Source organism: Schistocerca americana, chromosome X (assembly GCF_021461395.2).
Source record: "Schistocerca americana isolate TAMUIC-IGC-003095 chromosome X, iqSchAmer2.1, whole genome shotgun sequence".
NCBI lineage: Eukaryota > Metazoa > Arthropoda > Insecta > Orthoptera > Acrididae > Schistocerca > Schistocerca americana.
Window position 1 is genome coordinate 1,009,975,167 of NC_060130.1, and position 144,179 is coordinate 1,010,119,345.

At 41.1% G+C, this 144,179-nt stretch overlaps 1 non-coding gene across 1 annotated transcript; it reads right to left on the minus strand.

Annotated features, from left to right (window-relative positions):
* Window positions 1-129,496: 129,496 nt before the first annotated feature.
* On the minus strand, window positions 129,497-129,570 carry Trnat-ugu. The gene has a single exon. It is a non-coding gene; the product is annotated as a tRNA-Thr (tRNA).
* Window positions 129,571-144,179: the final 14,609 nt, after the last annotated feature.

Genomic DNA, 144,179 nt, shown 5'->3' on the forward strand with positions numbered 1-144,179 from the left:
ACTATGGAAGGCACTAACTATTGATAGGGATAGTTAGCAAATGAAAGATATTAATAGAGAACAAACAATGTATTTACCTTGATATCATCATATATAAATACAGCAGTTCATGACAAATTCCAAAACTCCGCCATCTCTCTCCCCACATCCACCACTGCTGGCGGCTCACCTCCAACTGCGCAACGCTACGCGCTGTTAACATCCAGCTGCCCCTCTACAATGGCAGACAACAATGCAAACTAGCCACAGACTGCACACAGCACAGCCAGTGATTTCATTTTCATACAGAGAGCGCTATGTGGCGGCGGCGTTACCAATATAAGAACCTAAACAGCCTACTTACATAAGAACCTAAACAGCCTACTTACATAAGAACCTAAACAGCCTACTTACATAAGAACCTAAACAGCCTACTTACATAAGAACCTAAGCAGCCTACTTACATGAGAACCTAAACAGCCTACTTACGTGAGAACCTAAACAGCCTACTTACGTGAGAACCTAAACAGCCTACTTACGTGAGAACCTAAACAGCCTACTTACGTGAGAACCTAAACAGCCTACTTACGTAAGAACCTAAACAGCCTACTTACGTAAGAACCTAAACAGCCTACTTACGTAAGAACCTAAACAGCCTGCTTACGTAAGAACCTAAACAGCCTACTTACGTAAGAACCTAAACAGCCTACTTACGTAAGGACCTAAACAGCCTACTTACGTAAGAACCTAAACAGCCTACTTACGTAAGAACCTAAACAGCCTACTTACGTAAGAACCTAAACAGCCTACTTACATAAGAACCTAAACAGCCTACTTACATAAGAACCTAAACAGCCTACTTACATAAGAACCTAAACAGCCTACTTACATAAGAACCTAAACAGCCTACTTACATAAGAACCTAAACAGCCTACTTACATAAGAACCTAAACAGCCTACTTACATAAGAACCTAAACAGCCTACTTACATAAGAACCTAAACAGCCTACTTACATAAGAACCTAAACAGCCTACTTACATAAGAACCTAAACAGCCTACTTACATAAGAACCTAAACAGCCTACTTACATAAGAACCTAAACAGCCTACTTACATAAGAACCTAAACAGCCTACTTACATAAGAACCTAAACAGCCTACTTACATAAGAACCTAAACAGCCTACTTACATAAGAACCTAAACAGCCTACTTACATAAGAACCTAAACAGCCTACTTACATAAGAACCTAAACAGCCTACTTACATAAGAACCTAAACAGCCTACTTACATAAGAACCTAAACAGCCTACTTACATAAGAACCTAAACAGCCTACTTACATAAGAACCTAAACAGCCTACTTACATAAGAACCTAAACAGCCTACTTACATAAGAACCTAAACAGCCTACTTACATAAGAACCTAAACAGCCTACTTACATAAGAACCTAAACAGCCTACTTACATAAGAACCTAAACAGCCTACTTACATAAGAACCTAAACAGCCTACTTACATAAGAACCTAAACAGCCTACTTACATAAGAACCTAAACAGCCTACTTACATAAGAACCTAAACAGCCTACTTACATAAGAACCTAAACAGCCTACTTACATAAGAACCTAAACAGCCTACTTACATAAGAACCTAAACAGCCTACTTACATAAGAACCTAAACAGCCTACTTACATAAGAACCTAAACAGCCTACTTACATAAGAACCTAAACAGCCTACTTACATAAGAACCTAAACAGCCTACTTACATAAGAACCTAAACAGCCTACTTACATAAGAACCTAAACAGCCTACTTACATAAGAACCTAAACAGCCTACTTACATAAGAACCTAAACAGCCTACTTACATAAGAACCTAAACAGCCTACTTACATAAGAACCTAAACAGCCTACTTACATAAGAACCTAAACAGCCTACTTACATAAGAACCTAAACAGCCTACTTACATAAGAACCTAAACAGCCTACTTACATAAGAACCTAAACAGCCTACTTACATAAGAACCTAAACAGCCTACTTACATAAGAACCTAAACAGCCTACTTACATAAAGAAAACATAAACAGCCTACTTACATAGCCCCCATGCTCCCCACAAAAAATTTTTACAAATGGTGTTGGGCACTGGCCAATACAGATTTGACAAAAATTTTTCACAATTACAGTAACAAAGATATGAAATGCACACACTTATTGATACTATGTTGGTCAAAAGCTCAAATTTTCTCACAGTCCATAAAGATAGTCCTGATCATTCATCATAATAGTAATTACAGTTTTTTTCACAAAGTCTCATTAGTAAAAGAAATTGCACACAGAAGTAGTGGATTTCCATGCAGTCTTGAAGAAGTAGTGTTGTGCTTCCAACGGAAAGACATGGCTGACTCTCGACATGCAGACAGGTAATGCGCCACAACGGAGCTAACCCACAGCAGAGTCAGTCGAAGTTTTGAAGAATATTGGTAGGTAGGTCATCACAGAGTAGACCCACTGTAGTCCTGGTAGAGATTACGGTATTGGTGGGCCACCACAGGCGCAGACCCACTGCAGTCCTTGTAGAAATAATGGTACTGGTGAGTCAGTAAAGACGCAGACCCACTGTAGTCCTTGTAGAGACGGCCAGCAGCCATCTGTTGCAAATGTGCAGGTGCACAATCACCATCGAAGAGTCTTGCGGACAATATAGCAAGTCCATAAACCACCACTTGTGTACTCACAAAGTTTCTGGAATTGTCCTTAGAACCAGCAATGCTGTTATCCAGTCCCTTGCTGAATTATTAACACCCGTGCAAACACTAACAGTCCCAACTTCTCACATATTGTCCATATACTATGACCAACAGAAACGTGTGCAGTGAAATGTAACTAACACGTTAATAATATCAGGAACTGGTGACAATTACAATTTTATAACATTAGAATACAATAAAGGTACAAAATACATCATTAAAAACATAACAATATAGATAACATTTGTAGTACAGGCTTTACAAAAGAATAGAAATAGACATATACGTCAGTGTTACAGGAATTATGACATGAGTACATACATAGATCAGAATAACTTGCGAAACATCAACTTCACACATGAGCATTTAAACAGAATGAATAATGTCTAACATCTTTACAAAGTAAATAACATATTATTAATGCCAATTATATTTGAGGATAACAGTATTCCTCATCATAGTGAATGTAGCTTAATATTAAAAGAGGAAAAAATTCTATGAAACTACAGAGACAGGAAGAAAACAACTACACAAGGGTACACAAACACATAGTGGGATAACACCAATAGGAAAGGATAGGGTTCGTTTTCAGTGTAACATTTGGTACTGCAGTCCAACCCAAAACTTCATACATCTTTCCTCTTATTTCATCCTTTGTTTCCACCAAAAAAATTCTATCTAAGCATGCTTTCTGTATTTATATGTTCACACATTTCTCACCTCAACATTTATTTCCAAGAAAATCCTACCTAAACCTGTTTTCTGTACTTTTTTTGTGTATAACTTCTCAATGCATTCTTTACCTATTCTCCATAGTCAGTTTCTTATATAGTCTACCCCCTCTTAAGCTAACTTAAATCTACTGAGCTCAGATGCTAAACTAAGGGATGAGGCAATGCAGCAGCACATAAAACAATTAATATAAACAGCAATGAAAAAAATGGAAAATCGCAAAGCAAGCTACAGTAAATCTAAATTACCAAGCAATTCAACATTACAACTAATATGAGGCAATGCGCAGCAAACAAAAAAATAAATCTGGCTTAGCAGAGTAACACAAATTAAAGTTCAGTAGCACTATGCCTGGCAAACAGCAGCTTATATCTAAACATGACATAGCTCAAGCAAAAAAAATAGTACACTAAAGATAACAATGCAGATAAGGGAAATGTATAATCACATCTTAATGTCTAAGTAATTAAAGTGGTGCACCACAACAACTTATTGTAAAAGAAATATTACCATGTACTTGAAAAGAATATTATGTATGCAGTTACTGTTACTAGTCCCTTCTTCTTGTTCTTTCCTTTCCAAGTGCACCTTTTTTGAAGAATGTGGATCACAAAATTATTATTTAATAGATCTGTTGACAGAAAGTGTTCACATTAGCAAATGCATTTAATTTTATTTTATGAAACCAATGCTGCAACACAGCTGAAAAACAGATGTCAAATGAAATAAGCAATTACGCAAACCAAAGCATAAAAACATCATTCAATAGTCATGTGGCATTTCGTAAGTCAGTAGCTCTCAACAAACATAGAAAGACACTTGTCATAATCAGGTGTGCAGATGTACGAATATTTCCCATCAATTCATAAGCATTGCAGTAATTAGCACAAAGTACGAGTAATCATATGTTTTCAGGTAATGAGCGTGTAATATTTGCGATGCTTTCTACAAAGGAATGTCAATAGCAAGGTTAATGGAAGTAATGAGGGTGTCGCATTTGCAATATTTTCTCTAAAGGAATGTCAATGGCGAGGATAAAGGCCTGCCTTTTTCTTTTTTTTTTTTTTTTTTTTCTACCTGTGCTTCCGGAAAGGCACACCCTAATGGCTTGTTTTCCAGGTGTTTGACACAGCTGCGTGCCCACAACGCATTACGTGCAGGTGGTCACTTAACTTTCTTACGGAAATATTTACGACACCAGTTTCCGCTACAGTGACAGTCTCACATAAAAATATTTCCCAGGTCAAGAATTAGCGTTGCAAATCTGTAGAAAGAAAATCCTATAAATATAAGTGTCCAAATAAAATATTCGTCAGCATTGTGATACAGTCACGCATTTACGCACATTTCATAACTCTTAAAGTACGATTCTTGGTTTCCAACATACTTCTTATTCCTCATATACGGTAGCAACATCTTATTGATCATAAACATATCTCAACAGCATAGTACACATCGTCGTCGTAATAATAACATCATAACACCTCAGTCAAATCTCAAAAACGTCGTAGCTTTCTGCAATAATTTCAAAACCTAAAAAAAAATTCTCTGCTCATTTCAATAGTGTCAACTACCTCAAACGTACTTTAAAATCATGCTCCCTTACCAAATATATCATTCAAAGCTCTCATAGTATCACAATGGTTCCGAAAAAATATGAACAGATCACACAGTACAGACAAAATACAATTTCGTAAGTGTGAAGTAATCCAACTCTGTAATTGCGTAAACATATGTCACTGATGTAATAAAAAAAGTTTATCTGTTATATGATCAGATAGCTGTGTAATTTGTGTGTTAGAGAAATATGGTACCGATGTGTAAAGTTGTATAAGCAAATACCATATTAGCTAGGGTTCCTTGTGGTTGCCACACACATGGTACACAAAGTAAGTGTGTACCCCCCTGAGGATAAATGTAATTATACTCCCAGGTGTTACAAATTACAGCAATGGAATGAAATGTATCACGGAAAACTTTCTTTGTAATTAAAAAAAAATCTTTAAAAATAAGTGTTTTAAGTATAAGATTAATCACTCAAATGCGTGTACTGTAGCGCTAAACTGTGCATCTTGTCTCAACATAATCTCTGTGGAAGTGTCGTAGTTATCGTCCTCCGAAAGCTAAGTTCTGCAGAAGTCAATGTACTTACCACATGATAAACAAAAGTGAAATGTTTTGCGTATAGATATCGTAGTTATTATGCTTATTGGTGTGATGAAGAAAGTACTGTACAGTAACGTATTGTTATGCCACGAAAAAGGCTGTCTCATTGTTGCTATACCACAAAAGTTACTACTAAAACATGTTTTTCTTCCTAGAAGAATTCAGAAAACTGTGCAGATATAAAACCGATACACCGCAAAAGCAACATTGTAAACTGTCACTCATTAGTAGCGTCGTGATAACATCGTGTAGCTGTCACATAAACTAACCACTGTGTCCTCTGGTATCTCACAGAAAGTACTTTAAACCGAGAATGTATTTTCAAGTAAACCAAAATGTTGCATTAAAATCTCATTAGCAGTACCAGTATGTGTCCTAAGTATGTAAGCCTGATAGTCGTTATGTAATCGTGCAACTAGCAAGCAAGAATGTACAATTAACAACACTGTGTCGTCTGTTCATTATAACAATGCATTCGTAATTTCTGTTTAAATAAGTTCTCTTGGTTCTTGACTGGATATTTCACTTCAAACATTGTCACATGTTAACAGATTCTAAATCTGTCAAAGCATACTAGAAATGTGAAGTGAAAAGTTTTATGGCAAAGACAAAGTTAAAAAGCAGATTATCTTTCAATAAACGGTTTTACATGTGAAATGTCGTGTAAACCTTTACTCTTCCTAGTACGCAGAGTTTCAACTTCAACGCAATTATCATGTGGTATACGTCGGATTCTGTAAGGTCCATTGTAAACTAGAAAGAATTTGTGACTCAAGTGTTTCTTCTTATGTGACAATGAATGAGCTTTAATGAGAACTTTCTGACCAATATACAATTTCTTTGCATTTGCTTTGCCGTGTAGTTTTCTCCTTTTGTCTGCTGCAGATTTTATATTTTTAAGAGCCAAATCAATTAGGTCTTTGTGTCGAAGTTTACGTGTATTTGGGAAAGGTACAAGCTCTCGGTGGTTCTTCATTCTTTAGTACAAGAGTAGGTGGTAAAGCAGTGGAATCACGAGGCATTTCATTCAGCACATTTTGAAATAAGTGTAAATATCTGTCCCAATGCTGATGCTTTCTGTGACAAAGTCTGCAAAGCTTATTGATTTCTTTCATAATCTGTTCAGACGGGTTACAATGTGGTGAGTACAATGAAATAAAAACAGGTTTGATTTTATGGTTGCGAAGCATGCGTGACCAAACAGCAGATCTGAATTGCGGTCCGTTATCTGAAATGACTTTACTAACGTGTCCAACTTCACGTAAGAAATTTTTAACAAAGGCGTTGGATACAGACCGTCCAGTGGCTTTACGTAACGGTGTGAAAGAAACAAATTTTGAAGTAAGTTCAACAGCGACTAGAACGTACGAAAATCCATTAGATGTTCTGACAAGCGGTCCCAAGAGATCAACAGCAGCAAATTCTTTTAATTTAGAAGGAATGATAGGAAACAGCGGAGCACTATGGGAGATAGTAGATGGTTTCGCCTTTTGACAAAGTTTACAAATAGACAAGACTCTTCGAATTCTCTTTTCCATATTGTTAAAATAACAAGTCGTTCGAAGAATATGATAACATTTTCGTGGGCCAAAATGTGCGTAGCTGAAATGAATGTACCAAATGAGCTTATTAACAAAATCGTCTGGAATGCAAAGTACCCATAGCTTGTCATCAACAGTGCAGCGTTTGAAGAGTATGTTGTTTCTAACCAGGTAATAATGCCGAATCTGAGTGTGTGTCTTTTCATGCCATTTACTTTTGATGTCTTTCCAAATCGGATCTTTATCTTGTTCATGAGCAATGTCTTTTAAAGATGTGGTGATGAAGTTTTCAAAGGCGACTTTCTGAGTGTAAAGAATACTGAAATTTTTCTCGAGGTTGCCTTCTTTGTTACTTTTCTCAAGCCCAGCCGGTGCGCGTGACAGTGCGTCCGCAACAATGTTCTCCTTGCCGGGAATGTAGACTATTGTGAAGCGGAATTCTTGCAGAAACAATGCCCAACGTTTTAACCTGTCATGATTTAATTGTGAAGACATAAGAAATTGTAATGCACGATGATCACTGTATACTTTTACGTGCTTACCAGAAAGAAAGAAACGGAATTTGTTAAATGCCCAAACGATAGCTAAAGCTTCTAATTCAGTAACGGAATAATTTTTTTCAGATTTTGTTAGCACTCGGCTAGCAAAAGCAATGGTTTTCTGAACGGTAGTGTCATTTTCTATGGCTTCTTGAAATAAATGGGCACGAAGACCGACTTTAGAAAAATCCGTGCTAAGGCAGAAATCTTGTGACAGATCTGGATGAGCTAGTATTGGCGCGTTAAGTAGCGATTCTTTCAAAGAATTGAATTCCAACTGTGCTTGTTCGTCCCAGTTCCAAATTGTATTTTTTCCAGTGAGAGAACAAAGTTTTGGTGTAACAAGAATTTGCATATTCAGAAAACGACGGTAAAAATTTACGAGACCTAGAAAACTGCGGACTTGTCTTTTTGTAGATGGAACTGGAAAGGCTCTGATTGCTTCTAACTTTTCAGGATCCGGCTGAATGCCTTCAGAAGAAATAATATGCCCCAAAAACCTCACCTTTGACCTACCGAATTCAGACTTTTCCAAGTTAACTGTAAGTCCAGATTCTGCAAAAATATGTAACACGCTGTTGAGGATGCGATTGTGTTGTTCCCATGAGGCTTCTGCTATCAGAATATCGTCTACATATAAGGTGATGTGACGTTTTAAGAATTCAGGTAATATGGAATTTAGCCCGCAAATGAATGCTGCTGAAGAAATGTTCAAACCAAAAGGAAGTTTCCGAAACTGATAACAAACGCCGAAACAAAGGAAAGCTGTGTATTTTCTACATTCTGGATGAAGTTCGATCTGATAAAAGCTGGATCTGAGATCAATGGAAGACAACACTCTTACACCATTAAAATTTTGAAGAAGTTCTTCCATCGTCTGCGGTCTGTCTGTTTCAGGAATAATGATAGTATTGATTTGTCTCGAATCTAAGACAAGCCTGATCGATCCATTTTTCTTCTCAACATGATGTAACGGATTGTTGTATGAGCTTACTGCAGGCTCAATAATGCCCTCGTCAAGCATAGATTGTATTTCTGTTCTAACACGGTCCCTATAATGCGCCGGAATTACGTATGGTCTAACACAAAATTTAGTATGCTCACGAACACGAAATTGGTATTGAAATCCCTTGATTGTTCCTGTTTTGTGAGTAAAAACTGTGGAATGTGCTTGTAAAATTTCAAAAAGGTCTTGCCTATCATTGTCATTACAATTCTCAATTGTTTGAATTTTATTCTGAATTAACTCATTAGTATCAAATGCGCCGTCGATATCACCCCTGTCAGTACTTGCAGAGTGATTGTTAGTGTCAAGTTCCGTCGAAAATTCCGAACTGTTGTCTAACAAGAGGTAAAGCCGATTAATTTCTTCGTCATGGTTTGAGAGCCAATCTTCAAATTTCAAAGCTACTGACTTACCTTCTTTTTCTAAAGTTATTTCAGCATCGTGAAAGTTTGATTGCTTTGTATTCATTCAAAAAGTCTACTCCCAGTATAATTTCCGTCGACAATAATGGAACAATAAGAAAGTTCATAGAGAAGCTGTGGCTTTGACAAAAGAATTCTAAGTTGGTTTGTTGGCGTACGTCTACACTTTTTTCAAAGATTGCACCTTGTAATTTAATCTTACGTAACGGAAGTGTGGGGCAATCGTTCGATTTGTTGCATTTGCTAAAGGCTGTTTCACTGATTACTGAAATGGGACTGCCAGAGTCAAGTACTGCCGTAAATTTTACGTCATTTACTGTAATGTGAATCACAGGATATGCAATGTTGTTATGTTTTACGTCGTGTTCTTGGAGTAAGATGTCCCTAATGTCTTCCATTTTTACGTAATTACTAGCTACGGCAGCTGCGTCGTTAGTTTCATACGTGCGTTTTGTGGCTGCCTGCGGTATGAGTCATTGCCTATTGTCTCTTTGTTGGCGCGCGTCGTTATTGGGATTTGGAGACCTAACTTCTACAAATTCACCGTGACGAGAGGGCCCTGCCCTGTTTAAATCCCGCCAGTTCTGACTCAATTCAGGTCTGTCGTTACGATCACATCGTCTGTCGTCATGTTGGTAGTTCCTGTAGTTTCTTTCTTGTCGGTTAAGTGGTGGAGAATTTCTCCCTGAATCGTAACTGCGCGCTGGACTGTTGCGTCTAAAGTTATTCTGTCTCCCGTAATAATAATTATTTTGGTTCCCATATTGTCTGTTTCTCTGATTGTCTCTGTGATAGTCACTAGCGCGGAGGGGTGATCTTTCCCTGTAATTATTACTACTCTGCCAACGGTTGTCATACGGGTGGTGTCTGTTTTGGTCACGATTTGTGTTGTGAGAATAGCCTTGTCGTGTCAAGTTATTACTTCTTTCATCGCGGAATTGCGACGGATGTGACCTGTAATTGTTGTGTTCCTGGTTTCGCGTTCCGCGATTGTCAGTGTCAATTTCTAATTCTTGTATGAGTCCCTGAAATGCTTCAATGTCGTCTTTGCAACGTCCTGCCAAAATAATATGTCGTAAATGTTCAGGCAGTTTGAGTAAGCAAATGCGGATGAGTTCTGAGGGGCTGTATGGGTTTGAGAGATATTGATTCTTATGCAACATGTCTTCAAAATATTTCATAAGACTGGAAAATTCAGATTGTTCGAAATGTTTCATCATTATGATGCTATGTTTTACTCGGTCTTGTGTGGCTTGAGACCAATATGCTGAGAGGAAGGCATGGTAAAACTCTCCTTCACTGTGGCAATCGTGAATTACCGATCGCATTCTTACAGCTGGTTCATTCTCCAAGTAGCCACACATAAATTCTAATCTGTGTTCTAACGACCAGTTGGGAGGAAAACAATGAGAGAATTGATGGAGCCATGCTTGTGGATGAATGTCGTTGCCAGAATTCTTAAATGTTTTGAATTTACGTGTAGTAGTGAACAGCTTATAGTCAAAGTCATCGTGTCGGCGAGTAGCATATCGGTCATTGTTACGTCGCGTCGGTGGTTCCATCTCAAAATTCGGTCCACCTTGCCAATTCCTTTCATAATTACCGAAATGCCCTGTGTTATTATTTTGTGGCTGTTCCGTATTTCTATGTCCCTCTTCCCGTATTGGGGCGCGAGTATCCTCTGAAATACGTAATTCTTGAATTACCTGTGTCAGCTGATCTTGTACTTCCCAGATTTCTCTTTTGTACTGTGTATTGATTTGATTTTGATTCTGTTTGAATTTTCTAATTTGTTCATACTCTTCTGTGTCAGTGAAGGCTACAGGTCTTGTGTCATTCAGATCATCATCTACCTTTGTAGATAAGTTAGTGACCTGATCCGACAGTTCGGCTACTTTCTCCGATAGTGAACACATTTCCTCAGTGTGTTTTTCTGAACCAAGTTTCAGAGTGTCCATTTGTGTTGAAATCGAATCTACTGTGTCCTTTAAGTTTTCCTGAGTTATTGCAAGTTGCGTAACCGAATCGGTAGATGCAACTGAGTCAATTTTAGCCCACAAGGTCTCATGATTTTCATGAACAATGGCTTGCAGTTCTTTTATGGCTGCTTCATGATTCTGTAATGCATTTTCATGCCGCGAAAAAATAGGTTGAAAATGCTCACAAATTTGTGTTTTTACGTCATTACAGACTTTTTGACATTTCGATTCAATGTTATGTAACTCAGTAGTTAAATCCTCACGTGTTTGTTCAATAGTTTGCTCCAATGGGTCTAACTTTTGAAGATTTTGTTCCATTGTTTCTAACTTTTGAAGATTTTGTTCCATTGTTTCTAACTTTTGAAGATTTTGTTCCATTGTTTCTAACTTTTGAAGATTTTGTTCCATTGTTTCTAACTTTTGAAGATTTTGTTCCATTGTTTCTAACTTTTGAAGATTTTGTTCCATTGTTTCTAACTTTTGAAGATTTTGTTCCATTGTTTCTAACTTTTGAAGATTTTGTTCCATTGTTTCTAACTTTTGAAGATTTTGTTCCATTGTTTCTAACTTTTGAAGATTTTGTTCCATTGTTTCTAACTTTTGAAGATTTTGTTCCATTGTTTCTAACTTTTGAAGGTTTTGTTCCATTGTTTCTAACTTTTGAAGATTTTGTACCATTGTTTCTAACTTTTGAAGATTTTGTTCCATTGTTTCTAACTTTTGAAGATTTTGTTCCATTGTTTCTAACTTTTGAAGATTTTGTTCCATTGTTTCTAACTTTTGAAGATTTTGTTCCATTGTTTCTAACTTTTGAAGATTTTGTTCCATTGTTTCTAACTTTTGAAGATTTTGTTCCATTGTTTCTAACTTTTGAAGATTTTGTTCCATTGTTTCTAACTTTTGAAGATTTTGTTCCATTGTTTCTAACTTTTGAAGATTTTGTTCCATTGTGTCTAACTTTTGAAGATTTTGTTCCATTGTGTCTAACTTTTGAAGATTTTGTTCCATTGTGTCTAACTTTTGAAGATTTTGTTCCATTGTGTCTAACTTTTGAAGATTTTGTTCCATTGTGTCTAACTTTTGAAGATTTTGTTCCATTGTGTCTAACTTTTGAAGATTTTGCTGTGTTTGTCTCTGATTTTGTTCCATTTGTTGCATTAGTTGTAATAACACTGCATTAGTGTCTGGAATCTGTTCCTCTACTCTTTTCGGCAGTGCATTTGCACCGGCAACATTCACATTTTGACAAGCTGAAAATGTGTCTTGACTTATTTGAGAAAACGGTGAGGACGCAAAACCTGAATCTACAGTATTTGTAAAATTGTGTCCTGTCATTTCGGATTCCTGAGGCGAGCTGTTGCCGACCGATCGATCGATAATGCTTCCCTGTTCACTACCTGTTTCACTGTCTACACCATTATTTACCGCCCGCTCCATTTCCCTATGCACAGTTACCAAATTACTACTTGGAACGTCTGTTAATTCACTACACAGTGGTGCTGATAAGCCACGCTCGTCGTCACTATTATTTCTCAGTTTACTTTGGAGCCTAGTGTTACGTTTTTCACACGCCATTATTGTCACAGTATTTCACACGACAACACAGAAGAACACAATTTGAAGAGCAAAAATAGGGGAACACATTAACATAGCACTGAAAATAATATCTAGTTAATTGCAGCTGCGAAATACTTGGTGCAAATCTACATGCATGCCACAACTGTTTTACTGTACAACAATGAAAGACTGCAACTACAAAGGAGATTTTCACTACAATTACGCGCTAGCAATAAACAAAATCTACACTAATTACACAAACTACAAGAAAAAAAAATCAGAAGATTCCAGTGAGGTATCCTCGGCTAAGGGTCGACATATGAAACTTCCCCTTTGAACAATTTATACATGACTGTGCTTAAACTGACACACAATATTTAGTTAGCGCAACGCAATCTGACTTTCAAAATTCCCTACAAAAGAATGGCCCTGACTAACATTAAACTATACCTTTCACAAATCACTTACCTCACAAGAATCTTCGCTGCTCAAGCTACTGCAATACAGCGAGCGCCACTACTGCCAGCTAAATAAGATTCAAACTATGGAAGGCACTAACTATTGATAGGGATAGTTAGCAAATGAAAGATATTAATAGAGAACAAACAATGTATTTACCTTGATATCATCATATATAAATACAGCAGTTCATGACAAATTTCAAAACTCCGCCATCTCTCTCCCCACATCCACCACTGCTGGCGGCTCACCTCCAACTGCGCAACGCTACGCGCTGTTAACATCCAGCTGCCCCTCTACAATGGCAGACAACAATGCAAACTAGCCACAGACTGCACACAGCACAGCCAGTCATTTCATTTTCATACAGAGAGCGCTACGTGGCGGCGGCGTTACCAATATAAGAACCTAAACAGCCTACTTACATAAGAACCTAAACAGCCTACTTACATAAGAACCTAAACAGCCTACTTACATAAGAACCTAAACAGCCTACTTACATAAGAACCTAAACAGCCTACTTACATAAGAACCTAAACAGCCTACTTACATAAGAACCTAAACAGCCTACTTACATAAGAACCTAAACAGCCTACTTACATAAGAACCTAAACAGCCTACTTACATAAGAACCTAAACAGCCTACTTACATAAGAACCTAAACAGCCTACTTACATAAGAACCTAAACAGCCTACTTACATAAGAACCTAAACAGCCTACTTACATAAGAACCTAAACAGCCTACTTACATAAGAACCTAAACAGCCTACTTACATAAGAACCTAAACAGCCTACTTACATAAGAACCTAAACAGCCTACTTACATAAGAACCTAAACAGCCTACTTACATAAGAACCTAAACAGCCTACTTACATAAAGAAAACATAAACAGCCTACTTACATAAAGAAAACATAAACAGCCTACTTACACAACAGATGATTAAGAAGAATAAGAAGAAACGTTTGAGTTATGCATGGAGCTCCAGACAGGAGTTTGAAACATTTTACGTAAATCACTTGTGCTGTCAATTCTGTAAAATTGTTGTAATATCTGGGTTCCATACCAAAAAGGTGCTTGGAGGAGAGAAATGATCATATAACATAAACACAAACGCATAGCAGTGGTATTTGGTATGTGAAATTAACAGCATGCTGCACTACATGAACAGAACACACTCTTCCAAAAACACAAGTTATCATGCAAATGTATACACAGGGATAGCAGTATCTCACAAACACCTGTCATTAACTTAGAATAAAAGAAGTTATCAAACTGAAGACTCACTTTATGTCCAAGATGTGACAGAAAAATTGAGTACGTCGCATACATCTTTGTTCATCTAGAGGAGGGTGTTGAAACATCGATCGACATGATTCATCACACATGCATTGGAAGTCTTCTGCTGACTTTGGTATGGAGAGATTTGCTATTAACGATTACAGGTTAGATACCGCTCTGTCACACACAGAATAGGCAATCGTATACAAGTCGTATGCAAGTTAAAGCACACATCCTGAGGAACAAGGGAAGAAAATGGTTAAACGCGTCATAAATGACTTGCAGCACCATCTCCGTCTCTAGAATGCATCATCAGTCTACCATTAAATCACACCTCGTGACAATCCCTCTCAACCGATTACTCCATCTACTTTCTATCATCCTTCAACACAGATCCATGTCAATTTATAGGCAGATAGATCTCTTTTTGCAGGAAAGCATCAAAAACAGTAGCCAACTTGCATTTACCCCTATTACGTCAATAGACATACAGCAGAATGTTGTTAAAATCATGCAGCAACTGTTCTTTAAGATATGTTAGCCGACATCGCATGGCAGTGAATAGTGTTCAGGGAAGTACATTGTAAATACTGTTTGTTAGGGTTTAAAACTCCTAAAGTCTTGCACATGTCACACACAGTCCATTCTGTAGTTGTATATTACGGTCCCCCAGCTGCTAATACAGCGCTCTTTAGCTGAGAACACTTTATAAAAGTCTATAAGGTGGTTGCCGAGAACACCTGGGCTTGTGGTGCGACATTTGGTCCTCCACGTTAAAGAATCTATTCTAGCAGCTGTGTTATCGCTGTTCACGAAAAGTGTTATCCTATTTCCATGTTCTAACGACCCTACCACAACAAAGGTCAAAATTTAATAATGATTGTGGTGTTGCTCACGCTGCTAAATACTGAATTTTCGGGCAACAACAAAGTTATGTGGCAGGTGTCATTAGAGCACAGTTAAGTCATTTCGTGTAATGAATAAACTAGGCACTAATCATTTCGTGTTTCCCACGCTGGTCTCGTTGTAAAATCATGGCTCAATCGTCGAAAATCTAGGTAGTGGTGATCCCAAGCTCCGATTCAAAGAGGCCTAGGTTTTATTCTGCTATATTCAAAAGTTTTATAGATGTTTCACAAACCATTCTTGGAGATTAAACCTTTGAAAGTTAGCACAATGGTGATGTAAAAAAAGTAATCAGCACTCCGAATTTAAGTTACACTTCTTTTTTATTGCTTTTGTTGCAATATCGCGTAACACACAAAACATCACTTCACAATACAAAACATACTTGAAAACATCTTCCTCACTGTTAAAGTTCACATTTTATTAGCTGACTACGTTATGCGTCTTTCCAACATGACGTCCAAGACGACTTTCTCAAGGTCCGACTCTCTAACTGATAATCGCTTACGTGCCCAAAAATCAGTTAAAAGTACGTCAAAGATCATAGTGACAAAAGAAAGAATACACATAAGAATATCATTGCAATATAAACATATCGATGTATCAGAGTACCTCTACATTAATGAAATCAAATCTGAATGTTGTCTCAGAAACATGTTAACTATTTTACAGAAACACAGTAGAATATTGCTGGTATCGAGAGGTTCAGGTGAGCTGCCGTAATGGTTAATTAAAGTACCATACAATGCGCTTCCATGTAAACTTCTTTTCGTATGCCTCTTGCTAACACTTATTCGTTGCCATGTACACGAAATTTCCAGCACCAAGAAGTAGTGCAAGTACTCCTTCATTTCCCCGCAATTTCCCAGCATTTAGGCGTATTTTTCCAACAATTCATACGTATTTTCCATCAATTTTCGTAATTTTATAGATTTTATGTGACTTCTGCCCACGCAGTCATGACACCACTTCTAGCCACGAATTCCAAAATTGTCTGTAAATTTGGTACAGTTGTCAGCACCTAGCACAAATGCATCTATTTTTCTGTATGTATATGTGCCTGTATCTTTCACGTGGGGATCCTTTAAGATTATATAGTCCTGTTAATGGAAAAGCCATGTGTAACACTATTATACGAGGAATTACGCCTATAGTATGTTCTCTTTTACAGGATTTGACTAATGGATATGGAAATCAGACTATTAGTTCCTTTTCCTAAGAGTTTTGTAGGTATTAGAAAGAATCACAGTAAAAATGGAATAATACTGAATCTAGGACATTTCTGTACCAGGTTCATTAAATGATTTGTCTAATGGATTTACGGTCGCTAGCCTCTCTAAGCAAAGAAATGGTCACGTTTCAGAAAAGCTGAAGGATATCTGGCCTACCTTCCCGCTGTTCCCTAATAAAACTTCACAAATAAATATAACTCTAAGGATACACTTCCGAGAAAAAAGTGTTTTAGCTACTTCTCACATACATATAGTCTTGACCTAGAAAGACTACGAATTTTTAATCATTACCAAGGGCAAAAAAATTCGGGCAAGGGGGACTTCTATGCTTGCATTTTGTGTAACCAACAAATTAAATACTTAAATAATCTAATAGCATAGTAAACACATTTAAATTTATTAAGACACTTTGTTTATATCTTTCTCTAACAAATGATCTCTCAAAAAACAAAGGTAGAGAAGGTGTAGACACTGTGTTGTCGTTCAGTATTTGTATGCAACCCGACGTCAGCCACATAAGCTACTTCATAACTCTTTGTACTTTGCTGAATTACATTTATAACTGAAAAACATTTGTCAGTGCTTTACTCAAAACTTATTTACTCCCTTTCACTGTGAAAATTAGTTCACAAAAATGATTTTCAGACATTTATTGAAAGTTGAAAGTTAGTGCTTGTACATAGTCAGTAAAGCACTTGAAATATTTTTATAACAGGTTTACTCAGGATAATCAAATACCAGGAAAGGACCCAATATAGGTGAATGATTAGGAATAAATAACAGGGAGAACCAAATTTTGTTTCAACATAATAATTATTCAAATAAGTTAATGCTTAATTAATCGTTCACGCTTCTACAATTATAATTACGCTGTTCATAACCTGTTGGATGTAGACGTTGCGTGCGGCGCATAGTAATGGCAGCTACACTGCCCATGGTATGGCATACAAGTTTCTTCCTGGCGTCGTTTAATGTCCATTACCTAGCCCAGGAACTTGTACCAAAGCCGTGACAATTCAGCAGTCTTCATCCAACGCTATTGTGCAACAATTTCCAGGGAAGGCATCGCCCACTCCGTCAGTGTGTTGCCTCTTTCACTGCTGCCTACCGACTCTCTCTTCTCGTTCCCTCTCGCTCTATGCTTCCTACAGTAACTTCTGTACATTACCAAAGCACCCCATCATTTACATAACACATCCTGCGCATTGTTCCTAAGCGCGTACCATTTTACACAAATGGCAACTTGCATAAATATATAAAATAACACAAACATTCTCATTTCATTAAACCATGACTAAATATTATTTAGTAAATTATAAATTTCACAGAATTCTTTCACATAAGTTTTAAATATACATTAACATAGCACTCTAACATCACATATATCATACTTTTCAAATAGTTTTTGATATCACAGTTATGACAAATTTTAAATTCGAAATTTTTTTGTAAATTCGGATGAATTAGTGTTACAAGCCCGCAGACCATACTTTGAACTTACTGGTAGTGAATCCTCCTTCAGACAACGCCAAGGACTTAGTGACTGTATTCACCTTCGAACCCTATCCTGGCTGTAACAAGCAGTGGATCCACAGCCATAATGCGTGGTGGATCCACGACGAAACCATATCCCTACCGTAACGTGTGGTGGGCCCCCTTTAGAACACTATTCTAGCAGTAACATGCAGTGGATCCACATTCCCGCCCATAATGCATGATGGATCCACTCTCGGCCGTAATCGCTGTAGTAATGCATGGTGGACTCACCTACGAGCTCTATCCTGATCCAACCCTGTGCCCCCACATGAAACCAATACAGGGGATTGGCAAAATAATGTGAACACCTGTACTTACTTGGGAATGGTTTATTAATAAGGGGTTGCTCCACCATTTCGACGTAGTACAGCTGCGATTCGTCTTGGAATACTGGCATATAATTATAGTCTGCAGTGGAATATTATACCACTCTTAGATCATTACCTCTTCTAACTCCTATAGTGACGCGTAGGCGGAAATCTACTCTGGAGTCTGCATTCCAATACCACCGACAAGGGTTCGATAAAGTTCATGTCTGGGGACTCAGCTGCCAGGAAAGACACTGCAGCTCAGTTGCATGCTCCTGAAATCACGATTGTACTGTCCTGGATCTGTGAATGGGTGCTTTGTCGTCCTGAAATATGGCATTATTGTTAGGGAACAACTTTTTAATCATGGGGTCCACCTGATTACCTAAAATGTTCACATAATCGTTGGCTGTAACACGACCTTTGAGACTAATGATAGACCTGCAGAATACCATGATATGGCTGCCCACACCATCATGCTTCCGCCTCCATACTTAGCCACTGGAATCAAGCAATCAGGATTGTAGGCTTCTTTTGGCGTTCTCCAGACGTACACTCGGCCCAATGTTGAAAATTACGAAAATGTTGACTCGTCGGATCATATGACGTGTTCCACTGATCAGCCGTACAGGATTTACACTCCTGACACAATGTTTTGCGTTTCTTTGCGTTGGTTCTACATCTACATTCATACTCCGTAAGCCACCTGACGGTGTGTGTCAGAGGGTACCTTGAGTACCTCTATCGGTTCTCCCTTCTATTCCAGTCTAGTATTGTTCGTGAAAGGATTGTCGGTATGCCTCTGTGTGGACTCTAATTTCTCTGATTTTTATCCTCATGGTCTCTTCGCGAGATATACGTAGGAGGGAGCAATATACTGCTTGACTCCTCGGCGAAGTTATGTTCTCGAAACTGCAACAAAAGCCCGTAGCGAGCTACTGAGCGTCTCTCCTGCAGTCTTCCACTGGATTTTATCTATCATCTCCGTAACCCTTTCGCGATTACTAAATGATCCTGTAACGAAGCGCGCTGCTCTCCGTTAGATCTCTCTCTCTCTCTCTCTCTCTCTCTCTCTCTCTCTCTCTCTCTCTCCCTCCCTCCCTCCCTCCCATCAACCCTATCTGGTACGGATCCCACACTGCTATGCAGTATTCAAGCAGTAGGCGAACAAGCGTACTGTAACCTACTTCGTTTCCGGATTGCATTTCCTTAGGATTCTTCCAATGAATCCAGTCTGGCATCTGCTTTACCGACGATCAACTTTATATGATCATTCCATTTTAAATCACTCCTAATGCGTACTCCCAGATAATTTATGGAATTAACTGCTCCTAGTTGCTGACATGCTATATTGTACACTAATGGCCATTGAAATTGCTACGCCAAGAGGAAATGCAGATTATAAACGGGTATTCATTGGACAAATATATTATACGAGAACTGACATGTGATTACATTTTCACGCAATCTGGTTGCATAGATTCTGAAAAATCAGTACCTAGAACAACCACCTCTGGCCGTAATAACGGCCTTGATATGCCTGGGCATTCAGTCAAACAGAGCTTGGATGGGGTGTACAGCTACAGCTGCCCATGCAGCTTCAACACGCGACCACAGTTCATCAAGAGTAGTGACTGGCGTATTGTGACGAGCCAGTTGCTCGGCCACCATTGACTAGACGTTTTCAATTGGTGAGAGATCTGGAGAATGTGCTCGTCAGGGCAACAGTCGAACATTTTCTGTATCCAGAAAGGCCTGTACGGGACCTCCAGCCTGCGGTCGTGCATTATCCTGCTGAAATGTAGGGTTTTGCAGGGATCGAATGAAGGGTAGAGCCACGGGTCGTAACACATCTGAAATGTAACGTCCACTGTTCACTGTTCAAAGTGCCGTCAATGCGAACAAGAGGTGGCAGAGACGTGTAACCAATGGCACCCCATACCATCACGCCTCGTGATATGCCAGTATGCCGATGATGAATACACGCTTCCAATGTGTGTTCACCGCGATGTCGCCAAACACGGATGCGACCATCATGATGCTGTAAAAATAACCTGGATTCATCCGAAAAAACGACGTTTCGCCATTCGTGCACCCAGGTTCGTCGTTGAGCACACCATCGCAGGCGCTCCTGTCTGATGCAGCGTCAAGGGTAACCGCAGCCACGGTCTCCGAGGTGATAGTCCATGCTACTGCAAACATCGTCGAACTGTTTGTGCAGATGGTTGTTGTCCTGCAAACGTACCCATCTGTTGACTCAGGGATCGAGATGTGGCTGCACGATCCGTTACAGCCATGCGGATAAGATGCCTGTCATCTTGACTGCTAGTGATAAGAGGCCGTTGAGATCCAGCACGGTGTTCCGTATTAACCTCCTGAACCCACCGATTCCATATTCTGCTAACAGTCATTGGATCACGACCAACGCGAGCAGCAATGTCGCGATACGATAAGCTGCAACCGCGATAGGCTACAATCCGACCTTTATCAAAGTCGGAAACGTGATGGTACGCATTTCTCCTCCTTACACGAGGCATCACAACGACGTTTCACCAGGCAACGCCGGTCAACTGCTGTTTGTGTATGAGAAATCGGTTGGAAACTTTCCTCATTTCAGCACGTTGTAGGTGTCTCCACCGGCGCCAACCTTGTGTGAATGCTCTGAAAATCTAATCATTTGCATATCACAGCATCTTCTTCCTGTTGGTTAAATTTCGCGTCTGTAGTACGTCATCTTCGTGGTGTAGCAATTTTAATGGCCAGTAGTGTAGCTAAATAAGGGATCTTTCTTTCTATGTATTCGCAGCATATTACACTTCTCTACATTGAGATTCAATTGCCATTCCCTGCACCATGCGTCAATTCGCTGCACATCCTCCTGCATTTCAGTACAATTTTCCACTGTTACAACCTCTCGATATACCACAGCATCATCTGCAAAAAGCCTCAGTGAACTTCCGATGTCATCCACAAGGTCATTTATGTATATTGTGAATAGCAACGGTCCTATGACACTCCCCTGTGGCACACCTGAAATCACTCTTACTTCGGAAGACTTCTCTCCATTGAGAATGACATGCTGCGTTCTGTTATCTAGGAACTCATCAATCCAGTCACACAATTGGTCTGATAGTCCATATGCTCTTACTTTGTTCATTAAAAGACTGTGGGGAACTGTATCGAACGCCTTGCGGAAGTCAAGAAACACGGCATCTACCTGTGAACCCGTGTCTATGGCCCACTGAGTCTCGTGAACGAATAGCGCGAGCTGGGTTTCACACGAGCGTCTTTTTCGAAAGCCATGCTGATTACTACAGAGTAGATTTCTAATCTCCAGAAAAGTAATTATACTCTAACATAATACGTGTTCCAAAATTCTACAACTGATAGACGTTGGAGATATAGGTCTATAGTTTTGCACATCTGTTCGACGTCCCTTCTGGAAAACGGGGATGACCTGTGCCCTTTTCCAGTCCTTTGGAACACCACGCTCTTCTAGATACCTATGGTACACCGCTGCAAGAAGGGGGGCAAGTTCCTTCGCGTACTCTGTGTAAAATCGAACTGGTATCCCATGAGGTCCAGCGGCCTTTCCTCTTCCGGGCGATTTTAATTGTTTCTCTTTCCCTCTGTCGTCTATTTCGATATCTACCATTTTGTCATCTGTGTGACAATCTAGAGAAGGAACTACAGTGCAGTCTTCCTTTGTAAATCAGGTTTGGTAAAAGACATTTAGTATTTCGGCCTCTAGTCTGTCATCCTCTGTTTCAGTACCATTTTGGTCACAGAGTGTCTGGACATTTTGTTTTGATCCACCTACCGCTTTGACATAAGACCAAAATTTCTTAGGATTTTCTGCCAAGTCAGTACATAGAACTTTACTTTCTAATTCATTGAACGCCTCTGGCATAGCCCTCCTCACACAACATTCTCGTCACTAATAGTTTGGTATAGCAGCTCGTCCATGAATATTCGCTTTATGGAGTTCTCTGCGGACAGTGTTGATAGATATAGGGTCTCAAAGATTACTATTGAGCTCGGCAGTCACTTTAGCCTGTGTAGTTTTGTGTTGTTTTGACACAATTCGTGGTATAGTACGATGATTTCTGTCATTTAGTTTTGATTTGCACCCACTATTGTGTTTACACGATGATGCCTTTCCCTGTTTTGAGTAGGCTGTCATGACAGGTGAAACAGTTGCTCTTCAAGCATTCAGTAAGTTGGCTGTCTTGGTTACTGACCTTCCCTCATTGGAACTCTGTCAGGCCTTTCACTGCACGTCGGCCTCGGCCCCCTGTACACATACAGAAAAGCAGTGCTGACACTCGTACTACAGCTGCGGTCACAGCGGCACTTTCCTCCAGCCTCTGAGCCTTATCGCTGCTGGTGTACAAGGGGACTGCTGTGCTGCATGTGGACATCTGGGAGGTGAGTGGGCTGTATGTATGAGCATTTTCAGTGCTCTCAAACATCTAGCGATGACAACTGCTAAGATCGTGGTTTAGTTCTTCTCAATATCTTGCAGTGCACTATGTCTTGCAGTGGTATTTGTTATTGTTACTATCCTGTCACATGGTAGACCCTTTACCCCTTTTTCTTCGCCCTGGTGTAGCTGGGAGAATCAACTTAGGAATCCTATAGTGGTTTATAAAATACACTTAGCAGACCTGCAGTGTTCGAGAATTCCACAACTATGGTGGTATAAATTCATGCCGAAATTAGAAATTCCAAAAATCATTTTCTGCAGCACCACTTCCAATTGAGATGTCAAATTCCAGATTGATCAATTTATTATTTCTCATAGCGATACCACAAGGACACACATCAATTCAGCCCCTCCGCAGATTAAGGACGCAGCATGCAAATGAGCTGAAATCTGAAATTCTCAGCTACCTCCCATGTAATGGAATTCCTACCAAGTAACCAAGTAACCAGTATCCACCAATAGTAGGCCGGACGGGGGGGGGGGGGGGGGGGGAGGGGAGGGAGGGAATCCTGAAGGGTTTGGAAGCCAGGCAGTTGTGGGATTGCATCCCCTCAAATATACCAGTCCTAGCATCCACCAATAGGATGCAAGGTTCAAATGGCTCTGAGCACTATGGGACTTCTGAGGTCATCAGTCCCTTGGAACTTAGAACTACTTAAACCTAACTAACCTAAGGACACTACACACATCCGTGACCGAGGCAAGATTCGAACCTGCGACCATAGCAATCGCGCGGTTCCAGACTATAGCACCTAGAACCGCTCGGCCACTCCGGCCAGCTAGGATGCAAGGAAAAGCTGTCCCGCACAGAGGGTATTGGTTTAATTAGTTTGTCAATGTCCATGACATCCACAACTGGGGATTTTCCCAGTATATACTGCTTTGTTCAGGGCAAATGAGGGGTTAGTGTGGCACATAACACACCTTACCTACTTCTTCTCGAATGTCTTTGTTCCATCTGTTACACATTTCCATAGCAGTGGAAGTGTGTGAACAAAGGAATACACTGCCAACAGTGCCAGGTCTGCATGAGTGGCAAGGGGACATGGGAGGGGGTGAAAGAGAAGAGGTGCAGATAACATCTGCGCGTGTGTGTGCGCGTGCGTGTGCATTGGTTCACACAAACAGGAAGTAACCATTTGAGAGAGAGAGAATGGTTCAAATGGCCCTGAGCACAATGGGACTTGACTTCTCAGGTCATCAGTCCCCTAGAACTCAGAACTACTTAAACCTAAGGACATGACACACATCCATGTCCGAGGCAGGATTCGAACCTGCGACAGTAGCGGTCGCACGGTTCCAGACTGTAGCGCCTAGAACCGCTCGGCCACTCCGGCCAGCCAGAGAGAGAGACAGAAAGTTTTCCGACGGACTTTCCAGGTGTCAATATCAAACAGTTGTCGCCATCAACAGGAAGAAACCAGAGGGATGAGGTAGAGGGAAGGAGGGGAGGTCGCTTCTCCCACCACCCTCTGCTTGAGGGTGTGGCAAAATGGCTCAGTTAGTATTTGCAATGCAGGGCGAGCACGTAGAGCAGCTGCTTCCACTGATGTGTGTACAAGATATGTGCCTGGAAACAAAATGGGAAGTGAGCCTGGTATCACGTTTCAAAGCAAGCTGACGTCGGGTATCACGCATTCTTGTGCAGGCAACTGGCACGTCCCAGTCCAGTGCTCGGACAGCAGAGGTTTGCCAGTGGTTCAGAGCATGTGGTACTGTGTGGCGCACGTGGGAATACACAAAGCGCCTGGCATGTCTGCCCAGCGGTTGGTGTGAAGATATAATTGAAAGGCCGGCCGCGGTGGTCTCGCGGTTAAGGTGCTCAGTCCGGAACCGCGCGACTGCTACGGTCGCAGGTTCGAATCCTGCCTCGGGCATGGATGTGTGTGATGTCCTTAGGTTAGTTAGGTTTAAGTAGTTCTAAGTTCTAGGGGACTGATGACCACAGATGTTAAGTCCCATAGTGCTCAGAGCCATTTGAACCATTTTATAATTGAGATTTTCAACAGTGTATTTACATGTGGTGAGTTATGTTGACATCGATTCGTAACGGCATTCCTTGTGCAATCGGAAAAAATCAGTCTATTTAATTACTTTTCAATGTGTTTTGTAAAACCATCTTCCAAAACAGCAGCGAACGATGAGCTTTTCCCACCAAATAAGAGAGATCCAACTGCTGCAAACTGAATTTTATAAACAGTGTTCCCTTTGCTCTGTAATACACTGATTTGAATTTCTTGTCATGAGATGATTCCTCTCCAACAGTCCTTTTCCCGCCAATTTCCAGGTGGAGGATGGAAGGGGGCTGGGGGATTTACCAGAGGGGCAGGGGTTAATTGATTTTTCTATTTAATTAATTAGTCAATTAATTTGATGTCAAAGTTGTGCTTGTATTAGCGAGGGGGTTTTCCCACAGGGGAGAGGAAGAGGGGGGGGGGGTGTTCAGGAGGCAGAGTTATCGCCAAGGGATCATAAATCAATTAACAGACCAATAGTTTAGGGCGGGGGTCATAAATCAAGTTTGTCCCTGGATGTATGCAACTTGCACAAACAAAATGTGTAGGAATATACTTTGCCCTACTAAGGTCAACTATCTTCTTTTCTACCCCTCTAATGTTCTAAAGAAACAAATTATTTTATTTTTCAGGGATCTGTTACACATATTATGTGGTATCGTTCTAATTTTTTACAGTACTCTGTCTGTAACCTGACTCTAACCTAAAAAATGGGCGCTTTGATTCCAGTAATCAGAGATTTGGTCGTTTTGCTTGTGGCCCCCTTACATTTTCTAAAAGGTGCTCAAAAAATATTTCCTTCCCCCTTCTAATTTGGTGCAGGCCACGATTAGTGTATACCCATCTCCTAACCGCAGCAGCGTAGATAATGGACTTTGCTTCATTCGAAAGCAACTCGCTCAGTTCTTTGTTCACACGGCTAACAGTCATGTTAACCCAGGGTGGTCATGTTGCTGCAATAGTTCGACGAATCATACACGAGTGTATCCTGTTGCTGCTCCTGTTTTCTCCAGATAACCTTTAATTATATATTCTAAGTTGTTAGCCGGGCTGTTTCCTGCTCCTCCTACAATAAATATCTTATCCTCACCATCAAAATCTCTACACACGGTCCCTATGTTCTGTCACCCAGCTAAGCTTGATGCTAGGTTTCACGATTCTTGTGACCTGGTATTCTGCGCCTAGCGTTTCCTGTAGCAATTTGCCCACATCTCTCCAGCGACTGCTACCTAGTAGCAAGATTCTTTTCTTTCTACGTGACTTTTCTACCGACCTAGCTTAAAGTCGATCCTGAGAGTATGCTGCATCCTATTAAACTCACACTGGTTTAGGCTGTTCCCCTATTTCAGGTAACAAGTCAAACTGAATGAAATGACTAACCGTGCTTTACTGTTCATTCAAACCTATAACGTTAAAGTACATGTCGAACGTAAATATCAACCGTTAGAACACAAAAGTTTACATTTACTTCGTAAATCAAATGTAGAATCAAATGCTTCGGCTCTTAATTGCAAAAACAGGCACACTTGATATCTATTACAGTGCCGTCTGCCGTGAATGGGAAACCATGGTTTGAGTAAACCACAAGCATTTTTTGGCGTAGAAACTGAATATGCAATAAATATAGGGGTTCCCATTTGAAAATATAAAGATGACCCCTCCACGCAGGAGGGTTGGTTAGCTAGGTGGCCAGTTGTACCACAGACAGATATTCCGCTTTACTATTATCAGCTTTTCACCTAGAAAGTTTTTTCATACGATGCATCGTTTTCGAGATATTTAGTTGTCTCGAGTTAAAGCAAACACTCTGTATAATGGGTTCTTTCATGATGTCGTTTACGGGATACAACACACAGAGAGCTCGCTCCACACCTGAACTCGCCATGTTTGCGACTAGCGTTGACTATCGGCAAATTACCAAACTACGCTGTGGCGGTATACATAAAAAAAAACTTTCAGGGTTTCTCTTCAAAATGACATCTGCATATTATCTGTACAATACGCGAAGGAACTTGCGCCCCCCCCCCCCCCCCCCCCCCCCCACTTCTTGCAGCGGTGTACCGTAGGTCTCTAGAAGAGCGTAGCGTTCCAAAGGATTGGAAAAGCGCACAGGTCACTCCCGTTTTCCAGAAGGGACGTCGAACAGATGTGCAAAACTATAGACCTATATCTCTAACGTCGACCAGTTGTAGAATTTTGGAACACGTATTATGTTAGAGTATACTTTTCTGGAGACAAAAAATCTACTCTGTAGGAATCAGCATGGGTTTCAAAAAAGACGCTCGCGTGAAACCCAGCTCGCGCTATTCGTCCACGAGACTCAGTGGGCCATAGACACGGGTTCACAGGTAGATGCCGTGTTTCTTGACTTCCGCAAGGCGTTCGATACAGTTCCCCACAGTCTTTCAATGAACAGAGTAAGAGCATATGGACTATCAGACCAATTGTGTGACTGGATTGATGAGTTCCTAGATAACAGAACGCAGCATGTCATTCTCAATGGAGAGAAGTCTTCCGAAGTAAGAGTGATTTCAGGTGTGCCACAGGGGAGTGTCATAGGACCGTTGCTATTCACAATATACATAAATGACCTTGTGGATGACATCGGAAGTTCACTGAGGCTTTTTGCAGATGATGCTGTGACGTATCTAGAGGTTGTAACAATGGAAAATTCCAGAATGAGATTTTTCACTCTGCAGCGGAGTGTGCGCTGATATGAAACTTCCTGGCAGATTAAAACTGTGTGACCGACCGAGACTCGAACTCGGGACCTTTGCCTTTCGCGGGTAAGTGCTCTACCATCTGAGCTACCGAAGCACGACTCACGCCCGGTGCTCACAGCTTTACTTCTGCCAGAGCTTCTGTAAAGTTTGGAAGGTAGGAGACGAGATACTGGCAGAAGTAAAGTTGTGAGTACCGGGCGTGAGTTGTGCTTCAGTAGCTCAGTGGTAGAGCACTTGCCCGCGAAAGGCAAAGGTCCCGAGTTCGAGTCTCGGTCGGGCACACAGTTTTAATCTGCCAGGAAGTTTCAATGGAATATTGTACTGAAATGCAGGAGGATCTGCAGCGAATTGACGCATGGTGCAGGGAATGGGAATTGAATCTCAATGCAGACAAGTGTAATGTGCTGCGAATATATAGAAAGATGGTTCCCTTGTCATTTAGCTACAAAATAGCAGATCAGCAACTGGAAGCAGTTAATTCCATAAATTATCTAGGAGTAGGCATTAGGAGTGATTTAAATGGAATGATCATATAAAGTTTGTCGTCGGTAAAGCAGATGCCAGACTGGATTCATTGGAAGAATCCTAAGCAAATTCAATCCGAAAACTAAGTAGATTACAAAAAATGGTTCAAATGTTCTAAGTTCTAGGGGACTGATGGCCTCAGATGTTAAGTTCCACAGTGACTCAACATCTGAGGTCATCAGTCCCCTAGAACTTAGAACTACGTAAACCTAACCAACCTAAGAACATCACACACATCCATGCCCGAGGCACGATTCGAACCTGCGACCGTAGCAGTCGCGCGGTTCCGGACTGAAGCGCGTAGAACCGCTAGACCACCGCGGCCGACACCTACTGAATCCGTACCAGATAGGGTTGATGGAAGAGATAGAGAAGATCTAACGGAGAGCAATGCGCTTCGTTACAGGATCATTTAGTAATCGCGAAAGCGTTACGGAGATGATAAACTCCAGTGGAAGACTCTGCAGGAGAGACGCTCAGTAGCTCGGTGCGGGCTTTTGTTGAAGTTTCGAGAACAAACTTCCACCGAGGAGTTAAGCAGTATATTGCTGCCTCCTACGTCTATCTCGCGAAGTGGCCATGAGGATAAAATCAGATTAGAGCCCACACAGAGGCATACTGACAATCCTTTCCACGAACAATACGAGACTGGAATAGAAGGGAGAACCGATAGAGGTACTCAAGGTATTCTCCGCCACACACCGTCAGGTGGCTTGCGGAGTATGGATGTAGATGTAGAATATTTGGTTCTTGTGCAGTAAGTAACTGAAAGTGTTTCCGGTTTTTATGTACACCCTGTACGTGAATGAATACCTGTCTGTGTAGCAGTCAACTACTGACTAAGGAACATCACCACTCATTCTACTGCAGCCGAATATAACAATTTGAAACGCACTACTCATAGGTACTGCGACTGATTGCCGTGCGAGGGACCTGGATTCCATTCCCGGTAGTGCCAGGGTTTTCTCCTCGGTGGGAGGGCTGGTACGGGATGCACTTAGTCTCCTGAAGCCAAGCAAGGAGCCGTTCGAGCAATTAGTTGCGGTTCCGAGGTCAAGAAAACAGAACGGCCGGGAGAGCGGTGTATTGACCACATGCCCCTCCATACTGCATCCGATGACACCATTGGCACAGGATGACTGGCGGTCGGTCGGACCCGATTGGCCAGAACGGGGAATAACTTTACTAGTAGATACACCAGCCTAAATTAAATCCACAGCGTTAAACACCCGTTGGTTAACATCGGTTCTCAAAGATATCTGTTGTAAACAATCCGTATTCGGTGATACTGGATCAAAATCAGCTCTGTTTACTAAAATCTGTTTTGATTTCTAGAGAATGGTATCAGTAAGTTGTGTTATCATATAAAAAGTTAGGTTCTCCTATTTATACGTCATTGAAAATAACGTAGACGTTATTTCATATATTCAGACAATTCGTTGGTAATCATCATTAGCGTTGTTCCAAAATTCCTCCTGATTGCTAAAGGGCTAAAGCCAATCACCCATTGCAGTCAGAACTGTATAGGTGCGACTGTACATGTTTACCTGACGTCTATCGTTGACACACCCAGTTCACGTTATTAGTCTATTAGTTTATCGTGACCTTAACAGCTCAGTTCTGAGAAGATAATACACTCCTGGAAATGGAAAAAAGAACACATTGACACCGGTGTGTCAGACCCACCATACTTGATCCGGACACTGCGAGAGGGCTGTACAAGCAATGATCACACGCATGGCACAGCGGACACACCAGGAACCGCGGTGTTGGTCGTCGAATGGCGCTAGCTGCGCAGCATTTGTGCACCGCCGCCGTCAGTGTCAGCCAGTTTGCCGTGGCATACGGAGCTCCATCGCAGTCTTTAACACTGGTAGCATGCCGCGACAGCGTGGACGTGAACCGTATGTGCAGTTGACGGACTTTGAGCGAGGGCGTATAGTGGGCATGCGGGAGGCCGGGTGGACGTACCGCCGAATTGCTCAACACGTGGGGCGTGAGGTCTCCACAGTACATCGATGTTGTCGCCAGTGGTCGGCGGAAGGTGCACGTGCCGGTCGACCTGGGACCGGACCGCAGCGACGCACGGATGCACGCCAAGACCGTAGGATCCTACGCAGTGCCGTAGGGGACCGCACCGCCACTTCCCAGCAAATTAGGGACACTGTTGCTCCTGGGGTATCGGCGAGGACCATTCGCAACCGTCTCCATGAAGCTGGGCTACGGTCCCGCACACCGTTAGGCCGTCTTCCGCTCACGCCCCAACATCGTGCAGCCCGCCTCCAGTGGTGTCGCGACAGGCGTGAATGGAGGGACGAATGGAGACGTGTCGTCTTCAGCGATGAGAGTCGCTTCTGCCTTGGTGCCAATGATGGTCGTATGCGTGTTTGGCGCCGTGCAGGTGAGCGCCACAATCAGGACTGCATACGACCGAGGCACACAGGGCCAACACCCGGCATCATGGTGTGGGGAGCGATCTCCTACACTGGCCGTACACCACTGGTGATCGTCGAGGGGACACTGAATAGTGCACGGTACATCCAAACCGTCATCGAACCCATCGTTCTACCATTCCTAGACCGGCAAGGGAACTTGCTGTTCCAACAGGACAATGCACGTCCGCATGTATCCAGTGCCACCCAACGTGCTCTAAAAGGTGTAAGTCAACTACCCTAGCCAGCAAGATCTCCGGATCTGTCTCCCATTGAGCATGTTTGGGACTGGATGAAGCGTCGTCTCACGCGGTCTGCACGTCCAGCACGAACGCTGGTCCAACTGAGGCGCCAGGTGGAAATGGCATGGCAAGCCGTTCCACAGGACTACATCCAGCATCTCTACGATCGTCTCCATGGGAGAATAGCAGCCTGCATTGCTGCGAAAGGTGGATATACACTGTACTAGTGCCGACATTGTGCATGCTCTGTTGCCTGTGTCTATGTGCCTGTGGTTCTGTCAGTGTGATCATGTGATGTATCCGACCCCAGGAATGTCAATAATGTTTCCCCTTCCTGGGACAATGAATTCACGGTGTTCTTATTTCAATTTCCAGGAGTGTAATTATTTAAATAAAAACTTTTTAATATAATACATTTTTAAAACGGAATGAAGTATAAAAGAATTTCCTAAACCCATATAGATAGTTCTGACAATTTGTTCTTGTGAATTTTTGATAGCTATGAAAATACTTACAGAATTTAAAACGAAAAACGTGGGGTGCATGCAGTCGATAATAGTAATCAAATACCGAATAGGTGAACTATTCTTGGTTTAGCTATGTATTGCTTGCGCCCCACATTTTTCGTTTTGATTCTACAAGTATTTTCATAGCTATCAAAAATTTACAAGCTCAACTATTAAGGACTATCTGTATGGGGCTAGGAGACATTATTTTATACTTTGTAGTCCGTTTTGAAAACGTGTTATATTAAAAATATTTTATGTAAATGATTATTTTTCTGCTTCTCAGTCTTGTGCATCAAATCTTTCAATCGATTTCCAACGTTTTGATGAGATTACACCAGAACCGTGTGGTAAATTTTAGCATTACTTCAGTTTCTCTTCACCTGAGTCAATCAATGCATTGTTTCCTCCTGTGATTACCTCATGAAAAGACCTCTAAGATAAAAATTAGAGAGAATTGAGCTCACATGGGGACTTACCAGCAACCGCACTTACCACGAAAATTTCTCAAGTGGAACAGAGAAGGGGGTTTAGCAGTGCTACACAAAGAACCCTCAGCCACACACCAGATTCGAAAGCTAGTTAATATTGCACTCTGAGTCCTGAGCTATGCTGAAAGTTTCAAGTCTCTAACTCAATCGGAAATGAAATGACAAACAAAGTGCCCTCCGCCACAGACTAGACGAGAAAGAGTTAAAATTACATTGTCAACCAGATCCGAGCTGTTGAGTTTCAGGTCTATAGCTCATCGGGAAGTTAGGATAGAATCAATTGCAAAATACGTACCGAACAGATAGACAAGAAAGCGATCTAAGAACAACATGTTAAAATCGTTTTAAATACAGCAAAGACGTCCAACACGGTGTAACGAATAAGTGAAGAGAAGATGAAAGTATTCGCATCTCAATTCGCTACAAGAATTAAAAGTTGCTCTCGAGCATTATTACGATTACTTACGAATAGATGATGAAACTTATTCGAAGATCTTTTCGCTAGTTTCTCCGATGGATAAAAGGACAGACACTAATATGAGAACAGTCATCTCGCCGCATAATAGTGTAATAGCAACTGGAAGAAGTTACGAATACCTAAAATTTCCTTATGTGGGGATGGGGGTGTACTCTGGCGGAGGCAGGTGAGAAGAATAAGTTGCTGGCAGCTTGACATAAGAAAACTTTTTAATTTCTGAACGGTTTATAAAAGTACACTGACGCCCACGTGCGGCGGGCGTCGAAACAACGGTCCTCACTGCACGACGTGTAGCCAGTGGTTGCTATGCCCAGGTCGACGTTAACATCCCCAGCAAACTACGGCCATGCCGAGGCTCTGGGCGTGCTGGCAGCCTCCCCAGCTGGCGAGTGAAGGAAGTGTAGACATCCGAGGTGCAAACCGCGGCCTTGGCAGGTACGAGTGCTCAGTTCGACCCTCGAACCATCGGTACTGCGGCAGGACCCACAGCGAGCGGTACTCTCAGGATGTACGATGGCTGCCTCACGATAAGTCTTTACTACAGTGGACGCCGATTCGATACGTAGTCTGGCCGGATGGCCCGTTTTTGCATGTGCTAGGTAAAATTTGTTGTCGGGTGGTCACCACACATGTTTCGTAATCCACTCGCCATAGCACCGCCGAACCTTCCATGGTTACTGTCACCTCTTGACTGAAGTCATTCTGCATTTAGCTGCTAAAAAGTTTACTTATTGCTATTACAGTTTCGACACTTAGTCGACGTCAAGCATTGTGGGATTTGAAACCCATTCTACAAAAATACGTTGTGACAGAATGTCCTCAGCAAAATGACGGTAGCTTTGTCGGTCATTGACCGGACAGTCGTGCTGTGGCTTCTAGGTGGGTGTTGTGGCATATTGCCGAGTCACAGTCGCGGCAAGTAGCTTGCTTATGGCAACGAACCCTTGCCTCGGTTCAAATGGCTCTGAGCACTGTGGGACTTCACATCTGAGGTGATCAGTCCCCTGGGGCAGCAAAATAACTGATGCTGGCTAAATACAAAGGAAGCGGGAGCACGGTTTATTGTTCCGATCTTCCTACTGAAGTTAAAGGCACTCAACCTAGGTGAACTATTAAGCACAGCCTGCTATGAAGCGACGTGGGGTGTTGATCAAATAAAAAAAGCTGTAAAAATTTAGTTGCGCTGCACATGTCGGCGGTGTGCATAATTATTTTGAATTTACCAGGTCTGGCAATAACTACTAAACCATAAGAAGTTCTTGTACGAAAATTCTGTTATATACTGTTACTTTCAGAACACTTGTTTTCCGCTAAGCCCGTCCCACCATAAAGTTTCAAAAATGAAAGAAGAAAAATTAACACAGATTGTAATAAGCTTTTCACACATGCAGCACACTTTCTGTCTAGTCGCCAGTTTAAGGTTATCACGCAGATCTTACACGGAAAAGACACATGGTTTTTATTAATTTTGAATGCTTGTTCAAATACCATGCAAATCATCTCACAGAACTTAGAAAGTTCTCAGGTATGATTGGACAGCGCACCACGTGGAAATTTTGTTTTCCGGGAGTGTTTCAGTTCACACAAGAAAAATACGAAATTTCTGTGACATTACCTACGTTTGATTTAAACATTTCCTGACATATTACAAACACAAAAAATTCAATGTTACTCAGATTTAACAAAATGTAACACAGTTCCTTGGAACATGAGCTCTCGTTATGAGAGCAGACCACCAACCTCTTCCGATTTAACCGTGAAATATCTCTTCCAGCTGTAAAGCACGCTGAAGATCTCTTCTCTGATTGGACGAATACCCCAGAAGCCAATTAGCTTGCTATTTTGATTCATACAACCTGGTACTTCCCCACCACTTACCAGACCCCAGTCCGAAATCAATGAAGACGAAATTAGTAAATAATACATCTCAAAAAGCAAATAAACACAAATTAGCCTAATCTTTAATCGTCTAAAGAATTTATGTAAGTTTTATGTATCCCAGGTATCGAAAACTGGCTGCTTTACACTGTCACATTTTGTTAGTCACAGTTACAATGATTCATACTTAACATTCATTTGCCATTTATTCCTTTATTCACCCATTCAACAAAACGAAAATAACGTTACTCGTCAGAAATAGACATACCAGTGCAAAGCGAAATTATTATGTAATTTGTTAATGTTTTTCAAAAATGTTTACTTCGTTATTTAAGGATCGGATATTTGGTTACCGTTCTTCAATGACTTTTACACAAAGCACGTTAATCTCAGAAAGTTATTTATCAAGGGAGTTATAAATTCAGTGATTTAGATAATGTTTTGTATATCAAAAGTTACTTCAGCTGAAACGTCGTAATTCACACTGTCGTTAATTATTCTCATTAAATAAGATTTTACAAAGTTTTATCTCATGTGGTTTATGGCAAAAGTCTGTATTAATTCATGGTAATGAATGCGATTGGCGCTCAGGCAGCTTGGCTTACGAAGCTGACTGACAAGAGTGAACATATTGTCATTAATACAGTAAAACCTCGTAACTCAAAAAGTGTCAGTTTTGAGTTACATGTTTCTACACTACGAAATGTGTCCCATATAAGATTAAATCTCCGTATCTCAATGCAAGTATGCTTAGCTCTTCTATGGCAAAGTGTCAGAACCTCGTATATTGCAACATTAAAATCTTAGAGTAGAGAATCTTGTATCTTAGAAGAATTTTTATTCTTGGGAATTTATCGCTCTTGTTTCATTGACGTGCGAATATAATAATTATTTGGAGTTCATTGGTGACATTTATAACGTTCTTAGCGTAATTTATCAGTGTTAGCGCTTAATTGATCAGTACACAATAAGTTATTAAGTAGTAATGTGATTAGTTAATGTGTACCAAAGATAGATTATCCTAAAATGGTAAGTAAACAAATAATGGTTACACTGTTTTCAATAAGAAACAATCAAGTGGAGGCCTATTACAAAACAAAATTCACCAGCAAATACATAGATTGTTTCACCATCTTATTGTATGTCATGCAGCTAAAGTTTAATTTTCATTTTGTAGATACGTCTGAGTATTTAGATAATAATATGATGCTATAGGCCTATAATAATTATAAAGAATGTCGGAGAAGAACATAGTACATAAATTTTACATTTACATAAATTTTCTGAAGGCTTCCCTTTACATTGCAGGAAACTCAAATGTAAGTAAATAATTACACATAAAGAGGAAGTACAGTAGACTATCCTAACACTTGATGCTCAAAACTTCCAAGTGTACCGCGAGAATCATTGTCACCCGCAAACGAACTTTGAGTGTCTATTAACTGTAATACGGGAGGCAGTGCTTTTTATGGATTTGGATACAAATAATGATCGTGGTACAGAAGAGGGGTGTGAATGCTCAAAAGTAGATGATTTGAAACCAGTAAGAAAGTGGAGAAAGAAAGCTGGTAAGAAAGTGGAGAAAGAAAGCTGGTCTGAGAAACGAGAACCACTAAAAAATCCAGAAAACGGAAAGAATTATTCAGTTCCAGCTGTAGAAAGGGAATCAAAGGAAAAGCTTAGCCGAACAAGTAAACATTCAGAACACTGCTGTGGAGCTAGAACCCATGAATGAACGTAATTAAGAGGGTACTACGTACAGTAAAACAAATCCTTTTGTGTGGAAACGAAGTAAAACTAAAATTTCCAGAATGAAAGGTAAAGAATGAGTACTCTGGGTAAGAAAAATGAACAAATACGGGAACACAAAAGATCATAAGTGAAAAGTAATATTCAAGGTCGTATAAGTACTGTTTGAGAATGAGCGACGCTCGAAACCGGTAGCGGTAAATGAAATATAAAATAAAAGCAGTTCTAGCGGATTATCGTTACAACATTATGCATATCATACAATTTGTTAAGTCTGCAGAACAGCACGCAAGACACTCTACATGTATTACCATTTCTAAGCAAATTGTGAATAGGTTATTAAAATATGAGATATACTTGAACCAACGTCTTGAGATCAACAGGAAGTGCAAAATGGCTAAGCAGGGATGGCTAGAGGACAAATGTAAGGATGTAGAAGCTCATATCACCAGGGGTAAGATAGATACTGCCTACAGGAAAATTAGAGACCTTTGGAGAAAAGGGAAACACTTTTATGAATATCAAGAGCTCAGATGTAAACCCAGTTCTAAGCAAAGAAGGGAAAGCAGAAAGGTGTATATAGAGGGTCTGTACAATGGCGATGTTCTTGAGGACAATATTATGCAAATGGAAGAGAATGTAGATGAAGATGAAATGGGAGATACGATACTGCGTGAAGAGTTCGACAGAGCACTGAAAGACCTGAGTTGAAACAAGGCCCCGTAAGTAGACAACATTCCATTAGAGCTACTTACAGCCTTGGGAGAGCCAGTCCTGACAAAACTCTACCATCTAGTGAGCAAGATGAATGAGACAGGCGAAATACCCTCAGACATCAAGAAGAATATAATTCCAATCCCAAAGAAAGCAGGTGTTGACAGATGTGAAAATTACCGAACTATCAGTTTAGTAAGCCACGGCTGCAAAATACTAACACGAATTCTTTATAGACGAATGGAAAAACTGGTAGAAGCCGACCTCGGGGAAGATCAGTTTGGATTCCGTAGAAATGTTGGAACACGTGAGGCAATACTGACCCTACGACTTAACTTAGAAAATAGGTTAAGGGAAGGCAAACCTGCGTTTCTAGCGTTTGTAGACTTCGAGAAAGCTTTTGACAATATTGACTGCAACACACTTTCAAATTTTGAAGGTGGCAGTGGTAAAATACAGGGAGGGAAAGGCTCTTTTAAATTTTTACAGAAACCAGATGGTAGTTACGAGTCGAGGGACATCAAAGGGAAGCAGTGGTTGGGAAGAGAGTGAGACAGGGTTGTAGCCTATCCCCGATGTTATTCAATCTGTATATTAAGCAAGCAGTAAAGGAAACAAAAGAAAAATTCGGAGTAGGAATTAAAAGCCATGGAGAAGAAATAAAAACTTTGAGTTTCACCGATGACATTCTAATTCTGTCGGAGACAACAAAGGACCTGGAAGAGCAGCTGAACGGAATGGACAGTGTCTTGAAAGGAGGATATAAGATGAACATCAACAAAAGTAAAACGAGGATAATCGGGTGATCCTGCGGGAATTAGATTAGGAAATGAGATGCTTAAAGTAGTAAAGGAGTTTTGCTATTTGGGGAGAAAAATAACTGATGATGGTCGAAGTAGAGGATATAAAATGTAGACTGGTAATGGCAAGGAAAGCATTTCTGAAGAAGAGAACTTTAACATCGAGTATAGTGTCAGGAAGTCGTTTCTGAAAGTATTTGTGTGGAGCGTAGCCATGTATGGAAGTGAAATGTGGACGATAAATAGTTTAGACAAGAAGAGAATAGAAGCTTTCGAAATGTGGTGCTACAGAAGAATGCTGAAGATTAGATGGGTAGATCACATAACTAATGAGGAGGTATTGAATAGGATTGGGGAGAAGAGAAATTTGTGGCACAACTTGACTAGAAGGGATCGGTTGGTAGGGCATATTCTGAGGCATCAAGGGATCACCAGTTTAGTATTGGAGGGCAGCGTGGAGAGTAAAAATTGTAGAGGGACACCAAGAGATGAATACACTAAGCAGATTCAGAAGGTTGTAGGTTGTAGGTTGCAGTAGGTACTGGGAGATGAAGCAGCTTGCACAGGATAGAGTAGCATGGAGAGCTGCATCAAACCAGACTCTGGACTGAAAACAACAACAACAACAACAACAACTTGAAACTTGCTTCGTATTTTCAGGAAACGAAACCATTTTAGCAGACAACGCGCAGACTGACCAACATTCACTGGCCAATTTGTCAGGGCAGGCCGAGTGCACAGAGGAGCAAGATGGCGATTTGAAACTAAATTTAGTGTCCTGAAGTTTCCTCTGGAATGCCCAGGCGGAGTGACATTAGTTGGAGGGAAAAAATAGCACAGTTTTTTCTACCAGGGCGCCATATTGGAATGACTAGATAATCCAGTGTCAAAAAATATTGCTACTCGTTCTTTCTTATGGCCGCATTATCGTTTTGGAAAGAATTTTCTTGTAAAAGGTGGTCTCCACTAGGAGCAGATTTTAAATGTAGGCTAACAGAATGTAAAAGAAATGAAAATTCGTTAAAGGCTAAAATGAGGCTATCTGTTGTGTTTAAAGAACTACGTATACAAATTTCTAACGTTATTAGAAGCCGCGTGGGATTAGCCGAGCGGTCTGAGGCGCTGCAGTCACGGACTGTGCGGCTGGTCCCGGCGGAGGCTAGAGTCCTGCCTCGGGCATGGGTGTGTGTGTGTGTGTGTGTGTGTGTGTGTGTGTGTGTGTGTGTGTGTGTGTGTGTGTGTGTGTTTGTGTTTGTGTGTGTGTGTTTGTGTGTGTTTGTGTGTGTGTGTGGTGTGTGTGGTGTGTGTGTTGTGTGTGTTGTGTGTGTTGTGTGTTGTGTGTTGTGTGTGTGTGTGTTGTGTGTGTGTGTGTTGTGTGTGTGTGTGTGTTGTGTGTGTGTGTGTTGTGTGTGTGTGTGTTGTGTGTGTGTGTGTGTTGTGTGTGTGTGTGTGTTGTGTGTGTGTGTGTGTTGTGTGTGTGTTGTGTTGTGTGTGTGTGTTGTGTTGTGTGTGTGTTGTGTTGTGTTGTGTGTGTGTTGTGTTGTGTGTGTGTGTGTTGTGTTGTGTGTGTGTGTGTTGTGTTGTGTGTGTGTGTGTTGTGTGTGTGTGTGTGTTGTGTGTTGTGTTGTGTTGTGTTGTGTTGTGTTGTGTTGTGTTGTGTTGTGTTGTGTTGTGTGTTGTGTTGTGTGTTGTTGTGTTGTGTTGTGTGTTGTGTTGTGTGTTGTTGTGTTTTGTTGTGTGTTGTGTTGTGTGTTGTTGTGTTTTGTTGTGTTTTGTTGTGTGTTGTTGTGTGTTGTTGTGTGTTGTTGTGTGTTGTTGTGTGTTGTTGTGTGTTGTTGTGTGTTGTTGTGTGTTGTTGTGTGTTGTTGTGTGTTGTTGTGTGTTGTTGTGTGTTGTTGTGTGTTGTTGTGTGTTGTTGTGTGTTGTTGTGTGTTGTTGTGTGTTGTTGTGTGTTGTTGTGTGTTGTTGTGTGTTGTTGTGTGTTTTGTGTGTTTTGTGTGTTGTTGTGTGTTTTGTGTGTTGTTGTGTGTTTTGTGTGTTGTTGTGTGTTGTGTGTTGTGTGTTGTTGTGTGTTGTGTGTTTGTCCTTCGGATAATTTAGGTTAAATAGTCACACACATTTGAACATTCGTTATTAGAAAACATAAAGAAAAACTTTGTCTTCATATGACTCAAATGTTACCACTACTAGTGCTTGAAGGTTTTGACCCCGGACATCGCTTAGGCCAACGTCCACAGTAGTTTGATTGCTTTTTATGCAACATGTTGAGACTGAAATCTGATTTGCAGCACACAGTTACTTCTTACTGCTGGCAACGATAGGTTCTCATTACTGCTAGCAGTGTCCACGTTCCTGGATAAAGTATTACATTATTATTATGTTTAGTTGTGTGTTCATGAAAGTTTCTACTGTTGGTTGCAGATTCATGATGGCTAATTACACTCGAACCAAGTTAGCTGACATGCATCTCTTGTATATGGTGGCACGATGTAACAGTCGAGTAACAAGGCGCTTGTTTGCAAAACGATTTGGGAGGAGTTTACCATATAGTGCCACATTTCAGAGACTTCAGGCGCTACCCTCCGTTTGCCACACACCAGGACACACAAGTTACATATTTAGCTTTTTATGTCTGCTTTTGTAGTTTAATTCTTAAATTCTTTGCGTGTTCGTGTATTCATGATATGTGGTCTCGCGTTTTAATAACTTTATAGTGTAAGTTTACGCAGTCTGTAGCACAGTTGTCATTTATTTTTAAACACTACGCTCTGTCAAAGAGTATGGGACTTCACCATCATCAGCCAAGGACCGATGGATACAGTGGTTAGGCGTTGTTCCCTTTGGGACACATCTGAAGAGTATCATGTTAAGTATTTACGTTTTTAATCCTTAAATTAGTAGTAGTAAGATGGATAGGGTGTGTGCATGTTGTGTGCGGACGCAGGAGGAGCTGGCTGCAATTCGCAAACAGCTGCAGACGCTGCTGGCCACAGTCAACTGTCTACAGGCTGCTGCCGCATGACGGATGTGGACAATCAGGCAAGGTGGCACTTGTTTCGCTCTCGATTGTACAAGTGGTCGCTGCTTCAGCAGGGTCCGACAAGGCACACGGGGAGAGGAGTTTACTAGTTATTGGTAGTAGTGAACAAAAGCACCACAGGTGCATTTGTGAGTGCAGGTTGCCTACATCAGAGGCAAGTATGCACTCAAGGGCAAACCTATTGTTCTCCTTTGATTGACAGGTGCTTAACATATTGTTCTCCTAAAAGTATCCTTCCTTTTGACTGACAGGCACTTAACCCATTGTTCCCCCTCCCCCTCTCCTCCCCCGCCCCCCCCCCCTCCCCACCGCTCAGGAAACCTCACACGTCGCTGCTACAGGTACATTTTTAGGTCTGAGTTATTGGAATAGCCCCTCTCACTCTCATCAATTTGATTGAGTACCTCATTAAATTGATCAATTAACCACTTCCCCTCCCCTCCCCTCCCCCTCCCTACCCCTCCCCTAGGAAATGGTGGGAAGTTCAAATTCCATCTGGAAAATACAACACATCACAGCTACCTCCACTAACCTAAGAAAATGTGAGAAAAAGGGCACCTGGGCTACCTCTACCAACCTAAGTTATTTGACCACCACCTCATCCTAGGAATTGGCAGGAAAAGGACTCAGCCTGTGCTGGATGGGATGGATGTAACTCCTTATTTAAACAGTCTTCATTTAAACAATTAGAGGCAGTACCTCCATCCAGTGTGTTCATCACAAGGTCTAGAGTCCAATTGACCTAGTACACAGTACTACCACCAGAGGGCGCTGTTGTCCCTCCTGTGATGTAATCCAAGATGGCGGTCCACAGGGAGAAAATGGAGGGAAAAGGACTCAGCCTGTTCTGGGATGCTGGAGAGAGGAAGGAGTGTACTTTACTTATTTTTGGAACAATTTATTTAGGCACAGATTTGACATCATATATTTATTACACTGATACAAAACACTCACCCTAGCATGCTTGGGGCTCAGTAAATAGCCTAGTCATGCCCCACAAGGTGAGGACGTGGCCGTCAGCTGCAGAGCCACACACAGGTGTCTGTTCGTGTCCCACAAGTATGAGGTTGGCATCCCTTTCATACTGGAGACCTGAGAAGTTCCTGTCGAAATACGTGCTTATGTAGGCACTGTTGCTGACGCAATAACGCGTAGATAGGTGTGGAGCGGGCCCAGTGCCGAGAGACATGTTTGCATAGCAGCTAAAAGGTTCCCAGTGGCATAATGTCACATGTCTATCTAAATGAGCGCCAACTCACCCTCTGGGCCGCTGGCGCGAAACCTCTCTACCTATGGATACTGGTGTCCCAGGTCATACTATAGAAATCTGTTCCAATCCTCCCCAGAATAACATCGACTGTTTTCTCTCCAGTGATCCTAGCGCAACAGGCGAGCTGCGTCTAACCATGCAGGCATGCCCAGCGTGGCTGACGCAACGCCACAAAAGTTTGTCTTCCTCTCAACAGCTCACGAAAACACCATTAATCATAAAAGCATTCTTGTTATTTGGAAAGACATCACTAAGCACAGACAGGGGGAGATCAGAACAATTATGCAAACAGAATTCGAAGCACTGTCCTACAGAAGTGAAAAATGGCGGGAATTTTCGGTATCCTACAGCAACAGGTCTGGAGATGTCCTAATCCCACAGTGCTGGATGAGTGATGGCATCCCCGCCAGAGATGGATTGCTTCATTGAACACTGCTTTCTTAACAGCAAACCTCTCTGTCATCAGAGGACTTCCTTGTTAGAGATATTCTCCATTACTAACGATCATTTTATATAGGACTTCATGCGAGCTTAGTGTTGTGGCTTGGCAAGACAGCCAAGCCACTATGAGATAGCCGAAAGGCACGCGTTTAAGCTCACGCAGGCTGGCGTGGGGATTGGAACAGTTAAGGGAGTTGAGTCTAGTAAAAGTACGTAGCTTCTGGAATACTTAACTTTAATCCATAATTGGTGAACATCGGTCTGACGGTACATGCATCACAAGATAAATAGCAATTGATAATGGCGCCTTGCTAGGTCGTAGCAAATGACGTAGCTGAAGGCTATGCTAACTATCGTCTCGGCAAATGAGAATGTAATTTGTCAGTGAACCATCGCTAGCAAAGTCGGCTGTACAACTGGGGCGAGTGCTAGGAAGTCTCTCTAGACCTGCCGTGTGGCGGCGCTCGGTCTGCAATCACTGACAGTGGTGACACGCGGGTCCGACGTATACTAACGGACCGCGGCCGATTTAAAGGCTACCACCTAGCAAGTGTGGTGTCTGGCGGTGACACCACACTTGGTATAATTCCTGAACCATGATCGGACGTGAACAGTGGATGCTATACATCTCCGGAGAGCTACAGTGTGTGTGTCACACTGAGCCAATGTTTTAAGTAGTTTTTTCGTTTTACAGTTTGTTACCATAGTTTATCGTAGAGAAACCTGCAAGGAGGATGCATGTCATGCGCTGGAGATATTTCTTACACTGGAATATTAACAGTGCTGCATTCAACATGAATGATAGGTCAGAAGCTCAAGCTATCTAACATTATAACCTGTTATAAGTGCAGAACTGTGTAGCCTTAGGAGTATGTGTCTTTATGTTCTCTCTTACCAGTACCCTCCTGGTACTGATCGGAGACACTAGAACAATTCTTTAAAATTGATAGCATAGTAAATTTACATAAAATGCTTCGAACCCCATCCGTCTGGAGCTCCATCACACATAAAAATCATTCATTTCTTGTTCTTCTTAACCGTCTGCCACTACATCACAACACTTTCAAATCTGTTACTATACGCTGATAAGGGGTGTTAACTACCTCAACATGGGTGCATCTGGAGATACCTTGTGTACTTGGATGGGTGACGGCTCAGCTAATTCCATTCATTCACGAGACGCGGAATGTATCGGTCTACTTCTGGTCGGCTGCAGATTAAATCGGTAATGGTGCAGGCCGGGCTGGTCAAAGACAGTGAAAGGGGTCCTTCAGTCCCTAATTTCATCCTACGACTGCGAGATTGCTCTGTGACCCCCATCCGCATAGAGATAGATCGTAAATTTAGCACTATGCTCGAGGTGCTAGAAATATGTAGTGGTGTCTGGTATACTTTGATGATGTATGTTTTCGAGAATTAACAATGAATGGACGTAGTGCACTGTCGTCTATCTACATTCACAAGGATACTCGCAAAGTAGAGAATGGGCGGCTTAGCTAAGATACTGAAATTGGGAGACATGCTGTCACATCATTGGTCAGTGTCGAAATTAATGTAAAATTGCTAAAATTGTTCGCACTATCAGCTGTGATGTTTATTATTACAGGACATCGACGGTGTCTTTTCCATCTCATCTGTCAACTGGCATGCTCCTGGTCACCACATAATGATTGCCTGACATCAGTTGTTTGAGATGGAGAAAGAGTATTGGTGGAGGGGCAACACCTTCTGGGGATAGCTAACACCGAAACAGTGATCGTGTACGTGACTGCATTATGAAGAATCAGTCGAAACGGAATGCAGAGCTATCACCTCTTCCGTCAGTGCGACAGATGAGTTTAAATGTAGAGATCGTCAATAACCTCTGGACTGCAGTTTGGAAACTCTCCACAACGCCGCCAAACTCTTCAAGTTTCCTTATGTTGTAACCAACTTTTATTTAAAATCATCCAGTGTGTGTGGTATGTTATGTTAGCAGCAGTAACAACATGACTTACACCGTCACGCCTAGTTTTCTGCGAGAGGCAATGGATCAGAACGTGTTAATGTCAGTTTTGAACCAGACACAGACCTCCAATTAGTGGCGCAAAAACAAAATGTATGGCAGTGTACAAAGCGTGTTACAGCAGAAATATAACAATGTTTCAAACAAGAACAGTCACAGGGAGCGTCTCTTGCGACTTACAGTATTGTCTGTGGTATACGATCATCCTCCTACAGTACAGGTGATGAAACTTTAAACCAGTCTGTGCAGTTGGTTAAAAAATGGTTCAAATGGTTCTGAGCACTATGGGACTTAAAATCTGAGGTCATCAGTCGCCTAGAACTTAAAACTAATTAAACCTAACTAACCTAAGGACATCAACACATCCATGCCCGAGGCAGGATTCGAACCTGCGACCGTAGCGGTCGCCCGGTTCCAGACTGTAGCGCCTAGAACCGCACGTCCACTCCGGTCGGCGTGTGCAGTTGGTCAACACCTTCATATTTAATAAGATCGTCACATGTGATCGATGATGGCACGCATGAAGTAATTGTTTTCAATATATGAGAGGAGACAGATGCGGTAAAAATATTATCGCGTTCGTAATTTTTCTCTGTTGGATGGTAAAGAATAACGAAGATAGCATGTTGAGTGTGATAGACGTGACTGGACCCTGAGGGACACGGATGTGTACTACTTGTATGTAGTTTGGGGATGCACCACAGTGCAGTAGCAAAATCCTCGTCTTCCTCCCAGTTCCCGTTTCCATCGAATAGTCAAAACAGTCCTGTCGCAGTAACTCAGGTCACTTTGTTTCTACACGGGTTGTGGAAGGTGGTGGATATAGATCTCTACAACTTCTGCTCAGCTCCGACTTAAATTGGAACGCTCACATGCGCAAAGCTGCAGAAATGTTAGCAGTTGTAGGAGGCATAGTGACTATAGGTTCGGAAAAGGTGACTCGTTTCGAGATATGAGGGTGCCAGAAATAGGATTCACTAGTGACAGTAATCATTAAAGGACTTCTACATAGGATCCAAAGCAAGTATGTGCTTGAATGGAAATACTTGATTCCTAATCCCAGACAGCATTTCTAGCGGAGAGTGTAACATTAGATATCTGAAAAGCTAGTGTACATTTCTTACGACCTCGATCAGCACACCATCTATGGATTGTGTACATTTTCAACCAACCTTCGCCTATAACCCATTGGATATGTCACAGAACCACGTTTCTGGCTAACAGTAGGAGCTGTCCAAATGGATAGTCCTGTTGGGGTGTAGGAATGTAGCTGACTTAACCGTGTCGTCCTCTAGACGGCCGAATGGTGAACTAATACTTAGTATGTGCTGGACAGCTTTCGTGATCACGTGGAAATTTGAGGAGATTCAATATGGACGTGTTTGCGCTGGACCATTATTCCCCCCATGTAAATTGTCCAGTTGACTGCTTCTGGACATCTGGGGCCTTTATTTAGTTGAGAGAACGTAGATTGTGGTGTGTGCATCTAGCAGGTGAAAGATAGGTGGACGACCCATTTGCTGGTTCTCTAGACATGAGAAACACCTTTGTTGACTTTGTAAATTATAGGGATGACTTGGAATCTGTTATATCACCGACATAGGTATTCGAGAGTGGAAATATCAGTTTCCTCTTTTTTGGAGTTTTCACGTGAAGGTGTTTGCAGATGGGATAAGTTTCTAGTTACTCAATGGTTTACAGCATGCACCACCTTGCTAAAGTTTCGGGTTTCTAGAGAAATAATTTCCAGTCTATATCTGCGGAATTATGTTGCATGATCGGTTACTGCTATGCAAGCGATATTTGTACGAGCTTGATGTCTAAGTATTACGGCAATGGTATGATATTCTGACAAACCATGTGAAATTACACCTGTTCTTGTAATCCCAGAGTCTGGAGATGGGTGTATAAAAGCAGGCAAGCAAGCAGGTCGGGCCCAGAAACAGTAACGTCTTTGTGCTGAGGGGGGGAACAGACTGAGCCTTTCTACAACAGTTCTGAGAGTGACTTTGGCCCACTGAAGGCACTCTGGTCATGCGTCGTGAGTGGATGACTGTCCGATCTCGCGGGAAGTGTCTAGTGCAACAAGGAGTATACCTATGGTGCATGTGCTATCTGTGCTATCTGTCTTTGCAGTACATTTACGAGCGTGTGGCGCTCGATAGTTGTACGAATGATGTAAAAGGTGCGATTTTGTATGGCGTAGGATACGAATTGTGTGTTACTGTATGCGGTGATATGTTGCTGGGTTGGAGATCGGTTTCACGCTCTAATGTTAAAGTTCCACGTCCTCAGTGGAAGAGCAATGTAATTGAGTAAGAGTCTTTCCATATTTGACGATCTGTAGGCCAGTTTGCAGGGTTTAATTATCAGTGCAATATGGCGATCTGTACAGAATAGTTTTTTGGCCACTGAAAGTCTCATCTGTAGAAAGAAAAAAAGGCAGACAGCACTTCCACACAAGCAGTGTCAGTAATTCGGCGGGTAAATTTGATAAGAGCCAATCAGAATGCTCCATTCATTCACAAGACATCCTTTGTGCCAGGATGTAGGAGCATTTTCCAACTAATTCAAACAAAATGGAGGCAAGGTATCTACAGAAAGTTCTGAGGAAGCAAGTGTTCAAAGACAAGTCGAAGCAGACCATCTGCTCTGGCGTGGATTCCATCACTCATCCACCACTGTGAGATTTGGACATATCCAGACCAGTTCCTGTAGGATACCGAAAATTCCCGCCATTTTTCACTTCTGTAGGCCAGTTCTTAGATTTGTTTGCATAATTGTTCTGATTCCCCCTGTCTGTGCTTAGACAGTGCTCTCTTTGCAAACGTCAATAATGCTTTTATAATTGATGGTGTTTTCGCGAACGTGCACAGACATGAAGATTTTTCATGGTGAGAACATTTAACGTATCTGAGACATATGCTGACAGCAGGAGGAACATTTTGTGGCGTTGCGTCAGCCACGCTGGGCATGCCTGCATGGTTAGACGCAGCTCGCCTGTTGCACTAGGATCACTGGGGAGAAAACAGTCGATGTTATTCTGGGGAGTATTGGAACAGATTTCTATAGTGTGACCTGGGACATCAGTATCCATAGGTAGAGGTCTCGCGCCAGCAGCCCAGAGGGTGAGATGGCGCTCATTTAGACATACATGTGGTATCAGTATAACATTGGGAACCTTTTAGCTGTTATGCAAACATCTCTCTCGGCACTGGACCGGCACCGCACCTATGAATTATCACATCAGCAATGGTACCTAGGTGAACACATATTTCCACAGGAATTTCTCAGGTGTCAAGTATGAAAGGGATGCTGCCCCCTCATGCTTGCGGGACCCAGACGGACACCTGTGCATGGCTCATCACTTCGTGGGGGCTGCTGGTGCAGCCCAACTCCTGGGAGCCGTGTGTGGGGTCGGTGGTGTTGGCTAGTGTGTGTGTGTTGCAACAGTTCATTGATTGGTTGTGTTTCTTACATCCTAAAAAATGGTTCAAATGGCTCTGAGCACTATGGGACTTAACTTCTGAGGTCATCAGCCCCCTAGAACTTAGAACTACTTGAACCTAAGTAACCTAAGGACATCACACACATCCATGCCCGAGGCACGATTCGAACCTGCGACCACAGCGGTCGCGCGATTCTAGACTGTAGCGCCTAGAACCGCTCGGCCACTGGGGCCGCCTTTTTTTACGTCCACGTCGGCTGTTTAAGCATTGTGAGCATGTCTGTAGGCTGTGCAATGCATTAGTTTGCAGGTCTGTATGATGTACAAAAGGTTCTTTAGAGAGTTTATGAGTAGTTTGTGTGTATGAACATCAGTGTACTGCATTATTTAGGTGATTTACGAGTAGTTTGCGTGCAATGCATTATTTCGACAGTCTACAATTAGCAAGCGAGTTTGCAGAGCATTATATATGCATTATTTTGACAATTTAGGAGGTATTTACGTATCTGTATGCTTTGTACTGTTTTATTTCGTTAATTTGAGTCGTCTTCGTGTCTGCACATCGGTGCACTGCATTATTTACGAGTAGTTTGCAGGTCTGTAAACTGTGTATTGTGACGCCAAGCACATCAGAGCGAGTGTTTTGTATCAGTGTAATAAATAGACGATGTCAAATCTGTCCCTAAATAAATTGTTCCAAAAACCAGTGAAGTACACTTTCCTCTCACCGGCAGCCTAGAATAGGCTGAGTCTTTTTCCCTCCATTTTTCCCCCTCCAGACCCCCATCTTGGATTATGTCACAGGAGGGACTACAGTTCCCTCTGGTGGTAGAACTGCGTGCTATGTAAATTGGACTCTGGAGCTCATGGTGAACTTACTGGAATGAGGTACTGCCTCTAATTGTTCAAATAAAGACTGTTTAAATAAACAGTTACGTCCGTCCTATCCAGCACAGACTGAGTCCTTTCCCCAACCAATTCCTAGGATGAGGTAGTGGTCAGATGATTTAGGTTAGTGGAGGTAGTCCAAGTGCCCTTTTTTCCCACCATTTTCTTATGTTAGTGGAGGTAGGCATGGTGTGTGCATTGTCCTGATGGAATTTGAATCTCTCGCTATTTTCTTCGTGTGGGGAGGGGGAGTGGTTAAGTAATTGATAAATTTAATGAAGTACTCAATCAAATTGATAAGAGATATAGGGGCTATTCCAATAACTCAGACCTGAAAGTGCACCTCTAGCAGCGAGTGGTGAGGTTTCCTGACATTTGGAGGCGTGGGGGTGGGGGAGGGGGAATAATAGGTTAAGTTCCTGTCAGTCAAAAGGAAGTATCCTTTTAGAAGAATATAGTGTTAAGTACCTGTCAAAGGAGAACAATAGGTTGGCCCCTGAATGCATACCTGCCCCTGATGTAACAACTCGCAGTAACAAAATGCACCTGTGGTGGCTTTGGTCCACTACTACAGGAGCTCCAGTGTTAGACATGCCACGGAGCCCCTTAAGGAAATAGTGTCCTGGGCTGGAAAGGCAATACACATTTAGCGTGTCTGCCAGTGGACCTCATCCTACATGCGGAAGTGGCCTCACCTGCGGCTATCGATGGTTCAGTGTGCAGTCATCTGCAAGTTGTGGTTAGCATTGTCACGTGTGATTCATGTTGGTAGAGTTCTGAGGTCAACCTCAGTTTTTACGAGCTACTGTCGGAAGTGACGAAGGCTGTTGGCCTCGTTCATGGGGTGCAAGTATTGTAGCCATTACTGATCGGGATCCTTTTGTTGTGAGCTGAGTCAAAGATTTCAATCAGAGGTCATTCGATGGTTCAGTGTGCAGTCATCTGCAAGTTGTGGTTAGCATTGTCACGTGTGATTCATGTTGGTAGAGTTCTGAGGTCAACCTCAGTTTTTACGAGCTACTGTCGGAAGTGACGAAGGCTGTTTGCCTCGTTCATGGGGTGCAAGTATTGTAGCCATTACTGATCGGGATCCTTTTGTTGTGAGCTGAGTCAAAGATTTCAATCAGAGGTCATTCGATTCTGTGGCGGTCTTGGCTGCAAATTACTGTATTTGCTTTATGGGATGGAGAATTGTAGGACTCCATGTGTTAGATCTGGAGTGGACCACATGCAGCAGGCAGATGCTCATGCAGCACAGTACTTTAGGAGTGCACTTGGGAATTTTTTAGGCTTGGCAATAGTTTGAGATCTTCTGATGAACACTTTTCAGCCGATACGCAGAGAGTGAAATCAGATTGGGTACAAACCAAACATACATCCCTCAAAATTTTAACAGTCCCCCCAGGGGTCCACAACTCTTTTGTGGACACGTGCATAGCGAGCACGGGACCCCGAGCTAATGTGGCCCTCCTTCCTTTCCGGGCTGCACACCTTCCCTTCCCTTTCCGCATCCCTCCCCGTCCCCCATCTTCGCCCCCCCCCCCCTCACCTCTGGCTCTTTCCTTCCCTTTCTCCCCCTCCCTTTGTCGGGAGGTGTGACCTGAGGTGTGAACAATCACCTAAGGCGGGTGTGCCCTCGGTGAGGGGCCCCACAAGGGAGGAGCGCGCCATCGGAGACGCCGGTAATCAAATGGTTCAAATGGCTCTGAGCACTATGGGACTTAACATCTGTGGTCATCAGTCCCCTAGAACTTAGAACTACTTAAACCTAACTAACCTAAGGACATCACACATCCATGCCCGAGGCAGGATTCGAACCTGCGACCGTAGCAATCGCGCGGTTCCGGACTGCGCGCCTAGAACCGCGAGACCACCGCGGCCGGCCGCCGGTAATCATGGGGGATTCTTCCGCAATGGTTTCCTCACCTTCCACTATGTCTGCTCACAAACGTAAGTTCACTGAGTCTCAGCCACAGACGGTTCTTCTATCGTTGCCACAGTTCCTTGTTGTTTCTCGGTCTGACGAAGGTCACGACTTTTCCACGGTCAACCCTTTCATTATTCAGAAAGGTGTCGACGCAATTGCGGGTCGTGTAAAGTCTTGTTCCAGATTACGGAATGGCACCCTGTTGTTGGAAACACAGTGCCCTCCAGGCTCAAAAATTGCTGCGTACTTCTCTGCTCCACACCTTCCCTGTCCGGGTGGAACCGCACCGTACCTTAAATTCCTCGCGTGGAGTCGTTTATACACGCTCCCTCGATGGATTGTCTGACGAAGAAATTCAGCACTACCTGTATGACCAGGGCGTCATGGCTGTTCATCGGGTTATGAAAAGGGTTGACTCGAACATCATTCCAACCCGCACTGTCTTCTTGACATTTGACAAAGTTCAACTCCCATCAAAAAGCAAAGCAGGCTATGAGATAATTTCCGTTCGCCCTTATGTCCCAAACCCTACGCGTTGCTATCGATGTCAGCGGTTCAATCACACCAGCCAGTCCTGTTCTAATCCGGCCAAATGTGTTACGTGTGGCAAGGATGCCCATGAGGGTGCTTGTCCACCTCCATCCCCTCGCTGCATCAACTGTATGGGTGACCACGCTGCTTCCTCTCGAGATTGCCCCGTTTTTAAGGACGAAAAGCTCATCCAGGAAATTAGGGTGAAGGAAAAGGTGTCGACCTTTGGTGCTCGAAAGTTATTCGCCAGTCGACAGCCCACCGTGCCTCAGACAGGAAAATACAGCATTGTCCTTGCTTCTCCTCGGCCAACAAAGGAGGCGGCCACGCAGACTTGCGACCTCACCTTTAGTACCACGGTCGTCAGATCGGTCAGCGCAAAGATCACCCGTCCAACCTCACCACATTCGCCTGCCCACTCAATGGCTCACCCTTCGTCGGGTTCTGCTAAATCTCGAGCCCAAAAGTCAGACGCCAAGTCTTCGGAAAAAGAGGATTCTCGTGAAGAGTTTTTACGTACCGCAACTTCACAACCATCGGTTCCTCCTTCATCTAAACATCATACTTCCAAGAACGCTACGAAGAAACACAGTTCCTCTCCTCTCTGTCCCATCTACAGCACCACCTGGCGGAAATCGCCCTCGGCCGTCTTCTGTGTCGCCGAGGCGCACTGCTGGTGGCCGGTCAACCGGCCGATCGCTGGTGGCAGTAGCTGCTCCTGACCAACCTATGGATCAGGATCTTCTGCCTTCGACTGAATGCCATTCCATGCTGTCGGTCGCAAGCTCTGAGCAGTCGTTGAGTTGACAGCACCCTTGGTCACGTTCCTCCATTTTCTGTTCACCCTATGTCCATTATCCACTGGAATATCCGCGGCATTCGAGCCAATCGGGATGAATTGTCGATCCTCTTACGATCCTACTCGCCGGTCATCTTCTGTCTCCAGGAAACAAAGCTGCGTCCCCATGACCGCTTTGTTCTCCCTCATTTTCAGTCCGTCCGATATGACCTCCCCTCTGTTGAAGGCACTCCAGCCCATGGAGGACTCATGATTCTGCTCCATGATACTCTCCATTATCACCCAATCCCCTTAAACACTTCCTTCCAAGCTGTCGCCGTCCGTCTTTCCCTTTCTGGATACACGTTCTCTCTATGTACGGTATACATTCCATCGTCCACACCAATGGCACGAGCTGATCTCCTTCATCTTCTTGGTCAGCTTCCACCCCCCTATTTGCTGGTTGGGGACTTCAATGCCCACCACCCACTTTGGGGATCTCCGCATCCTTGTCCACGTGGCTCCCTATTGCTAGACGTCTTCCACCAAGCAGATCTAGTCTGCCTCAACACTGGGGTCCCCACATTTTTGTCTGCCTCCACGACAAATTTATCTCATTTGGACCTTGCGGTCGGTACTGTTCCGCTAGCTCGGCGCTTCGAATGGTTCGCCCTTGATGATACACACTCGAGTGACCACTTTCCATGTGTTCTTAGACTGCAGCCTCAACTGCCATATATGCGCTCGCGACGCTGGAAGTTTGCCCAAGCCGATTGGACACTTTTTTCGTCTCTAGCGACATTCGATGACCGTCGCTTTCCCAGTGTCGACGATGAGGTCACACATGTTACCGACGTTATTCTCACAGCTGCGGAACGTTCAATACCACGCACCTCCGAATTCCCCGGCGCCCCCCAGTTCCTTGGTGGAACGAGGCATGCTGTGACGCAATACGTGAGCGGCGACGTGCTCTTCGCATTTTCCGTCACCATCCAACTTTGGCCAACTGTATCCGATATAAGCAGCTCCGTGCGCGATGCCGTCGCGTCATCCGCGATAGCAAGAAGGCAAGCTGGAAATTCTTTATTAGCTCATTTAACACCTTCACTCCCTCCTCGGAAGTTTGGAGTCGGCTTCGACGGTTCTCAGGCGCGCCTAGTTTCTCCCTGGTCTCTGGGCTCACTGTCGCGCATGATACCTTAGTGGACCCCGTCGCAATTTCTAACTCATTGGGTCAGCATTTTGCTGAGATTTCGAGCTCTTCAAATTACCCGCCAGCGTTTCTCCCGAAGAAACGTGCAGCGGAAGTGCGACATCTTGCTTTCTCCTCTCAAAATCACGAAAGCTACAATACTGTTTTCTCCATGCGGGAACTCCAACATGCCCTCTCTTCTTCTCGCTCCTCCGCCCCAGGACCGGATGGTATCCATGTCCAAATGTTGCTGCATTTATCAACCCATAGTCTGCGTTACCTCCTTCGCCTTTATAATCGAATTTGGACCAACAGTACCTTTCCCAGGCGATGGCGGGAAGCCATTGTCGTTCCTGTTCCGAAACCTGGAAAGGACAAACATCTCCCCTCTAGTTATCGCCCCATTTCTCTCACGAGTAGTGTCTGTAAGGTTTTGGAGCGTATGGTGAATTACCGTTTAGCTTGGTGGCTGGAATCCCGCAGTCTTTTAACACCAGCCCAATGCGGATTCCGAAAGCATCGTTCTGCAGTTGACCATCTTGTTGCTCTCTCCACTTATATCATGAACAATTTTCTCCGGAAACGCCAAACGGTAGCAATATTTTTTGATCTGGAGAGAGCATACGATACCTGTTGGAGGACAGGCATCCTCCGCACACTGTTCTCTTGGGGCTTTCGGGGCCGGCTGCCCCTTTTTCTTCGCGAATTTATGGCAGAGCGCACATTTAGGGTGCGGGTGAACACTACTCTCTCCCGTACTTTCTCCCAAGAAAACGGGGTACCCCAGGGCTCCGTGCTGAGTGTTGTACTGTTTGCCATCGCCATTAATCCAATTATGGATTGTCTCCTTCCTGATGTCTCGGGCTCCCTCTTTGTGGACGATTTTGCGATCTACTACAGCTCTCAACGGACCAGTCTTCTTGAAAGATGTCTTCAAGGATGTCTCGATCGCCTCCACTCGTGGAGCATCGAAACCGGCTTCTGTTTCTCACCCAGTAAGACCGTTTGTGTTAATTTTTGGCGATGTAAGGAGTTTCTTCCGCCCTCCTTACATCTAGGTCCTGTCAACCTTCCGTTTTCCGACGTCGCTAAATTCTTGGGTCTTATGTTTGACAGAAAACTGTGCTGGTCCTCCCACGTTTCCTATCTTTCGGCTCGCTGTCTGCGTTCCCTTAACACACTCCGTGTCCTGAATGGTACCTCCTGGGGAGCGGACCGAGTGGTCCTTCTCCGCCTCTATCGCGCCTTAGTGCGCTCGAAATTGGACTATGGAAGCATAGTCTACTCCTCTGCTCGGCCATCTATTCTTCGGCGTCTCGACTCTATCCACCACCGTGGATTACGTTTAGTGTCTGGAGCTTTTTACACCAGCCCTGTGGAAAGCCTTTATGCTGAGCCTGCTGAACCTCCGCTGTCCAATCGGCGGGCAGTCGTTCTGAGTCGTTATGCTAGCCATCTGTCTTCCATGCCTGCTAATCCAGCCCATGACCTTTTTTTCGACGCCTCCTTTGATGTAGGGTATGCAGGCCGCTCCTCCTCCCTACTACCCCCGGGAGTCCGCTTCCGTCAACTGCTCCATTCTCTTTCCTTCCGCTTTCCTAAAACCTTCTTGACAACTTGGGGTACAGCACTGCCTTGGCTCCGTCCCCGGATCGACTTGCTCCGAGACCTATGTCAATTTCCCAAGGATGGTACCCCTACACTTGTTTACCGTCGGGCATTTGCTGCTCTATGTGCACAAATGACGGACGCCACATTTATTTACACCGACGGCTCGAAAACATCGTTAGGTGTAGGGAGTGCCTATATTGTTGGCGCCACCCCAAATCACTTTCGGCTTCCCGACCAGTGTTCTGTTTATACTGCGGAGCTTTACGCTGTTCTCCAGGCTGTCCACTACATCCGCCGCCATCAGCGGATACAGTACGTAATCTGCTCAGATTCTCTCAGCTCTCTCCTAAGTCTCCAAGCTCTTTACCCTGTGCACCCTCTGGTCCACCGGATTCAGGACTGTCTGCGCTTGCTCCACCTGGGGGGGCGTCTCGGTGGCGTTCCTCTGGCTCCCGGGACACGCTGGTATCTGTGGGAATGAGGCGGCCGATATAGCGGCCAAGGCTGCAGTCTCTCTTCCTCGGCCAGCTATTCAGTCGCTTCCCATTACCGATCTACGGAGCGGTTTATGTCGCCAAGTTGCTCATTTATGGCATGCGCATTGGTCAACACTTCCCCATAATAAATTGCGGAAAGTGAAAGCCCTTCCTTGCGCTTGGACCTCTTCCTCCCGAACGCGTCGTCGGGAGCAGGTAATTTTAGCTAGACTCCGGATAGGGCACTGTCTTTTTAGCCATCGACATCTTTTAAGCGGTGATCCTCCCCCACTCTGTCCCCACTGCTCTCAGCTGTGGACGGTCAGACACCTTTTAATTGAATGCCCCTATTTTAATCCGTTACGCTCCCGTCTACAGCTATCACCTGATCTATCGTCGATTTTAGCAGATGACACGCGCTCAGCCGACCGCGTTCTCCAGTTTATTAGTGACAGTGAAATGACGTCAGTCATTTGAAGCTTTTTTGGGGACAACCAACCCCTTTCTATAGTGGATTTTTAAGCACTCCTTCTGCCTTTAGTTTCTCAAATTTTATGACTTTGTTCCCATTGCTGCTGGTTTTAAATTTCGTTTTTTCCTGTTCCCTACGTCACGGGCTGGGCGCTAATGACCATAGACGTTTTGCGCCCTAAAACCACAAACAAACAAAAAAAAAAAATTTAACAGTAAATTTCCGAAACATTCACAACTAACTTCCTGAATGTACTGCCCTCCAGGAAAGTTGTCGCACTTAAATTATTCTAGGAACCAAGAGGTGGATGAAACCCAAAGGAGTAAGCTCCAAAATATTTGAGGTGTGGAATGTGTATAGAGAAGACAGAGTGGGCAGGTAAAGTTTATACAGATTGTGAATTGCACTCTGAAGACGTAAGCGGCCTGGGTGAACTCAAGCTAATCATTACATGTTTTTACTGCCCATTCTATCTCACCATAAGTTGTAAAATCATTCAAAGAAAGTCTGTGTTGAGTAGAGCGGAAATACCTCAAAAGTTCAATATTAGTTTGAGGTGACTTGAAACTACTAAGGATGCACTGGAATGTCTATGAACTCATCGCATGTGGTACAGACAGGTCGTGTGAAGTAATTCTGAACATGTTTCCTAAAAAGTGGTTTGAGCAGCTAGTTAAACAACCCACACGCAATGGAAACATGTTAGACTTGGAAGCCATAAACACACCTGACCTTATCGGCAGTCAGTTTAGAGAGAGGGATCAGAGACCATGATGTCATCACAGCAACGGTGGTTACTGAAGCTGATAAATCCATCAAGCAGGCTAAAAGATTATTCATGCTAGATATAGCAGATGAGAAGTTGTTAGTATCCTACTTAGACATTGAATGGACATCATTAAGTCCCAATATAATGAATGTAGAGGAATTATGGACAAAGTTTATACAGATTGTGAATCGCGCTCTGAAGAAGTAAAATAGTTGAAATCAGTATAAAGATACGGATAATTGTAGAAAAATTAAGATTCAGTCGGAATAGTTGTTCACAGCGTATATGCAGTAGTATGAGACCCAGTATGCTGTCAAATGCAGTCAAATGGTATCGTATCTGATGTCAGTAGTACAATATACATAGCAAGAAAGCAACTATCTGGTGGTGGAGCGTGGTAATCGGTATAAGGGCAGTCGGCTCCATGCGGTGCTCTTGCGTGCGTACGTGCCTTTATTGCAGATAGGAAACAGATACCATTAGCGACAGTGCGTTTTTTGTATATAAACCACGATTTTGACAATGTCATGCCGAAAGCAGTTACATGATGAAAAAACAAAAATCAGTACGTATAGGCAAAAGGGACTGTCTAATCGTCAAATCACCAAGAAGTTGAAACGTTAAAGTACAGTGACTGACAGTTTAATTAGAATGGGTGCACGATATGGACAGAACGGTAAAAAAGGGCGAAGCAGAATATTTTCTGAAGCATCAAAATAGCTACTTTTGCGCAAAGAAAAGGCCGCAAGCCATTAATCTTCTCAAATTCTTGGTGATTTAAAATTGCCATACATCTACGACACATTTTGTCACTTGACAAACATTTTTTCATAAAAGACTGCAGAAACCTGCTCTAACACCCAGATATTAACAGACTAGATTGGAATTTGGATAAAAATATACACTACTGGCCATTAAAATTGCTACACAAAGAAGAAATGCAGATCTTCGATAACATCGCGAAAGAGACGACAGCACCCTCTGGTGGCAGTGCTGTGTAATAGGTTAGTTGGACTCCAGACCTCATGGTGGACTAACTGGATGGAGTTATTGTCTCTAACTGTTTAAATAAAGACTGCCTGCAAAATAAAGTACACTCCTTCCTCTCTACAGCAGCCCAGAAAAGGCTGTCTTTTTTCCCGCCATTTTTCCCCCTCAAGACCGTCATCTTCGATTTCATCACAGGAGGGATGATAAACAGGTATTCATTGGACAAATATATTATACTAGAACTGACATATGATTACATTTTCGCGCAATTTGGGTGCATAGATCCTGTGAAATCAGTACCCAGAACAACCATCTCTGGCCGTAATAATGGCCTTGATACGCCTTGGCATTGAGTCAGAGCTTGGATGGAGTGTGCAGGTACAGCTGCCCATGCAGCTTCAACATGATATCACAGTTCATCAAGAGTAGTGACGGACGTATGGTGACGAGCCAGTTGCTCGGCCACCATTGACCAGACGTTTTCAATTGGTGAGAGATCTGGAGAATGTGCTGGCCAGGGCAGCAGTCGAACATTTTCTGTATCCAGAAAGGCCCGTACAGGACCTGCAACAAGCGGTCGTGCGTTATCCTGCTTAAATGTAGGGTTTCCCAGGGATCGAATGAAGGGTAGTCACGTGTCGTAACACATCTGAAATGTAACGTCCACTGTTCAAAGTGCCGTCAATGCGAACAAGAGGTGACCGAGACGTGTAACCAATGGCACCCCATACCATCACGCCAGGTAATACGCCAGTATGGTGATGACGAATACACGCTTCTAATGTGCATTCACTGTGATGTCGCCAAACACGGATGCGACCATCATGATGCTGTAAAATGAACCTGGATTCATCCGAAAAAATAACATTTTGACATTCGTGCACCCAGGTTCGTCGTGGAGTACACCATCGCAGGCGCTCCTGTCTGTGATGCAGCGTGTCAAGGGTAACTGCAGCCATGGTCTCAAAGCTGATAGTCCATGCTGCTGCAAATGTCGTCGAACTGTTCGTGCAGATGGTTGTTGTCTTGCAAACGTCCCCATCTTTTGACTCATGAATCGATACGTGGTAGACCTCGCAGTGTGCGAATTGTTCAGTTTGAGAAACTGTTAAAAGGACCTGAGGATGAGCCCAGCACCAGGATACGGTCCATAACCAAGGAACTAAATTCCTCCAAGGCCAATGTGTGCACAAAACGAGCATGCATTAACAGCTTGGAATTCTGCCAATGACACGTGCACCAAATTAACACCCCTGTCTTCCAAACGTGTATTTTGTTCACTGATGATCCCGCTTCCATAAGGGATGGAATATTCGATGGCGACAATAGCCATGCTTGGGAGATGGAAAGTCCTAAGACAACTCGCGTTTTTCAACATGAGCAGTAATCTACCATGTGTGTATGGGCCGGTATCGCTCATGACCATCGTACTGCGTCGTATCTTTTGCCTAACGCGCTCGATGGAGGAATTACCATATCTTTCTCCGTGAAGTACTACCGTAAATGTTTGAGAACTTCCCGCTAGCAGTCAGGCAACGATAATGGTTCAGCATGACGAGATGTCCACCACAATTAAACATTGTTTTCCCCAATTTTTGGGTAGGGAAAGGTGGGCCAGTACCGTTGTTACAATATCCTCTCGACCTTAGTCTTATGGATTTCTTTTTGTGGGGTGAGATGAAGCGTATTGTGTATGGGACATCAACACACTCCTGAAGAGCTAGTTGCCAATTTGGCTGAAGCTGCAGCCATTGTTAGTGAAATAGCTGGTTGTTTTGAGTGTATTAAACAGTCATTAGCACACAGCTGCCAGTTGTGCAGCCGGCCGAAGTGGCCGTGCGGTTAAAGGCGCTGCAGTCTGGAACCGCAAGACCACTATGGTCGCAGGTTCGAATCCTGCCCCGGGCATGGATGTTTGTGATGTCCTTAGGTTAGTTAGGTTTAACTAGTTCTAAGTTCTAGGGGACTAATGACCTCAGCAGTTGAGTCCCATAGTGCTCAGAGCCATTTGAACCAGTTGTGCATTAATGTAAATAGACATTTTCAGCAACATTTCAAAAACAGTATTCATCACACAGCAATGTTGACACCATCTGAAAATCACTAGCATTAAAATCCTCATGGGCCACCAGCACAGAAACGGTGCACTTGCGACATTTTTGTCACATAAAGTCTTTCTTTTTATCTCCTCTAAACACCCTGCAATTTTGTACACAACAGTTTTACGTCCTTGCACCAGTGAGTCTTGGCAATGATAGGTACAACCACTGACCTCACTCATTGCAATGTATCTGTTTCTGGCATTACAAGAACTAAGCAACAGGAGAAAGAAGTTTTAAGAGAAGTTGCATGGACCTGGTCGTTTGTTTAAGAGCTTTCAAGAAAACCACATTGTGATTAGAGTTACTAATCACGAGATATTTCAGTTTTAATTCAGTACTGAAATCAGAATTCGTGGTAGTGCGCAGAGGCTGGAGGCAGCGAGTGCCACGATTTGAGGCGACAGTGGGTCGAAGGACACCAAGTCATCATGGGCTGATTTATGGTATGGCGACGGGAAATTTTCGGGAGGCCGGCGTAAAAATACTAAGGACAAAAACTAAAAATTGTAAGTCGTTTTCGATGGCAGACAACTTTTGGCGTAAAGCAGGTGGTTGAGTCCAATGAATGAATGACTATGGAAAGAAAAATAGCCCATCCGAAAAACGCAAGTCATAGGAATAAGACTAAAGGGAAAATTATTTGTAGTGTGCCAGAAGAGCACTTGAGCAACTGATGGAGGACAGTATAATTTAGATAGGGAAAGTTTTAGTAACGTGGCTTATCTGAAAACACACAAGCCCAAAAGGTTGTATGTAGGAGTGAAAGACTATTGTGTGGAGGAGAACGTGTCGGGGCTTGACTGAGGTTGTTCCGATGTCAGATGGCAGACGTTGACTAAGTCTGAATATGTACAGTCGTGCAGACAGTGCTTTTAATTGGTGTTTCCAAGTATATTTTTGATGATGAAAATATTCTACATGCTTAGATGAAGATAGATTAACTGGACAAAGCATATGGTACGTAGTAAGTAATCACTCAACCAAACGTTGGTAAGGTGGACGATTCTGATTAACTAGTTGTGTACTTGCGGCGCGGCACGTTACTTTTTTACCGCCCTGTCAGTGTCCAGCAATGTTAATTTATCTAGCTAAAAGCTGTAGTAGAAAATACTAGACCACTACTTTCTATTGCAGGTCGCAACATACATAGAATTGTCCGGTAAACGGGATGTGGCTAGCTACTGAAATAAAAGTTTTAACTTGGTAATGTAAATTTTCAGGTGTATTTTTACGATAAAGATCACAGTTAATACTGCCAAGTCTGTACAAAGTGGCAACACAATGTAAAGTTCACAGGCACACCACAATCACACACGTAGCCAGTTTATGGCATTTACACCCGTTACCGAAGTTAGTAGAGTTCACCGGATCGTTTAGTTATGAAAATACTCGTTCAAATGTTGTGCACTCTGCTCTACATGTAATACATGTTCCAGTCTGAGATCGCACAACACGCCACGCGCTTTTAACTAGCAGTCAAAAGCAATAATTTAGATATTCCATCCGAAATTCCACGCCACTTCCACTATACCGTTCACTTAAATACACTTTGTACTACTTCACGAACTCGTAATTAGCATTTTTCCGCGATTTTACAGTACTTTCGTCGGAGCTGCTTTCAATGAGACGTTACTAGTTCGAACCCTCAGCTCCGACCCCCCTAGATCACACCAAAGGCTTTGTTCCCAGCATAAATTGGCGCGAGCCCGCATTTTTCTGATTGACTGATATCACAAACAGCAAATCATGTTGCAGTATTATCCCGCGCTAACCCGCGCTTTACTTCGACCAAGCATAGCAAAACATTTCTTTCTATGGCAATTGCTAAATAAATAAATTTAGAAAAGTATCATATATAAAATTACTCCTTCTGAAAATTACCGACTAATTTGTGTTCTACTCACGATTTATTGGTACCATAAACTGACTGCACACTTATAGTAAATCCCCTGTATAGTTTAACCGGTACTTCGTGAATAAACAAAACAATTTTCATTTACTTCTGTTCTTCTCTCATACAACACTCACACTGCTAATTACTACACATATAAAACAATTATGATTATGCAAATACATAAAATATTAATCAAACATAACTTTACAACATTGTTTTGACTAAGATTGCTAGCACTGTCCGTCAACTGCTGACCTCTGCCGCCTACTAGTACAACTACATACAGCTCTGCAACTCAGGTCAATGTCAGCTGGTGACATCTGTCGATGACTCATGCCTATAACGATATCGTCCTAACAAGTGACAGGAGCGTTGCGAAGGCGCTACGCCTCATACTCACAGTATTGTGATAGATTCTCACTGACCGCCGTATGGCCACGATTGTGGAGTTAGCGTAGTTCTTATGTGGAGAAATCGTGGGACTTGCTGCCGGCAGATCCCAAAATTATCCTGGCGGATCGTGTTTAAGTCGCGCGTAGCAGGGCAGAAAGTGATTGTAATGTCTGAGTAAGTAGCTAATTCGGTAGGCGGAGTCGTCTTGTCATCTGGAATTAGTTTGTCTCGCAAGCTCCTCGAATTCTGATGAGTGCTGTTGTCAACTTTGCTTAAATGTTGTAACGTATGCGCAGCAACTGAACTGGAAGATAAAGGGCCTCAATAATATATTTCATTTTAGCAGATTAGTTTGCTTTTTCTTTAGTGGTGTACCAATCCATTCTGGAGTATTGTTGTATTCACGCAAAGTTCACTCATGTTTAAATATGAGAACGCAATGCAAGAACAACTGCAAGTAGGTTAACAGGTGGAGGATGTGCGGCTGGACTGCAGGCACTCAGCATCAGAAGGTAGGTCGGTACTGTTAGTGAGTCACGCATCCGTGTTTGGCCACCGCTTACTGTCCCTGACAGGCTGTTCGGTATTACGCTGTAGAAGTGAGTTTTTCGCCGGTTATTTCTCTTGATCCAAAAGTATTGTGTATAGCAGGTTCTATTCTAATTAATCCCAAATTACTAAACCATATAAATTTCAATACCGAAGGGAAGTAAACGATATTCGACCAGGAAGAGTGAATGAAGACGCCCGTGTCACATCTTCCTGCTCCAGTGTCTGTATCTTCAGATGGGACGAGAGCAGAACATAGCTGGAGTCTGCTGACTTCGCTGTTACCGGGAGAGAAACTGCTTTTGCCGTCGTCTTCGTTGCAAATCATGATTCCTGTAACACTGATAGCCGAGAGCCGAGGACAGAGGATCCTGAATTGCGTGTATAACTGGTTGCACTTCATCTAAATCCGCGTGGCAGCAATTCAGTGAGAGAATATGTCGATGAAGGAGTAAGAACTCTCTCTTTTAGTACCTTCGTGACGAGAGCACTCTTATAAAATCGTTTGTACTGATAACTGAGAACCTATTTCTCTCCGGTGGCTTGCCATTCATAGAAAGGACAAACAAGGAGGCAGCAGGAACTTCATTTTTAGGCAAAATTTGTCGTGTCACATAACTTAGTGTTTACATAATATACTGACTTCTACGATATTTCCTTTTTTAATAGCCCCATTCGCTTACTTCAAGTATTCGGAGATGCGAGCGCTATTACGATCTTCTACCGGGTTCTGCGAGTCAAGAGAAGTAGTCTGGGAGAGGCGTCGACAACTATTAAAGCTATCATTGCAGCTCTTGCAGATTTTCAGTGAGGCAGTATTAAGGCCTTACCAGACATCTATTAACGGGCGATCACGCCGCAGTCTTACAAAACCTTCGCCCACAGCTCCACATACGATGGCATTGTTTCGTTCATGTAGCGCGGTACCACGTCATTGTACTAGTTTCGGGTGGACGGCGGTTCAAATCTCTGCCCAGCCATACAGATATAGGTTTTCCGTGACTTCCTTAAATTCCTTGAGGCGAGTGCCAGAGTGGTTCCTCTGGAGTGTCACGACCGCTTCCTTCCCTATTCATCACTTCTCCGAGCCTGAGCTTCATGTCTGACGACATCGTCGTCGACGGGCCGTTGATCCACAACCTTCCTTTCCTTCTTTCATTCTTGTGACAGGTGGATTTTTGAGAGGAATAATTCGGGTAGGTCTGCTCACTGACATTAACTTCTGTATCTGCGAGGCGTCAGAAGGCAGCTACTTGGGTAACACGGATATGTGACGATTGATTCGAACTGTTCACTGCAGGATTCAGCTACATCTACATCCACATCCATACTCCACAAGCCACCTGACGGTGTGTGGCGGAGGGTACTTTGAGTGCCTCTATCGGATCTTCCTACCTCTAACCTTGTACGTTAATTTCCTAGGCTTACTAAAGCAGCTATTGGGTTACATGCTTCCATGGTATTTCCGTTGAGCGACAATATATTTATTACATACAATTTATTTCAAGTCTCTCCAGCGGATTGACCTGTGAAACACCACACTCATTCCCCTTTCGGTTCTCTTCTTCATCTGCAATTATACTTTTCGAATCCTGAAAAGTGCGGGACATGTTCAAAATTTGTGTGAATTCCTGAGGGACCAAACTGCTGAGGGCATCGGTCTCTAGACTTACACACTATTTAAACTAACTTAAGCTAACTTACGCAAACACACACACACACACACACACACACACACACACACACACACACACACACACACCCATGCCCGAGGGACGACTCGAAGCTCCCGTGGGATGGGCAGCGCGCGCAATCGGTGACATGGCGCCTCTGACCGCGCCAGTGAGGTACTTTGTGTCGTACCGTGTATTAAGGCTTATTCCACCTCCATTCACATATGGAGCTTGTGAGTGAGTGCTTCAACGTTTCTGCATGGGAAACAAATTTACCTGATTTTACCGCACGATCTTTACCAGAGAGATACGTTAAGGACTGAAGGATTCTCGCATTTCCTACTCTGAAAGACGACTCTTGACATTTTCTAACCAATTCCTTACACGGTGAAGTGTGTATTTCCTCGGATATCCTTCGATTAAGATTTTCCAACATTTCTTTTGCGTTATCTCGCCAGTCAAACAAGTATGTGACCAACCGCTCCTCCTCCTTTAAATATTCTCTGTCTCCTCTGTTGGGCCTAATATGAGTCTCATGCACTTGAGCACATTTGCAATACCAAAGAAGAGTAGCCTTCCATTTGCTTTACGACGACTGAGCCTATGTGGTAGATGCATATCGTTCCTCTACACACTGTACGAGGGTCGTTCAAAAAGCGCCTAGAACTACTCAGCCACATCGGCCGGCCGCTGAGGTATGACAGAATATTTCAGAAGATACTCTGAGAAAATCGTGGAGAAAACTGTGGACATCTCTTGAATTTCAGGACAACCTAGTTGAAAATGAAGAGGAAAATCTACTACAAACGATACATACAATCCTCGGATGTGACGAAGCTAGTGAAGGAGATGTATATGAGTGGATGGCAGCGGATGGGGCATGTGCGGAGAACCTTACTGACGCTGATTTAGTTGCTGCTGTGACTCAAGACCAGGAAGAAGTGGACTGCTGTGATGGAAGTGACAATGAGCCTGAAAGCGACAAAGGAGAGCTGGTGCCACGCAGTGACACACCAGAAGCCTTTCACCTCACGCTGTGTTATTTGGAGCAACAGCCCACTGCTACACCTGTTGATTTGTTGTTTGAGACGATGGCGCAACTATGCGTCATATAACAGACTGTCTTCATTATGCCAGAAAACAATGACTGAGTTTTTGTCATCTAAAAAGTAGGGATAAAACGTCTGCTGTGTTTTAGTAAGTTTGACAGCTTTTCTTTCATTGTTATGCATTGATTAAACCTAATGTTTTCTTGCCAGTTTTTCTAATACATGTTTACTGTACTGTTTAAATTAAAATAGTTTGTTATTTATATCAGTTTACCGCATCGTTTTCCATACTTCGACAAACATTTTCCATACTTCGACAAACATTTTTAATGTTTGGATTAACCCAACGTTCGGATTATCAGGGTTCGGATTAGTAGGACTCTGCTGTAGTTTCATAATGTATCCTTCAAATTGGCGTCTGTTACCGAAGTGCGCTCCAAGCAGAGCGCTTTCATTGAGTCTGTTTTGGCGGGAAACCATAGCATCACAGATATTCATATGCGGTTAAGGAATGTCTACGGAGACCTGGCAGTGAACAAAAGCGTGGTGAGTTCTCAGGTGAGGCATCTGTCAACATTGCAACAAGGTCGTGATGCCATGTGAAGGCCGGCATTAGTGGAACAAACTATATTCTAGCATATTTTGTTAGTGCAGGTCACCTACATCAGGGGCAGGTATGCACTCAGAGGCAAACCTATTGTTCTAATTTGATTGACAGGTACTTAACCTATCTTAACTTATTGTTCTGCTAAAAGGATCCTTCCTTTTGATTGACAAGTCCTTAACCTGTTGCTGTCCCACTCCTGTCCCACTCCTGTCCCACTCCTGTCCCACTCCTGTCCCACTCCTGTCCCACCTCAGGAAACCTCCCCCCCCCCCCCCCCCCTCGCTGCTACAGGTACACTTTCGGGTCTGAGTTATTGGAATAGCCCCTCTCACTCTTATCAATTTGATTGACTACTTAATGAAATTGATCAATTAATTAACCTCTCCCCCTCTGGTAAACCCCCCTCCTCCCACCTTCCCTCCCAGAAATTGGCGGGATAAAGGCTCAGTTGATCGGTCATTTCGAGGGAAATAGATTGTAGTGTACGGAATATTGTTTAAACAATTTAGACAACATGTGGAATATTTAAACAATTTAGGGGATTCAAGCAGTGTATGGCATATTTGGAAATTGGTGGCTCTTTTGTGGAGAGGAAGGATCTCATAACGGAAATTCAAGGGTATATTGTTTATTTATAAAAAATTCAGTTTGTGTCGTTTGGATTTCTCTTGCTTATCATTCTCTGCTGTTGGGAAACATGTAGGTCTTGTAAGAAGTAATTAAATGGAGCAAACATGTTCCATATCCTCATGTTCGGCACTATACTCTGTGTGTCTTAACCTAATGTTCGGCCCTTTGTTGGCACTTCACCCACCGTTCTGTTAAGTGGTTTTCCATGTCACCCCCCATTTCCTTAAACTATTGTACCGCCTTTGATACGAAATTAAGTAATTAGTGATGTCTGTATCCATTTTCTTGTACACTTTTCGAGTTTCACACGCTTTTTAACACCAATTCTGACGCATTCCTCTTCGTCACCCACCCCCTTAAATTACTGTATTGCGTTTTCCCATAAGACTTACGCAAATTAACCAGGTGTTCTGCACTTAACCTGCTGTTCTGCTCCATGTCACTCAAGCACACCCGCACCCCCTTAACTATTAACTATTGTACTGCTAACACCATGCTTATATAAAAAAATTATGCAAATTAATTAAATCGATATGCTTCACATGTATGGGGTAGTTTCTTTTATTCGCAGCATCCTACTCGTCAGTGAAATCGATTGAATATAGTTTAAAAAAAAGATCGCTAAAAAGAAACACATTCCGCCACCTGACAAACGACGTCAACGCCGCCAGCTCCGCACGCACCCCCAGGCATCGGGTGCACGATACAGCCGTCAGCTGCCGAGCCATGCACAGGTGGGTCCCGCAAACATGAGGCGGCGGCATCCCTCTTATACTTGACACCTGAGAAATTCCTGTCAAAATACGTATTCATCTAGGAACCGTTGATGGCGCGCTGACACATAACTGCAGCACGGGCCCAGTGCTGAGATATGTTTGCATAGCAACTAAAAGGTTCAGTGGTAAACCGATGTCACATGTCCATGTAAATAATTGCAAAGTCCCCCCTCTGGAAGTGCTATAGAGATCTGTTACAATGCTACCCAAATAACACAGGTTCCATACTTCCTAGCGATCCTAACAGGACAGCTCGTTCGTCGCCGAGTTTACCCATCAAACTGCTGCTGCTGCTGCTGCTGCTGCTGCCGGTGAGGGAGCACCGTCCGCCATTTTCTGCAGACAATACCTTCAGCGGCAAAACTATTTTGTGCAGATCGCCACATTGCACTGAAAGTTAAACCCCACAAAGTTTGTCTACAGCTCATCAAATACATACAAGACTCACAAGAATATTGGGTACCAGGAACATATTTACCAGTGTAACTACAGCTAAATATTAAGATTGCTGCTGGAGTGTGAACCCGATCAATGTACAGGTAATGTATCCTCTTGACGGCTGTGGTTCTAGAACGAACCTCAGTATCTATAGCGCACATAATTTTCCACATAAAACTCTCTCATACCCTTGTGGTTATCAATGTACTGAATCTATACATCCCTCATGATAGGACACACACTCACTTTATCTGGCCATGCCACAACTTAAGCCACAGTAACATTATACTGCAATATGTACACATTTTACACAAACTGTGCAGTTATCTTTTACAACTGTACAGTGCCCAAAAAAATTATGGTATGCCTATACTCACACCGGCCATGTCTCGATCCTCCTCAGTCCTAGGAAATTATCTGACAGTCTTCGAATTGGTGCTCCTGGAAGATGCTCCATCCTGCCAAGATTCTCTCAAACAAGTCTTATGAATGATAGGCGTCCAGCGCTATGTGATAATGAATACTGCACCTTCGGATGTAATGCTTGGAAAGACATCACCGACGAGAGTTGGTGTACTGAAATCAACATCACTATCGATAGAACAAGGAATATGCGACAGTACACTTAGGGGTGCCAATGAGGGGACGTATTGTTACAGCCGTATTGCCTAACTACAGCAGGTCCAGCTGAAAACTTGCATTGCTATATTGTGCAGCTGTTTACGAAATGACTCTATTACCACTTACGTTCAGATATACTCCTCAGTGTATTGAAATCACAATTCACCATATCCAATCTATCCTTCCATTACGACTAGACATACGTTGTTTCATTACTTCCCACAAACGTATGTCCAAACATAAGCCCCAGTACCTTTACGTTTGAGCAGCAGCATAACATTCCTATCAATTACAGATGTATTAAAAATTATAATAATACCATACTTGCACCAGCTGGGTTTCGTTTTCGCCCTGCAAAAAAGCCTCCCACCAATATGTATTTGCCGATGAGTATAGGATGTAATTACAATTTCAGTTTATCGATTTCACTACTTCCACGAAACCTTTTGGTATTTTTGATACTTGTAAATGCAGCCAACACACAGAGGGGTATATATATATATATATATATATATATATATATATATATATATATATATAAAATTTCAGAGCCCCAAGTCGGGGTTTGTTAGAGTGCATTCCATGCATGGCTTCCACCACCCAGATCACACAATTCTCCCCCTTGTTAAGAAATCATGGTAAGCCATTGAGTAACAAGAAACTTATCCCGTGTGTGATGACCTTTACGTGAAAACTCGAAAAAATATAGGAAACTGATACTTCCACTCACGAATACCGATACCGATACCGATGTCGATGATAAAACAGATTCCAAATCATCCTTATAATTTACAAAGTCAACTAAGGTGTTTCTCTTGCCTAGAGAACCAGCAAACGTGTCCTCCACCGGCCTTTCACCTGCTAGATGCACTCAACACACGCCACAACCGATCTTTTCTCAATCAAATAAAGACGGGAAATGTGAAGCAGTCAATCGGACAATTTACATGGGGGGGAATAATGGTCCAGCGCAAACAAATGTCCATATTGAATCTTCTCAAATTTCCACGCGATCGCGAAAGCTGTCAAACACATACTAAGCATTAGTCCGCTAGTCAGCCGTCTAGAGGACGAATTGGCCAAGTGACACACATTCCTGCATGCCAACAGGCTTCTTCCTTCGGACGGCTCCTGCCATTAGCGGGAAAGGTGAATCATTGCCGCCGCCGCCGCGCTGAGCAGAGACAGAATCGTAATACGAAGTCACACACACACACACACACACACACACACACACACACACACATATATATATATATATATATATATATATATATATATATATATCTGTACTTACAATTAAGTACTACGATCACGGTCTCACTTGAACTACATTCGACAATAAGTGAAGTCACGGAAATACACACTGACGATGGTCACGGCTCTGGAAATAGAATTACATGTACCATTCTTAAGACCTGTCATGATCTTCCCTTTGCTATCACAGTATTCAACGTCAAATCCATACCTTCACTACGACTGGACATAGCCATTCCTTTTGCACATGTCGGAGCACAAACACTTTATAAGCCTGATGCTCAAGGCGAACCTGTCACGCATCCCTTGTTTCTAAGTACAATACTTCGCCAATAACTGATTGCTGACAATACGGAATAATACTGACCGAAAATCAGCGATGTTTGACATGTCTCGTAAGTTTTCTTGGAATAAGTACCACTGTCTTAGAGAAGCGTAATCGTCTTACAAACCGCCAAATGTTAAAAATAAAAAAACACGATCGCAGCAACTACTGTCTGTTACTGCCACAAGCGATCTCGCTTCTACAAGTTCATACAAGTATCCATGTTAAAAGCTAAACTGGCTTTATAAATCAAGTTAAGGCATCACCCCCGAATGAAGTGGTTCCTCCAGACAAATACCGCGACACTGAATATAGACGTGATGGTCTAACTTCGTAATAAAATTACCGATTTTAGAAAATGATTCGGCTAAGGAATGTGGTATGAAACCACTATTTGCAACTCCGTCACGCCGCCGCTAGATATTTCTCCAGCACTTGTAACGCATTCTGCCTCGATGCCACATCAGAAGTTCGGATATATCGACTGCGCTATAGACGATGGATGATTGAGAAGGATCACAAACAGTAGATGGTGTGCTGATTGAGGTCGTAAGAAATGTTCAGTAGCTTTCCAGATCTCCAATGCTACGGTTTCTGGTAGAAAGTAAAGTCTTTCCATTCAACAACATACCTGCGTTGGATCCTATGGAGAAGTCCTTTAATGATTACCGCCACTAGTGAATCATATTTCTCGTACTCTCATATTCTGAAACGAGCCACCTTTTTCAAGCCTATTAGTTACAGTAAAATTTTAGATAGTCTCTATGCCTCCTGCAACTGCTGCCATTTCCGCAGCTTTGCGCACGTGATCGTTCCAATTTGAGTAGGAACTCAGCAGAAGTTAGAGAGAGTTGTATCTACCACCTTCTGCAACCCATGCAGAAACAGTGACCTGAGTTAATACGACAGGACGATGTTTTGACCATTCGGTGGAAATGAGAACATGTCGCAGCTGTGCCAACAGTGTACAATGTGTAAGGTCAGCGCCAAACTAAGCCTACTACTGAAACACAAGGTGGTATAAAAGACAGTGCGGGAACTGGGCGAGGACCAGGATTTTGCTACAGCATTGTGGTGCACCCCTAAACTACATACAAGTACTGCTGTCCGAAGCAGTTCCGTGTCACGTGGGGTCCAATCACTCCAACATTCTATCATCGTTATTCTGTGCCAGGCAAAAGAGGAAAATTACGAATTATAAAAGCTCCACTAACTTCATCCGATAGAGAACTCGATGAGATTTTTACATCTCTCTCCTCCCATATATCGAAAAAAAATAGCGTCTGTGTGCCGGCATCAAGCACATGTGACGATCCTATTGAATATACAGCTATTGATCCATTGCACAGACCAGCGTTAAGTTGCTTCACCTCTACTGTAGGAGGATGACCATATCAAACAAACTGTGCTATAAGTCAGAGACCCTCCCTGTCACCCTGTGTCATTGTTTGAAACATTGTTTTTTTTTCTGCTGTGACATACTTCGTACACTGCCATAAATTTTCTTTTTCCACCACGACTTCGACATCTGTGTCAGGCTCAAAACTGACATTAACACGTTCTGATCCATTGCCTCTCGCAGAAAACTAGGTGTCGCACCGTGTAAGTCATGTTATTACAGCTGCTAACATAACATACCACACACACTGGATGATTTTGAATAAAAGTTGGTTACAACACAAGGAAACTGGAAGAGTTTGGCGGCGTTATGGAGAGTTTTCAAACTGCTGTCTGAAGGTGATGGTCGTCCTCGACATTCAAACTCATCTGTCACAGTGACGGAATAGCTGATGGCTGTGCGTTCTGTTTAGACTGATTCCTCATATTGCAGTCATGTACGCAATCACTATTTCGGTGTTAGCCATCCCAGAAGGTGTTGCTTCTCCACCAAAACTCTTTCTCAATCTCAAACAAGCGAAGTCAATCAATCATTAACATGCAACCAACAGTGTACCAGTGGACGAATGTGATGGAAAAGGCACTGTCGATGTACTGTAATAATAAGCACCACAGATAATGTTGCAAACAATTTTAGCAATTTCACAGTAATATCAACACCGACCAATGATGAGACAGCATGTTTCCCAATTTCAGTATCGTAGCTAAACCGCCCCTTCTCTACTTTAAGAGTATCATTGCGAATGTAGATAAATGACTGTGCAGTACATGCATTCACTGTTAATTCTTGAACATACATCATCAAAGTATAATAGGTAGCACTCTACATATTTCTAGCACCTCAAGTATAGTGCTCTATGTTCGTGGGAGTCACAGAGCATTCTCGCAGTCTTAGGAAAAAATTAGAGACTGAAAGACACCCTCGCATTTCCGTTGATCAACACGCCCTGCAGCACTGTTACCGATTTAATCTGCAGCTGGCCAGAAGTAGACTGCTACATTCCAAATCTTGTGAATGAATGTAGCTAGCCGCATCGTCGTCCATCCAAGTACACAAGATATCTCCAGATGCGCCCATGTCGAGGTGGTTAGCACCCCTGATCGGTATATAGTAACAGATTTGAAAGTGTTGTGATGTAATAGCAAACAGTTAAGAAGAACAAGAAACAGCTGGTTTTGTGCATCTTGAAGCTCCTGACGGATGGAGTTTGAAGTATTTTTACACCAATTAAGCATGCTAGTAGATTGTTTTCGTATGTTCTGGACCACTAGACCAATCTTATAAAAACTAAAAAATTACTCGCTAACACTCGCAATTTTTTATTTTCCATAAAATTGATCTAATGATCCAGAACATACAAAAACAATCTACTATCCCTTTTACATAATAATAATAATAATATAATAATAGATATAATAAAAATCATTTACTTATATACATTTCCCATAGGTGAATGTAATGTAATTAAATCACAGTACCCTCTATTATTATTTTAAAAAAGGTTTTTAGACATTTTTACATCATTTTCTTAGCCCCAAAAATTATCTTATTTTTTACTTCTGTGAAAAACGTGTTTTTTAAAATTATTTTTAAAATTTTCTTTTAAAAAAAGCATTTTTGACCTTTTCTTAGCCCCAAAAACTGTTCTATTTTTGTTTTTTAAAATTATACTAATGAATAAGTATATAAAGTTAGTTACTTTCTGCTTTAGCAGCCAAAAGATTATTATGAGTTGTTTGTAAATGTTTTTTGAGACAACACTTATTTACAGTTCTACCACATTCACAAGTAACTTTAATTTTACTACATTCTCTCCAGCATTCTTTACATACATAACAATGTCCACCTGTTCGATATTTCTTTATAAAATTTGTCAATACTTCTTTTAATTATACATTCACTACACTGTCTTAATTGTGGCTTGGTGCAGCCTAAAGACTGCTTTAGCTGTAGCTTAGTGTTGCCCATTTAAATAAAATAAAATTCATTATAATTATTTTTAAAAATTTCACTTCATGAACTCTATATCATGAAATTCATTATTTCTATTTTAAAGTTTCTTCATTCCTTTATATTTCAGTTTGATTTGTCCCTTTTTCATTACTTCAAGTTCCCAATGATCAATTAATTTGTAATATCTGTTTGGTAAAATAACTTTAAAATCATTATTAAGTTCCATACAAATTTTTACACCATATCTAGCATTTAATTATTCAGTCAGTATCATTATATAAAACGTTAATCACTAGTTGAGTTATTTTTCTAATCTCTTTCGAGACACTATCATCGTTGAGTTTGATTCTAGTCTCCATTTATATAGAAAAAATTTTATTAGATTTATATATAATAATTATTTATTAGATTTTAAATAATGAGTAATGACAATCTGGTAATGTATCTATTCTATTTTCTAAAACATATCTTTTATTATCATGAGGACTTAGTATATATCTCATGTTTTTCACTTTTAATTATATTAAATTTTCTATATTGTTCTAGATTGTTAAACAATCTTCATAATCTTCTAAACTTATTTAGTTTCTAACAACACATTTTTTAATTCCTTTCGATTTCTATTTTGTTACCAACTTTATAAGCATACATCTTTGTCTAAAACCACAAAATTCTTCCATTATTTTTCCATTACATTCATCTTTCATTTTACCAACACCTTTTTTGTTTACTTATGGAGTATTACATATATTATCTGTTGGATAGTCACTTATATCAAAATAATCAATCATTGATTTATTTATCTTCATAGAAATCTTGAGTTTTAATAATGTAAATATAACTATCTATATCTTGATAACATAATTCAATTTTTTCTCCATAATTAGATTGTTCTATTTATTACAAAAAATTATTAAATCTTAGAAAAATGTTTTTAATAATAAAAATCATAATTATTTAATAGATTAATGAGGATTATTATTTAATTAATAACAAGAGAATCACCTTAACTATCAATTAGTTTTTAAAATAATTAGTTCAACAATCAATTAGTTTGTTCTTCTATTCATTACAAAAAATTCATTAGATTTGTAAAAATTATTTTTATTAATAAAATGATAATTATGGAATAGATGGCTAAGTAGTATTATATAATAGATCATAAATCATAAACTGATATTATTTAAAGTGTAAGTTTTGTTATTCTAACATACTCTAAAGTACATTTGTTACTTTTATTATTTTTATCTTTATGTGATAGATTTATATAAAAACTATTCAAATCTTTAATTTCTTGACAAATTTTACATTTCTTTTTTTTCTTCACTTATGACTTCTTCATTATTCATTGTATATTCATTTTCCATTTTTCGTATGTTCTTCACTTGGATTTCGTCTCACATGTTCCTTGAAATAATATTTAGCAACTCTTTTTCCACATACACAAGGAATTCGATTTTTATTGTAATTTTCTACATGATATTTATTTAAACATGGTGAACATATAGTTCTATAACCATCTTTTGCTTATTTTTGTAAAGTAAAATTATCAATTGATTTCTCTGTATTACAATATTTGCAAAATTGTTTTCACAGAACAATCTTGTTGAACTTGTCGCATTCTTAAGCCTGCTTCAAGTGGTACTTGCTGCATTTATATAGAAAAAAATTATTAGAATCGTAAAAGAGTAATTTTTTATTTTAAGGTATTCATATAAATTATTTTAAAAATAATAATCATCATCATAATGAACATAATAAGCTACTTCATCTTGAGCATCAAACATATGATTAATATCAATTATTTCAGATTTTTCTGGCATTTTATTTTTAATAATAGTTCTACAAAGTGGACAATTTTCTTTTTCCTTTAAACATTCATCAATACATTCTTTATGAAAAATATGCTTGCAACTTGTTTTGACAAATTATTATTTTCAGCACTAAAACAAATAGGACAATCAATATCTTTTTCCCATACCTCAATTAGCACATAAATTTCTTTTAGTTTCGTTCACATTTCGTTTTGGTTCTCCATTTACAAGAAATTATTTTTTATAAATTTATAAATAAGTCAAATTGTCTAATTTTTGTACCATATCCCTACTATTTATATTTGAAAAACTAATAAAAATATTTCTCTTAAATGGAATCGATTGTAGATCTTATCAACAAAAAGCTTACTTACAACATTTAACAAGTTTTACTGATTATTGATAATAACAATAATCCTTGGTTTAAAGCAAAAGATGTTGCACAGATACTAGAGTATAAAGATACTGACGATGCAATTAGAAAACATGTAGATAATGATGATAAAAAAATGTATAGTGAGATTTTCACTCTGCAGCAGTGTGTGCGCTGATATGAAACTTCCTGGCAGATTAAAACTGTGTGTCCGACCGAGACTCGAACTCAGGATCTTTTTGCCTTTCGCGGGCAAGTGCTCTACCATCTGAGCTATCGAAGCACAACTCACAGCTTCACTTCTGCCACTATTTCGTCTCCTACCTTCCAAACTTTACAGAAGCTCTCCTGCGAACCTTGCAGAACTAGCACTCCTGAAAGAAAGGATATTGCGGAGACATGGCTTAGCCACAGCCTGGGGGATGTTTCCAGAATGAGATTTTCACTCTGCAGCGGAGTGTGCGCTGATATGAAACTTCCTGGCAGCTTAAAACTGTGTGCTCGACAAGCACACTCCACTGCAGAGTGAAAATCTCATCCTGGAAACATCCCCCAGGCTGTGGCTAAGAGATGTCTCCGCAGTATCCTTTCTTTCAGGAGTGCTAGTTCTGCAAGTTTCGCAGGAGAGTTTCTGTAAAGTTTGGAAGGTAGGAGATGAGATACTGGCAGAAGTGAAGCTGTGAGGACCGGGTGTGAGTTGTGCTTCGGTAGCTCAGATGGTAGAGCACTTGCCCGCAAAAGGCAAAAAGGTCCTGAGTTAGTCTCCGTCGGGCACACAGTTTTTTATCTGCCAGGAAGGTTCAAATGTATAGTGAATTGAAAGACTTTTCAGATATAAAAAACATACAAAATCGCACAATATGCAGTAATAAAAGAGAATAGCTTCATTAATACAAAAACATAGAACAATTATTTCAAAAAATGGAATATAGAAATTTGTAAATGATTTTGATTTTAAACTAAATTTAGTTACACGATCAAAGGAACAAGTATTTGTTGGTATCATCAATTGCTTCAAGAATGAAAGATTTGAAACACAATTCTCTACTGGAAAGTGCAGGATTGATTCATATTTTACAGAATACGAAATTGCTGTTGAGTGTGATGAGAATTGTCATAATGATCGAAATATAACAGAAGAAATCGAAACACAGGAATTCGTAGAAGATCAATTGAAGTGTAAGTTTATTCGATTTAACCCTTATGGAGAAAACTTTAATATTTATGATGTCATCAATAGAATACATACAAACATTTTGGAAAGAGTGAAGATGTATAAATAAAATAGAGGTACTCATTTAATTTTTCCAAAATTCATAAAAATATTTTTCTTAAATGGAATCGATTGTAGATATCATCAACAACAACCTTCCTTGCAACAATCAGCAAGTTTTCATGATTATTGATGAAGAAAATAAACCATGGTTTTATGCAAATCAAGTTGCCGATATGTTAGAATACGTTAGACCAAGGAATGCTATTAAAGAGAATGTTAAACAAAAATACTGTAAAACGTACGAGAAGTTTGGTAGCACTATTTCAGTGCTACCTAAATATATACAAAATTCAACAAAATTTGTCAATAAACCTGGTCTCTATTCTCTATTTACGAAATCCAAAATGTCTTTTACAGAAGATTTTCAAGATTGGGTTTATGAAGTAATTTTACCTTCAGTTAGAAAACATGGAGAATATAAGATTAGAAAACAGATGATTGATGCCTATAAATCTCAAATAAAACACAAAGATAATTATATACAACTACTACAATAATTGAATACATTAAACACAGAAATAATTCAATTAAAAGATGATAGAATTAAAATGAAAGATGATCATATTCAAAATTTAGCGGTTAATATTGCATCTGAAGTAAATGGTAAAAAAATAAGGAAATAGTTTATTACCACATGCAGTTCCTAAAACAAATGATGACAATTTAAGACAAACATTCAATCTTTAGAAATTAATTGATAATGAATGTGAATATTATGTCATTAGTACGCAACGAAAAATTTACAGAATCAACTATGTAAAATCGAAGATTGACATCAAAATTGTGATGAAATGTTAAGATTGAATTCTAATCCTAATTCAATAAATCTGCATCATCAATGAAACGAAATTTGAAGATTGTCTGTGATATGAACTATTTCAGTATTTTGGATAATTATACATAAGAACAATTGCTTAATGACATTAAAATGCTTTATCAAACTGAACTACTATAAAATAACTTTATCTTTATTTACCCTACTGTTATGTGAATTATCAAAACCTAACCATTTAACATTAACTTTATTATCTTTCTTATTTTAAACTTTTTCAACTAAGAACACATCTGGATATTTCGTTTTCTGTAGTTCTCGTTTATAAAAATTTCCTTTTATATCTTATAATTTATTTGTAATTAGAATGAATAATATCTTCTATTTTAAATATTTCTGTTGACCAATTAGCTGTACATCCTTTTTCAAAAATACCCTTAAGTTTACTAATTCTAGCTTTACCACCTTTTTTAAATTTTTGCTTTCTCATTAGCGTCAGCTAAAGCAGACTTTAGTCTGCGACTAGATATAATTTTAATTATTTTTAAATTTTTTTCATTTACTTCTATTGCTTTCATTCTTATTGTAGAATGTTTTGTATTATAATATTCATCAATTACATCTTTAACTAACTTTATACATCTATAATTTCCTTTTAAAGAAAATTTCTTCTACATTTTTTCTTAAAGTAGTCTGTTAAGACGTTCAACAACAGACGCTTTTAATTCTGAAAAAGTTGAATAATGATTAATGTTATATTTTTTCAGTAATTTCTTAAATTATTTGTTATAGAATTCTTTACCAATATCTGTTTGTAAATTGTTTGGCATTCCATCTTTAAAATTTTTTTCGAATGCATAAACTATATTTTTAGCTTTTTTATCTTTAATAGGAACAGCCCAAGCAAATTTCGAAAAGACATCAATAACAGTCAATAAATATTTATATCCTTTATGTATCTTAGAAATACCTTTTAAATTACCATTTCAACTAGATCAGATTGCCGTAAATCATCTGTCCTAAAAGAAACAACATTTCTTCTTTTAAAATTCTTTCTGATTGGTTTATGTAATTCATTAATTATTTCTACATGAATATTATTTTAACCTTCACACAGCACTTACAAAATTTTTTAACTAATTTACTATTTTTAGATTTACAAATTGTACAAAGACCTTTAATTCTGTGTCTTTTAGTTTTAGTTAATACTCTATTTGGATTATGTGTGTCAGTAAACTTTTTACACTTTATAAAATAAATGTGAAAATCATGTGAAGTATGATTTTCCATTTATATAGATTAAAAATTTAATAAAGTTAAAATCTGATTTTTCCAATATTTCTAGATCTTTACCTACTTTTTTGACTAAGCTATATTAAACTGAATCAATTTTCTTTAATGCATTAATAAGAATTCTTTTCATATCCCTTATTTCGTTATTATTATGTGCCATGATACCATTTCTTTCCTTTAAGTGTAAAAGAAACTTGTTATATTCTTTATTAACATAGTTATTAAATTAGTTTTAAATAATTGTGTATTCTGAGTTTGTTACAAAATTTAATAGCTCATTTACAAAACAATTTTGTTAACTACATCTTTTAAATCAATTAGATCATTTACATTAACAAGTCTTCTATTTTTAAAACTAATGTAACCTTTACTTAATTTAAAAATAGCATTAAATTCTTTTTGAAATTCCAGAATGAGATTTTCACTCTGCAGTGGAGTGTGCACTGATATGAAACTTCCTGGCAGATTAAAACTGTGTGCCCAACTGAGACTCAAAGCTTCTGTAAAGTTTGGATGGTAGGAGACGAGATACTGGCAGAAGTAAAGCTGTGAGTGCCGGGCGTGAGTTGTGCTTCGGTGGCTCAGATGGTAGAGCACTTGCCCATGAAAGGCAAAGGTCCCGAGTTCGAATCTCGGTAGGGCACACAGTTTTAATCTGCCAGGAAGTTTCTTTTTGAAAATGTTTAATTACAGTAGTTATCTTGGGAGCTATTGATGATTCCAGTTGTTTAAAACTATTTTCAATATTTTGTAAATTTAATGTAGATGTATTAACTACTTGTTCATTTTGTTTAATTAGATATATCTTATTTTCAAAAATGTCTATTTATTAAATCTAAAATGTCATTAAAATTCTAATTTTCACACAGCAATTTTAAAAGCAATAAACATAAATAAACTTACATTACTTCATCAAAATTTTGAATTCTGTCTGTATTGTAATATAATTCACCTTTTCCTAAATAATTAACTAATTGCTTTGGTGTATTACCACAAAATGAATCAAAAACAACTTTTTGATTTTCATAGTAACAATTCCAGTGTGTAACAGGATTATCAGATGTATCTAAATTTACTATTCCACATTCAATTTTTAATGGCTTATTTACTAATTCATCAATCATATATACACCGCGAAAGTTTTTAATTTTTAATTGTTTAGCAAGTTCTTCTATACCAAAATTACTTAATGCATTAGGGTGTTTATCAATTACTTTTTGGTAATTTTGTTTTGTTTATTCCATTACCAATTGTATTACCATTGCTAAATTATGTCTTTTTTGGTCTTCTCATTTATCAGCTGTCTTCTTCTTTACAACTACATTTTCAACTGCTACAGATCCACCAGCTAAAGAACCAATTGTATCTAAATAAAGTAATGTGCCTAATAATAATGGTAAAAATCCGCATTCATGTTGTGTTAGTCCTTTACCATATTTCTCTTTTGTTAAATATTTAATAATTTTTATAACAACAGGAATACCTATTGTAATAAGAAAATTTCCACCACCTTCCTTTTCTTTCTTTCTTTTTTGAACATCTGCTAAAAATGGTTCAATTGCATTTAATTGTTCATTATTTAACTTTAATTTAATTGCTTTTTGTTTAGTTTTGCCACTAGGTAGCAAAGTATAATCAATTGTAAAGTTATTTATTTGTATAGTAAACAAATTAATAAAGATTTTTAAATTTATAATCCCCAACCATTTTAATCAACATTAATTCCCATACCTAATTTTAGTTTTCCATACATTATTCCTCTAACTGCTGTTGCTGTGACTTTTTCACCAAATGAAGCATCATTTGCCTACATTCCTTCTTTTGCAGCTGATTGAAGTTCTTTACCAGCTATGTCTTTTTCTAAATCTTGATTCTCTATAAGCAATATCATGTTTTTTACAAGCTTCATCTAATGGATTTATACCTGTATCACCTTTAGCTAATCTTACTTCAAGTTTAGTGAACAGTCCACAGTAAATATATCCTGGTAGATGGATCTCAGGCATTGGAACATTATTAAAACCCAATTTACCAATCCTTTTCCATATTTATCACTTTTCCAAAATGTATGTGAAAGATTATTCAAAAATCTAATTAAATATGGAATTCCTTTTGGATTGTCAATTATAAAATCACTAAATTTATTTGCTAACATTTGTGCTATTTTAACTTTTACATTATGATAATTCTTATTTCCAGTTAGTTCTTCACCATGAATTACCGCTAATCTATCAATTAATTGTCTAACATCATTTAACCAAACATATGCAATTGGTTTTTCTGAATATTTTAAATTAAACCTTCACCTATTTTTTCATGAGAATTTGGTTCTGAAGAATCTGTATTTTGTCTTCTTAAATTTGGAAAATAAACATCAACAATTTCTTTTCTTAAGTAATTATATTTATTACCTTTACTTTACCTTATTTTATTTGGGTTATTATCAGAATATAATGTCCTGAATTAAATAGTAGATCTGCATAATTTGATAAATCTACAGCATCAACCTTTTTATTTAAATCTTCCATAGTAATTTGTTTTTCAGTTATGAGTTTCATTAATCCATCTGTACCTTCATACATTTTATCACCAATTTTTAGTTTATCACCTTTAAATTCAACAGATAATGTACCAACATATTTACACATACCAACTGGTTTTAAACCAAATACTTTATCTTCATTATGATTAATATACTGTAACATTCTTTCACTAACATTTATCTTTTTAGTTTCATTTATCTCTTTACTTTCATTCATATTTTTATTTTCATTTTCTTCTTGATATATATTTAATACACCTTGAATTTCTGATTCACTTAACGCATAATCATATTTTCCAGGAATAGCATCAGACCAATCTTTTAATGGCTTAATTGGTGATAAATCTCTAGAATCTTCTATATGATGACGATATGGACTCATTTGTTTCTCAACTTCTCTATTTTCTTCAACAGCTTTTAAAACATTATCACCTAAACCTTCAAAACCTTGTTTTGCTTTTTCAATAGCATCAATAACAGGTTGATCTTCCTTTTTATATTTTTCATATTCTGTTCTTGGTTGCTTTTTCCAAAGCTTAAATCGTTCTTTTAACTCTTCAGCTTTCTTTCTATTTTGTTTAACTTGTTTAACAGCTTCTTCATCATACTAGCAAACATTTATTAAGGAAGAAAAACATTAATTATGTTTAACATTTGTTTAAAGTTTATGTTTAACATATATGTTTAATGTTAATGTTTATATTTTTATTTAATGTTTATGTTGTTAAGAAATGCTGTATTTTATTTTTAATTTACCTTCATTTGGTTTTCTAGTCATGTCTATTGTGAAAAATCCAAATTCATCATTCCAACGTTTACTACACATTTCTCTAAAATTGTCAAACTTTAAATCTCCACCAACGAATTCATGATAAATATGATTTAAATTTGTATCATCTTGTCAAAATATATTTAAGAAATTTAAATTGTCTCTAACTAACTGCTTTGGTATTTTTGAATATGTTTGAGCTAAATAAAAGCAATCTATACCTTTGTGCTTCCTCTAGTAAAATATTCTCTTACAATATCTTGATTCTCTAAATGAAATCGTTGAATACCATAACTGAATTATTTTCGCATTCATGTAATGGAATAATTTATTTATTATTTTCAATAAAACTAACATTATTTTCATTAATTTTATCTTCAATTTTTTTATATTGTTTTATAAATTCTTGATATTTTGGTTGTTGTAAACTTTTTGAATAACTATATAAATGTTTAATTTTAATCCAATTTAACCAACCTGGAGCTAAAATATAATTATCAACCATTAATGTTGTTTTTCCGCTACCACTTGGTCCAATTATTGCACATCTAATAGAATTTGGTAATAGATCACCAAATTTGTTTTTTAACTTATTTTCTGGAATTCTCACTTTAGGTTCCCAATCTGTTTTGAGGTTGCAGAGTCCAACTACACACAAGGAGTGTGATGGAGCAAGCAACTTATGTCACAAGTGTGCTTCGTCAGATAGTGAGAGAGGAAGTTCAGAAGGCACTTGGATTGCACGGCGAGCAGAAAACCTACACGCTTCACGAGGTCATAAGGGAGGAAGTGGAACAGCCATTGAACCCAGTCTCTCGTCCTTCATTTCTCTTTAAAACGGTGAAAAAGTCGAGACCCAGGCGGATTTAAGTTCCTACAGTGCTGCATGAGGAACCTGTTTGGGCACCAAGGAAGACTGACGTCTGGAGGACCCAGAATAACCAACCAGTATGTTTCCACTGCGGACGACCGGGACATGTGGTGCGTTATTGTCGAGAAAGACGGCGGATATTTGATGACGCCCGCGCCAGAAGACAGCAGCCCGATCTTAGCCGACGCCAACTCCGGGACGACGAAGATGAACAAGATGATGTGGGTGCAGGACGACGTAGGTCACCATCGCTACAAGCTAGCCGCTGGAGAGGACGCTCCCCAACACGCCGATCAAGGTCTCCATCGCCATTTCGAAGCTCCATCCGATCACCTAGCCACCGCAACCTGGAAAACTAAAGGGTGAGACCTTCCTTGGAGGTGAGGCCGCCGAAGAGAAAAATCCTCCGCCGTCGATCACTACAAAAATGATAGGTAACTACGCCGATATCCTCATGGATGGCCAGCCAGCCGAAGCTCTTGTGGACTCTGGAGCATCATGTTCAGTCATTTCGGAGAAGTACCGTCGCCATTTGCAGAAAACCATATTCGTCGACAACAAAACATCTCTGCTGAAGGTGGCTAGTGGGAAATATGTAAAACTTACAGGAAGATGTCCCATTCGTGTGGGTATAAGTGGCCATACACAGCTCTTAGAATTCATCGTCTTACAAAGAGTGTAGCCATGACGTCATCGCGGATGGGACTTCTTGATAGCTTCTCAGGCAATTATAGGTTGTGGCCGCTCGAAGAGTATGCTAAACAAGATGAGATACGGTGGACAAGAAGATGCGCATCCGAGTTTGTGGAGACTATGTGTGCTGGATGAAATGATGATTCCTGCAGGCGGCACTAGAAGGGTGACTGTCACGTGTCATGCCATGCATCAACCCATGGATCTTGTAGTGGAATGTAAGAGAAGCATGCCACTGAAGAATAACTTGGTCATTCCAGCCTCTGCCGTCTCGTTTAAGAACGGATTCCGTGAATTGTGATTAGTTAACTGTTGCTGAGAACAGTAAATCTTTCCAAGATGCATGTGCGTAGCAAACGCTGAGTGCCAAACAGCTGAGCATCATAGAAAGCTCCCATGCCGAGTCTGTGGGTGAAATTGGCGCTACCACTACGAGACAAGATCTTCTAGCTCGACTATCTCACTAAGGAACAACAGAAGAAGGTACTTGCCATTCTTCAAGAGTTCTCTGAATGCTTCAATCCACAGGTGAAGAGCAAATTAGACAAACCGACGGTGAAGCACCGGATTAGCACTGGAGACCATCAACCAATAAGCCAGAGAGCATACCGTGTGTCAGCAACGGAACGTCGAATAATTCGCGACGACGTAAAGAAAATGATGAAGAATGACATCATTCAGCCTTCGCAGAGCCCATGGTCGTCACTAGTGGTCCTAGTCAGGAAGAAGGATGGCAGTTGGCGCTTTTGTGTTGATTACAGGAAGCTTAATAAGGTAACTAAAAAGGATGTTACCCCTCTTCCCCCAATGGACGATACACTAGATTGTCTGAGGGGGGATACGCTTTTCTCAACCATGGACATGTACTCGGGGTACTGGCAAATCGAAGTAGTGGAGGCTGATCGTGAAAAAACTGCATTCATCACCCCTGAGGGTCTGTACGAGTTTAAGGTAATGCCGTTTGGTTTGTGTAATGCACCAGCAACTTTTGAACGGATGAGGGATAATCTTCTAAGGCACCTGAAGTGGACGATGGGTCTTTGTTATTTAGATGACATTATAGTGTTCTCAGAGACATTTGATGAACATATAAAAAGACTGAGGGCCGTTCTTAAGTATCTCCAGCAAGGCGGACTGAAACTTAATCCAAGAAAGTGCCTCTTTGGAGCAAAATAAATCAAAATACTTTGACACCTTGTGTCAAACGAAGGTGTGCGGGCAGACCCAGGAAAGGTGAGATCTATAACGGAATTTCCTATTCCTAAAAGTATTAGAGATGTGAGAAGCTTTCTCGGATTATGCTCTTCTTACTGTCGTTTTATCAAAGACTTTTGTATCGAAGCTATGCCACTCCAAGAGTTGTTAAAAGCTGATGCTAAATTTATCTGGGATGGTGCTCAACAAGATTCTTTCGATGTACTGCGAAAAGCTCTGACGGCTGACCCTGTCCTTGGTCTGTATGATGAGAGAGCACCTACAGATCTACACACAGATGCCAGTGTGTATGGGATTGGTGCTGTTGTGGTGCACATTTCAAATGGAAAAGGGATGATTATAGCCTATTTTTCTAGGACACTTACAAAAGCCGAGAGAAACTACTCAGCTACAGAAAGAGAATGTCTTGCTGTGATCTGGGCCATGTGTAAATTTCGACAGTATCTCTATGGAAGGCCATTCACAGTTGTTGCAGACTATCATTCACTTTGTGGGCTGACAGGTCTTAAGAATCCAACAGGACGACTCGCCAGGTGGGCACTACATCTTCAAGAGTATATTACCATAGTGTACAAAAGTGGAAGAAAACACCAAGATGCCGACTGTCTCTGACGAAACCCTGTGCAAGACCGTCAAGACTTTAATGAAGATAGTGACCGCCTCGCTGCCTCCATGATCTCTCTGCTGAGCAGAAGAAAGACGCCAAGATATCTCAAATTATGCTTGCCTTAAATCGGTCAGAGGATGTGAAAGGACAATTTAAGGTAGTTAATGGATTAATTAGCAAGAAAAAGTTTTATCCGTTTGGAAAGAGGTGGCTAAAAGTGATTCCTAAAGACATGCGCTTAGACGTTCTACAGAAATTCCATGACATACCTGAGGCCGGACATCTAGGATTTATTAAGACCTACGATAGAATCCGCAAAAGATTTTTCTGGCCAGCTTTATTTAGGACTGTCCGTCACTATGTGTCGCTCTGTAGAGAGTGCCAGAGGAGAAAGGCATTTCCTCAGAAACCATCTGGCCGACTCATACCAATGCCGCCAGCCGAAACGCCTTTCCAACGTGTTGGGATTGACCTCCTCGGGCGATTTCCAACGTCTGCTGGTATCAATAGATGATATATTGTTTGCACTGATTATCTGACACGATATGTCATTACAAAAGCCGTGAAAACAGCCGAAGCATCCGAGGTAGCCAAATTCATCGTGGAAGACATTGTATTAAAACACGGTGCCCCAAGGTCGTTAATTACGTATCGAGGGAAAGTTTTTCAATCGTATCTTGTGACAGAGATAAACCGTCGGTGCAACATTACTCATCACATGATGACTGCCCACCATACGCAAGCTAACGGGCTTACTGAACGCCCATCGGAAGTCGGCGTATGCAGGACCGATGACTCATTCCCGGACTAGGACGACCTAACACCGAGACGCTCTTCTCTTAAGGAGGGAGCAATGTCGCAGAAGAAGGTGCGTAGCACCGTGGTGTAATTGTTATCATACTAAACTATCACATGCAGGTTCGTCGGTTCAAAACTCACCGGAACTGTACGATTTTAGTTTCTATATTCGGTTCGAGTACATTAATAGAAGTATCCACAAATGTCAAGATCATTGTAGTGGAATGTTCTGTGGCTATATATATACTGTATGTGTTCTGGCCGGAGGCAGTTCGCTCCGCGCTCTTGTATGTGCAAGTGCTGAATAAACCTTCGTTATGTGAAGTTAGTGTTCGTCGTTCATCGAATTACACCTTCTTCTACGTGACAATATCATGTACCATCTGTAGTATCAAGTAGAGGATGTTTCCAACACCGCAATCCTCCATATGATCTGCTTCTCAGTCACTAATGTAAAGTAGCCTGTAACTTAAGTCATTTACTAGTAATGTCAACTATATTTCATATATTCTGGCATGATATATTATTATTTTTTGTGAAAAAATTAAATTGGAAGGTCCATACTCGTCTCTCGATAGTATGTACACAAAAACTGTTATGCACCATAGCGTACTGTTGCTAGATTTCCCCCTCACATTTCGCTTATGATGTCATGCACTGTTACCAAATTTCTCCCTCTTCCTCCCTTTCCCCTCCCCCTCATCATCGGATGCAGATCAATTGATATGTATAAAATGGCAGAAAATTAAAAAAATTGTGGTACATCCAAAAATTGATGGGAATAACTAATTTGATTGGGAATTCAAAATTAGCCCAATTATGCAACAGGTTCAATTAGATTACATGTATTTCTGGAGTGATACCTTTCATGTTTTGTGAAAAAATTAAACTGGGCAGTCCACACACATCTCTCAGTGGTAGGTACACAAGAGCAGTTCTGGTCTAGTGTGTATTGTTGCCAGATTCCTCCCTGCCTTCCCCATATGACATCATGCACTATTATAAGATTTCCCTGTCCCACTTCCCATTCTAAAATAAACCAACTGCCCTCTGTATAAAATCGTAGGAAATTCAAAAAACTGGGGGAAAATCAAAAAGTGATGGAAAACAGAAAATTTGGTGTGGAATTCAAAAATAATAACAGCACAGTGGAAGTAAGGCTGTTGTCCTAAGTTTAAATTGCTAGCGAATTCAGAAATACAAGATGGTGCATCATTCTGCTAGAATTCAAAGTGGTTGACGTGGGATATGAGGACAACTTGCATTGTTGCCAGAATTCCTAGATTTTCACCTGATGTAACTCACCTGAGGAAAAGGATGTTTGTTTCCCCTGCAGGTCCAGGCCAGCCTGTTAGACAAAAGATGCCAATCTGAGCCTGTGGATCTAGGACAAAGGATATTTTCTCCCAATGTCGCCCTCCCTCCCCATGTACCAGTCCTAGAACAAAGGACATTATCTAACTTAAGACAAAGAGTGTTTTTCAGCTCATACACATCCAAGCCTGTCTGCTATTCACAGGGAGCACGGAAGGTATTTGTTTCCTCTGCGGCATGTCCAAGCCTGTCTGTTAGACAAAAGATGCTAGTCTGAGCTCGTTGATAGGTAAACATGTTTTTCACCCTACAGATAGTACCTAGTTTGAACTTGCCTGCTAACCTGCTTAACATGTTTTCCCCAAGCTATTATTCAAATGGGTATATCTTATTTTATAGCAGTCAGGTCACTCATAAAATTCAGGGTTGTCACTGACCTAACACATATATACTGCTTCTTCTAGGATAAAATCAAGTTTGGAGTTTCCCTAAATCTGGATCTGTGCACTTGTTATATGTAAAGAAAGACTAACAATATTGATTTCTTTATTTTGAAACAAACACCACACCAGGGGAAAGGGTCCCCTACCCCAGCACCCCACACCACCATCTGCAATAGCAGACAAGTGTGTTTATGCCCCTGCCATTGCACTTGGCCATAAAAATGACCCCACAGCTTATCGGCTATGCATGCAAGGCCACACCAGCATGCCACACCACTCCATTGCTGGATCGGGTTCAGACCTAGTGCTAAGTGCATCTGACGTTTAGGTGCAGATGTTAATATTTCAATACACTTTTAATGAAGTGTAAATGCATCCCTCCTTATAGCAATTTACACCTCCACAACACGGTATCTTGTGCATTTCTTTCCGTTACTGCTAGCTTTATTTAAACAGTAAGACATAACATGAACTTCTTACAGATGTAAATGACCACTTTGTTTCGTTCATGACACAAATAAAACCAACATAAAATAATAGTGAGTACAATAACATGGTCTGTATTCAGTGAGGCACAAGAAACATAGTAGGTAGGCTACACCAATTTGTACATTATGTTACGAACAATAGTTCCATTCTTTATGTTTGATGTCCATGCTTATTTTCACAGTGCCAGTGCATACATATACGAGCAATGTTCACTTTGGGGAACATCTTCAAACTGACCACCTTGCATTTGCAAACATTTCACCACTTGGTGGTTCATACTTTGCTGTACACTACACAACACACCTGCACCCACCATTGCCAAAGCGGCATCCATGCACAATGTTAGGTTGTGTACATCCATGGGTGGAGTATGTAATGATCCCGATAGGAGGGAAAAGAAGTATGCAAGTACACGATACTGAGCATAAATTACGATTTTTCAGTAAATTAAACTCAAATTAGTTAAATTTCGTATGGGTGCAATTATGATGCAGTGTTTTTCAATGTCATTATATATAATATTTTGATTCAAAAGAGATTGCAAAAGCAAGGTACATTTATTCAAACTGTTTTAACACGAATATTTCCATAGGAACTGTTATGTTTTGCTCACATAGGCTTATTCAAAGTGTCAACATATGTGACTACGAAATTGCTCGTTATAAAATTTGGCCAGGAAAACCTGATTATTCACCACACTTAGTATGAAAAACAAGTAAGTTTAATAATACTTTTGTACTGTATACTGAATTAATTTACAGATTTGCACTTTTTAACCCCAATATTATGCAAATGAGAAAGGTCATATTCAACATTTTGTAATCCAGCTATTTCACTTGGTTAACACTTGTAATTATTCGTAAAATGCACCATTTATGTTTTTAATCTAAACACCTGAGCACCAGAATCATTCGTAACTATTTCATGTAAATAATTCATTTAATAACAATATAATTGACTCAAAAAAGAGATAATTTGTTGATGTCTTTGGAAGCTTATAAATACGAGCACTGTCAAAGATTGGGAAGCAGTTGGCTCAGTGTAGTTGTGAAAGTCATGTCAGTCAGTGTTTTTAGTGCCGGCTAATTCCATTGTATGTAAACATGTGTGGGTCGCAGTTGCCAAACTGCCTACACCTGCATGAAGAGGACAAGATGCAACTACGACTAGCAACGACAGGAATAAATGGATAATTCACCACATGGAAGAGAAGAGGACAACAGCAGCAACACACAACCTCACCAGATCGAAGTTTTAGAGGTACCAAAGAACTTCAATGTTTTTTAAACAGCAGCATGGAAAAACTTAATGAGGAAGGTGCTGTAGGAGGTGAAATAGTTGATGAGGTGGAAGTGAAAAAATAAATTGTAGATCCAGAAGAACATTACTTCGATTTGCAAAGATGTTTAGAGTTAGTTAGAAAAAATTTATATACTATTAACATGCAAAGTGGGAATTTTGGGGAACAAATAAACAAGCTAAACGAAAGTTTTGAAACACAAAATGAAAATTTGGACAAACAATTAGTAGAAATAAAAGACTTTTTCAGAAACAGCTCACACTTGTTAAAGACAACATTAAAGAGAACGAATTAAAATTATAGAATTCAAATAGTAAAATTAATGATGAAAACAAACACAACCAAGAACACTTGACCACAATGACAAATAAAATTGATTAATTAGAAAGTGAATTCACTAGTCGTACAAGTAATCTCAGCAAAGATGTCACAGACACACGTCAGAAATATACAACACTTAATGATAATTTAACCACACTATCACAAACAACAACAACAGAAATTTCAGGTATAGAAAGTGATATTAATGTTTGTAATACTAATGTGAAAACTTTGGAAAAAAATTAGGTCAAAGTAATGAAACTTATTTAGCTACACATGTACACAATGGGTTTAGTCCTTTAATAGGAAATGTTCCAGTGAAGAGCTTCCCTGGAAATAGCTTTCACCCTCTTGATTTTATTCATCAGTGCAAAGATTATTTTGTAGCTGGGTTGCCTGATGAAATGAAAGTGAACTTTGTTAAGAGATTTTTGGAGGGTGAAGCTCTGTCATGGACCAATGAAAATTGTCGCAAATGAGAAACTTTTGATGATTTTGAAAGGGGATTTATGAGTAAATTCTGGTCACAGTCCGAACAGGCCAGATTAAAGTCTGCATTTTTAAATGGGCCAATTTATAGAAGTAAATTTGGGAGTATGCAGAAGTTCTGCAAACAACAATTAAAGAAACTTTCCCATTTAAGAAACACTTTTGACACCATGACCCAAATTGATGCTTTAAATGAAGGTTAACTGAAAGGATCCAGTGGGAGTTGGTTCATGGTTTTGATGACTCAGCAGAAGATTTTCTAAAATTTGTTGGAAAAATGGATAGGGTTCTAGAAAGAGACAGTAAAGACAAAAATCAGACAGGGGGTGGAATAAAAACTATCAAAGTGACAACTATGATGGAAGAGACTATAGAAATGACAATATATGGGGTAGAAGGGATTATGGACAATACAGGAACAATCCTCAATATGAAGATAGGAGAAGATGGGAAAATAATTGCAGAGACTCTAGGGATAGGTGTTTGTAGAGACAGACTGATCAATACTGGGGAAACCAGAGGAGACAGAATGACCATTATTGGGGAGACCAGAGGGGACAGACTGACAAACACAGAAATGGTAATGAGAACAGACAGCCAGAAAACGGGAAGTCACCTCAATAGGTGTCCATAGTTTTGGGGTGAGAAGACATAATTATAGGACAAACCAGTATTCTAATAATGACCAGAGACAATATGACGATACTCATAGAAAATGGCAAAGAAAGGTTGAACAAGTGAAAATAAATGCAGTAGAATTTGTTAAGAAATTTTGGGATAATATGAGAGTTAGAGATTCCAAGGTAGAGAACAGCTGTGAAAGTCAAAAAGACAATGATTATTTAGAGACTGAGAAAAATGTGATTAGTGAATTTCATAGTTGGGCAGAAAAGGAGGTAGTACCTAATACTATAATGGAGATACAAGATCTAGAATCAGGTTTGGGGAGTTTATTTAAAGAAGAACATAATAATTATGTTGTGCTAAGTGACACTAAGGACCAATGTGCGGCTAGTCAGATACATAGGGGGTAACAGAAGAAGTTGATACAGTTGAAGAATGTGGAGCTAACGTTATTGATAATGATGTTGACGAAGTTAATGTGTTTATTGAGCTGTGAGAAGGTAAAGAGGTTGGTATATATAACGAAGTAGGGGATATTATTGATATATGTGGTAATAATGATGTTAGGGAAAGTGTATCTGATGAAAAGCTGTTGTCTGTAGGGAATTATGAAGCACTCATAAATGATGTTTTACAAAGTGATGATAAAGATGTAAGTGTTTTACATGCTAATGTTAAGTTTGATGATAAAGGGGAAAAGCTTTCAAAGGTACTATGGAATAACTATGAAAATACTGTAGATAAGAAAGACTTTTGGGAATCACTAGCCAAGTTAAGTGAAACCTTATATCCAACTTGATGGGTAAAGATAAGAAGTGGATTAAAGGAAAAATGGGGTGACAAGAACAGCTTTTTCAGCACAAAGACGAAACTATGTGAAGCAGACGAAGGTAAATGAATATGTGTGGGGCTTAATGCTGTAAGTACCGAAACTGATATAGTAAATAAGAAAAAGAATGTTGCTGACTCTAGTTTTAAGGAAATAGAAAATGATTTAATGTGTGAAAATCTACAGGATGAAAATGGAAATTTTTTTGTAGGCATTCCTTTTATAGAAGTTGAGATCGATAAATGGGAAGGGAAAGCATTGGTGGACACAGGCAGTCCAGTTTCAGGAACTACTGCTCAGCTTAGAGATAAGTTAAAAGTTGGAAAATATTTTGTGGAAATGCCAGTAATTGTGCTGAAAGTAAAAGGAGCTACAGGGAAAAGTAGTAAGATAATAAGAAATCAGGTTTTACTTACTTTTACAATTAATAATTGCACATTTGAACATGGATGCCTAGTAATAGAGGAACTCAATGAAAACATTATGTTGGGTATGGATTGGATGTTGAAAGTGAATGGAACTTTTAATTGGGATGCTAGACAAATGCACATAACTGAGCCAATCACGAAACAAAATCATTTAGTTAAGTTATTTATATTAAATTGTCAAAGTCGTGTAACCATACAAGGGCTACCACTGTTGAAGACGAAAAGTATTATTTTCAGGAAGAAAACTTAGATGAGGAAATAAACGCCCAAGATTTTGAGGAACTAGTAACTAAGAAAATGGAAAGTGGTAGTAGTTTAAGCAGTTCTCAAAAAGAAGACCTCAAAAGTTTACTATGGGAGTTTCAGGATGTTTTTAGCGATGTACCAGGGAGAGTGAAAAATTACCAGTGTAAGTTACATTTAAAGCCACATGAACCTTTTTTCATAAAACCACATAGGATTCCTTTTTCAAAAAGAGAGGCTGTAGAAAAGGAAATACAAAAGATGGAGAATGAGGAAGTCATAGAAAGAAGTCGAAGTGGATATAACATCCCACTTGTCACTGTAGGCAAACGAGATAATGGTGTTAGATTAGTATTAGATTCTAGACGTCTAAATAAATATCTAATTAGAGAAAATGACCATCCAGAAAGCATTGACGAGTTATTAAAAAAGTTTGAATGTGTAAAATACATGACTAGCCTAGATTTAACAGCAGGATTCCATCAAATAGCATTAAGCTCGGGGTCAAGGAAATACACAGCCTTTTTGTACAATGGCAAATGCTACCAATATTGTGTAGTACCTTTTGGATTAAATGTATCTGTTGAAGAATTCATTGGAGCATTAGACTCAGTTCTAGGTCATGAAACTAACTCTCTTTATGTTGATGACATCTTAATAACAGGAAAAACTTGGGATGAACACTTAAATCTACTAAGAGACGTAAGCTTAAAACTAAGAAAAGGGGGAATGACTTTAAAATTAGAAAAATGCACGTTTGGGGTAGAAGAGTTGAAATTTTTGGGACGTATAATAACAGAACAAGGAATTTCACCTGATAAAGATAAAATTAAAGCAGTGGAAAACTTTCCAACTCCCAAGAACAGAAAACAGTTGAAGTCATTCTTTGGACTCACAGGATTTTATAGAAAATTTGTCAACAATCAAGATCTCAGTACCATATCTTTACGTAATTTACTCAAGAAAAGTGTTGTGTGGGACTGGATTCCAGAATGTCAACAAGCCTTTGATAATATAAAGTCACAACTTAGTAATAGTCAGATATTACATAGACCAGACATGTCTCTACCATTCTGTCTTGCAACAGACCATAATAACTGTGGACTAAGGGCATATTTATTTCAAGAGAAAGAAGTCAACTGCTAGCCGAATCTCGCAGTAGCATGAAAGGGTTTATACCGTCACAGAAAAGGAATTATTAATCATACATAGGGCATTTACCAAATTTAGAAGTTGTTTCTTAGGACATAAAATCATTGTTTTTACTGATCATAAGGCTTTAAGTTATGTACAAGAGTGAAGGCTGTACCACCATAGAATAACTAGATGGGCCATGTTCTTACAGCAGTTTCACTATGAAGTTAAGTATGTCTCAGGCAAATCTAATGTAGTAGCTGATAGTCTATCCCGATTACCTCTGGGGGGTAATATTGAAGGTGATGAAGAAGATGATGAAAAAATTTTCAAAATTATGTATATGAAGGGGTAGAAGAAGAAAAGAAGATTGAAAAAATTTGCAAAGACATCCAGAGATACCAAAACCATGATGAGAACTGGAGACTAGTAAAAAGTTTTATAAGAAAAACAGGGGGAGAGAAAATAGAAGCATATTATAAAGTGCATAAATGTATACTGTTTAGAAGACCTAGACCTGACTTAGATTATTGGAAGTTATGTTGGCCAGAAGAGCAAATAGATAAACTTATCACACTGTTTGGACACTGTGGTACCACTAAATGTATCCAAAAGATACAAGTTTATTTCTACAATATAGGTAGGAGGGTCAGAAAAAAGTTGTCTACATGTGACAGGTGTCAGAGAGTGAAAGTAACTAATCAGACCAGTCGGGGTATTATGCAAAATATTCTACCAGCCAATAAGCTCGATCTAGTTGCGACTGATGTTTTTGGGCCATTACAGAAGTCTCGAGGGGGATATGCTTATATTGTTGTCATGGTTGATATATTGTCAAAGTTCATAAAATTATATCCTTTAAAGAAAGCAACCAGTAAACAGATTATGAACAAAATCACTGGGAACTACTTCAATACAGCTGGGAAACCAAAAGCTATACTCTCAGATAACGGATCTCAATTTACATCAAAAACATGGAAAGTATTTATTGAGGACACTAACATCCGACATACACTCATATCAGCTTACCACCCAAGCAGTAATCCTGCTGAAGATATATGAGGGAAATAGGGAGACTGTGCAGGACATATTGTAGCCAAAACAATATCAACTGGATCCAATACACTTCTGATTTTGAAAACATTATGAATAGTTTACAACATTCATCCACAGGATTCTCACCTTTCGAGGTGATGTTTGAAAAATTGTCAGATAGTTTCTTTAGCAACTACATTGAATATCCTGTTTGTAAAGTAATGTCCAAACAAGAGAGAGATGAGTGAGTCAGGGAAACAATGAAAAGACAAGGGGAATTAATAAAAAAAGAGATATTGGGGATCTGGTTTTAGTAAAAACACGGGAAAAATCTAAATTAATGACAGCAGATCTAAGAAAATTTTTTGACATACACATTGGTCCTTTTGAAGTATTAGAAAACCCACATCCAAATGCTTATAGATTGATATTCCCTAGATCAAGAAAATCATATGGACTTCAGAACATTACAGAGCTTAAACCCTACAAAAGTGACTAAAGCAAACGTTTGTTCAAGTTAACCTATAAAACTCTAAGTAATTTTTTCTCCACAGAGATTCTGTGCTGGAATAATGTAACATTGGTAACCCATGAAGGGCAGGTGAAACGCCAAAAAGGCAAAATATTAGAAATAGACCTACACTAAGACACAATATACATTTTTTATTTTATAAATAATTTTCGCTATGTTCATGACTGTTAAGTAAAAAGGCTGGAAAGTGGCCATACCTTAATTTAAATATGTTTTGAAAAATATTTTACTTAATGAACCTAAATACTTATTTAATATATGTTTAAGTTACCTTGTTCCTAGTTTTAAACATAGATGTCAACCAATGCAGTTAGATCCCATTCAAACATTAGGAAAAACATAATATACACAAGATTCCACAGAAAACAAAAATTATTTTTATCATGATTATTTAATGTCTCTAAATACTTTGAATTTTGTGTGGTAACATGTATCTGTCCTTTATATTGCAAATTGACACTTATTGATAATAGTACTTCTTAACAAATCTCGATAAAAGAAATATTATCAAAATCAAGAGAGCAGTTACACGTGACTTAGATTTAAAATTACATTTCAGCTAACTATGTTATAATTTTGAGACAGTATTACTATGTGTCTTTTTTGTGTGTCTTTATGCAGAGAATATTTTTAGTAAACATGTAAGAAAGATCATCTAGCATTTTTGTGCTTACTCACATTCATCATAATAATATGGGCATTGATTGAACACAGTTGCATTCATACGCTGACTACTTGCAGAGCAAATAAGGCGTATTGTACTACACGATACCACGAAATTTTCTAAGTTAATAAATCCTTTATGATTTTTCAGAATTACTTACCAACTTTGAATTAGTCGACCAATATCATACACCTTCAGTGAATGATATTGCTCGAGGGGGGTATTGTAATGATCCAAATAGGACGGAAAAGAAGTATGGAAGTATACGATACTGAGCATAAATTACGATTTTTCAGTAAATTAATCTCAAATTAGTTAAATTTCGTATGGGTGCAATTATGATGCAATGTTTTTCAGTGTCATTAATATATAATATTTCGATCCAAAAGTGATTGCAAAAGCAAGGTACATTTATTTAAACTGTTTTAACACGAATATTTCATTAGGAACTGTTATGTTTTGCTCACATAGGCTTATTCAAAGTGTCAACATATGTGACTACGAAATTACTAGTTATAAAATTTGGCCAGGAAAACCTGATTATTCACTACACTTAGTATGAAAAACAAATAAGTTTAATAATACTTTTGTACTGTATACTCAAGTAATTTACAGATTTGCACTTTTTAACCCCAGTATTATGCAAATGAGAAAGGTCATGTTCAACACTTTGTAATCCAGCTATTTCACTTGGTTAACACTTGTAATTATTTGTAAAATGCACCATTTATGTTTTTAATCTAAAAACATGAGCACCAGAATCATTTGTAACTATTTCATGTAAATAATTCATTTAATAACAATATAATTGACTCAAAAAAGAGATAATTTGTTGATGTCTTTGGAAGCTTATAAATATGAGCACTGTCAAAGATTGAGAAGCAGTTGGCTCAGTGTAGTTGCGAAAGTCACGTCAGTCAGTGTTTTTAGTGCTGGCTAATTCCATTGTATGTAAACATGTGTGGATCGCAGAACCAAAGAGGTTGATGCACAAGATGTAACTGTTTTGTCAGAGACGCCATGTAAACTTTATGTGCGTTTTTTAAAGAGGAAAAAAGCGTTTGATGGCTTTTATAAAAACTATTAGATATCTCCAGCCTTACCTTTTTTAAAAATCCGGACCTCTTATAAATATATAATACCCTAGACAACAAAAGTGAAGAGCCATAAACTTTATCTTTGAAACAGTATTATTCAGCGATGTGACGACCACCTTGCGAACATCTTTGAAATGTTTTGATGAGAAGTTATACTCTCCTAAAGCATGTGACATTTTATTTTCTAACATAAAATTGTATTTTCATAATATTAAACCAGGGGGACGTTATAAGTACTATAAACTTATTCCATTAAATGTCCCCACAAATAAGTGGATTAAGGTTTGTGAAACATGGAGGCCATAACATTGGACCTCCACAACCAATCCATTTCCCTGGAAAGGTTTCATTTAAATAGTTATGCACATTCATTCTAGAGTGTGGCTGTGCACTATCATGCTGAAACCATAACTGTCGCCAAACACCAAGTGGAACTTTTCCTACTACATTAGGGAAAGTATTGCAAAGAAATAAAGATACTGGGGCGCATTCAACTTGTCCGGCAACTGGTAAGTGCCCAAAAGCATTCCTCCTACGATTCAAGCCTGTAGGTTTATAAGGGCGAGCAACATTTGATCATGGTTTTAAGGGAGATGAGCAACATCTGATCATCATGTTAAGGGAGATTTAGTTGCAATAAATTTCAACTGAAAAACTACATCAAATTTTCTAAGAACGGGTTACAATAGAGATACAAATATTAAAAAAGTTGGCGTATTTTGCTTACTACTACTCTGTTATTCATACGGTATCATATTTTGGGATATCTACCAAAACCGAGTAAAAGTTTTTAGTATGCAAAAGCGTGTAACAAGACTCATCTGTGATGTAAATTCAGAAATGAGTATAACACTCAACTGTTCTAAATACGTCTGTTATATTATGTTTTCTGACATGTTCCACAGCTAAAAGTGTCCCATCAGTTTTGGTTCCATGGAACAAAAATTAATCTAGCTTAATCTAAACAAAAAATTTATTTATTCAGCTCATATAATACACAGATATAATCACAATAAAATTTAACAAATTTGCACATATGTGTGCCCTAGAATTACTTATTTACAGAAGCTGCAATCTTTTACCTTCCTGTGCAAATTTAAAATACTCTTTGCAGTAATGATCAAAACTGATTTCAGTCATGAGCTCTGACTTAATCAGTCCGCTGCTGTTTCTGTGAACAGACCACTTAATGTTCATAAGAGAAAGGACTCTTTCAAAGCATCGTGAAATATATTATGAGAGGCAATTGAGAAATAAATAATATAGGGAGCGTATTTAAAAATGAACGTTTCTACAATCATCTTTTGCGACTCCTTGTTACTTCCGTGTGTTATTTGTACCACAGCTGCTTATCGGCACGAAGCAAGCGCATCCCTTGAGTTGCCGCTAATGTCCGAGAAACAAGTAAACATTCTTCCTGTCCTATCCTGTCTAGAGAGACACGTAGGCTATGTCAGACTTTCTCTGCTCCATGCGTTCCCTTGAGCCAAACCGTCTTCCTTCCGTAGAAGCAAAAACCGAAACAAGACTATATGTCAACAACAGTATCAATTATTATGGGAAACCTTTTCCAGATCTGTCGGTCAGGGAACTATAACTATCGATACCACTTAGCGGCATTGATATTTACAACAGTGATCACTAAAGAAATACATGGGAGAAACAGACAGTAAGGGAGTCAGAAAAATTAAGAACATACTGGTATAATACGGGAGATCCCGGAAAATACAGGAGATATGGTCACCCTAGCTTTACGCCACATTGTGCCTGAAAGCCAATAATGGCTGTTGTGGAGGTTAAAAATACCTTCACTAGTGAAGTTAGATTCATAAGTCCATATCACGTTGTTTATAAAATGTTCGTTATCTTCCACTTGGCGCAAAAGCCATTCGCAAAATTGCAGTCGTCAAATGTGCTCTTCTGAACGCTGGTGCTGAGTTAATGTGTAATGATATAAATGCAGTTCTTCATCATGCAACACTTCAAAAACCAGTCTTTGAGGATCTGGAAGTGCCTTGCAATATCACCAGTACTTTATCGTGGTGATTGGTGAACAGTTTCAAGAACTGCATCCTCTTTCTGTGGAGTATCTGTAGTTCTCAGGCGACCTCAATCCATTACTTGTGGATGAAGATTACCAGTTTCCCGATGTCATTACTCCAGGTGACGAAAAACATTCTTATCAGGATGACGCTTTTAAGGGTACTGTGCAGCACAGACAGGAGCAGCAGCAGCAGCTCGATTTTCCGGTGCACCCAGCACCAAAAGCATATTGATGTATTCATCGTTTGTGTACTCCATCAGGAAGTCCCCTATTACATTTTGACATGACCAGTTATGGTTGTGCACAGTTAGAAGACACATGCATACAGGTTAATGGAGCCCATTGCCATGTGGTAGCTTATTGTCATGTGACAAAATGATGTCCCGCTTATAAACGACGAAAACTAGGGAACAGACATCTATAAATAAATAGGGAACCTGATGAGGATTCGAGCCTTAGCTCCGTGGTAGACGTGGGCTTGACGTCCCAACAGTCTACTCAATGAGCTATGATGGAAGATGTGGTAGTGTGGGCTGATACATGTTGCTCTGTACATTCTGATGTGCTGCAAGATGTGACAGAGTTGCCAGCTCCTTGTTTTCATACATGTGTTTGCAAAATGAACCCAATCTGATTTTGCTAGATAAACTTTTGTCTCGAGTCTGGATGAGAAATCGCATGCCGACCTCCAAATGTGCCTTTTTTTCACTCTGTTCAAAAATGGTTCAAATGGCTCTGAGCACTATGGGACTTAACAGCTAGAACTTAGAACTACTTAAACCTAACTAACATAAGGACATCACACAACACCCAGTCATCACGAGGCATAGAAAATCCCTGACTCCGCCGGGAATCGAACCCGGGAACCCGGGCGCGGGAAGCGAGAACGCTACAGCACGACCACGAGCTGCGGACTTTTCACTCTGTGTATATGACATGGCTGAAGTAGAAAAAAAGCAAATGGCTAGAGTTTAACAAACTGGATTTATTTGATTGTCAAAATGGAATTGTAATAATAAGTTTTCTTACAAAAAATATGTCCTACATATCAAACAAGTTCATTTTCACATATTATACATGTTTCAACACAGAATAAAAATCCCATACATTTTGGATTTTTCATAATATATTTATTTTCAAAACAGAAAAAGAAGCTACGAAAACTTGATATATGTACAGTACTTACAAAAAATAAATAACAATGTACAGAAATTTATATACTAATTATGTCTTGCTGATTATATTTTCCACTACAACTGATGCACTTTCATTCTTTCAACAGCTTGGAATTGTCGTAGCACATTTTTCAAATAGCTGAAGGACTTAAACATTTTTAACAGGTTAAAATAGTCGTAGCATAGTTTACAAACAGTTGATGTAGACATACAAGTTATGCACTTTAACTACACTTCACATGGAATATTTATTTACAGTTCTCGTGTAAGATATGACACTAAACTAAATGTGATCTCTTTTGGAATAGCCACCAGTAGTGAAACAGAAAACTCATATACACATGGTATGAAAAAACATAACTCACACATAGTGTGCAAAACAAACTCTCAGTATTTATGAACCTCCATCATAATTCACTCATACAAATGCTGTGTGGAAAACAATGCAGCTCACAAACACCATATATATACAGTGTGTACCATTTATCTTGACCACCCTAAATAACTGTTTGTCCAGATGCAAATTACAAAACGTTTCAAGTAAATGTTCTTTAGCCATCAGGGGGACATCAATCAGCATGACTGCCTTCGTTGTACCTTTGTTTTTTACAAAGATATGAACATTGATATGACTTTTTTAAATGGCACCCTGTATTTTTTTCGGTAATTCATTTCCTCTCCTAAAGACCTATTCAAAAATGTTACACTGCGTACCATTCACTGAAACATAACGTTATTAATTACATAACACAAAAATGACTTTGAGCCCAGGATCACAAACTCGTCCACTTGCTGGAGTTGTCAGAAAACAAATGAAAACTAAGTAAAAACATAACCAAAACTTGACTTTGACTCTCCTGTACCATTGCCCAGGAGTAGAGTATTCAAAGGTGCTCAAAATGGTGACCCTCGACACCGATACACTGGTGCACTCGCTGAACGAAAGAATTATTTACTGCTTCCAGTGTTTCCTGCTGAAGAGAATTACAAGCAAGCACGATACGTTCTTGCATGTCCTCTGGAGTTGTTGGAATATCGCGATAGACAACGTCTTTAATTTGTCCCCAAAGGAAAAAGTCCAGAGGATTTAAATCAGGAGATCTAGCAGGCCAAGTGACTGATCCTCCTCGACCAATCCATCTGGCAGGATACCTTCGGTTCAGAACACGACGTGTACGGAAGGCATTATGTGCTGGACATCCATAGTGTTGATACGACATAAGCATTCTGATTCTTAGAGGCACTTCATCCAGAAGAGGAGGAAGAATTCGTCTGAGGAAGTTGGCATACGCTGTGCCGCTTAGACTACCATTGATGAAATAAGGGCCAATAATTGTAGTACCAAGCATCCCACACCAGACGTTAACTCTCCATTGACACTGATATTCCACCTGTCTAAGCCAACGTGGGTTGTCGAAGGACCAATAATGCATGTTCCTTGTATTAACCTGTCCTTTGTTTCAGAAGGAACATTCATCGGTAAATAGAACATTGGAGAAGAAGTTCGGGTTGGCGAGGATTTGCTGCTGTGCCCACTGACGGAACTGTACACGGTTCTGAAAATCATTCCCATGCAATTCTTGGTGTAGGTGTACATGGTAAGGATGGAACTGGTGACGTGTAAGAATACGATGTACACTGGTTCTAGGAATGCCAATCTCGTGTTCAAGCTGTCGTGTGCTCACATGTGGATTCATAGCAACGGCAGCGAGAACAGTAACTTTGGCAGCTTCGTCTGTGCGAGTACTACCACGATTGCCTTGTCATGGGTTAGAACTTCTCGTTTCCTGAAACGTCGCAACAAGACGATAAAACTTTTGTCGGGAAGGTGGGTTCTTGTCAGGATATCGCTCTCTGTGCAGTTCCGGTGTCTGCGTTGAATTTCGCCTACTGTCAACAACAACAACAACAACAATAAAAGAAACATTGTGTCGATGTAGTTTGCAGGAAGGACAGCCTTTACTATATGCCTACTCCACACAACAGTATTTAAAAGGATTAAACTACTGTCCTAAATGTACCCGTACGTAATAAAACAGTGTTGCAATTACTGTTCTGCTAACTTACATTCCCCATAGATGAGTAACATTTCTACCTTCTCGTCGTTGGTATACATTCTACTCACACAACTCTTCAACTGACGATGGTAATGGAATGACGGGTGTGCATTCTACTTATGTTTACATTTTTACATTTGTCGCCGGCCGGGGTGGCCAAGCGGTTCTAGGTTCTACGGTCTGGAACCGCTCAACCGCTACGGTCGCAGGCTCGAATCCTGCCTCGGGCATGGATGTGTGTGTTGTCCTTAGGTTAGTTAGGTTTAAGTAGTTCTAAGTTCTAGGGGACTGATGACCTCAGAAGTTAAGTCCCATAGTGCTCAGAGCCATTTTTACATTTGTCCTCTGTCAACGTCAGCACACGGATGTGTTCCATTACCCCGAGTATCTGCGCTAAGCGCTGGGAGCGTCTACGTCAGTGTTGTGTTATGTAATTAATAACGTTGTGATTCAGTGAATGGTGCACTGTGATACATTTCTGAATAGGTCTACCGAATAAAAAATACGGGGTACCATTTAAAAAGGTCACATCTTTTAAAAAACAAAGCTACAAATAAGGCAATCATGCTGGTTGATGTCCCCCTGAGGGCTAAAGAACATTTGCTTGAAACATTTTGTAATTTGCATCTGGACAAACATTTATTTAGGGTGGTCAAGATAAATGGGATGCCCTATATATATGGTGTATGTAGAGCCACTGATGCTATATGCTGCACACCTAAGGGTACCACCTGTATCTGTATTGGCCGGCCGAAGTGGCCGTGCGGTTAAAGGCGCTGCAGTCTGGAACCGCAAGACCGCTACGGTCGCAGGTTCGAATCCTGCCTCGGGCATGGATGTTTGTGATGTCCTTAGGTTAGTTAGGTTTAACTAGTTCTAAGTTCTAGGGGACTAATAACCTCAGCAGTTGAGTCCCATAGTGCTCAGAGCCATTTTTGTATCTGTATTGTATGTGCAAATTTTCTAGCAGAGACCTACAAACTCCGCAATCGGTGACATTGTCTTTCATCAGGCCAATAACCTTACTGTTTGCTGGCTTTATACCATAAGGATTTTTGGCCACATTTGCAGATTTGACGAAAGCGTCGGGGTGTCGCATTATTAATTCGTATGTAATTCAGTGCATCACTCAATAGACAAAGTTGCCTATGCCAAAATAAAGTATGTTTGAATCTGTAAAATGATTTTTCACGAACTCATAATGGAACTGGCACATATGGAGTTAAGATAAATCTAATATACACATACCCACATAAACAAGTTTTATGAACTCTATCGAACCTTAGCCATCTCAAAAATGATGAAATATTTGTTGAAGATTGTGGCCTATTTAAAATTTGGTCTGGTGATATTAACTGCAGAGCCATAACGCCCCTTGCAAATGGTAACTAAGTGACTTTTGCGATTTTTCTGGCATTTTACATAGTATTCCGGAATACTGCGTTATTCATAAGTTCGTAAAATCTTTCTCAAATGTACACATCGCGAGAGCCTTCCTTTCGATGTTTAAACCTTTCTTCCCCCAGCTTTGTCATCATCTTGGGGTGCAAACCGTTTTCTGGAACTCGGCACTCTGAATGCAACGGTAAATTGCTGTCCACATCACGAAAATTAAATCTACCTCTAAGACGTACCCCATTGCAAAATCTGCCGGCACAGGTTTGACTTTTTACCCTGTCTGGTGATTTCCTTATCAGACAGCCATCGAACCCATTCAACAGATAGACGTTGTCGCATGTCATGTCCGTATAATTTGTTTAGAGCTGGGTTCGTGATGTAACTTAAATAATCACATGGTATGAACTGTTCGCACATTTGATGGTTAATTTGCCTTGGCGTACCTATGAACACATTGTAAAGTCCCCTGCGAACCCCTTGTTCAAAAAACAACAGCATGTCAATATCGGTCAAGAGTTCAATGTTCACACATGTCTTTTTCAGTACAGGTTCCCACGAAAGCCCTGGCACGGTTTAGTAGGGAGGGTCCAGATCGTGTATCTCCATGCTTACACTCCAGAATCGTTCAAAAATGTCTGCAAGTAACACACATCAGTATTTGTACAAAAGATTTGCATATTCCCTTAAATTGGCCGTGTCAAACTCCTACCATACACTCATCACATGCCCACACTCTACATTCAATATGGCAGAGTGTGAAAGTTTGCTTGAGAATATGGTTACGTTGAGCAGTTTCTCCAGCGAATCCATGTGTTCGTGTGGGAAAGCCCTCTTCTTCGTTACAAGCTGAAATGCAGCTCGAAGCTCGAGTGAGATGTAAATCCTCCTGACGCATGGTTTCAGCAAGTTTCTGTTGTGCTGCTTGTTTGGATCTCAGTGAGTCGAGGAACCACAGCGTAACTTCGTTGGTGATTCTATTCGAAAACGAAATGTGTCTCTCACTGTTGTTGGGCAGGACACTAACCCAATCTTCGCTCAAACCGTAATCAGCCAAGTGCTTTATTAGGAAGTGAGCATCACACCTGCTTAAATAGAATTTGCTGGTTAGGTGGCAATCATCCGTGTGCAATATTTCCGCTTCTTTATCTAATGACTGCCCACAAATATAACACTCAACTGCTTTCTTGTACAGTAATGTATCCTCCTGTGTTTCAGTCATAGGAACGATATTGTTACAAATATCATCAACATTCATTAGAAGGTTTTGAACCTCAGAGAGCAACCAGTCTGCAGGATTATTTAGAATGCATGAATCTAAATGATTATGACTTGACTCATTCGTGCATATACCTTGATATGCTGCTGTAAAAGGCACATGCCATTCTGTGAGAGTGGTACGTGAGGCAATAGGATCGAACTCACGCCCCACAATAGGAACGAGGAAACATTCAAAGTGAGCATATACAGCACACACTACTTGCTCCTTTCGGAGAATCTCAAACGCCAAGATTTTATGGTCCTCAGTAGGCATCTCTACACGTACCATGTCCTTGGTAGAGAAATCCACCAGGTGCTGTGTTAATCGCTCACTTGTTTGAAATGAGTTCTGGCATGTAAGACAAAAATTTCGTTTACCAACATGTTTAGATATTGGAAGAAGAAAAGACGGGACATGTCTTTGATCCAGCGGTAGTGTTGTGTCTCACCCTCGGAGGTTAACAACATATTTGAATGTTATAACTTTGTACTTGGCTGGAACAACAACCATAAGATGAAAGCTTCATCAAGAAATAACAATCAGCCAATCAGATGCAGAATGCAACGTTTATTTAAACCCTTGACCATGGTTTCAATGTTTATAAAAACGCCTTTTCAGAAGGAAATTAATTACAACCTAAAGACTTTAGCAGTGAATACATGTTAAGCTATATACAATTACAGAAACGACAGTAACTCGTTATTGATATGTAACAGCGTCTTCTTTAGAAGGAAATTAGTGACAACCTAAACAGGTTAACAGTGAATACATGTTAAGCTATAAACACTGATGAGCCAGGATATTATTACCACTACCCACCGCGAGGTTGAATGCCTCCTGGTGGTGTTGCAGGCACGTGACGCAGTAAGGAAAGAATGTAAGGCGAATGGGCAGTCATTATAGCGAAGATACGGACCGCGAATCTGGAAACCACTGATATAAGCGCTTTTGACAAAGGGCGCATTGATGTGGCGCTGCAGTTGGAAACGAGAATCTCTGAAACGGCGAAACTGGCCGTCTGTTAGCGTATTACTGTCGTGAGCACCTAAGGGAGGTGGTCGGGGGACGGTGAAACCAGGAGTAGGCAGTATGGTATTAGATAACCACCTCTTATCGCAAAACGTAGAAGTCGGAGTATCCCTCATTGTGCAATCCCGGATAGGCAGCGATTTGTGCCAGATCTGACGAGAGAGTACAATGCTGGTGAGGGCAAAAATGTTTCGGAGCACACCATTCAAAGGCCATAGTTAAACATGGAGTTCCACATCACGCGACGCATACGTGTTCCTGTGCTGACCCAAAGACATTGTCAATCATGAATGCAACTGACGCAGCATCACTGAGTTTTCACCGTGGATCAATATAAATGTGTCGCCTGTTCTTATTACACCAGGTCGATGGTTGGGCCCTTACACCACGTCATCCAGGCGAACATACATTGCAGGTCTCTGAGGCCAGAATTATGGTATGGGGTAATTGAGTTGGCCTTCCGTTGGATGTGTGGTGGTAATCAAAGGGATCATGACAACAGTGAACTACGTGAATATCGTTGCAGACCACCTGTACCGCTTCATGCTTGAAGTATCCCCCTATAGCGACGACGTCTTCCAGCAGGATAACTCTCTGTGTTGTGAGGTCAGAATCGTACTACAGTAGTTTAAGGGGCATTATAGTAAACTCACATTGATGTCTTGGCCTGAAAATCTGCCTGAACCGTATCTATTGGAATAAATATCGGACGCCAGCTGCGTGCCTGTAAACCACCATCCCGTAATTTGCGGGAATTGCTTGACGTGTGCGTAGCCATCTGATGCCACATACTTCTCGAATACTGTCAAGGACTTCTAGAATCTATGCCAAGCAGCATCTCTGCTGTACTGTGACTGAAAAGTGGAACAACACGCTATTAAACAGGTGGTCATAATGTTTTGGCTTATCAGTGTAGGCCTATACACAGAAACAAATGTGCCACATTGTCAGCTGAAGAACCAACCGCTGAAAGCCCTACCAAAGTTTGAATTAAGAACGAAAGGATTCCACCTGATGTGCTTGGCAGTGCTAGGACTCTCAGCATTTTAATCAGTTTTCCTTTTGAGGCTCTTTTAGCTGTCATCAATAATAACTGAATGCATATTTTTAAACACCCCTATATGCCTTTCTCCATTTTATTCTTTCATGGACGAAGCTGCATTCATAACTCGACTAAAATTTAACCCCATACACAATTTAAGTTTTGCATACATTGCTTTATCTACTTACAGTGCAGTAATACGCTGATCAACAATGATATACTTTCTTGAACATATTCATTGCCTCAGTTAGATAGTATTCCGTTTGCAGCGTGAAGTCTAGGGAGATCTTTATTTGCTGCGTATGCGATGTCGTGATGTCTCCAGGCCTCATCAAAAAGACTGATTTCCTTGTCACCACACACTAGTTATGGAAGTATTTTTGAAAATACGTACACATTCTCGAAGCGAAAACCAACTGGTTGCATTAGCAGAGAAATGAGAAATTTGTCTTCCTGCAGTCAGATGGACCTATGATAATCGACCTGAAACTGTCCAGAAACAGTGACCCAATCTTGTCATTCTGTTTATCCGAAGTATTCTCAGACCACTCAATTACAACAAAGTCCTTATGAAAAGAATGTTCCGTCCATCCACTCACGTTGAATACCATGTGACTACACTAGTATACAGGGGTTTCTATAGGGAAAAGAAAAACATAGATGTCACAAACATGCTTCATTTATTTCTACAGATAACCGTGTGTGTACACATATTCAAATGAGATCGCAATTCTGTACCTACATCAAGTGTTGTAAAGTCATACATAGTTCCGCTATTGATGTGCAACACGCATCGAAATATTGAATTACATATTTTTACCCTCGATTCGGAGTTTGGTATGAAAGATTCTGTAAATTGATCCACAGTGTTCCATAGAAGAAACAAACATAAGGTGGCCAGCTCAAGCCCTTGTCAACCGCGTGTTGTATGGCGAATCTGCCATACATTATATTCTTGTAAGTCTGTTTGTGGATGTCAGTCGAGATCACTTCCTAAGAAATGTTGGGAATTCACCACTAATGTCCTTATGAACATCCACTATCACTGTAGGTGCTGTCTGAATATCATACACTGCTAATTCCACTCCACAGACGTTACATTACTTTCGTATCACAGTAAAGTGGATTTTCAACTTCACTGCCAGGTTGAAATCACAGTCAGAGAACAGTCCAAAACAAACATGTTTACTGCCATTTGCATCCTTCAGTGACTCTGAAAGTAAAAATTTGTCAGTCGATCTGAGTAAAAACCCTACGAGGTTTTGGTTTTATGCAAAATCAGTAAGCATTTCGAAATCATCTATTCATTCACTCAGAGACCCTACTGACACCAAAACGGAAGATAACGGAGAGAAGGCCGAAATATTGAATTCGGTCTTCCGAAATCGTTTCACCACAGAAGATCGTAACTCGGTCCCTATTTTCAATCATCGTGCGAACGTCGAAATGACAGACGTTGAGATAGCCAATAGTGGAATAGAAAAGTGACTACTATCGCTCAGTATTGGAAAGGCATCAGGATCAAATGAGATACCTGTAAGATTCTACAAAGATTGTGTGAAATAACTTGCTAACATTCTAGCAGCAGTTTATCGTATATCGCTGGAGCAAAGTAGGGACCCCAGCGACAGAAAAATGCACAACTTATTCCCGTTTGCAAGAAGGGACGTGCGACAGATGCACCAACTATAGACCTATATCGTTGACGTTAATCCTTTGTAGAATTATGGAACATGTTTTATACTCAAGAATTATGCCTTTTTTGGAGAACGAAAATATCCTGTAGAAAAATGTTCATGGATTCCTCCATAGATCCATAAGGTGCTGTAGACAAGAGCGCGCGAGTCAACGCCGTGTTCCTTGCCCTCAGCAAGGCATTTGACACCGTGCCGCACTGCCGGACGAGCTTGTCCAGTATCGGACCAAATTTGCCACTGCATTCGAGGCTTCGTTGCGGATAGAACGACAGATGTAAAGTTAATCTCGGGAGTACATCGAGGAATTGTGACAGGACCGTTACTGTTTACAATGTATGTAAACGATCCGGTACAAAGCGTCCGATGCTCTTTTAAGACTGTTCACAGATGATGTGGTTACCTATAACAAAGCAGCAAGGCCAGAAGACAGTATCGATTTGCAGAATGACCCGCAGAGCATTGACGAGTGATGCAAGCTCTGGCAGTTGACTCTGGACGTAATTGTAGCATATTGCGCATGCGTAGGAAAAGAATGCCACTACTGTACAACTACACTATTGACGATAAACTGCTGGAAATTATTATCAACTATAAAATATTTAGATGTAACTATGCAGAGCGACCTTAAGTGGAATGAACACTTAAAACAAATAGTAGGAAAAGCAGATGCCAGATTGAGATTCACAGGAACAATCTTAAGGAAATGTAACTCATCCCCGAAGAAATTGGGTTATAAAGTACTTCTTCGAGCGATTGTTGAGTATTGTTCATCAATATGTGATTCTTACCAGGTAGGATTGATCCAATGAAGAGTGGCACGTTTCGTCACGAGATCGTTTAGTCGACGCGAGAGTGTTACCGAGATGCCCAACAAACTCCATTGGCAGACCTTACAAGACAAGCCTTGCGCATCACGCAGAGGTTTACTACAGAAATTTCGAGAGAGCACCTTTCGGGAAGATTCGGACAACATATTACGTCCTGTCACATACATTTCGCGTAATTACCACAACCAGTAAATTCGAGAAATTAGAGGCAATAAAGATGTGGTATCGATAGCTACGATGCCACAACGTAGGTGCGCTCTGCTAGTTGGCACTACGGCAGACACCGACGACAGCGCACTCTAGCCGGGGCGGGAGAGCTCTACGAGCTCCGCTCCAGATTCTGCCCATTTCATCAAGTGCAGACAGCCAGGAAACATCGCTTCAACCTCAGCTTGCTATTGAGACTATGTACCTACTTACGACGGGAATACGGTTTCGCACCTATGGGCTCTTCAGTCTAAAGTTACGCATCTCATTGACTAATAATTAAATGTACTTTCACGTAAAAAGCTGTACCGAGAATCTTACCTCACCTGCTCCTACTCACTTCCCACATTCGGCCTACCCACTCCGTTTACAGGAGCAGAGCCACGCGCCGCCTTCCAGGCGGGATACAAAAAAAAGAGACTTCCCGACAGTTATTCTTCCCACCTACCATTCGCGAGTGGAACAGGGTATCAGGTGTCACTTAGTGATACCTCAAGTACCGTTCGTTACACACCGTTAGGTGGCTCTTTGAATATGATGTAGATGTAGAATTTAAGGTGAAAGATGTACTGAAAATGGAAATGAACTCCTTTTGAGGCGTCTTCGTTAGGGGGTGCTCCACAGTATCAACTGTAAATAAGAAAATAAAATGAGTTAAACCTTACACCCACAGTGCCCTACTCTCACTCAAATACGAAAGAACACTGAGAATGCTTACATGATGTTGATTGATTAGATGGGGCCTGACGTTTCGTGATGGTGATGTCACCTCGCCGATCGGACAGGGGTAAGCGAAATTGCTACTTGTTGGTGGTATACATATTAGTTTCACAATGCAGTGTGAATAATTTCGTGAAAAAGTCTGTAATCGATGTGTTGTAATTGTATGTGAAGGAGAACCTAATGTTAGAATCTTTGCCGGGATAGAAGATCATGTTAAACCTATGGTATGGACCTGCTATCACTACTCTAAATGGAACCTACTGCAACAGCGACTAATCCAACTGCGCTACACTGACCACACACCTTTATTCACTTTCAGAGAAAGATGGTCTATCAGAATGGCTATTAATGTACGATTACTATCTTCAATCTTCTTTGTTAGCTGTTTGAGCTCTACCATCTTTGAATCACTGTATTTTTTTACTATCGCGTTGGAAGGTTCATTTTTTATTATCTGACAAATTGTCTTTCTCTGATGATGCCAAATTTGTCTATTGTGTGGGGTAACCTGGACGTATTTCTTCTTAGTCATGAAAAGCGAAATTTCGTGAGTCTGCTTTAAGTAGCCCTGGAGGACCCTGCATGACTAAGTGGTTTTCTTTGTGTATGAATAATAGGAAGTAGAAAAACACATTTAAGTGTTATTTCATGTTCGGTGGAAGTATGTACTCTAAGAACAGAAAAACGACACGCCACAAAAGAATTATGCGAATGGGACGGAAACTGGTAGACGTCATGTACATATACTGACAAACAAATGATTACAAATTTAGAAAAAATGGATGATCTATTCAGGAGAAAGAGCTTCACAAATTTAGCAAGTCAGTAACGTATTGTCGCCCGCGGTGGCCGACGGTTCTAGGAACCGCGCGATTGCTAGGTTAGTTAGGTGTAAGTAGTTCTAAGTTCTAGGGGACTGATGACCTCAGATGTTAAGTCCCATAGTGCTCAGAGTCATTTGAAGTAACGCACTGTCCACCTCCGGCCCTCATGCAAGCAGTTTTTCGACTTGGCATTGACTAATAGAGTTGTTGGATGTGCTCCTGACGGATATCGTGCCAAATTCTGCACAACTGGCCCGTTAGATAGTCAAAATCTCGAGCTGGTTAGAGGGCCCTGCCTATAATTCTCCGATCATTCTCAGTTTGGGAGAAATCTGGCAACCATGCTGGCCAAGGTAGGGTTTGACAAACACGAAGACAAGCAGTAGAAATTCTCACAGTGTTTAGGTGGGCATTATCTCGCTGAAATGTAAGCCCAGGAACAAAAGGAGCGTAGAATATCATCGACGTACCGATGTGCTGTAAGGGTGCCACAGATGACAACCAAATGGGTCTTCTTATGAAAAGAAATGGCATCCCAGACCATCACCACTAGCTGTCAAGCCATATGGTGGGCGACAGTAAGGTTGGTATCCTACTACTGTCTGGGGCGTCTCCAGACATGTCTCCACTAGTCATCAGGGCTTGGTTCGAAGAGGGACGATGCTCTAAAGACAATTCAACTGTGGTCAATGAGATCCCAGACCGAAGACGTGTCTAGAGATATCTTGGACAGCGATGTGATATCAACCCGTCTGTCGCTCGCCATATAGCCCAAAAACCAGGAGTGATGGACTGGGTGCCATTTCTTTTCATAGAAGAATCACTTTTGTTGTCATCTGCTGCACTGTTATAGCACTCCAGTAAGTGACAATATTCTACACCCTATTTTGTTACCCTTCTGGGGCTTATATTCCAGCAAGATAATGCCCATCATGTGCATATGGCAAAAGTTTCCACTGCTTGTCTTCGTGCTTGCCAAATCCTGCCTTGGCCAGCGAAGTCGCCAGATCTCTCCTCTAGGTGAGAAAGTTTGGAACATTATGGGCAGGGTCCTCCAACTAGCTCGGAATTTGGCGATCTAGCGCTTCAATTGGACAGAATTTGGCACGATATCCCTCAGGTGGACACCCAACAACTCTAACAGCCAGTGCTAAGCCGAATGAGTGCTTGCATAAGGGCCAGAGGTGGACCAGTGCATTATTAACTTGCTCAGACTATAAGGCTCTTTTTCTTGAATAGATCATCCATTTTTTCTGAAATAGTAATCATTTGTTTGTCTGTACATGTACATCATGTCTGCCTATTTCCGTCCCATTCGGATAATTCTTTCGTGGTGCATCGTTCTTTATATCTCGGAGTGTGTGGACTGGTAGGGTCAAAAATATATTTACATATCCTGGAAAAATGCAGCAGGCAATGAGAATGAACATTCATTGTTATATCTATAAATAGCAACCATTCTAAGTGTACTTTCGTGTTGAAATGTAGCACAGGTATGGAGAAAACCACAAGCCTATACTGGCAGGGTAAAAACATGTTTGTCTAACAGGCAGGTTGCAACCAGTAAGGGGAAACAAACTTCTTTTGTTCTAGCTGTGAACAACAATCCATTCAGGTACTAACACAACTCAGCTATGAACAGAATACAACAGGTCTAGATAGTAATCTCTCACATGCACAGTCATACTATACGCTGAGGCACCCTGTAGTTCAGGGCAGTCTGTATGTAGTGGAGCAAGGTGTGGTGAGCGGGATGTGGGAAAGTGGCAGCTACTGGCTGGTGGAGGGTGGGGTAATGGCCACTGATGTAATGTCACACACTGAACTGGTTGTGGGCTGGTGGTAGGCTTTCAAGTCTGCCTGTGGTCAGAGCAGCCAACCTTCTTCTTGTGGGTGTTGGTAGCAGTACTAGCAGCATGACAGCAGTACGTGTGGCAACAGGGATGGGTACTACCTCAGTCACTGTCAAGCCTATGGAAAGGTGAGGCGGCAGCACCTAATCTACATAATACTCCTCAGGCCACCTAATGGTGTGTGGTGGAGGGTACTTTCGGTACCACTATCTGATACCTCCAACCCTGTTCCACTCGCGAATAGTGCGTGGGAAGAATGATTGTCGGTAAGCCTCTGTATTGGCTCTAATTTCTCTAATTTTCTCCTAGTGGTCAGTACGCGAGATGTATGTGGGGGAAGAAATATGTTGTGTGACTCCTCTTGAAAAGTGCTGTCCAGAAATTTCAATAGTAAATCTCTCCGTTATGCACAACGCCTCTCTTGTAACGTCTGCCAGTGGTGTTTGATTAGCATCTCCGTAACGCTCTCTCAGCAGCTAAACGATTCCGTGACGAAACGCGCAGCTCTTCGTTGTAGCTTCTCTGTCTCCTCCATCAGCCCTACCTGATAGGGATACCACGTAGATGAACAATACTCAAGAATCGGGCGAAAGAGCGCCTTATAAGACACTTCTTTCGTGGATGAGTTACGTTTCCTTAATATTCTTCCTATGAAGCTGAGTCTTGTGTCTGCTTTTTCCAGTATCTTTTAGATGGTCATTCCACTTAAGGTCACTCTGGATAGTTACACCTAGATATTTTACGGCAGATGCTGTCTCCAGCTGTTTGTTATCGATAATGTAGCTGTACGGTAGTGGATTTATTTTCCTATGCATACGCAATACGTTACATTTATTTACGTTCAGGGTCAACTGCCAGAGGCTGCACCATTCATCAGTTCTCTGCAGGTCGTTCTGCAAATTCTTACTACCTTCTGGCGTTGCTACTTTGGTATAAACAACTGCATCATGTGCGGATAGCTTAAAGAGCATCCGACGCTTTCTACTAGATCATTTATATTGTGAACAGCAATGGTCCTATCACACTTCCCTGTGGTACCCCGGGTATTACCTTTACATCTGTCGATTTAGTTTCGTTAAGAGTGACGTGTTGAGTTCCATCTGCAAGAGAGTCTTGAATCCAATCGCAGGTCTGCTCCGATACTCCGTAAGCTCGTATTTTTTTCATTAAACGGCAATGCGTGACTGTCTCAAATGCCTTACTGAAATCAAGGAAAATGGCATCAGTCTGAGCGCCGTTGTCCACTGCGCTGTGGATCTCATCGAGGAACACAGCGAGCTGAGTTTCTTAAGATCTCTGTTTGTGGAATCCATGTCGATTTTTATAGAGGGCTGTTCATTTTCCAAGAACGTCATAATTTTTGAGCATAAAACATGTTCCATAATTCTGCAACATATTGACGTCAATGATATATGTCTATAATTGTGTGGATCAGTCGTACGGCCTTTCTTCAAAACGGGAATCACCTGCGCATTTTTTCCAGTCTTTAGGTACCTTTCGTTACTCCAGCGATCTACGATAAATTACTGTTAGAAGGGGAGCAACTTCTTTCGCATAATCTTTATAGAATGTTATATGTATCTCATCTGGACCTCAAGCCTTTCCACTACTAAGCGTTTGTAGCTGCTTTTCAATTCCGCGATCGGTTATCTCAATACCTGCCATTTCGACGTTCCCACGACAATTGAAAGGAGCGGCAGTGTTACGATCTTCCGCGGTGAAACAACTTCGGAAGACCGAGTTCAGTATTTCGGCCTTCTCTCTTCTATCTTCCGTTTCGGTGTCGGTGTGGTCGCTGAGAGAATGAATAGATGATTTTGACCCACTTACTGATTTTACATACGATCAAAGTCTCTTAGGGTTGGTTGACGACGTCTTACTTTCGAAATCATTGAACGCTTCTCTCATTGCTCTCCTTACGCTCATTTTCGCTTCCTTCAGCTTTTCGTTTGTCAGCTAGGTTTTTACTTCTCTTGAATCTGAGATAAAGTGCTCTTTGTTTACGTAGCGCTTTTCTAACACGGCTGTTAGATCATGGTGGATCTTTCCCATCTCTTAAAACCTTACTCGGAACATACTTGTCTAGGGCATATTGAACGATGCATTTGAATTTTTTCCATTTGTTCTCTACATCTTCGCCCTCATCACAGAATATTTTATGCTGACTGCTGAGATATTCTGGAATTTGTATCCTGTCACCCTTGCTGAGCAAACATATCTTCCTACCTTTCTTAACGTTCCTTGTAGGACCCGTCGTCATAGATGCTGTCACAGCCTTGTTATCACTGATACCTTCCCCTGCGTTAACTGATTCGATAAGTTCAGGTCTATTTGTTGCCAGGATGTCTAAGACGTTACCCTCACGAGTTGGTTCTCTATCTGCTCAAGGCAATTTTGGGGCAAGATATCCATAACAATGCCACACGATTCCCTGTCTCTGGCACCAGTTTTGGTGGCATAACACTCCCAATCCACATGTTACAGAGCATGTGGTGCAGGGGCAGTGACTCGCAGTATAGCCCTGTTATCTGGCCCAGCGTGGTGGTAGTGGCACGCAAAGACTAGTCTGCTGCCACAGATGGCGGCATGGGGTGGTGGGGGCAGCTTGTGGGCAGCGCAGAGGCAGTAGTGGAGGTGGAACAGCTGTGACTTGGAGGACCTTTCTCCGTGGTTTTATGTTAGTTTAAAAAAATAGTCACGTAAGCATTCCCATCCTTTCCCAGCACAGCAGAAGTTGACAGATCTAGCCTTAAGCGAATTCGACTTTAACTTAGGAGAAGCAGTATGCATGTGTGACCTCGGTGGCCAAATTGAATTCTGTAAGTGACTTGACAGCTATAAAAATAGCCATACATGTTTGAGTGAATAATAGCTTGGGAAAAACACGTTAATCAGATTGGCATGCAAGTTCAGACTAGTTACTAGCCATAGCATGAAATATACGTTTACCTGTCTAGAGGCTCGGACTGGCATCACTTATCTAACAGACAAACTTGGACCTGCAGGGGAAATAAACACCTTTTGTCCTCACTGTGAATTACAGACAGGCATGGACCTACAAACATCCTTTTTCTTGGTTGAAACAATGCCCCTTGTCCTATAACTGGTACAGGGATGGGGTGGGTGACGGTTGGAGACAATGCCCACTGCCCCAGAACCGCAGACTCAGATTCGTATCTTTTGTCTAATGGCCAGACCTGGCCCCAAAGGGGAAACAAAGACCCTTTTTCTCAGGCAACTGATGTCAGGGGAAACCCAAGGAAATCTGGCAAAAATGCAAGCTACGCTCGTATCCCAGATCAGTGATCTTGAATTCCAGCAGGACAATGTACCATCTTGGATTTTTTTAATTTCCACCAATTTATACTCAGGATAAGGACAACACTTCCACAGGCACTATAGGAGTGGGGAAAAACCCTGTAGAGAAATTGGTCAGTTTTTTAATGCCCCACCAAATTTTGAACTGCCCACCAATTTTTTAATTTCCCACCATGTTTTGAATTTCCTGCCATTTCATACAGACAGCAGTTGGCCTGTGCTAGATGATTGGTGGTTGCTTTGGGGAAGGGGACCAAACTGCGAGATCATCGGTCCCGTCGGATTAGACAAGGTAGGGGAAGGAAATCGGCCTTGCCCTATCAAAGGAATCATCCCAGCAGTTTCCTGGTGCGATTTAGGGAAATCACGAAAACCTAAATCAGGATGGCTGGACGCAGGTATGAACCGTCGTCCTATGTTAGAGAGGGAGGTGGGTGGGCGATGGCGAAGGGGAATAGGAAATCTTGCAACAGTCGCTGCTATTTGTGATACACATAAATTACACAGGTAACACAGTGACAAGCTTTCCAACACTGTTCGAAGACTGTTTCATTTATAAAGAGGTGATCCATCTCTAGCATGATTTAATGTGACATACAGGAGGGATTGCATGATTTACATTTCTGTAGCGACTAGTATCTCTCTCTAAACACACGAAAATATAGAGTAACAGTCATAAGTAGGTGAACGATCTTTGTTTATTTTGCGAATAACATCAGCGATAAATGACTACGGTGAGTCTCTTCAAGGTGATGTAAAATGCAGCGACCAAATGGAATGCAAAACATGATGGAGATACACTGGGATCTTTCTGGTGTAGGTTATCTACAATCTGTCTTAAGAAACTGACAATTTCGACAGAAGAGCAACGTGATTCGTGGCGAGTTTATTTCATTGGTATGAAAGTATCACTGAAATGCTTCAAAAAGCATAGTTCGTTACCCTGTATCACATGGCATCATGCAACGTTTGATAAACAGTTGGTGAAATGTCGATATTATTCACTGAGTGTTCTGAGACAACATTGCTTACCGGCCTCATATACTATATTTACAAGGTTAGATAGATTAGATAGTGTTACTGGAACGAAGTACTTTTTGTCATACATCAGGGCATGTGTAGTATCATTGGATATTCAGATACGTCGGCGTAGATGTAGTCTATACACACACACACACACACACACACACACACACACACAGACGTGTTACAATACTGTTGACACATACTATCATACAATGATATCAGGCGGGCTGATCACATGTTACCAACACTACAATTCAGTCACCTATAGATGTCTGGATGACAAATAACGCACTACTTTTGTAATGAAATGGATTTTATTTGTGAGTTAGTTCTGTAGCTTCATCCATAACCGTAGTGGAAATCGCTAATGTGGTAGCTTCATCTACAAGTAATTAATAGATTTATGGTGAAGGGAAGAGTTCTCATCACCAGAATTTGTGTACGAGTTCTGTGAATTTCGATAGAGGCATTTAAAGGAATTCGGCTCCCCGCTATGACAATATCATTTGTTCTGTTTATGTCCCCCACCGAAGGGAAGAATCTTTTTACTAGCCATTTTGAATGGGATGTGGAGAAATAGGACGTATGTTTAAAAAATAAAGACCGCACGAGTAACAGCAATACTGAAGGCAAAAAAGGAGAAGCTATCTCATTATATCGCCCACTGACGCTCTTATCCTATGTTTACAAAACCTTAGAGCACGTGATAAAACGTAGACACAAGTGGTAAGCAGAAAATTGAAGCATATTTCCTTGTCGACGAATTAATTTCAGAAAGAGCTAAGGAACTAATGAAATGTTGGTAAATTACCCTTAATAACAGATATCCAAATAACATTAAGTAGAAACAATTACCTGCTCGCAGTGTTCACTGGTGTTACCAGCGTCTGTAATGAAGCACTACATTCCTTTCTGGCAAGGAAATTACCAGCTTTGAGTGCCCCTCCTACATTTATTCACAACACATATAGCATTTTATGTGACAGGAACATAATCATAACTCAAGATGACGTTCGTATTGGATAACGGAGAACAAAGAAAGGTTACATCAAGGACTAGTATTAACTGAACTACTTCCTACCTGTTCGGTGTTGCTTTACATGTACTTCATGTCCCTACTGAAGAAGGGAGGAAGGAAGATTAGAGTTAAATGTTCCGTCGATATCGAAGTCGTTAGAGGCGGAACACTAGCTAGGAATATTTCAAGGATGGGGAACGGAATCGACGATGCCTTTTCAAAGGAACCATCCCGGCATTTACCTGGAGCGATTTAGGGAAATCACGGGAAACCAAATTCTGGATGACTGGACGCGGACTTGAGCCACCGTCCTCCCGAAAGCGGGTCCGTGTGCTAACCACTGAGCCATCTTGTTCGGCGTTCCTCTATTAAAGTGCTACAGCATGCCTACCTTACAAAATTACATCAACAACAGCAAAAAAGGAAATCACAAAAGAACGTGGTCATAAACACTTCCTTAAAATTCAATTTATGTCATAAAATGTTCGAAATGTTCACCGCCTATTGTAAAACAAATTTTCAGTCGCTTGTGAAAAGACTACTGGACATAATGAAGAGATTCTTACGGTATTACTGCACATGCTACAATTATGTTATGTTTTAAACCCTCTTGGCTCGTCACAGCTTGTGAATAGACCTCATCTTTGATTTTACTGCAGAGAAAACTATAGTGGCGTCATATGAGATGGGGCTGAGTTAAACTGATCAGCAGATAGCAATGATGGATACTACACTACAAATACCTAGGTTTACATATTGATGGATGTATTAATCTAGCGTATTATGGTTACTTTCACGTCATTATCGACATATGGAGTCATATTTTGTGGAAACTGTCTACTGAAACTCTGTGAGCGTAATGGCATCAAGACGAATGATGACAAAGGCAGTGCTGAAATTCTAAGCACCGTTTTCTAAAACTGTTTCATTGAGGAAAATCGTACTACTGTGGTTCGAACGATATCGAAATAAGTGACCACAGTATAGAAAAGCAACCGAAATCACTCGACAGAGGACAGACCATCGGACCTGAAAGGATACCAATACGATTGTACATAGAATATGTGAAAGACACGTCTTCTAGAAACAGCGTGCATTACACTGAGGTGACAAAAGTCATGGGATACCTCCTAATACCGGCCGGCCGCGCTGGTCTAGCGGTTCTAGGCGCTCAGTCCGGAGCCGCGCGACTGCTACGGTCGCAGGTTCGAATCCTGCCTCGGGCATGGATGTGTGTGATGTCCTTAGGTTAGTTAGGTTTAAGTAGTTCTAAGTTCTAGGGGACTGATGACCATAGATGTTAAGTCCCATAGTGCTCAGAGCCATTTGAACCATTTTTCCTAATACCGTATCGGACCTCATTTTGCCTGGATTAATACAGTAGTTCGACCTGGCATGGACTCAGCAAGTTGTTGGAAGTATATTGTAGAAATATTGAGCCATGCTGCCTCTAAAGCCGTCCATAATTGCGAAAGTGTTGGCAGTGCAGGATTTTTTGCATTAACTGACCTCTCGACTACGTCCAAAACATTTTCGATGGGATTCATGTCGGGCAAACTGGGTGGCCAGATCGTTGTCTAGAAATGTCTAGAATTTTCTTCAAAGCAATCGCGAGCAACTGTGGCTCGGTCATATTGTGCACTGTCATTCAATAAAATTCCATCATTGTTCTGGAAGATGAAGTCCACGAATGACTGCAAATGATCGCCAAATAGCCACACTTTCTCATTTGCAGTGAGTGATTGGTTCAGTTGGACCAGACGACCCAGTTCATTCCATGTAAACATAGCCCACACGATTATGGAGCCCCCACCAACTTGTACAGTGCCTCGCTGACAACTCTGGTCCGAGACTTAGTGGAGTCTGCGTCACGTTCGAGCCCTACCCTCAGCTCTTACCAACTGAAATTGGGAGTCATCTGACCAGGCCACGGTTTTCCAGTCGTCTAGGACCCAACTGATATGGTCGTGAGCCCAGGAGAGGCAGTGTCGGTGGAGCCGTGCTGTTAACAAAGGCACTCGAGTTGGTCCTCTGCTGCCGTAGCCCATTAACGGAAAATATGGCCGCACTGTCCTAACGGATACATTCATCGTACGACTCACATTGAATTCTGCTGTTATTTCACGCAGTGTTGTTCGTCTGTCAGCACTGACAACTTCGTGCAAACGCTGCTTCTCTTGGTCGTTAAATGAAGGCCGTCGGCCACTGCATTGTCCGTGGTGAGAGATAATGTCTAAAATTTGGTATTCTCTGCACACTCTAGACACTGTGGATCTCAGAATATTGAATTCCCTAATGATTTAATACCCCTCATTCAGCCACAATTCTTTCCACATGACTGACCTGAGTACAAATGACATCTCCGCCAGTGAACAACCCTTCTACACCTTGTGCACACGATACTGTTGCTAGTATTGGGGCAAGATGGAGTCTAGCACAAAGTACCATCATCCAAGATGGCGGCGATGACGTCACCCATCTACATCTGCATCTACATCTACATGATTACTCTGCAATTCACATTTAAGTGCTTGGCAGAGGGTTCATCGAACCACAATCATACTATTTCTCTACCATTCCACTACCGAACAGCGCGCGGGAAAAACGAACACCTAAACCTTTCTGTTCGAGCTCTGATTTCTCTTATTTTATTTTGATGATCATTCCTACCTATGTAGGTTAGGGTCAACAAAATATTTTCGCATTCGGAAGAGAAAGTTGGTGACTGAAATTTCGTAAATAGATCTCGCCGTGACGAAAAAGTCTTTGCTTTAATGACTTCCATCCCAATTCGCATATCATCTCTGCCACACTCTCTCCCCTATTACGTGATAATACAAAACGAGCTGCCCTTTTTTGCACCCTTTCGATGTCCTCCGTCAGTCCCACCTGGTAAGGATCCCACACCGCGCAGCAATATTCTAACAGAGGACGAACGAGTGTAGTGTAAGCTGTTTCTTTAGTGGACTTGTTGCGTCTTCTAAGTGTCCTGCTAATGAAACGCAACCTTTGGCTCGCCTTCCCCACAATATTATCTATGTGGTCTTTCCAACTGAAGTTGTTCGTAATTTTAACACCCAGGTACGTAGTTGAATTGACAGCCTCGAGAATTGTACTATTTATCGAGTAATCGAATTCCAACGGATTTCTTTTGGAACTCATGTGGATCACCTCACACTTTTCGTTATTTAGCGTCAACTGCCACCTGCCACACCATACAGCAATCTTTTCTAAATCGCTTTGCAACTGATACTGGTCTTCGGATGACCTTACTAGACGGTAAATTACAGCATCATCTGCGAACAACATAAGAGAACTGCTCAGATTGTCACCCAGGTCATTTATATAGATCAGGAACAGCAGAGGTCCCAGGACGCTTCCCTGGGGAACACCTGACATCACTTCAGTTTTACTCGATGATTTGCCGTCTATTACTACCAACTGCGACCTTCCTAACAGGAAATCACGAATCCAGTCGCACAACTGAGACGATACCCCATAGGCCCGCAGCTTGATTAGAAGTCGCTTGTGAGGAACGGTGTCAAAAGCTTTCCGGAAATCTAGAAATACGGAATCAACTTGAGATCCCCTGTCGATAGCGGCCATTACTTCGTGCGAATAAAGAGCTAGCTGCGTTGCACAAGAACGATGTTTTCTCAAACCATGCTGATTACGTATCAATAGATCGTTCCCTTCGAGTGATTCATAATGTTTGAATACAATATATGCTCCAAAACCCTACTGCAAACCGACGTCAATGATATAAGTCTGTAGTTCGATGGATTACTCCTACTACCCTTCTTAAACACTGGTGCGATCTGCGCAATTTTCCAATCTGTAGGTACAGATCTATCGGTGAGCGAGCGGTTGTATATGATTGCTAAGTAGGGAGCTATTGTATCAGCGTAATCTGAAAGGAACCTAATTGATATACAATCTGGACCTGAAGACTTGCCCGTATCAACCGATTTGAGTTGCTTCGCAACCCATAAGGTATCTACTTGTAAGAAACTCATGCTAGCAGCTGTTCGTGTTTCAAATTCTGGAATATTCCATTCGTCTTCCCTGGTGAAGGAATTTAGCGGCACAGTCGTCGGTAACAGTACCATCGGCACTGCGCAGCGAAGGTATTGACTGCGTCTTGCCGCTTGTGTACTTTACATACGACCAGAATTTCTTTGGATTTTCTACCAAATTTAGAGACAATGTTTCGTTGTGGAACCTATTAAAGGCATCTCGTATTGCAGTCCGTGCCACATTTCGCGCATCTGTAAATTTTAGCCAATCTTCGGGATTTCGCGTTTTTCTGAACTTCGCATGCTTTTTCCGTTGCCTCTGCAACAGCGTTCGAACCTGTTTTGTGTACCATGGGGGATCAGTTCCATCTCTTACCAGTTTATGAGGTATGAATCTCTCAATTGCTGTTGCTACTATATCTTTGAATTTGAGCCACATCTCGTCTACATTTGCATAGTCAGTTCGGAAGGAATGGAGATTGTCTCTTAGGAAGGCTTCTAGTGACACTTTATCCGCTTTTTTAAATAACATTATTTTGCGTTTGTTTCTGGTGGATTTGGAAGAAACGCTATTGAGCCTAGCTACAACGACCTTGTGATCACTAATGCCTGTATCAGTCATGATGCTCTCTATTAGCTCTGGATTGTTTGTGGCTAAGAGGTCAAGTGTGTTTTTGCAACCATTTACAATTCGCGTGGGTTCGTGGACTAACTGCTCGAAATAATTTTCGGAGAAAGCATTTAAGACAATCTCGGAAGATGTTTCTGCCTACCACCGGTTTTGAACAAGTGTTTTTGCCAACATATCGAGGGAAGGTTGAAGTCCCCACCAACTATAACCGTATGAGTGGGGTATTTATTTGTTACGAGACTCAAATTTTCTCTGAACTGTTCAGCAACTATATCATCGGAGTCTGGGGGTCGGTAGAAGGAGCCAATTATTAACTTAGTTCGGCTGTTAACTACAACCTCCACCCATACCAATTCGCACGGAGTAACTACTTCGACTTCACTACGGGATAAACCACTACTGACAGACAAAAACACTCCCCCACCAATTCTGCCTAATCTATCTTTCCTGAACACCGTCTGAGACTTCGTAAAAATTTCTGCAGAACTTATTTCAGGCTTTAGCTAGCTTTCTGTACCTATAACGATTTCAGCTTCTGTGCTTTCTATTAGCGCTTGAAGCTCAGTGACTTTCCCAGCACAACTACAACAATTTACAACTACTATTCCGACTCACAATAAAGGATGGCAGCCAAAAACAATTGCAGGATAGAATTTTTTTTATTAAAATTCTTGACCAAGGTTTCGGTACATATAAATATACCTTCATCAGAAGTACATTTCTAAAATTACATCATGCACTGGAGAATAATGAAACAATTATGCCAAAAGGCGTCGTCAGTAATTAAAATATCATCTCTATTTGTACAACATGTGTAATGGGTACAGGATCAAAGCGAACAGTTTAACAATGTTACTTCGCCTATGAACTGTTGAGACCGAAACCTTGGTCAAGAATTTTAATAAAAAAAAATTCTATCCTGCAATTGTTTTTGGCTGCCATCCTTTATTGCGAAGAATTTTAACAGTTGCTGCTGCAGCCATGTTTAAAATCTTGAACTATTCCGACTGTTCCTTGATCCAAGCACGTCCTGTATTTGCCATGCACCCTTTGAGATTGCATCCCACCCCGTACTTTACCGAGGCCTTCTAACCTAAAAAAACCGCCCAGTCCACGCCATACAGCCTCCGCTACCCATGTAGCCGCCAGCTGAGTGTAGTGAACTCGTGACCTATTCAGCGAAACCTGAAACCCCACCACCCTATGGCGCAAGTCAAGGAATCTGCAGCCAACACGGTCGCAAAACCGTCTGAGCCTCTGATTCAGACCCTCCACCCGGCTCTGCACCAAAGGTCCGCAGTCGGTTCTGTCAACGATGCTGCAGATGGTGAGCTCTGCCTTCATCTCGTAAGCAAGACCGGCAGCCTTCACCATATCAGATAGCCGCTGGAATTCAGAGAGAATTTCCTCAGATCCAAAGCGACACACGTCATTAGTGCTGACATGTGCCACCACCTGCAGCTGGCTGCACCCTGTGCTCTTCATGGCAACCGGAAGGACCCTTTCTACATCAGGAATGACTCCACCCGGAATGCACACGGAGTGCACACTGGATTTATTCCCCTCCTTAGCCGCCATATCCCTAAGGGGCCCCATTACGCGCCTAACATTGGAGCTCCCAACTACCAATAAGCCCACCTTCTGCAATTGCTCGGACCTTGAAGGCTGAGAATCATCCTCTGAAAGACGGCAGGCAGCTGCATCTGGCTCAGCCAGAGACGGTACCTGAAACCTGTTTGTCAGACGCACTGGGAAGGCTTTCTGATCAGCCTCTGGGGACGTCTTTCGCTGCCTGCCACACCTTGGAACGACCTCCCAATCAACCACAGGCGAGGGCTCAGCCCCACTGCAGGCAGCAACTGGGGCAACCACAGCGCTAGACCAACCTGGGGACAGACGGGACGAGGTTGACATCCCTGTGATACCCAAGTCCAGCTCCCCACAGTGGTGCCCATTGCCAACAGCCTCAAGCTGTGCGACCGAAGTCAGCGCCGCCTGCAGCTGTGAGTGAAGGGATGCCAACTCAGCCCTCATCCGAACACAGCGATCACAGTCCCTGTCCATTCTAATCGATGTTGAACAACAGTTACTGAAACACGAGTCCGTGCCTAGATAACTCAAGGGAAACACGCAAAGAATGTATGAACTAACCTGTACAAATGCCTAACGACTGCGCTACAATCTGCCTGAATTTACGATTACAGTAACTAAAACACGGAATTACACCTCCTATACGAAACTCACACGCAATTTAAGTAAGAATCTACGAAGTAAACACAGAAAAGAAGCTATATACGTATCTTTCTGCGCTGTCGATGTGCACCAACTGGGAGCTCAGGCCACACTCAAGGCGGGTTGTGGTACAAAGTACCATTATCCAAGATGGCGGCGATTACGTCATCCAAGATGGCGGCGATGATGTCAACTGATGACGCAAGTACCGTTACTGAAAAAGGCAGCATATGGCGGGAAAGTGCCACGCCCCCTTCCCTCCCCTCCCCTCCCCCAGAAAATTGGCGGGAAGTTCAAATTCCAACAGGATAATGTATCACACCTAAGAAAATGGTGGGAAAGAAATGTCAGTTGGGCTTCTTCCACTAACGTAAGTCACCCGAGCGCCACGTCTTCTTAGGAACTGGCGCCAAGTTTGAATTTTGGCTGTAAATAAAGGTCAATTCGTGTATCTCTACTAAGCTAAGAAAATGGCTCTAAAGAAAGGTTACCTCCACTAACCTAAGTCACCCGCCTGCCACCTCCTCCTAAGGATTCGTGGGAAAAGGACTCGACCAACGCTGGACATAAGTCTTTATTTTGCATGCACCAGTCTTTATTTAAACAATTTCATGTAGCACAGCCATCCAGTGTGTTCACCATGAGGTCCGGACTCCAACTGACCTAGTACACAGTACCACCACCAGAGGGTGCTCTCATCTGTGATGTAATCCAAGATGGCGGCAAACAATGTGTTCTATCTGTTTGGGCTACAGTCCACAGACGGCTGCGCCCTTTAACAGATAGTGTGTATGTATGTGTATGTGTGTGCTACAGATATTTTTTTCCATACTGGATATTATACTCAGCCTCTCCTGTCTTTCTAGAATTCATCCCTCCCATGTTGGCTGAGCTAGCCCACCAGCTAGAGGTGGAGAGGGCTGGAGCACAGTGCGAATGTAAGTACATTTGTAAAATGTAGTTCTTAGATAAAATAAGTTCCTGTAATATACACTCTTGGAAATGGAAAAAAGAACACATTGACACCGGTGTGTCAGACCCACCATACTTGCTCTGGACACTGCGAGAGGGCTGTACAAGCAATGATCACACGCACGGCACAGCGGACACACCAGGAACCGCGGTGTTGGCCGTCGAATGGCGCTAGCTGCGCAGCATTTGTGCACCGCCGCCGTCAGTTTCAGCCAGTTTGCATACGGAGCTCCATCGCAGTCTTTAACACTGGTAGCATGCCGCGACAGCGTGGACGTGAACCGTATGTGCAGTTGACGGACTTTGAGCGAGGGCGTATAGTGGGCATGCGGGAGGCCGGGTGGACGTACCGCCGAATTGCTCAACACGTGGGGCGTGAGGTCTCCACAGTACATCGATGTTGTCGCCAGTGGTCGGCGGAAGGTGCACGTGCCCGTCGACCTGGGACCGGACCGCAGCGACGCACGGATGCACGCCAAGACCGTAGGATCCTACGCAGTGCCGTAGGGGGCCGCACCGCCACTTCCCAGCAAATTAGGGACGCTGTTGCTCCTGGGGTATCGGCGAGGACCATTCGCAACCGTCTCCATGAAGCTGGGCTACGGTCCCGCACACCGTTAGGCCGTCTTCCGCTCACGCCCCAACATCGTGCAGCCCGCCTCCAGTGGTGTCGCGACAGGCGTGAATGGAGGGACGAATGGAGACGTGTCGTCTTCAGCGATGAGAATCGCTTCTGCCTTGGTGCCAATGATGGTCGTATGCGTGTTTGGCGCCGTGCAGGTGAGCGCCACAATCAGGACTGCATACGACCGAGGCACACAGGGCCAACACCCGGCATCATGGTGTGGGGAGCGATCTCCTACACTGGCCGTACACCACTGGTGATCGTCGAGGGGACACTGAATAGTGCACGGTACATCCAAACCGTCATCGAACCCATCGTTCTACCATTCCTAGACCGGCAAGGGAACTTGCTGTTCCAACAGGACAATGCACGTCCGCATGTATCCCGTGCCACCCAACGTGCTCTAGAAGGTGTAAGTCAACTACCCTGGCCAGCAAGATCTCCGGATCTGTCCCCCATTGAGCATGTTTGGGACTGGATGAAGCGTCGTCTCACGCGGTCTGCACGTCCAGCACGAACGCTGGTCCAACTGAGGCGCCAGGTGGAAATGGCATGGCAAGCCGTTCCACAGGACTACATCCAGCATCTCTACGATCGTCTCCATGGGAGAATAGCAGCCTGCATTGCTGCGAAAGGTGGATATACACTGTACTAGTGCCGACATTATGCATGCTCTGTTGCCTGTGTCTATGTGCCTGTGGTTCTGTCAGTATGATCATGTGATGTATCTGACCCCAGGAATGTGTCAATAAACTTTCCCCTTCCTGGGACAATGAATTCACGGTGTTCTTATTTCAATTTCCAGGAGTGTATATTGGTTTTCCAAGTGCCTAGATTGAGCTGTCTGAGACATATTCTTTTCTTTTCTTTCTAGATGATTCTATGCATAGGGAGGGGGCTGTCAAGGGTGTCGTGCAAGGTGGGGGTTAAATCCCCGATTGGGTTAACGAGATGGCGACCGTTGTGAATGAAGAAGAAGAATCGGAAAGGCGCAAGCTTATGGCCCTTTTAGATGGGGCGGCGAATATACCTGAGTGGGTGGGAGACCTCACTGAATATGCTGATGAGTTGCTCAAACCGTGGAGCCAGAATGGAGAAGGTGAATATTTTTGAACTTTATAATTACAGCAAATAATTACCATTATTTAGTCTTATTATTTATTGTTTTAAATCTGGATCATTAAACTTATTTTTTTTCATTTATGTTACAGGCGTATCACACGAAGTACATCGTGTATCTAGGGTGGTGGTTGAGGGGGCGGGACTTGGCCGCACACCACAGAGACACGCTGGGCCACGTATAGGGCCGATCACAGCTGTGCAAGAGGTGGCAATAACGTCTGCCCCCACAACGCCGCAAGCTCTCTGGCGCCCGTGGGCAACTCAGCCAGCAGAAGAAGACAAACAGGGGCATCTCTCTCCCACCTCAGCAGTCGGTAATGGGAACATCAGACCCTGCGGGCCATCGCCACAGCCCAGTTGTTCCCACTGAGTATCACCACCTCTGCCTCCTCAGACAGCTCGCCCCCACCATGTGTGTAATAAGGCGCATAGCCCTCTCTACAGCTGATGCACCCTCACCAGCCCTGTCATTGACAGGATCAACTCCTAGTTGTAGTAGTAGTAATAGTAATATTGATTATCCTATGGCTAGTGGTAGTGCTCTCCCCTGTCCTATTGATAGTGAAAGAGACCAGAATAACGGTATAATGATCCCTCTAGAATACTCAGCAGCTGCTAGGGCTTTTGTGGGGAGCATCTCATTCACAAGGATTGAAAATCCGGGAGAGAGGTACCGCAACCCTGTTGGGTTTGTAGAAGCATGCCTCCCTGTCTTGTAGACCGAGCTCCTCAGAGTCCTACACGATCCGAGATTTAACGCCATTAAATGCAGCGCAGTACTATGCTGCAAGTTGAATCACCCACCTAAATATCCAGGTGATGCAGAGGCTACAACTCTGCACTATATATGAAGTGATAATGGCGTTATTTCTTGGAGCACATCCATTGCTGGGTGGTATCACGAATCCACCTTGAGCGCTATTATGGCCCGATTTTCCGAGATGGAAGTATGCGTGTCCACTAAAGCACTCTGCTGTATACCACGCCTTGAGAGCCATATACATGTCTATGATCCAGTAAATGGAGGGCCCAGTTATCTTAAGCTCCCTAAAGATATAGCAAACAAGAAGGCATGTATTAATGTTGAAAATCGGTACGATAATGCTTGTTTAACATGGTCAGTCCTGGCTTGTGAGAGAAATTACAAGACAAACCCGCAGCGTCTGAACAGTTACAGAGCATGTGATATTAAGACATCTTATAACTTTGATGGTATAGAGTTCCCCGTAAAAATCCGGGACATACCTAAATTTGAGGCGCAGAATACCAGAATATCAGTTCTTGTTTATGGCCTGGATAAGAATAACGACAAGTCAGATGAGCAAGACAAGCACACCGTCATCGGCCCCCTCCATTTCTCAAAATTTGCAGGTGAGCGAGAGCTGCATGTAAACATGCTGCTCTTCTCTGAAGGTGATAATTATCACTATGTTTGATGACTAACTGAAACCCTCAGCTGCCGACAGGTGTTGTTGATATACCTCGATGTGGACAGCTGAAAATGTGTGCCCCGACCGGGACTCGAACCCGGGATCTCCTGCTTACATGGCAGACGCTCTATCCATCTGAGCCACCGAGGACACAGATGAATAGCGCGACTGCAGGGACTTATCCCTTGCACGCTCCCCGTGAGACTCACATTCCCAACTGTCCACAATTCTACATATGTAATGTACCTAATAGACATTTGCCCATGCACTCATTACTCGCGCACGCTTTGGCGATTCCCGTAAGAGTTTGGGCAACCTGTACGCATTCGCACATACGATGGTCAATGGCTGGGTAGCCTTTAACTATATATATGAAGACAGTAACTGTTCTCGAAGGAACAGAATACTATTGATGACCGTGCAGCTTTTTCCTGGTTGTATTTATTCCCTTTCATTTATTCCAGGGAAAAGCTGCACGGTCATCAACAGTATTCTGTTCTTTCGAGAACAGTTACTGTCTTTGTATATATCACTATGTTTGGAACAAAGAAATGTCCCGACTCCTTTCCTCCCAACTATCAAAAGATCACGATAAAAAGCATATTTGTTGAAGGTGTGTGAATTAATTTTCATCAGAAGAGTTATTAGCTATACATCTATTAGATTGCGCTTCCCACAGACGAAAATAACTTCATTAAATTTCAAAATGCTCACCAAGAGTGGTGATGTCCTTTTGTATTGTATGTCGACTTTGAATGCCTGCTAGCTCCTATTACTTGTTGTGAAGGGAACCCCTTAGCCTCACATACAATCTTCACATAAAGACTCGTACCTTATGCAGCAGTGTTCCAAGTTGTATGTGGATATGATTCTAAACTTAACAGCTATGAGTCTTATGTCGGGGACAATTCTGCGGTTTGGCTCCTCACTGAGCCTGAAAAACTTTCATGGGAAGTTGGTAAGCTCTACAGCACCAACATTCCCATGACCAAATCAAAGGAAGATGATGACTTGTATGAAAAGGCGGTTAATTGTCATATTTGTGGGCTACCATTAGATAGAAAAGTGGAAAATCTCCATAGAGATCATTGCCATCTTATGGGGAAGTTTTGTGGTGCAGCTCATAGCGCATGCAATTTGAAGTATAAGTTACCATAGCACATACCTGTCTTTTTTCATAATTTGAGTGGGTATGATGTTCGGTTTCTCGTTGAGCTCTTGGCTAATATCGGTATGAAGAATGATCAGGTCAGTGTCATCCCTGAAAGTGTTAAGAAGTACATTTCTTTCTCAAAACGAATGACGCCGAAAATTACGCTCTGCTTCCTTGACTCTTTACGCTTTATGCAGAATTCACTCCAGAAACTGGTTGAAACTTTACCTCGGACTGATATGCATATCACTCCATCTGCATTTCCTGATGAGGAAAAGGTCCACCTTGCGACTAGGAAAGGAGTTTTCCCATACGAGTATGTTGATTGTATGGCAAAACTCAATGAAACCAGGCTTCCCGACATATCTGAATTTACCAGTACTCTCACAGGCGATGCCGTAACTACAGCAGATTATGAGCATGCCGTGAATGTCTGGCAGAAATTCAACATCCCCAATTTGGGAGAATATGCAAGACTATACATGGACACAGACGTGCATTTGCTTGCATATGTTTTTGAAAAGTTCCGGAGTGTATGTATGGCCATGTACACTCTGGACCCCGCCTTTTATTACACATCACCTGGCTTGTCCTGGGACGCTATGCTCAAAAATATGGGACACAACATGGAACTTCTCACTGATGCTGCAGTGCTTCTGCTTTTATGCATTCAAAGGCATGCCAAGGCAAATAACCCACGGATGGGTGTCGGGTTTAATGCATCCCTTCATTGAAGTTACATTATGTACTTAGATGTGAACAACTTATACGGGCACGCCATGATGCAGCCACTGCCGGTTGATGGGTTTAGATGGGTGCCTCAAAACGAATTGAAGGGATCAGGTGGAAAAATAATTGGTCTTACAGCCGATTTTGATGTAGGGTATGTGCTAGAGGCAGACATCACATATCCTAATAATTTGCATGGAGAGACAAGCGATTTGCTGTTATGTCCAGAGCAATAAATTCCGAGAAGAAGCACCATCCCTAAACTGATGGCTCCTGTTGGAGATAAGCAGAGGTATATTATTCATTATTGTAACCTCCAGCAGTGCCTCAGCTTAGGTATGAAGCTTGTTAGAATCACCCGGGCTATCTCCTTCAAGCAATCCCCCTAGTTGAAGGAGTATATTGAACTAAATACCGAAAAGAGGGCGGTCGCGAGTAATGCTTTTTAAAAAGATTAATGAACAATTCCATTTTCAGGAAAACTATGCAGAATGTAAGAAATGAACGCAATATTTTGATTAGAACTGCATGGAAAGGACGTTATGGCGTGAGAAAGTGTATCGCCGGGCCAAATTTTAAGCATGCCACCATCTTCAATGAAAACTTTGTTGCTGTAGAAATGTGGAAAGACTGCAGTACAGTTTATGAAGCCTATTTATTTGTGGATGTGCCTACTGGATATCTCCAAATTCTACATGTACCACATCCACTATGAGTTTGTGAAACCTAATTTTGTAGAACCAAGGTTGCTTTATATGGATACAGACAGCTTTATCTACTGGATATAGAACTGTGATCCATATGAAGTAATTAGGTGCCATGGTAAAGAATTAGACATGTCGTATTATGAGGTCGATAATCCTTATGGTATTGTTCCTAAGAACAAGACGGTTATCGATCTTATGAAAGATGAGGCAAATGGTTTACCGATTGCAGAGTTTGTGGGATCGAGGTCCAAAATGTATGCATATTGTGCAATAGACGGGGGCAGCCAGAGGTGGGCAAAGGGTGTCAGACGTGCAGCATCTAGAGCTCTTACGGTTGAAGAGTATTTGCAGTGCCTCTATGGTTGCAATGTTACAGGCGCTCCTCCACACATCGTTCAGCATACTAGTATTCGATCATGAGGTCACAAAGTGTACACTGTACTGCAATCTAACGTCGGATTGTTTCCTCAAGACGATAAAAGAGTCATTTGTGAGGATGGGGTGGAAACAAAATGGTTCAAATGGCTGTGAGCACTATGGGACTTAACATGTGTGGTCATCAGTCCCCTATAACTTAGAACTACTTAAACCTAACTAACCTAAGGACATCACACACATCCATGCCCGAGGCAGGATTCGAACCTGCGACCGTAGCGGTCACGCGGTTCCAGACTGAAGCGCCTAGAACCGCACCGCCACATCAGCCATGGGGGGTGGAAACCCTCCCATACTCACACTATTTACATGAAGCAAAAGTAGGGGTGGGGGGACTCTGATTGACAGATAGAGAGAGAATGAGTGTGTCAATGGGGTGAGGGGGTTTATGCATCACATAGTATGGTCTTTTATCATAGTGTAATTATTGGTTGCATGTGTGATGTGTGGTGTGAGTCTTTGTGTGTATGTGGGGGTGTAAAAGTAAGTATGCATGTGTATGTGTGTGTATGTGTGTGAGAGAGTGTAAAATACAGTATGTATACAGGTGTAAATACATCTACTTATATATATATATATATATATATATATATATATATATATATATATATATATATATATATATATATATATACCTTGTGCTGAAAAAATAAAAATAAATACACATAAAAATTATTTCCTTATATATATATATATATATATATATATATATATATATATATACTACTGGCCATTAAAATTGCTACACCACGAAGATAACGCGCTACAAACGCCAAATTTAACCAACAGGAAGAAGATGCTGTGATATGCAAATGATTAGATTTTCAGAGCATTCACGCAAGGTTGGCGCCGGTGGCGACACCTACAACGTGCTGACATGAGGAAAGTTTCCAACCGATTTCTCATACACAAACATCAGTTGACCGGTGTTGCCTGGTGAAACGTTGTTGTGATGCCTCGTGTAAGGAGGAAAAATGTGTACCATCACGTTTCCGACTTTGATAAAGGTCGGATTGTAGCCTATCGCGATTGTGGTTTATCGTATTGGGACATTGCTGCTTGCGTTGGTCGAGATCCAATGACTGTTAGCAGAATATGGAATCGGTGGGTTCAGGAGAGTAATACGGAACGCCGTGCTGGATCCCAACGGCCTCATATCACTAGCAGTCGGGATGACAGGCATCTTATCCGCATGGCTGTAACAGATCGTGCAGCCACGTCTCGATCCCTGAGTCAACAGATGGGGACGCTTGCAAGACAACAACCATCTGCACAAACAGTTTGATGACGTTTGCAGCAGCATGGACTATCAGCTCGGAGACCGTGGCTGCGGTTACCCTTGACGCTGCATCACAGACAGGAGCGCCTGCGATGGTGTGCTCGACGACGAACCTGGGTGCACGAATGGCAGAACGTCATTTTTTCGGATGAATCCAGGTTCTTTTTACAGCATCATGATGGTCACATCCGTGTTTGGCGACATCATGGTGAATGTACATTAGAAGCGTGTATTCGTCATCGCCATACTGGCGTATCACCCGGCGTGATGGTATGGGGTGCCATTGGTTACACGTCTCGGTCACCTCTTGTTCACATTGACGACACTTAGAACAGTGGAAGTTACATTTCAGATGTGTTGCGACCCGTGGCTCTACCCTTCATTCGATCCCTGCAAAACCCTACATTTCAGCAGGATAATGCACGACCGCATGTTGCAGGTCCTGTAGGGGTCTTTCTGGATACAGAAAATGTTCGATTGCTGCCCTGGCCAGCACATTCTCCAGATCTCTCACCAATTGAAAACGTCTGGTCAATGGTGGCCGAGCAACTGGCTCGTTACAGTACGTCAGTCACTACTCTTGATGAACTCTGATATCGTGTTGAAGCTACATGGGCAGCTGTAACTGTACACGCCATCTAAGCTCTGTTTAACTCAATGCCCAGGTGTATCAAGGCCGTTATTACGGCCAGAGGTGGTTGTTCTGGGTACTGATTTCTCAGGATCTATGCACCCAAATTGCGTGAAAATGTAATCATATGTCAGTTCCAGTATAATATATTTGTCCAATGAATACCCGTTTATCATCTGCATTTCTTCTTGGTCTACCAATTTTAATGGCCAGTAGTATATATATATATATATATATATATATATATATATATATATATATATATATATATATTCAGCATGTTCTGGAAAATGAAAACAAAATTATTGCGACTTTATTTATATATAAGCACAATGTGCTGAAAAAAATTATTGTCTCTCTTTCATTATCCATGTGTGTGTGTATGTATGTGTATGTGTGTGTGTGTGTGTGTGTGTGTGTGTGTGCGTGTGTGTGTGTGTGTGCAGATAGAGTAGTGTTTGAGCTTCACCTACCGCTAGCCATCCAAATATTTTTTTCCTTAGTACAGCTGTTTGCATTAGACGCTTTAGAGCCACCCAATTAATTGTTATTATTAAAGTATTTCAACTGTCTGTGATGGATAATGTCTAGAGCCACCCAGTTCAAAAAATATTAAGAGCTGCTCAGTTAAGTTGGAACTATCCATTCAAATGTTGTTGTTATTAAAGTGTTTCAATGATAAATGTATATTTCAAACATATATAGTCTTGTTAAGTTGGAGCCACTCAATTAATTCATTATTTAATGGAAAATATTTACAGCTATCTAGTTAAGTAGGAGAATCTTAATTCACAGAGCAGCTCGGTTCAATATAGTCTGTTTCGATGGAATTTATTTAGTAATAGTATTTAGCGTGTAAGTAAGTTAGTTAATACCTTTGCTTTAGTTTTAAGTATGGCTCTATAAGGAAAAAAATATTCCGTTCGAGGAATCTCCAACATGTGTTGGAGTCTAGGAATAATAATAAGTTAAGAGTATCACTGCATTGAACTGAAATTTATCTCAAGAAATATATATATATATATATATATATATATATATATATATATATATATATATAATAGCATGGGTAGTGCTACTCCTCTGGTGACAGCCCTCAAAGGCTGTGGTAAGTGAGTCAGACAGTTCCAGTGGAATGCAGGTGTAGTATCATCATGCAGGTACCAAAAAGAATAAGTATACAAGGATTGTTAGGAAAGAAAAATTATTTATTTCTCATCCAACTTAAAAATAATTTTACATTTTCATAAGCAGATACAGTAGCACTTTTTTGATACATGTTCTCGAGTCGATGGATAGACGGACAGCCGTAGAATTCCAGGTCTTGAATAGAAGAAAATTTAAAGATTCAATGCATTAATGAGATCTTGTCCTTCCCCTTCACGTAGATAATACTGTGCATGTGATTGAATAATTTAAGTGCAGTCACCATACCTTTATAGGGTATTCCAGGATCATCCCAGTGAATTCCGTGGTAGAAATGTGTTAACCACTTTGTGCTCTTCCTTGTCTTAGCACACCTCACTTGCTTGAAAGATCTTGTTGATGCAATGTTTGCAGGAAATGTTTCTATTATTCCAGCGTGTTGTGGGTACGGTACAAACGCAACATCATTAAATACTGCTATATGACTGCTGGTTGGCTGTATGCTGGTTCTTTATATATTTTTAATTTATATTGAACCTGTGTGACCATCTCCTCGCGTTACCTTAGAGAATTGTACTCGACTTTGCGTCCTGGCTGCTAATATACCAAGCCCATAAGAAATGGTGTCTATATTGTGGCCCTTATTTGATTAACTTGCCAAAGAAGTTAATTATTTTTGAAATATGCGCAACGGAAACTGGTGCAAGTTTCTCTAAGATAACACGTTCTGGGGTGGTTGAACTCATAGCCGTTGTATAGGAGCTGGTAGCCTATCTAAACAACTAAATACAGTATATAGGTATCCTCGTAATGTCTTTATATGGTGGAGGTCGCTTATCCTAGGTACACAAGTAAATTCTTCCTCCTAATTTGATCTTTACATTTGGAGGTCACACGTTGCCTTGCTTAATCCAGTAAAATTTACCTTACATGAAATGACAAAAAATGAAAACAACACTCCTTATGAACTTTACAAAGTAGGAGGTACCTATTGTAATTGTACAGCTAACTAAAAGCTATATGACAAAGTTAATGTCAGTTTCCTTTCTTACATTTGTCTCTCAGTTTACGAGCGTATTTACAACTCGATACTCTGATTTAAAAAATATAGTCGCTTATGTCATTTACTTCTCAAAGAAAGGTTGGGTTATCTGCAAACCATTTAGGACAATTCGGACGTAGGAGACTCAAGTAATTTCCAAGCTACCATCACCGATCCTGTTTATTATTAATAAACCCACATAGCTCCTTTTATTTAGTCATTGTCTTACATGCACTACTTTCCAGTTAGTCTACTCCTTAGCCTATCTAATGACAGACGATATGAAGGAGACTGTTAGTTTAAATACTGCAATTACTACTTTCTTTGCATGCTGTTATACAAAAAAAAAAAAACAACAAAGGACTTCCCACTCATTGTATAGACAAAACATCTTAAATTATCTACCTTACTTGACCGTCATACTGACATTTATACCCCCTTTTTTGTATTGTTATCAAGCAGCTGATACTCTGTTTGTGTTCCTCCGTCAATTTCGCTTACCACATTTCTTAATTATCTCGTAAGTTTTGGATATGTTTTCTGGTGCCTCTTTCCTTCGCACTCCGTCCATTTATCGCCTCATGCTCTGTTGACATACACACAACACACATAGATTCTCTATTTTTTCAGATTTCCTTAATGATTACCATGATTAGGGCTTAAATATTCCACATCTTACATCTATTATATTCAATACTTATAGTTAACATTTGCTTGCGTCTACAGTACTCCCTGGATTTTCCTTCGTTTGAAAATGTTCCGATGGCAGGCATGTTTCGTCCGGGTTGCTTTCCAAATGGTTCAAATGGCTCTGAGCACTATGGGACTTAACTTCTGTGGTCATCAGTCCCCTAGAACTTAGAACTACTTAAACCTAACTAACCTAAGGACATCACAAACATCCATGCCCGAGGCAGGATTCGAACCTGCGACCGTAGCGGTCGCGCGGTTCCAGACTGTAGCGGCTAGAACCGCTCGGCCACTTCGGCCGACTGCTTTCCATTTATGGTTCCCGCAGATTCATCCTTCCCCAGGCAGCATCACTCGACATTGTCACAGGAGCTCTACACTTGTGCAAGAACAACAAAAATGCGTCCCCGGCAAAACTTCGTCGCCGCAAGACGGGACTGGCGCAGCTTTGGCGCGAGTCAAGACTTATCAGCTGGCCGCACTCTGTGGCGTAACCAAAGTCTAACGCACGAGTTCGTCTGCTGGTGTCGGCTGCACATTGTTTGCCTGTCAATAGACTATGGCCCTTCAGTCATATGTCACTACCATAGAACAAATACCAAGACACTGATTTGGTCTCCTGTGTATTTCATCATACACGAACAACGTAGAAAACTAAAGGCGATAACTAGACTCACAACTTATATCTTGCAAAATGATAACGAAACGATGCCTGTGATCTATTATTCTTGCCGTAACTTGATGTTTGAGACGTGGTGTAGGCCTCTAGGTTTACGTGACCTCAACGTTTCCACTTTGACAGCGTGTGTGTGCGCGATTCGTCGGACTCTAAATGGACCTATATATACATTAAAAAAACTTACTGCATATATGTTTATGCTTCTTTGATAACCTGTGGGCTCGTATCAGCACCTTATCGCCAATTCTCAGAGTTAATGAGCGCACCTTCCCCTTTTGATTTTTTTTTTCCTTCTCGCTGCTTCCTTCTGTATTCGGTCTATCGCAATTTTGATTACCTCGTTATGCCGTCGCCTGATTTCAGCTAGCCAATCTACAACTCCCGGATCTTGTCTGGCGGTCTTTGGTTTCTTAGGACCTCAATTGGGGACATTCCTGTCACACCATGTGGCATTTCATTTATAATATTCTGGAAGTCCACCAAATTTCGCGCCCAGTTTCGGTGCTGTCTATTACAACGGATTCTACATCACTTAATTAGCTCTTCAATTACTCTCTCACTGGGATTTCCTGCTGGTCTGTATCGTGAGATGAATATTGTGGACCGTTGTCAGAAATCAATCTGTCTAAACGTCCAACGTCACGTGGAAAATGCCTCGTTAAAGCGGCCGCTACGGATTTTCCTGTGGCGCGTTTTAAAGGCGTAAAAGTCGCATACTTCGACACGAGTTCCGTGACCACTAAGACGTACCTATATCCTTCAATCGACATTGGGAGTGGGCCTAGGAGGTCCGCTGCTCCTGTCTCTTTCAATTTCTTCGGAACTATAGGGCACAGGGGTGCCTGTGTCGGTCCGCAAACATGTTTTGCTTTCTGGCATAACTTACACACCCTTAGTACCTTCCTTATTCTACTCTCCATATTGTTAAAATACACGGACTCTGGTTGGCTGTATGCTGGTTCTTTATATATTTTTAATTTATATTGAACCTGTGTGACCATCTCCTCGCGTTACCTTAGAGAATTGTACTCGACTTTGCGTCCTGGCTGCTAATATACCAGGCCCATAAGAAATGGTGTCTATATTGTGACCCTTATTTGATTAACTTGATAAGCAAATTAATTATTTTTGAAATATTCGCAACGGAAACTGGTGCGAGTTTCTCTAAGATAAGACGTTCTGGGGTGATTGAACTCATAGCCGTCCTATAGCAGCTGGTAGCCTATCTAAATTCACATTGCAGATTATTTCTGGCTTTCATTAACTTTAGAAAATCGAACTGAATAAGATACATCCTACCCATTTCATGTGTCAGGTGACTGGGGGAATATTCCTTAACTAAAATGCTGACTCTCAATTAATAGATTTATTTTCTACTTTGATGAAAACTTTCGAAGCCGACACATTACAATTTTTCTTTAGTTACAAAAGTTATCTCAGAATCAGCATTACCTCTCATGGGTAGGACAATGACAAAACGAAAGCACTACACGAATAATTTCATATATGACACATAATTTCATAATAACACAGAAAATATATGACACATAATTTCATAATAACACAAAAAATACATAAGTGGGCCACACCGTCTTTAGCGGGAAAATCGTCATTCATTCTTTAAGACTCACTTATCGTCATGCATGAATTACAACACTAGAAATTTAAGGTAGGCCACTGCTGAAGGTAGATAACCTCTATCAGAGAAAAGATTCTGGGCAAAAATGATGTTCTATTGGCGCCAAAATGAAGTGCGAACTGAACTCACAAAAATAATTAAATTTCGCGACAGAAATTTCTCGATCTACCATCCGATACGCAATCTACACTCATTGAGTTAAAAGTGAAGCTTATAACTCGGGAAATAGCTACTGAACTGGTTCCTGTTGCATGCTCACTACCACAAAGCAAAATTTTACAAAGACATTTCAGAGAAAACTATCGCAAATAAATTAAAACCGTAACCTGTACCGATGAAGGTATGTTGAATGCGTGCTATGAGCATACCCTGTCGTGAATTTTTAGCCATGTTACCTCATTTCTATTTCACCAAATCTGCGAACTGCTGTGCTCCCGCGTCCGGTCCGTCTCATGGCTGGCCCCACAGTGCTCTCCACGCGCCAAAATCCGACCAACGTTGCTATTCAAACGCGGTGGTGGGGAGACTCACCTCACCCCCGCACCAACTTTGTAACCTACCCTCGTGCCTGTTTTCATCTTTGCTTGCTGCTCTGGCCTACCTGCCGTTATTCTTGTAATGTTGACAATGACTGCTATTCCCTCAATCTGTTCCGTTTGGTCCATTCTCCCGCTACATTTGACTTCCATTCATACCCATGCACACTCATACAGGATGGAACAAGGAGTATACATATAAACGGCGTGTGACCTCTTTGTGAAATGATGAAAAGAAATAAACAAATGCATCAAATATTCCTTTCATCCAGCGAAGTATTGAAGCTGCTAGCAATCAAAGAAAAACTTATATCTCGATATAGAAAACATAATTACGTCCTACTGTAACCTGAGGCAAAACGAAAGTAACGCCTCAATACGAACTGCCTATGCTCACCATCATACAAACCCTGAGCGTCCACAATGATGTTCACACCATGACACGTCATCGTGAAATGCTCTAGGTACGGAGCAGTACCTATTCATTTATACAGCTCGCTTCACAACCCCTGTGAGCGGGCAATAGTTGATCACATGGTCATGTAGAAATAGAGCATACGCAGCAGTGTGTTCTGAGAAATTTGTCGATGATTCAAATTCAATTCGCCCATCTGTAGGTCCAGACTTAATTATCTCATTCTGTTTCGAGCAGTCTATTACGATGATCGAAGAAAGCTCTTTGAACTTACGCAGACTGAGTAGACACCCTCCTCCCTCTCCTTCAGCAATTTCATAGTAAGAAGCGCAAAACCTTGCATACGTATCGTATGCGTTACTGTATACATTTTGACTCCACTGCTAATGTAGATTGTCATATGGGTGGAATTCTGAATTGAGGTAGACTTTGGCATTAGTTAACTTGCAGTTATCGAACACGATGGAATCATTTGCTGTATTACCTCTTCTATCAGTCTGAAACGCAAGTATGATGAATCTGGGTGTCTCTAGATGGCTGGAGGTTTTAATAGCCCATGTTTGTCTCCTCACAGTCGGTAACACTGGGTACTCGAAAATTTCCCATGAGCGAAATGTCAGTGATAGAAATGTACCTGAATTCAGAACTTTTAAAAGCTTCAAACGCTAATCGTCTAATACACTGATGTGAGGCATTTTCCACATTATCTTGCTGATTATGATCATATTCTTCTCTTGAGCTCCTTGAACGTATGAGTTATTGTCTGTCACACTCCGCACCAGAATGAGTTCCTGTTTAGCGTTCATAATAATCTGTCTCATGTCCTCAAAGTATCCTTTAAGCATTTTTAGAGGTATGCAGGCTGTAAATCGCTTGTACTCTGCAAGTGTTGTATCCTCTGGATTGTCTATGAACCATCCTGCATTTTCTAAAACATGCAGATCTGCTGGTGATGCCGAGACGTGTGTTTTAAGGGTTGACGTTATGCCGACATTGCGTGTGCGGTTGATCTCAGACCCATTGAATTCATAGCGTGTCTCTTGGAACAGGAATGTTAAAGCGTTACGTGTCAGCTTGGATCCTACTGTGTCGCTGTCGTCGGTTTTCTTCAATGACCCCTCTAGATATATGAAACTCTTGCATAGAAGCGTGAGTGCGTCTTGGTGCTGGATGACAATCCTGATTTCATCGTTCTTGTTAAACGTGATTGAAGTGTAAGGTTTATGAGAGAAGTATTCCTGATGTGTAATTCTCTCATCATACGTTACTGGACTGGTTATATTGAGTGAGGACGTTATTGCGCTGTTTCAGGCCAACTGATTTAAGAAACTCGTAGTTTGCACGTGTCATCACTTTGCTGTTCGGCAACGAAGTGGCATGCCGTGGATTGCGTGCCCTTGTTTTATACCGTACGTCCATCCTGCCTTAGATGTAATCGTACAATGATTTCCTCACCACGAAAGTCGACAAGTTGATTATTCTGGTCCACAATATGCAGTTCCAAATAGTCCAGTGTCTGAAGGTGTCTGGAAGGTATATTGCATTGGCAAGGGTCTCAACGACGTTATACCCCGTTGCAACTGAGGGTAAGAATCCGTAAATAGTGTGAATCAGACTATAGTTGAGATAGGAGTTCGTTGCAATCTTACACTCGACACGGATTGTGCTGACGGAGAATATGTCCTCCGTATGATCTGACTTGTAAAATTTACTTGGATCCTTCTTCAAAATCTGTCCTTTTGTGAAACCTAGCAGGCGTCTATTGAACCTTTCTGGTTAAAGTCAATCGGTGCATTTACAGTCCTTATTTCGTATTTAAGTGCATTGATGTTTGCACGTAGTTAAATACCTTTTCCAGACTGTTTTAAGACTTCGTTTAAATCGTCGATATCGTATGCACGCGGTTCTATTTCCACAATATCTTTTTCACCATTAATATCCAGATGGAGTTTATTGTTAGTCTCTGTGATATTTGGGATGCTGTTGTACGTCACCAGTCCAATCAATACAATACTCTGTTCACCAACGCTCAAATCAATTGGCAGGAAGTAATTTGCACGCAATGCAGATGATCATTCTTTTAACGTCAAAGTGTACGACACTGCATCTGAACCTCAACTGACGAATGAATGTTTAAACCTCCTCCTTGTATAGCATGCTTCTTTTTCTTCTTCTTCTTTGTAACGTCAAGAGAAACACAACGCAAAGATGTCCACAGAGGTGTGTATTAAAGTCCTGATAGCGTCGATAATTGTAGAGCACACGACTTCTGTGAGTGAAGTATCGTTGTAATTCTTCTGGTGGCTGCAGGTCACCAAATGAGTCGAAATAGTAGACGGTATCCGCATTATTCATAACATATGATACCCAGTGGGTGCCGGGGCCTCCAGCAACATCCAGATTCACAATACCGCATTCACCAGTTTCTCACATAGTCTTCGGTAATGTATCCCGCATAAACACACAACAGGAAATTGGTATCTTTAATTTGTCTTTAACGAACTTAAGAAGACCCGTATTTGTGAGAGGTCGATCTGGTAGGACCGCTAATGGGCTTTTTTTTATTATTTATGAACAGAGCAAGCACTTTCCTGTAGGTTTCAAGTATAGTCCTTTTCCGATGGCTGCGGCTTCCATCATGCGGTTATGTCTTCTTGCCTCTTCTAATTGTGCTAGGGAGTTTTGCGCGTTCTTGACCGATCGAGCAATAGCTGCAGCACCACCAGCGAAGGAGCCCACCGCCGAGAGCGCGGAGCGGGCCGGGATGAGACATGGAAGAAAACCGTCAGATGTCTTGGGTAATGGTAGAACTCTGGGTGCTTTAACCGATCCTCTTCTTCTCCTTCTCCCCGCATCTTTCTGCTTCAGTGCGTTTTTAGCTGCATACATCGCTGTCAGGATGCAGTTCTTCAAACAGCCCTGCTCCCTGTCCTTCTTGTTCTTCTTCTTGTTTAGTGTACAGCGTGCAGCATTCATAAATCGCTTGAAATTCATCACTCCTGAATCCAACTTAATTTTACCACGCATGGTTTTATCAACTGCAAATGCTGCGATGCATTGACCTACACCAATATCCTTTCTTCTCCGTATCGCCTTAGCCTTATCAGCTAAAATCCTATCTGCAATGACGACTTGATAGATCTTTATTTGCAGCGTATGCAATGTCGTGTTCCATACGTGCTTTGTCGAGCAGATTAACTCCCTTATCACCTGGCGCCAAGTGTTTTTGAAGTCTTGTCCCAAGTCCACAGTAGCTATACTCAGGGATGTGTAATTCCACTGGTAGTTTGTCTAAAATACCCCCACATCCTCTAATGCGTCTCCTAGCACGCTACTGTGGTGGTTGTTGACTATGCACGCCCATTATATAGCAAATCGTCGGCATCAATGGAGCTGTTTTGTGTAGCAGGAAAACCAAGCCATTTGACTAGTGCTCTATTTCCCGAAGTCTTATGACACTCTCCACAAGAAAAACATTGGGTTCTGAGCTTTTATGCAGCTCCTCGGTGTAGAAACAGCCTGTGTAGAAACAGCGTGCAATTTCTTCGCTTTTACTATCCTTCAATATACAGGGTGTTACAAAAAGGTACGGCCAAACTTTCAGGAAACATTCCTCACACACAAAGAAAGAAAATATGTTATGTGCACATGTGTCCAGAAACGCTTACTTTCCATCTT